The sequence below is a fragment of the Onychomys torridus genome, chromosome 1 (genome assembly GCF_903995425.1).
Source record: "Onychomys torridus chromosome 1, mOncTor1.1, whole genome shotgun sequence".
NCBI lineage: Eukaryota > Metazoa > Chordata > Mammalia > Rodentia > Cricetidae > Onychomys > Onychomys torridus.
The window spans coordinates 28,834,062-28,967,974 of NC_050443.1; the positions used below are offsets into that span (position 1 = coordinate 28,834,062).

The 133,913-nt window shown below is 51.7% G+C and overlaps 13 protein-coding genes and 1 long non-coding RNA gene across 21 annotated transcripts in view; 9 read left to right on the plus strand and 5 right to left on the minus strand.

Moving 5' to 3' along the window:
* Positions 1-3,836: 3,836 nt before the first annotated feature.
* Etv2 (ETS variant transcription factor 2) lies at positions 3,837-6,073 on the plus strand. 2 transcript variants are annotated; one of them, XM_036183270.1, is made up of 6 exons: positions 3,837-3,922; positions 4,022-4,108; positions 4,308-4,367; positions 4,565-5,038; positions 5,555-5,667; positions 5,871-6,073. In XM_036183270.1, the coding sequence occupies exons 1-6, from the start codon at positions 3,853-3,855 to the stop codon at positions 6,069-6,071; spliced, it is 1,005 nt and encodes a 334-aa protein (XP_036039163.1). In that variant the 5' UTR covers positions 3,837-3,852; the 3' UTR covers positions 6,072-6,073. The 2 variants fall into 2 exon arrangements, with proteins under 2 accessions (XP_036039163.1, XP_036039080.1); XM_036183187.1 differs by having other exon boundaries at positions 3,838-3,922; positions 4,019-4,108; positions 5,871-6,071.
* A 4,759-nt stretch (positions 6,074-10,832) lies between these two features.
* LOC118583791 (cytochrome c oxidase subunit 6B1) lies at positions 10,833-21,094 on the plus strand. The gene is made up of 4 exons (XM_036187528.1): positions 10,833-10,949; positions 12,460-12,576; positions 13,304-13,404; positions 20,908-21,094. The coding sequence occupies exons 2-4, from the start codon at positions 12,471-12,473 to the stop codon at positions 20,959-20,961; spliced, it is 261 nt and encodes an 86-aa protein (XP_036043421.1). The 5' UTR covers positions 10,833-10,949; positions 12,460-12,470; the 3' UTR covers positions 20,962-21,094.
* A 4,228-nt stretch (positions 21,095-25,322) lies between these two features.
* On the plus strand, positions 25,323-38,639 carry Upk1a (uroplakin 1A). Its single transcript, XM_036184569.1, has 7 exons — positions 25,323-25,403; positions 30,540-30,740; positions 34,120-34,194; positions 34,310-34,417; positions 37,887-38,066; positions 38,385-38,468; positions 38,595-38,639. The coding sequence occupies exons 1-7, from the start codon at positions 25,323-25,325 to the stop codon at positions 38,637-38,639; spliced, it is 774 nt and encodes a 257-aa protein (XP_036040462.1).
* A 13,227-nt stretch (positions 38,640-51,866) lies between these two features.
* On the minus strand, positions 51,867-58,282 carry LOC118584336. The gene is made up of 3 exons (XR_004945025.1): positions 57,384-58,282; positions 55,650-56,824; positions 51,867-53,116 (listed from the first exon to the last, which is right to left on the minus strand). It is a non-coding gene; the product is annotated as an uncharacterized LOC118584336 (long non-coding RNA).
* Zbtb32 (zinc finger and BTB domain containing 32) lies at positions 55,423-57,679 on the plus strand. Its single transcript, XM_036188351.1, has 5 exons — positions 55,423-56,288; positions 56,474-56,547; positions 56,639-56,707; positions 56,812-56,976; positions 57,125-57,679. The coding sequence occupies exons 1-5, from the start codon at positions 55,423-55,425 to the stop codon at positions 57,400-57,402; spliced, it is 1,452 nt and encodes a 483-aa protein (XP_036044244.1). The 3' UTR covers positions 57,403-57,679.
* A 344-nt stretch (positions 58,283-58,626) lies between the features above and the next one.
* Positions 58,627-78,915, plus strand: Kmt2b (lysine methyltransferase 2B). Of its 2 annotated transcripts, none has more exons than XM_036200560.1 (37): positions 58,627-59,012; positions 60,043-60,115; positions 60,362-62,427; positions 62,627-62,740; positions 62,832-62,982; positions 63,211-63,493; positions 63,672-63,727; positions 63,959-64,237; positions 64,523-64,617; positions 64,899-64,997; positions 65,105-65,218; positions 65,378-65,524; positions 65,623-65,718; positions 66,073-66,190; positions 66,690-66,803; positions 66,968-67,152; positions 67,231-67,323; positions 67,431-67,532; positions 67,655-67,728; positions 68,508-68,623; positions 68,710-68,801; positions 68,887-69,024; positions 69,926-70,084; positions 70,252-70,372; positions 70,453-70,531; positions 70,626-70,786; positions 71,321-71,548; positions 71,804-73,103; positions 73,188-73,277; positions 73,363-73,469; positions 77,041-77,181; positions 77,255-77,329; positions 77,412-77,589; positions 77,714-77,821; positions 77,923-78,006; positions 78,124-78,253; positions 78,343-78,915. In XM_036200560.1, the coding sequence occupies exons 1-37, from the start codon at positions 58,650-58,652 to the stop codon at positions 78,616-78,618; spliced, it is 8,205 nt and encodes a 2,734-aa protein (XP_036056453.1). In that variant the 5' UTR covers positions 58,627-58,649; the 3' UTR covers positions 78,619-78,915. The 2 variants fall into 2 exon arrangements, with proteins under 2 accessions (XP_036056453.1, XP_036057284.1); XM_036201391.1 differs by having other exon boundaries at positions 77,044-77,181.
* Positions 78,916-79,414: 499 nt separating this feature from the next.
* On the minus strand, positions 79,415-81,858 carry Igflr1 (IGF like family receptor 1). The gene is made up of 5 exons (XM_036183470.1): positions 81,799-81,858; positions 80,962-81,280; positions 80,388-80,572; positions 79,858-80,170; positions 79,415-79,773 (listed from the first exon to the last, which is right to left on the minus strand). The coding sequence occupies exons 2-5, from the start codon at positions 81,125-81,127 to the stop codon at positions 79,448-79,450; spliced, it is 990 nt and encodes a 329-aa protein (XP_036039363.1). The 5' UTR covers positions 81,128-81,280; positions 81,799-81,858; the 3' UTR covers positions 79,415-79,447.
* A 56-nt stretch (positions 81,859-81,914) lies between these two features.
* Positions 81,915-83,890, minus strand: U2af1l4 (U2 small nuclear RNA auxiliary factor 1 like 4). The gene is made up of 8 exons (XM_036185536.1): positions 83,785-83,890; positions 83,560-83,647; positions 83,183-83,249; positions 83,047-83,096; positions 82,878-82,976; positions 82,589-82,722; positions 82,395-82,490; positions 81,915-82,162 (listed from the first exon to the last, which is right to left on the minus strand). Exons 1-8 carry the CDS (start codon positions 83,826-83,828, stop codon positions 82,078-82,080), a joined length of 663 nt encoding a protein of 220 aa, XP_036041429.1. The 5' UTR covers positions 83,829-83,890; the 3' UTR covers positions 81,915-82,077.
* Positions 83,891-83,941: 51 nt separating this feature from the next.
* Positions 83,942-85,180, plus strand: Psenen (presenilin enhancer, gamma-secretase subunit). 2 transcript variants are annotated; one of them, XM_036187001.1, is made up of 4 exons: positions 83,942-84,138; positions 84,280-84,370; positions 84,707-84,811; positions 84,904-85,180. In XM_036187001.1, exons 2-4 carry the CDS (start codon positions 84,310-84,312, stop codon positions 85,041-85,043), a joined length of 306 nt encoding a protein of 101 aa, XP_036042894.1. In that variant the 5' UTR covers positions 83,942-84,138; positions 84,280-84,309; the 3' UTR covers positions 85,044-85,180. The 2 variants fall into 2 exon arrangements, with proteins under 2 accessions (XP_036042894.1, XP_036042979.1); XM_036187086.1 differs by having other exon boundaries at positions 83,942-84,131.
* A 1,579-nt stretch (positions 85,181-86,759) lies between these two features.
* Lin37 (lin-37 DREAM MuvB core complex component) lies at positions 86,760-91,765 on the plus strand. The gene is made up of 9 exons (XM_036184699.1): positions 86,760-87,512; positions 89,421-89,496; positions 89,686-89,736; positions 90,059-90,088; positions 90,169-90,254; positions 90,340-90,506; positions 91,223-91,363; positions 91,451-91,524; positions 91,595-91,765. Exons 1-9 carry the CDS (start codon positions 87,479-87,481, stop codon positions 91,674-91,676), a joined length of 741 nt encoding a protein of 246 aa, XP_036040592.1. The 5' UTR covers positions 86,760-87,478; the 3' UTR covers positions 91,677-91,765.
* Hspb6 (heat shock protein family B (small) member 6) lies at positions 91,759-94,700 on the minus strand. The gene is made up of 3 exons (XM_036185899.1): positions 93,688-94,700; positions 92,813-92,935; positions 91,759-92,737 (listed from the first exon to the last, which is right to left on the minus strand). Exons 1-3 carry the CDS (start codon positions 93,883-93,885, stop codon positions 92,573-92,575), a joined length of 486 nt encoding a protein of 161 aa, XP_036041792.1. The 5' UTR covers positions 93,886-94,700; the 3' UTR covers positions 91,759-92,572.
* Positions 94,701-94,872: 172 nt separating this feature from the next.
* On the plus strand, positions 94,873-105,139 carry Proser3 (proline and serine rich 3). 5 transcript variants are annotated; one of them, XM_036172059.1, is made up of 11 exons: positions 94,873-95,013; positions 97,564-97,657; positions 97,976-98,140; positions 99,823-99,950; positions 100,024-100,127; positions 101,509-101,591; positions 101,668-101,822; positions 103,269-103,447; positions 103,551-104,541; positions 104,630-104,711; positions 104,852-105,139. In XM_036172059.1, the coding sequence occupies exons 1-11, from the start codon at positions 94,992-94,994 to the stop codon at positions 104,991-104,993; spliced, it is 2,145 nt and encodes a 714-aa protein (XP_036027952.1). In that variant the 5' UTR covers positions 94,873-94,991; the 3' UTR covers positions 104,994-105,139. The 5 variants fall into 5 exon arrangements, with proteins under 5 accessions (XP_036027952.1, XP_036028708.1, XP_036027193.1 ...); XM_036172815.1 differs by having other exon boundaries at positions 94,873-94,987; XM_036171300.1 differs by lacking the exon at positions 94,873-95,013 and adding an exon at positions 95,029-95,137.
* Positions 105,140-107,654: 2,515 nt separating this feature from the next.
* Positions 107,655-120,036, plus strand: Arhgap33 (Rho GTPase activating protein 33). The gene is given in 23 exon segments (XM_036202505.1): positions 107,655-107,817; positions 108,564-108,646; positions 109,741-109,838; positions 109,923-110,007; positions 110,364-110,444; positions 110,547-110,684; positions 111,145-111,237; positions 111,984-112,106; positions 112,188-112,265; positions 112,347-112,413; positions 112,486-112,545; positions 112,635-112,787; positions 112,860-112,962; positions 113,856-114,000; positions 114,080-114,162; positions 114,247-114,354; positions 115,333-115,478; positions 116,111-116,264; positions 116,363-116,508; positions 116,585-116,659; positions 117,667-118,338; positions 118,428-118,927; positions 118,929-120,036. Coding segments are annotated over 22 exon segments (3,942 nt in total). The 5' UTR covers positions 107,655-107,817; positions 108,564-108,568; the 3' UTR covers positions 119,685-120,036.
* A 13,231-nt stretch (positions 120,037-133,267) lies between these two features.
* Prodh2 (proline dehydrogenase 2) overlaps positions 133,268-133,913 on the minus strand; it is a 13,568-nt gene continuing 12,922 nt past the window's right edge. The window contains exon 10 of the mRNA XM_036185662.1: positions 133,268-133,440. Coding sequence (XP_036041555.1) covers positions 133,268-133,440 — 173 coding nt within the window. The remainder of the gene's footprint in view (positions 133,441-133,913) is intronic.

The following is a 133,913-nucleotide window of genomic DNA, read 5'->3' on the forward strand; positions in this document are numbered from 1 at the left end:
GGGCCTCCCTCCCTGGCAGGAAATGCCCTTTAGCTCCCTGCCACCTGGAATGGACCACTCAGCCCCAGAATCCTTAGGCTCCCTTCTCCACAGCCCTTCCAACCCTGAATCCCTTCTCTCCACAACTAAAGGAGTAAGGGAGCAGATGAAAAGGTGACCCAAGAGAAAGGATACACCAGGCAGACAGGGACAGGAGGTGAGGCAGAGTAGGAACTATCACAGTACAGTGGCTAGTGTGGTACAGAGAGACAGAGGACACGGACACTCGGCTGTGAGAGAGACACTTGTCAGAGACAGGGTGGTAAGTCCTCACCTCAGGCTAGTACAACAGGGATCCAGGGCTAGGGACCACAATCAGAGAAGGGGGAGACAGGAGAGGCCAGATTCAGGGAAAGGAAATGTGGGGCAAGGACAAGGGGACCCTTTAGGTCCCTGGTGGATGCATGGACTGGAGGGTTGGAGGGTCCCCCCAGGGGCTCATGGCTCACTCAAACTGGATCCCATCACAGCCCCAAAAGACTGTTCTCTTGAGGTTCAGTTTTTCTACAAAATTCAAGAGCAGTGATGCCTCCCTCACCCTCCAAAATTCTGAAGACTGAAGGGGCTGTGTCAGTTCTGAAGAGTGCACTAAAAAGATTTGGGCAGGAGGCTGGGGAGACAGCCTAGTGGTTCAGAGCATTTGCTGCTCTTGTAGAAGACCTGGGTTTGGTTCTCAGTGCCCACATGGTAGCTCATAACCATCCATTACTCCATTTCCAGGGGATCCAATGCCTCCTTCTGATTTCCATGGGCGCCAGGTCTGCACATGGTGTACAGAAACAAAACACTCATACACATAATTTTTAAAAAAAAATTTGCTAGGCATCGTGGTGCATGTTTATAATCTCAGAACCCAGGAAGAAGGAGGAGGGAGTATCAACAGTTCTAGTTGAGGCCAGCCTGGGATGCATAATCAAACCCTTGTTCTAAATTCCAAGGGTTTAGGTGAGTGAGATGGTTCAGCAAGGAGACACACATTGTGGCCACTTCTGATGACCTGCGTTTGATCCCCAGGAGCCACATGGTGGAAAGAGAGCACTAACCTCCAGAAGGAGTCCTTTGACCTCTAACAGTGTACACACACACACACACACACACACACACACACACACACACACTCACACAATGAAAGTACAAACCTGCCTTGTAGTCATATGTGTTGCATACCTTTAATCCCAGCATTCAGGAGGCAGAGGCAGTGGATCTCTGTGAGGTTGAGGCCAGCCTGGTCTGCAGAGCAAGTTCCAGGGCAGCCAGGGCTACACAGAGAAACCTTATTTCAAAAACAACAACAACAAAGTGGTGGGGGGATGGGACAAAAAAAAAAAAAATGCCAGGTATGGCGGCACATGCCTTTAGTCCCAGCACTCAGAAGGCAGACTTAGGTAGATGTCTGTGAGTTTGAAGCAAGCTGGGGTAACATAGTGAGACCCTGTTCTGGGGGTTGGGGGAAAGGAGAAGGAGGAGGAAATAGAAACAATAAAAAACAAAGACTTGATGGGAAGATGTCTCCATGGCTAAAGGTGCTTGCCACACGAGTCTGGCCCTGAGTTCAATCCCCAGAGCCACGTAGAGGTGGGAGAGAAGTGACTCCACAAAGCTGTCTTCAGACTTCTACATGCATGTTCTGGTACACACAACAACAACAACAATAAAGCTAAGAGTCAAGGGGTAGAGATAGAGCTAAGTGATAGAGCACTGGCCAGCACAAATAAAGAAAAACATTTGTGGAGCTGGAGAGATGGCTCAGCGGTAAGAGCACCAGCTGCTCTTCCAGAGGACCCGGGTTCAATTCCCAGCAACCACATGGCAGCTCACAGTTGTCTGTAACTCCTGTTCCAGGGGATCTGGCACCCTCACCACAGACATACATGTGGGCAAAACACCAATACATGTAAAATAAATACATTATTTTAAAAGTTTATATTTATTTGTTTATTATTTTTTAAATCGAGTCTCACTTTGTAGCCCTGGCTAGCCTGGACTCACTATATAGACTAGGCTGGAATTGAAATACAGAGATCTGGGAATTGAGATACAGAGATGGCTGCTATTCCAGAGGTCCTGAGTTCAATTCCCAGCACCCACATGGTGGCTCACAGCCATCTGTAATGAGATCTGGTGCCCTCTTCTGTATACATAATAAATAAATAAATCTTAAAAAAAAAAAAAAGAAATCCAGAGATCTGCCTGCGTCTGCCTCCCTAGTGCTGGAGTTAAAGGCATATCCTACCATATCTGGCAATAAAAATGCTTTTAATATTAAATATTTACTTACAAATATTAAAATCAAATATTAAAATGACCTCAAATATTTCAATACTAAATATTTACCTATTAATATTTACTAAGTGAGTACTTAGAAAAATGGGCACATGTACAGTGTCTGAGGCCAGGTTATGGAAGGTTTGCCAGGCTTAGCAAAACAAACAAATAGAACACTTGGTTACTGAATTTCAGTTTAAAAAACAAGCAAGCACACACTTTTCGGTATAGCTAAGTCCCAAATATGAATATACATCTGCACATTGTGCGTGTGATTCTTTTCTGAATCATTTGAAACAAGCTGCAAACATTTCATCCCTAAATGTTTTCACTTTCTAATAAAGCTATCTTTCCCAGGCTATCATTGTCACAACATAATTTTTCCAAAAGTTAAAATAATTTTAATAAAATTATTCCATGAAATAACTCACATTCAGTTCTTACTCAACATTTCCCAGTTGTCAGGGACTGCTGTAGTCCAGGAAGACATGGGATCTTGACCGAAAGAGATGTGGGAGAGAGAAAGCATGCCTCAATTTCCCCCTTAATTTTATGGAAACATCTCCCTCTTAAGATGAAATGAAAGTCTGTTGTGTCTGCCTGCTCGGACCCAGCAGACTCTCATTTAACGGTAGCAGTTACTGTTACTATTATTATAGCACGCTGGATGTTATTTTGATTATGACTGCCACTATTCAGGAGACTCTCTCTAACTGTGCCTGGTAGGGATTCAGGGTTGGGTTCCCCCCCCTCACCCCACCCATCTGTCTGTCACCCTGCCGATTGTGACGTAGCTGATGCTAGGGAAAGGGGGCATCTGGCCGGAAATCCCTCTTCCTGTTGCAGATAAGCCCAGAGCTGCCCAGCTGACCCCAGACCCTCCTCCCCTACCACCTTTCATGTCACGGCACCAAATCCTCAAGACGGGGAACCTGTCCAAGCCCCTCACCCCATCCCAACTACCCCGTAAGCACCCCTTAGACCTCGGCACCCCCAGCCCTGCACTGCCCTTGTTCCCCAAATCCCTTTCCAAGCCTAATTCATCCCTGAAAGGGGACAGTTCCAGGGACCAGTGCATCCCTAAAGCAGGGGGTGCAGCTTGGCCACGCCCCCATCCCTGCAACTTGACCCGGGCTGCGACCCCCAGCTCTGACGTCTCGGAAAATTCCCCCCTCCCCTACTCAGGCCCCCCGGGAAGGGAGCATGGTATGAAATGGGGCTGAGACCCCCCTGGCTAGGAGAGAAGGAACCTGCCAGAGGTGAGCCACAATGAACTGGGTGCTGGACGGATGCCTGGGTATCTGAACTAGGAAGGACCTGGGAACTTCCAGACGCTCGGAGCCTGGGGTTTAAGTGTCTGAGAGAGGGAGAAGGGACTGGGAACCAATATTCTATTTCCTGGGGAAGGAGGTCGCAGAAGTCAAGAGTCCTGGGTCTGAGAGAAACGAGAGTTGTAATCAGGCTCCTGGGTCCCTACATGTTACTAGCTTGTCCCATTTACCCTTGGAACTTTTCTTTTCTTTACCAGAACAGCCAGAACAAGCATCCATGGACCTGTGGAACTACGACGAAGCGTCACTGCAGGAAGTGCCTCCTGGGGACAAGCTGACAGGACTGGGTAGGCTGCTGTGGCTTGGGACAGAGTGTATGCAAGGGTCCAAGGATGCAGGCCTCTCGACCCTTGCCCCGGCCTTAACATCCTTGTTGCCCGCAGAAGGAGCAGAGTTTGGTTTCTATTTCCCTGATGTGGCACTGCAAGGAGACACACCGATCACACAGATGACAGTAGAGAACGGCTGGAAAGGTGGCTGCGGGCGGGACCCCCTGGGTGCGGGGGGGAACGGGAGAAGCTGGGCTCTTTAGAAGAAGGCATGAGGGGGCTGACAGGGAGGAGGTAGCATGTTTGGACTCTTGAGGTTGAAGGAGGCATGGGTGGGTGGCCAAGGACCCTAAGTTACTGCTTCCATCATCCGTAAACTCAGTTGCTATCTTGTCCAACTTAGGGTTCCCAGAGCTGGACTGGAGCCCCGCTTTACCGCAGGAGGAAATACCTTGTGAGGCGGGTGAGTATGTAGGAGAGGGTTGTGAGAAGAAGAGAGGAACTAAATCCTGACACACCAGAGCTGAGAGTTTAGAGAAGCGGGACTAGGGACACCTACATCCTCAAGGCTCTATAAAGCGCCAACCCCCTAAAACTCCCAAGGGTGCAGGGAACCAAGACTCCTGGGCTGCCCTCACTTAAGGTCTGTCCTCCTCACAGAGCCGGTTGCTCACCCCCTCCCGTGGTCGCGAGACTGGACTGACCTGGGGTGCAACACCTCGGACGGGTGGAGCTGGGCTTCACAGACGCCAGGCCCCGCCCCTCCAGGCACAAGCTCCACCCCCTTCGCTGGCTTTGAAGGGGCGACCGGCCAACATCCTGCCACCTCGGCGGGAGGGGCCCCTTCGTGGTCACACCCTCCCGCCGCCTGGGGCACCGCCAGCTGGGACTGCTCTGTGGGCACCAATGGCGCCACCTATTGGGACAATGGCCTGGGCGGGGAAGCGCCTTCGGGCTGTCAGATGTCGTGGGGCGGGTCTGCGGGTTTGGACTACACTTCGTGGAATACTGGGCTGCAGGACTGCAGCATCCCTTGCGAGGCGTACCAGAGTCCGGTATTCACCACGCCCTCCAAAACGAGCCAGCCGTCTGATCCGGCCACTTTGACTCGCTACCCCAAAACTAACCACCGAGGTAAGAGCCTGCAAACTGCAGAGAAGGTGGAGTCAAACGGATAAGGATGACGCCTGGACACTTTGGAGGGTGGGGTCCGGGTAACTAAAAGAGACGAGATAAGGGAAACTGGCAGCTAGGGGGCGGGGTTATGTACCCTGAAACTTAGCAAGGAAGGGGTGAAGGGACACTGGTGGCTTTCTAGGGACCAAGGGGACAAGAAGGTAGGCCCCTGGGTTATGAAAGAGGAAAGTGGGAGCATTCAGACGCCTGGGTCTTCGAGGTGGGGAGACCAAACCGGTGAATCTCCTAGATGGGGCTCAGGTTGCCTGAAACTGGCTCTTGGGTCTCTACTGTGGAGGGGTCCGAATTCACAGACGCCCGAGGAGGGACAGAGCTAAACTCTTGGGTCCTAAATCGGGAGAACCTGAACCTTTTATCCTTCGACGTGAAGGTTCCCCGACTTCTAGGGTCGTCTCAGCGGAGTATCCTGGGTCCGAGAAGCCTGGCGTTCACCTGCCTCTCTCTACCTCGCAGGTCCCATTCAGCTGTGGCAGTTCCTCCTGGAGCTGCTCCACGACGGAGCGCGCAGCAGCTGCATCCGCTGGACGGGCAACAGCCGCGAGTTCCAGCTGTGCGACCCCAAAGAGGTGAGACAGCACCCTAGGCCCGGCAAATCCAACCTAGTCCGGCAATGAGCCTAACCTAGTCCTAGGCCCCGCCCCCTCCCACCCCCTCAACCACCCCCCTTCCCAACTATCCCCTCCCCCGGCCCATCACAGCTAAGACCCGCCCCACCCATCGTGGCTAAGGCCCAGCCCCTCGCCCCTCTGACCTCGGGATTGCGTCCTAGGTGGCCAGGCTTTGGGGCGAGCGCAAGAGGAAGCCGGGGATGAATTACGAGAAACTGAGCCGAGGTCTGCGCTATTATTACCGCCGCGATATCGTGCTCAAGAGCGGTGGGCGCAAGTACACGTACCGCTTCGGGGGACGTGTGCCGGTCCTTCCCTGTCCGGATAGCATGGGGCGCCTGCCAGGTGCAGAAAGCCAATAAAAACACTCTGTCGAACATGTCTACTTGTCTGCTTCTTTTCCACTGACACTGATTATACCTGTCAGGGAACCTAAATGTGCACTCCGACACTTCTATATGGCGTCTCCACCCAGACTCAGGTATCCGGACCCCAATCTGTTTTTCACAGAGTCTATGAGCCTGGATTCTGACGCTCTTAGTCCCTAGACTGTTGGTGTCTTAGTTCCCCAACTAAGAGGACCCAGGAGTGAAGATCAGCCCCTCCCATTTCGAGTCCTTCTGTTACTAAGCCCAGCCCTCTCCCCGCCAGCCGCCTCCATGCCTCTCCTCAGGTGTTTAGGTATCAAAGGTCCCCAACTGCCCTCAGCATCTTCTGGACCTCTCGACTCAGAGATTAGTTTGGGGTAAGAAGTCCGTAGGTGCTACTGTGTGTGCCTCTCTGGTACAAAGACTTTTAAAGAAATTGGACTTGTTAGAGCTTGACAATTGTTGATCCTCAAATTTATCTAAGAATTCATTTACTGGCTTTTCAAGACAAGATTTTTCTGTGTATCCCACTCTGTAGACCAGGATGGCTTTGAACTCAGAGATACACCTGCCTCTGCCTCCTGAGTGCTGGGTTTAAAGGCCTGAGTGGCCACCCCACTAAGAATTCAATCACCCCTGGGGGCGGCGGCGCACGCCTTTAATCCCAGCACTCAGGAGGCAGAGGCAGGTGGATCTCTGTGAGTTCGAGGCCAGCTGGGCTACAGAGCAAGATCCAGGAAAGGCACAAAAAGAATTCAATCACCAAAGTTTTATATTAAACAAGTTACTCTTTGGTGTTTAGAGATGGCCCATTTGGAAGTAATTAGATGTTTAGGATGGAGTCCCCATGATTGCATTCTGATGCTTTATAAATAGAGCTAGAGACACACAATCATAACACCATGTGATGTCCTGGCTCTCTCAAGCAAGAAGGCCATTTGAAGTGGGGTGTGATGGCGCAGGCCTTTAATCCCTGCACTCAGGAGGCAGAAGCAGGTGGATCTCTGTGAGTTCCAGGCCTGCCTGGTCTACAAATCAAGTTCCAAGACAACTAGGAGTGTTACACAAAGAAACCCTGTCTTTAAAAAATAAAATAAAATAAAAGCCATTTGGACTGTGAGTGGTAACACAGGCCACTAATTTCACAGCATTTGGAGACTGAGCCAGAATTGTAAATTGAGGGCATCCAGATCTGCCGGGGCTACATAGCAAGGCACGGTTTGAAAACAAACAAACAAACAAAAATCCATCAAGTGATGAAATGGCATAATCAGTCAACGGGGCTACTCAGAGCCTCAGTTACACTGTTGGAGCTTGTTGCTCCAGACCATGAGCCCCAAATGAACCTACTTTCTTTATAAAGTAGCCCCATTTGGGCATCTTTACTACTGTAAGAGTGCTATTGTGGCTGTGAAACCCCATCATAAACTTTTATCTGCTCTGTCTTGAAGAAAAGACTCAGGCTCAGGGCTAGGTATAGTGGTACGCACCTTTACAAAGATCTCTATGAGTATGAGGCCAGCCTGGTCTACAGAGTGAGTTCTAGGAAAGGAGCAAAACTACACAGAGAAACTCTGTCTTGAAAAACCAACAACAACAACAAAAAAAAAAGATGATGAAGAAGAAGAAGACATAGGAGCAGACCTTTAAAAAGCCTACTGGATGCTTAGTCCACTCCTGGAGCCCCCAAAGAGCACCTACTCTGTAACTGTCCTGTGAGTGATACTGGATACTCATTAACCGCGGCAGTCCTAACCTCTGTCCTCAGAGCGTTCACAGTGCTGTGGACAGGCACATTCTATAACTGCCACCAGAAAGGGGCTGAGATGAACAAAGCCTAGGGGATTATGAGAGCCCAAAAGGAAGAAACTGATCTTGCCCAGGAGGAAGAGAGTCTGGGGGTGGGGCCGAGAGAAGTAAAGGAATGTTTCAATCAGAAGAAAAGCCCCAGAGATGGAAGATCTTACAGTGCTGTTCGGATATTTGCATATGGGTGGGGAGAGGGGTCACTTTTCAGCGGATCCATAGGCCAGGGTGTCTTGATCTCCAGTGCACTGAGGTGCCACAGAGGTGTATAAGAGATGAGGATTTAAGGAAGAGGCTGAAAGGAACGGATGTGTACACAAATAATTACAATGTTGACTAAAAGAATTACAATGTTGAAAGAGGCTCCTGCACCAGTTAGGTCTGGACACTGCATCAATGACAGTGTAGGGCCGGGGAGATGGCTGAGTGTACAGGCCATCTAATTATTCAATCAATGCCTGCTAGAGCTAGATGGTACTCAGCATCAGGCCTGATAACCTGAATTTGACCCTGGGGACTTCGATGGTGGAAACTCCATCAAGAACCAACTCCCTCAAGGTGTCCTCTGTCCTCCACACATGTGCAGTGGCATGCACATCTCCCCTAACACACACACACACACACACACACACACACACACACACACACACACATACAGACACACACACACACACATACAGACACACACACACACATACAGACACACACACACACATACATACATACACACACACACATACACATACAGACACACACACATACACACACACACACACACACACACACACACACATTTGCTAAAAAGGTATTAATGAGGGAAACTTCAGAGGCCACACTATGGAAAGGGAGGAAAGCAGTTCTCCTTATATCACCCTTTTCTAGCCCCTCACTGGCCCTCATCTGCATACACATTTTAAGCATTTGATTTATAAACCAAAGCCTCAAAGCAGGCCAGAAAAGGAGCCATCTACAAGCAGAACAAGGAACAAGCGCAAAAGCTAGGGGAAGCCAGCTAAACTAGGGTGCCTGGGGTGCAGGGAGTGGGGAGAGGGACATGACAGCCATTTGTAAGGGGCTTTGCTTTTAGACTACCCCAGAAGCCAGGGGATGAGATCTGGCTGAGGAAAGGGCATAGAATAAGGGAGGTGTTAACAGCATCCTATGGCAGAGGGTGCCTACTATGGGACAGCAGGAAGCTGAGATGCAATGGAAGGACCTACTGTAATAATCCAGGAGGAAGGACCTGGGCTGCACATGGCAGAGGAAGGTTCTGGAAACTAAAAAAAAAAAAAAAAAAAAAAAAAAAAAAAAAAGATATAGTAGCCATTTTCCCATAGAACTATTTCCATCAGACCCAACGTTTAATTCCCAAAGTCTCCTCCAATTAATACAGGGCTCTGGGTTTTGGCCTCTCAGCTGCCTGAATGTGTAGATTGTGATTTCTGAGGTTTGAGGACTGTAATGAACAGGGAATGGTGTCTGATACAATGATGAGTGAAGCCATAGGATGGCTTGTTCATTTTTCACCTTTTAACAAAGGTCTTACTTAGATCTATGAAGGTAAGGATTTTGTGTTTTCTTCAGCAGTGCCTTCTTGTAGATGTGTTTGATAAAGAGTAAGCATCCAATAAATATTTCTCGAATGTGTAACAGGCCCAGATCTTAGTAGGTCCCCCAGACCTTAGTACAACTAACTATCTGCTAGAAGTATCATTCACGCTGTGAAACTCAGCACACAGACACATCACCTGCCAAAATGAAAACAAAGACCTAATCCATCACAGCCCATAGTTCTGGGAAATCTCTAAATGTACTAACCTTGCTTTTTGGCTTCTGTGGCCCCTTTTTGGGCTGCCTTTTTATTTCTTTTGGTTAGTTTTTGGTTTTTCAAGTTCTGGAACTCACTCTGCAGACTAGGCTGGCCTCGAATTCAGAGATCTACCTGCCTTTGCTTCCCAAGTGCTGAGATTAAAGGTATATACTACCATTACCCGGCTGACTAACTGTTCTTGTTAATTCAAGTATGCCAACCCAGAATATGATTTTTGTCCTTAAAAATTCAGCCTGGCTGGGTGGTGGTGGCACACTCTTTAATCCCAGCACTCGGGAGGCAGAGCTGGGAGGGTCTTTGTGAGATCGAGGCCAGCCTGGGCTACAGAGTGAGTTCCAGGAAAGGCACAAAGCTACTCAGTGAAACCCTGTCTCGAAAAACCAAAAAAGAAACAAAACAAAAGAAAAAACAACTCAGCCTGAAAAAAGGCTTAGTGCTACACTGGGATCGTGAATACCCAGTGTAGTTCCTGGGGTGCTAATAAAGACTTTCTAGCCCGGCAGTGGTGTACTTGCCTTTAATCCCAGCACTCAGGAGGTAGAGGCAGGTGGATCTATGTGAGTTCCAGGCCAGCCTGGTCTACAGAGTGAGTTCCAGGACCACCAAGACTGATTCACAGAGAAACCCTTTCTCAGTTGGAAAACAAAACAAAACAAAACAAAACAAAAAACACAACTTTCCATCGGCTTAACCTATGTCCGAGGAGTCTTCTCTGGGGGATACCCGACAATACATGAATGAAAATAACTTTCGAATCCAGGCAGAGCGGTTCACGCTTGTTATCCCAGCACGAAGGAATCTTGAGTTCAAGACCAGCCTGACCTACTTAGCGAACTCCTGTCTCAAAACACAAACAGATTATCTGGGACATTTTCCCATCCCTACTCTGCAGACAGTCATTCCACGACTGTCTTTTTTCTACAGGAAGGACGAGCAGGTGACAAGAACCCGTAATTAGAATTCAGGAGCCTGTCCAACGCAACGCAAGACGCCGATTGGACTGGCGACAATAATGAACAGGAATTTAGCTCAATAGGCGGTCGGACCTCTTTGGGAGTGGGCGTGGCCGGAGCCGCTTCTGGGCACGCCTCCCGTGGCCTCTCTAGCCGCTCGGAGGACTCAGTTCGGCTCCTCCCCTCTCAGCTTCCGGCCAGCCGGAATTCCGCTTCCCGTCTGACTTTGGCGTCTTTGCTAAGGGTCACATTGAACTACCGCTGCTCCAGGGCAGTCTTTAGGTGAGTGCCTAGGGTCGGGATCCCGGGGGACCCAGTCCGGGCCGGAGAAGCGGCCTGGGGCTTTCCTAACGCCGGGAAGAAGCTTCCGGCCGCCATGGCGGTCTCAGGCCCGGGGTCTTGGAGCTGACCATTACAGCCTTCGTTCTTGATGCTCGGTCTCATTCTGAGCAGTCTCTATTAACTTACTCTGCCCTCCAGCCCTACGATCTAGGGTCTGCCACTATCCCCTGTGACTGCGCTGGGGCTGGAGTGTGAAGCGCCTTAGCCTCCGCTGTACGGCGATCAGGATTGGGACCCAGTAAATTGGACTGTGGTGCTTTTAGCCGCGGGTTCACAGGCGTGGCCACCCGCGTTCCAAGGCCACAGCCTGTCGCCTTGTCTCGTTCCTTTTCCCTCAGCACCATCGTTGATCAAAACTCGAGATACTGCACAAAATTACTTCCGACACTGGGTCTGTTAAATCCCCTGTCCCCACCCTGCCTGTCAAAATGAATCTGTTCTACTGCCCCGGGTACCCCACTGCGTTGGGCCACTTGAATTGACACAGGCCTGTGTACTTCTGGGGCACCAAGCTCCCCAGATGCTCTAGAATAGACAGTTTCTCTCAGGTTCGGTGATGTTGACTGTCATCTCTTTGGGCATATCAAAGGGTTTTGTTGTTGTTGTTGTTGTTGTTGTTTTTTAAAGCCATGGGTACAGAGTCAATAGAATTTGAGGCGCTAAGGTATTTGAATGCACGTGGGGGAGTTGCATGGTGGTTTTATTAACCTCTGACTGAAATGTACCATTTACTTCCATTAGGAATGGAGGCAGTAACTTTAATAAATTTGATAATGTATGGGACTTTGTTAGCAGTCATAATCACAGATACCTGACACATTCTAGTTGCAAGTGTCACAAACCACCATCTTCACTCCAGGTTACCTCCAATTGTTGATCAATCTTTTGAGCTGATTTTTTTTTTTTTTTTTGTCATTTTAAGTAATTTTGCAAGGCATCTAGCCATAGTCTGAGAAAAGTTGATGAGTTTACCAGACCCCTGATGAGTGTGTGGCACCAAAAATCTTTGTAATGTTGTTTTTGATGATGATGATGATGATAATGGATGAAGCACCACCATCTGGGTGCTATATGACCTTGGGAAGTCATTTAGACACCCTGTCCCTTGTAGAGACAGCAGAGATAGTAATAACTTCAGAGTGGCCGTGGGAGTAGGTGTGTATAGAGTGCACATAGTATGTGCTGTACACACAGGGAGTGTTAACTGGAATTGGAGGAGAAAGCCTGCTTTTGCCCAGGAGATTGCTCTTCCTGTGTCTTCTACACAGATCCATGGATTTTCCCTGCCCTTCATCTTTCCATGATTGTTGAGAAGGAGGAGGTAATAGCTTGTTTACATTCAACCCATCCTTCTGGTCTGGACTTCTTCCATGGGCTTCGTTGGTCTGACATCCCCATGCTCAGGCACCCCTAGAATGGTTGCCAATGTGCCCACCCTGTTTGTGTCCAGGAACCATCACCATGGCTGAAGACATCAAGACTAAAATCAAGAACTACAAAACGGCTCCCTTTGACAGCCGCTTCCCAAACCAGAACCAGACCCGGAACTGTTGGCAGAACTACCTAGGTAAGCAGAGCACTCGCAGGAGGTCATGTGTGAGGCCGTATGTGTGAGGCCGTATGTATGGGTCCTGCCTGCATCTTCTACATGCTCTTATCTCACGAGGGAGGAGGGGACAGGGACCTATGCATGTCACCTTGTATCCATTCACTCTCGATATACTGTCTGGAGGGCCTAGACCCTCAACCTAGCTGTCAAGGTCACAAACTTTAATTTTATTAATAATTTTTTTGAAGAATTATGTATGCATTTTGTATGTATGCCACACATGCACACAACATACAAGTGAATACAACATGTAAACAATTAATTCAGAAGGGAGTCCTGTAATCATGATCCATGTAGAAAATGATATTGCCACCACTCTGGTCGCTACTTGCTTTGTGCCCGGTCTTACATTTTAATGCTTCTGCCACACTTGAGTCTGTGAGACCTCCCCTCAGAAAGTATACAATGAAACAAACACCAGGAGCTCCTCCATCAGCCCCTTTCCTAGCCATATTTGGACTTCCGTAATCCTCATATGCCCCTCGTAGTTTGCTGTCCTTCCTGGCTCCAGAATGTTCTAATTGAGCAACAATATAACTGCCCAGGTAGGGTGTACAGCTCTTTATGGTATACTTATGGATTTGCATTCCCTCTGTGTGTAACCAGTCATGAAGCAAAAAGTATCGGGAAATTTCCTCAAAAATGCATTTGGTCTGCATTGATACCAGATTTCTTTTTTTCACAGACTTCCACCGCTGCGAGAAGGCAATGAATGCAAAGGGGGGTGATGTCTCCGTGTGTGAGTGGTACCGGCGTGTGTACAAGTCCCTCTGTCCCGTATCGTGGGTATGTGCCTTCCAGTGGGACCCTTGGGTGTTCAGGTGGGGACCTAGCAGAGAGGAATATGGTGACTAGTGAGAGCTCATCTCTAAAGGCCAAGGTAGGACCAACCATGGAATGTCACTGACACCACCATCCGGGTGCTATATGACCTTGGGAAGTCATTTAGACACCCTGTCCCTTGTAGGGACAGCAGAGATAGTAATAACTTCAGAGTGGCCATGGGAGTAGGTGTGTATAGAGTGCACATAGTATGTGCTGTACACACAGGGAGTGTTAACTGGAATTGGAGGAGAAAGCCTGGTTTTGCCCAGGAGATTGCTCTTCCTGTGTCTTCTACACAGATCCATGGATTTTCCCTGCCCTTCATTTTTCTGTGTTTGTTGAGAAGGAGGTAATAGTTAGGGCCTTCAGCCCAGGACCACACTCCTAAATCTGCTGCCTTGGCCATGCGCTGTAGAAACATGGACTTTTGAAGGATAGTAGTGGCACACACCTTTAATCCCAGCACTCTTGGGAGACAGAAGCAGGCAATCTCTGTGGTTTGGGACCCACCTGGTATACAGAGTAAGTTCTACAGCCAGGACTACACAAAGAAATCCTGTCTTGAAAACCAAAAAAACAGAAGGGGGACAAAAAGAAGCATAGCTTTTCTATCCTGCCCCCTTGTAAATTCACGTAAGTAGGGAGGAGAAGCTGCGGTCAAGAGCATTTCCTGTTGAAGATGACCCAAGTTGGGTTCCCAGCACCCACATCTATAACAGCTGCCTGTAACTCTAGGGTTTCCAGAGGACTCCAAGGACACAGCACCCCTGTGCGCAAACCCATACACAGATACACAGATACACATAATTAAAAATAGAATCTTCTTTTTTGTTTGTTTTTAAGATTGTTTCTCTGTGTAGCCCTGACTGCTGGAACTCCCTCTGTAGGCCAGGCTGACCTCAAACTCATAGAGGTCTGCTTGCCCCTGCCTCCCCAGCACTGGGATCAAAGGCATGCGCCCCCATCCAGCCTGAATAGTAACTCAGAGTTTCCCTCTTTTCTTTTTAGTTTTTTCTTGTTTTTCTTTACTAAGAAATTTTTAATTCATTTTACATACCAACCACAGATCCCCTTCTCTTCCCTCCTCCCGCTCCCCCCCCAGCATGCCCCCCAATCTTTTTAGTTGGTTTTTAATGTATTTTTGTGCATGTGATATGTGTGGGGTACAGGTGTGCCACTGCATATGTGCAGGGATCAGAGGTCACAGGTCAGCTGTATGGAGCCCGGTTTCCTTTCCACCTTCACAGGGATCAAACTCAGGTTGTCAGGCTTGCCTGGCAAGTACTTTCCCTTCTGGGCCCTCGTTGGCCCCACAGTTTCCTTTGGAGTCTTGCACTGTAGGCCAGGCTGGTGATGGACTCACAATCCTCCTCCCATAGCCTCTTGGGTTCGAAGATTATAAACAGGCACTGCCAAGCCTCATTTCTTCATGTGGCTTGCCTTTTTCTGAAGTACTCTGGAGCAAATCTCAGGCATTCCACCCCTTCCTGTTCAGTAGGCAACTTCACAGCATTAGGACCCACTGAGACAGTGCTAGCACTGATATGGTCAATATTTAATACTCCAACATGCCCTCTTTCATGAAATCAGAGGACCCTTCTGACTGTAAGCCATGGAGAGATGCTTGATTTTTATGAGAATTGATGAAGTGATTATAACATTCATGCTATTTCAGAAATAGAAAAACTGAAAACTTGTGTCTTAGAACCAAAATATGATACTTTAGTTCAGTGTGGTGGTAGCACATCCAAAATCCTAGCACTCAGAAGGTGGATCAGAAGTTATAGGTCATCCTGGGCTACCCATCATTTTTTTAAAAGTGTGTGTGTGTAAATATATAGCACCCATGTGTGTGCTAGTGCATGTGGGAGTCAGTAGAAAGTGTTTGGTTTCCTGGAACTAGAGTTACAGGTGGTTGTGAGCCACCATGTGGATGCTGGGTCCTTTGCAAGAGCAACAAGTATGCTTAATTGGTGAGTCATCTCTCTAGCCTCTCATTGGATACTCTGTTTTGTGATTTGCTTTCATCTACTATGTGGTAGTGATTGTTGTTAGAGTCTTACGTAGTCTAGAATGTCTTTGCAGTCAAAAATGACCTTGAACTCCTGAGATCTTGCCTTAGCCTCCTGGGAGCTGGGGTTACAGGCATGGGCCACCACACCCTGTCTAAAGCAGTGCTAGGATAGATGCCATGCTTCCTGTATGCTAGGCAAGCAGTCTACCAACTGGGTTGTATGCCACCTTCCACTGGGGCTTGCTCTCCCAACCCTTTTTTAACTATGGTACGTACGTACATACATACATACACACACACACACACACACACACACACACACACAAACAAACACACAGAATTTCTTTGTGTAGCAACCCTGGAACTTACTTTGTAGACCAGGCTGGACTCAAATTCACAGAGATTAAAGGCATGTGCTATCTTGCCCGGCTTAAAAAATATTTTTAAATATTTTTAAATAATACATAAATCCTTTTTTTTTTTTTTTTTTTTTTTTTTTTTTTTTTGAGACAGGGTTTCTCTGTAGCTTTGGAACCTGTCCTAGACTAGCTCTGTAGACCAGGCTGGCCTCGAACTCACAGAGACCCACCTGCCTCTGCCTCCTGAGTACTGGGATTACACCACCGCCCGGCTAGTTGTTCTTTTTTTATTTGTTTTATTTTGTCTGTGAGTGTTTTGCCTGTGAATTTGTCTGTGCACCACAAGCAGGTCTAGTACCTGCAGAGGTCAGAAGAAGGCATTGAATCCCCCAGAACTTGAGTTACCGATGGGTGTGAGATGCCATGGGGGTGCAGGCCTTCTTCAAGAACAGCAGCTGCTCTTAAACTCCGAACCATCTCCATCTCTCCAGCTTCTGCTTTATTGTTGTTGTTGGTTGGTTGGTTGGTTCTCTGTGTTGCCATGGCTGTCCTTGAACTCACTCTGTAGACCAGGCTGGCCTGGAACTCAGAGATCCGCTTGCTTCTACCTCCCAGGCATTCGCCACCACTGCCTCTGCTTAGTTTTGTAATTTTAAAAATGATTAATTTTTAGATGTGGATCTTTTGCTTACATGTATGTTTGTGAGCCATATGTGTGTGTGCCTGGTGCACATGGAGGCCAGAAGAGGACATCAGATCCCCTGGAACTGGAGTAGCAGATGGTTGTGAGCCACCATGTGGGTGCTGAGAATTGAACCAGTGCTCTTAACTACTGAGCCATTTTTCCAGCCCTCAGTTTTGGCTCTTGGGGTGGTAGCTCTGACTAGCCTGGTACTCACTGAAAACGCACAGCAATCTTTTGCTGGCTCAACCTTCCCAGTACTGAGATTCCAGGTACCTCTCACCAAGCTAGCCTAACTTTCCTCTCTCCTTTCTGGCATACCCTCTTATCTGAGGCTCCAAGATTTCTCCCTGGGTGATCTTAGGTGCATGGTGGCTAGGTTACCAGGAAGTTTGCTTCAGACATGCCCAGTAGTCCTGACCTCCTAATTCCCAATCCTTAGTAAGTAAAACTAAGGTTTTGTTTCTGCTCTTGATTTTGTTGTTGTTGTTTAGTTTTTTAATTTAAAAAGTGTGTGTCTGCAGAGCCATCTTGCTGGACCAGTCTGTGTTTTTATTTATTTGTTTATTGGCTGGTTTGTGTGTTTGTGTTTTGTTTTTTAAGATTGTATTAATTATGTGTTCAAGTATATGCATTTGCGTTGGGTGCCCATGGAGGCCAGAGGAGATGGGGCTGTCTGGAGCTGGAGTCACAGGTGGCCGGGAGCCTCCTGATACGGGTCTGGACTGAACTCCACTCTTGATGTGCTCTTGACCAGGGTCATCACTCCTGCCCATCTGTGGTTTGTCATTATTTTTAGAATTTTCATCTTTTAATTATGTGTGTTAGTGGTGAGTGCAGGTGTCTGAGGTGGCCAAAAAAGTGTCAGATCCCCTGGAGCTGGATGTATAGGCAGTTGTAAGCTTCCTGACATGGGTGCTGGGATCTAAACACTGAGCCATCTCCCCAGACGTACATATTTACGTGTGTGTGTGTGTGTGTGTGTGTGTGTGTGTGTGTGTGTGTGTGTAAGTGTTTAAGACAGTTCTAATCTTAGTATATGTGTTTGTGGGGGCAAAGATCAGTACCTATATTAGTTTCCCTTTTAAAAAAAAGAAAAAAACAAACAAAAAACTTTAGCTTTTTGAAGGATTTTTAAAAGTAACTAGATAGTTATTTTTCTTATTCTTCTTCCTCCGCTGGTGGTGATGTGTATGTGTTTGCAACTTTATTTCATTGTATGTTCATTGGTGTTTTGCCTTCCTGTGTGTCTGAGGGTGTTGGAGGCCCTGGAACTGGAGTTACAGACAGGTGTGAGCTGTCATGTGAGTGCTGGGAATTGAACCTGGGTCCCCATGAAGAGCAGCTGCTGAGTCTTCTCTCCAGCTCCTGTATGTTTGCAGCTTTATACAGATATGGTTCACACTCTGTATTTTCCTTTTTTGAGCAAGGCTTTACATAGGCTCAAGCTTGTGTAGAATTTTATCATGTAGCACAGGCTCTGAGTTCACCACAGTTTGCCACCTCTAGCTCCCGAGTGCTGAGATCACAGGTCTGAGCAAACACACCTGGTTGTACCCTTCTTTTTTTTTTTTTTTTTAACATTATCTTCTGAGAATCAAAAAAGGGGGGTGGGGTTGGAGAGATGGCTCAGAGATTAAGAACACAGGCCTCAAACTCACAGAGATCCACCTGCCCTACCTCCCAAGTACTGGAATTAAAGATGTGTGCCACCACAGCCAGCCTGGTCTACAAAGCGAGTTCCAGAACAGCCAAAGCTGTTACATAGAGAAACTCTGTCTCAAAAACAAAAAGCAAACAAAAGCTTGACCTTAGCTTAGTTTTGTTTTTTAACTAGCTCTTAGAACTTAAATGAACTCATTTCTATTAATTTACCTTCTGTCACATACTGCCCATCCTGCTTCTTCCATGTCTCCTGGCGTCTCTCTTGTGCCTCAGTTCATCTCCTACTTCCTCTCTCTCTGCCTGGAAGTCCCGCCTAGCCATTGGTCATTTAGCTCTCCCTCTCCCCCCCCCCCCCAAGACAGGGTTTCTCTGAAGCTTTGGAGCCTGTCCTGGACTAGCTCTTTAGACCAGGCTGGCCTCAAACTCACAGAGATCCACCTGCCTCTGCCTCCCGAATGCTGGGATTACAGGAATGCGCCGCCGCCGCCACCACCACCACCACCGCCTGGCCCCATTCAGCTCTTTATTAACCCAATCACAGCAATATATTCACACAGTGTACAAATATCCCACAACACCCTTATGTTAAGTCTGGTAAAACAGGCCTTGCCAGCACTTAGGAGGCAGAGGCAGTCAGATCTCCGTGAGTTTGAGGACAGCCGGGGCTATGTAAAGAGATTCTGTGTTAATAAAAGAACCACTCTTTAAAAATACAAAGCAAAATATAAAGCCGGGCTGGAGAGATGGCTCAGAGGTTAAGAGTACTGGCTGCTCTTCCAAAGGTCCTGAGTTCAGTTTCTGCAACCACATGGTGGCTCACAACCGTCTGTAATGAGATCTGGTGCCCTCCTCTGGTGGGCAGGGACACATGCAGACAGAACACTGTGTACATAATAAATAAATAAATATTTTAAAAAAACAAAACAAAGGTAAACTCAGTGACAGAAAAATCTGAGAGCTATGAACTATGGCCAGTGAAGCTGGTGTGTGGGATCCAAATGAAGCCAGCCTTGGCTAGGTGTATCCTGTGCCAGTCGCCACTGCAGCGCACAGCAGAGGTGCAGTTGTCTCGTAGCCTGCTGCAAACATGGCAGAGCTTGGTGCTGGCCTGTGGTGGGTAAATAGGTTTCTGATGGGATGTTGTTGCTTCCGTATACTGCTCTAGTCCCTGCAGTCAGATTGCAGTCTTCCTTTGTCCACCATTTTATCCCTTGACTCAGCCTCTCACAAATGAACGTACGATGAAATGGCTCAGAGGATAAAGGTGCTTCCTGTCAAACCTGACAAACTGAATTGGATCCCAGGAACCCAGGGACACACGGTGGGAGAAGAGAACCAGCTCCCTCAGCTGCCGTCCCCTGCCCCCATGTACATGTGCATACACACTCAAAGTGTGAAACACTAGTAACTAACTGTAAGCAGGTCCACCAAATGGTGTTAGTTCGTGGGAGTGTTAACAATTTGATGGGGGCCTTTCTATCGTTTTTTATGCAGCTCAGCATCTGTGATGAACAGTGAGATCCCTTTGTGTTTGGCATCTTTTGATACTGGACTATATAAGCTTAGTCGTTTGTACTAGAACATAGCCCAGCCTCCTTATCCATAAATGCCTAGTGTCTCCGTTAGGGTTACTATTGCTGTGGTGAAACATCAAAAGCAAACTGTCAGGGCAGGAGCCTGGAGGCAGGAGCTGATGCAGAAGCCATGGAGGGGGGCTGCTTACTGACTTGTTCTCATGGCTTGCTCAGCCTGCTTCCTATAGAACCCAGGACCAACAGCCCAAGGCTGGTACCGCCTACTTTGGGCTAGGCCCTCCCCCCAACCATCACTAATTAAGAAAATGCCCTACAGGCTTGCCTACATGGAGATATTTTCTTCCTTCCTTTTTCTTCCTTCCTTCCTTCCTTCCTTCCTTCCTTCCTTCCTTCCTTCCTTTCTTTCTTTCTTTCTTTCTTTTTAGGGGTGGTGGTGGTTGTTGTTTGTTGCATTCCCCGCCCCAGCCCACTCCCAAGGTTTCTCTGTGTAGCCCTGGCTGTCCTGGAACACTCTCTGTAGACCAGGCTGGCCTTGAACTCACAGAGATCCACCTGCCTCTGCCTCCTGATTGCTGGGATTAAAGGTGTGCGCCACTGCTACCACCACCACCACCACCACCTGGCAAACAAATCTTAAAACAAAACAAAACTACTGTTCTCTTATGTCTGTTTCTGTGTGTGGATATGTGCATGTGAGTGCGGATGCCCAAGGAGACCAGAGGAAGGTATCGGGTCACTTGGTGCAGGGTTGTGAGCTCCCTGTAGTTGTGGGCTCCCTGGTGTGAGTGCTAGGAACTGAACTGGGGGCCTCTGCAAGAGCAGTTCACACCCTACAGGTGATCTTGGGGTTTCCTGCCTCTTCTTCCTTAGACTGTCAGCTCATTTAGAATAGTGGTTTTGGTCTAAGGTGGTGGCCCACACCTTTATCCCCAGCGCTAGGGAGGCAGAGGCAGGTGGATCTCGTTTGAGTTCAAGGCCATCCTAGTTCCAGGATAGTCAGGGCTACACAGAGAAACCCTTTCTCAAAAAACTTGGAAAAAAAAAAAAAAGAATAGTAGTTTTGTCTTTCCGAGTCACTGCTGATTCTCTGGAACAGTGGTTAGCACAAAGCAGGCACCTGTGGTCCTCTGTTGGCCACATGCTTCTGTGGATAAAAGGAGGGAAATGTGGTCTTGTCACAGGAGGAGTTACACTGTTTATCTTCTACAGGTCTCGGCCTGGGATGACCGCAGAGCAGAAGGCACGTTTCCTGGGAAGATTTGACCTGGCTCCGCCCACCTCTCCTCTGATCTCTGTCCTTCTCCCCAGATAGTAAAGGGGACCTGGGTATATGATGGTCCCTGCCCTGGGACCCTGAATCATGCAACTACTAATAAAATTGACTGGAAAAGTTTTACACTGTGTGTATAGGATGGCTGGACAAGAAGCTGGGGGGGTCTGGCCCCAGAAGGGGCCTCACAGTGGTTATCTTCCTTATTTTACAATGAAGAGTAGATTTCTTTTAAAGATTTATTTATAGTGGGGTATGGTGGCACACACCTTTAATCCCAGCACTTGGGAGGCAGAGACAGATGGATCTCTGTGAGTCTGAGGCCAGCCTGGTCTACAGAGTGAGTTCTAGGATAGCCAGGGATACACACAGAAACCCTGTCTTTAAAAAATGTCAGTGAGACGACAGCATACCATCCCTCAGAGGAATTGCCACATACCAGTGTATCAGGGAGTCAGCCTGGCCAGCTAGAAAGCCTCAAATGACTGCAGGAACTCTTGTCCTGTCTCATGTGGAGAATTGAGATGAACAGAGAGAGATGCTGCATGTCCTGAGGATAACAGCCTTGAGTGGGCTGTCAAAAAACACCTGCCTGGATGAGGACCACAGGCCTTGAGGGACTGTGTTTGTAACTGGCTTAGACAATGAGAACTGTTTTGTTGGTCTGGGTTGAACTCAGAGCCACACCCCAGCCCCACAATAATAGTTTCTAGGCAGGAGCTCTACCACTGAACTATACTCCCAGCCCCTTATTGGGGGATTCTAGGCAAGTACTGAGCTGTGTCACAAACTCACGCTCTCTCTCTAAATTTATGTGTATGTGTGCACTTGCCACAAATGCCCTCTAAGGCCAGAAGAGGGCTTTGAACCTGGAACTGGAGTCACATGTGGTTGTGAGCTGCATGGTAACTGGTGCTGGGCATCTGCAAGGGCACTGAATGCCCTTCATTCCTGAGCCATCTCTCTAGCATCCCTTGCTCTTTTTAGTTTGCTTTTTGGGATAGGATCTTGCTATTGCCCAGGCTGACCTTGGACTCACTGTGAAGTCCAGGTATGCCTTGAACTTGGAGTCTTCTTGCCTCTGCCTTGTGAGTGGCTGTATTACACACTTGTAACACCAGCCCTGGCAGGTTACTTTTGTGTATGAGGGATTGTATGTGCCTGTGGAGGCCAGAAGAGGGCAGCATATTCCCTGAAGCTGGCGTTATAGGCAGTTGTGAGCTCCCACATGGGTTCGGGAGAGCAGTGTGTACTCTATAACTGCTGAGTTGTCTCTCCAGCCCTCCCTCTTTTTTAAATGTGTGTATAATGTGTGTGTGGACATGTGGAGGTCAGGTGACAACTTGGTAGAGTCACTTGTCTCTTACCTTTCCACAGTTCTCCGGATCGAACTCAGGCTCACAGGGCAAGCACTCCCAGCCATTTTGCCCTGTTACTTTAAAAAATTTTTTCAGATTATTTTGCCTACATGTATGTACCCTTGACAACCAGCAGAAGGCATTGGCCCCACCCCCCGGAACTAGACTTATACAGACGGTTGGTTGTGAGCCACCACAACGTGGGTTCTGAGATCGACCCAGGTCCTCTGCAAGAGCAATAAGTCACTAAGTGCTCTAAACTGCTGAGCCACCTCTCCAGCCCTGTGCTCTAGGGTTTGGTTGTTTTGTTTGGTTTTAACTGGGGATCGAACCCAGGGCCTTGCACTTTCTAGGCAAGCGCTCTACCACTGAGCTAAATCCCCAACCCTAGGGTTTGGTTTTTATTTTCATTTTTAATTTATTTTTTCTGAGACAGGGTTTCTCTGTGTAGTTTTGGTGTCTGTCCTGGATCTCCCTCTGTAGTTCAGGCTGGCCTCGAACTCACAGAGATCTGCTTGGCTCTGCCTCCCGAGTGCTGGGATTACAGGCGTGTGCCACCACCGCCCAGCTAGTATGTTTTGTTACACTTACTTTGTGTGTTTGTGTGTACATGCATGAATATTAGGGGTGCATGTGCCCTAGCCTGAGGGTAGAAATCAGGTGACAGTTGGCAGGAGTCAGTTCTCTCCCACCATAAGAGTCCAAAGGATAGAATTCAGGTCATCAGGCTTGGTGGCAAGTACTTTTACCTGCTGAACCATGAGACCCACATGGCTGTCCTGTCAGCCCCACATACGCACAGTGGACAAACACACAAAACAAGTAAATACAATTTAATTAAAACAAAAAAAAATACCACGAGTAGTGGTTCATACCTTTAATCCCAGCTCTCAGAGGCAGAGGCAGTTGAATCTCTGAGTTCAAGGCCAGCCTGGTCTACAGAGTGAGATCCAGGACAGCCAGGACTACACAGAAAAACCTTGTCTGGAAAAAACAAAAAGACCTTCAAAGCCATACATGATGGATTTGGCAACATAACTATTTTGGGACTATAGAGATGGCTCAGAGGTTAAGAGCTCTGGCTGCTCTTCCGGAGGACACAGATTCAGTTCCCAGCACCCACATGACAGCCCACACCTGTCTGTAACTCCAGTTCCAGGGGACCTGACACCCTCACACAGACATACATTCAGGCAATGAACATAAAATAATTTTTGTTTTTGTTTTTGTTTTTTGAGACAGGATTTCTTCATGCAGTTTTGGTGCCTGTCCTGGAACTTGCTCTGTAAACCAGGCTGGCCTCGAACTCACAGAGATCCATACTCCTGCCTCTCGGGATTAAAGGCGTGCGCCAAGGCAGGGTATTCTGTAACACTAGCTGGCCGTGTAACTAGCAAAATAAAAGAGTGATCCTGAACTTGAGATTCTCTTGCCCGGGTCTCCCACTCTAGCCCACTGTCTTCAGGGATTTTAAGCGCCCTTTGTTTGCCAGCTTCTCCTGCGAACGGGAAGACTGCCGGCAGAGAACTCAACAAAAACTCTGGACAAATTCTGGGACATGGCCCTTGCTTCAAGCGACCACCAGGGGGTGCCATCAGAGAGACAGCGGGCTCTGCCAGCCCGCCGAACCTCCGGCGCTTTCACTGCCAACCGGGAACCCTGACCCAGTCACGCACAGTGCAAGTGTGAGCATAGTCGCGCGGCCCTCGGAGATAGCAGGATTTAAGCTGGATATGTTTCTTTCTTTTGTTTCCCCCTCCTGTTCCTTTTCCAACTCCTCCTCCTCCTCCTCCTCCTCCTCCTCCTCCTCCTCCCCTCCCCCTCCCCTCCCCCTCCCCCCCTCCTCCTCCCCTCCCCTCCCCCTCCCCTCCCCCTCCCCCTCCCCCTCCTCCTCCTCCTCTACTCTTTCTCCCCCTCTCTGTCCCTCCACCCAACCACTTTGCCTGTGAAGCTCAGGATGGTCTTGAACCTATAATCCTCTCTGCCTGTATCTCCCCACTACTGGGATTACAATTATAGGTGTGCACTATTCTGTCTGTCTTGAACTTAGATCCCTTCTGTTTTTCAGCCTGAAGAAGTGTGTGTGTGTGTGTGTGTGTGTGTGTGTGTGTGTGTGTGTGACCAAGCCCACTGCATATGTCCCTTCTAGTACATTCCTTCCTCCCTCTTCATATATACACACCTGTCTCAAAACCCCTCAAGCTATGTCCAGCACCAACCATCCTCATTGCTGCTGCTGCTGCTGCAGCCCAAACTAATGCCTTTCCTCTCTGGTCCCTCCCACTGCCCTGCCTTGGGCCTGCTCTGTGCTCATCTGCTGTGGGGATCTCTCTCTGGTCCTCCCTCTGGTCTCCTGGCCTCAGAAAGCTGCAGAAGGCAGTATTCTGATCTGTGATTCCCAGGAGGCTCTGTCATGGATCTGACCCCTGCTCCCAGGAAAGACCATGTCACCCCTGAGGAAAGGGCTTGTCCCCTACCCCCACCTTCCTGCATCACTGTAGTCTGGGAACTAGAGGCCCTGGGTACATATATGCCCTTGCCCCAGTGGCCAGTCATGAGCACAATCCTGAATTTCAGGTCTGTAAATCACTCAAGTGTCAGGGAGCTCATAAAATCTGTCTTCCCATCATGGTCAGCCTGCTCAGCCCCTGACCCCACCTCCTCGGAGACTGGCTCAAGGAGGGGTTTGGGCTTATATAGGGAGCTGCTGTGGGTGGGGCTGGCCAGAGAGGCTTCTGCACAGAAGGTGAGGAGGGGGTTCTGGGAATTGACGGCATGGGAACTGAGAGCAACAAGTGCCCAGTAAGAGCCCAACTTCCTTATTCCGAAGAAGGCTCACTGCCAGGCTCTGGGACTCTGGGCATGTGGGTCTGGGCCTGGGCTCTGGAGCAAGTGAGCATCCCCTGCTGGATGGAGTGTGGAGTGGAGAAGAGGGTCTGCGGGTCTCCTTCCTCACTTCTGTCCTGTCTCCTTCCTCCCCTTTCCCCAGCAGGAAGATGGCTTCTGCAGCAACAGAGGAAGAGAAGGGGTCTCCTGTAGTGGTGGGGCTGCTGGTTGTAGGCAACATCATTATTCTGGTGAGGCCCCAGTTCTGGGGAGCATGGGAGTGGGGGTGACAACCCCAAACCTGAGGTGGGGATGAGGACCCAAGTCTGCTGCAGTTTCTAGTCCCAGAGGGAGAGGGGGGGGAGAAACCTGTTCTCAGTCTCCCCTGTCAGTAACTGAGCCCTTGTGGCTCTTGTAGATTCATCCACAATTTGCAAAACATGCTTGATAGACAGGAATGGTGGTTCACACCTGTAATCCTAGCATTTGGAAGGGTGAGGCCAGAGACCGCTGGGGGTTTGAGGTCAACCTAGATCAGAGTGTGAAGCTCTGTTCCCAGAGAGGGGGGGGAGGGAGGGAGGGAGGGAGGGAGGGGGGAAGGAGGGAGGGAGACAAAGCTCGAGCAGCTGGGTGTGGTGCGCACCTGTGATCCTAACACTTGGGAAGTGCACAGAGAGAGTTCGTGGCCAGCTTCGCTACAGAGAGACTTGAAGACCTGCCTGAGCTGCAGGAGACCGGATCTTTAAAAATAAGCCATTCTGGCTGGGTGGGGTGGCCCACACTTTTAATCCCAGCACTGAGGAGGCAGAGTGGGGGATTGCTGTGAATTCAAGGCCAGCCTGGCCTATGTAGGGAGTTCCAGGATAGCCAGGGCTACACAGCAAAACTCAGTCACAACGAAACAAAACTGTAACACTTAGGAAATACAGGGCTGGCTCCTCTCCTTCCTCCCTTCCCCCAACTCGACCACTTGTTGGAGGCAGCTAGTTCCAGGTCTACTCACACTGAATGTAGAACTACAAACAAAATTTACATTAAGTTTTGTGCCTTAAAGCAAACAAACAAAGAATCATGTAGCATTGGAAACAACTCAGTTGGCTAAGCCGGAGGACCTGAGTTCAATGCCTGGGACCCATGTAGTGGAAGGAGGAAACACCCACAAGGTGTTCTCGGGGCTCCACACTCAAGGAATTACACTCTTTCTTATGCTCCCACACACAACACATAATAAATATTTCTAAACCTACGGTAGCTGTCATCACAAAGTGACTGCTTTCAGCTTTTGAGACAGGGTCTCACTATGTAGCCCTGGCTGGCCTGGACCTTGCTAAGTAGACTGGGCTAGCCTCTAATTCCTAGAGATCCACCTGCTTCTGCCTCCTGAGTGCTGGGACAAAGACATGTACCACATGCAGAGATAATTGTCTCTTTTATTTTTTTAGGGTATTTCTATGTAGACCAGGCTGCCCTTGAACTCACAGATCTACTTACCTCTGGGGTTAGGGGTATGCACCACCGTGTCTAGCCAAGATTTTTTATTTTTTTATTGGTTATTTGAGAGTTCTATATGGTGTGTTTTAGTCATATTCAGCACCCCTTTACCTAACTTTCTCAACTTACTCCCTATTCACCCCAAGATTTTTATTTTTAAAGTATGTGTACATAGCCATTGTGGTGTCCCATGTCTTTAGTCCCAGCACTGGAGAGGCTGAGGCAGGCAGATCTCTGTGAGTTCAAGGTCAGCCTGGTCTACATAATGAGTTCCATGCTAGCCAGGGCTACGTAGAGAGACCTCATCTCAAAACAAATAAATAAATGAATGTGTGTGGGGTGTGTGGGTGCAGGTATCCTTAGGGGCCACAGGGGGCATTGGATTTCCCTAGAGCTGGAGTTGCAGCTGGTTGAGAGCCACCTGATGTGGCTTCTGGGGACCAGGCTCAGTCCTCAGGAAGAGCAGTAAGCACTCCTAACTACCAGCCCTCTTCAGCCCCTTGATGTTGGCTCTCAAACAATGAAAACTATTCGATGCTTTTGCTTTGCTTTGGCTGCCAGCCTTGAGTTCATTTCCCAGCTCTAGTAGTGTGGGACCTAGTGCCCTCAGTAGCATCTCTGGGAGCCCTAGACTTCTCATCCTAGCAAGAGACACAAGGATGCTTGAGACCACAGTGAGTTCCTAGAGTCTGTCTAAGTGGTTACGGAAAGCTATTGGGGTTCTGCCCCTCCACAGCCTTCTCCCAGAGTCCCAGAAGAGACGTTACCTGCAGTGGATGAATCAGAGGGATTCTCTAACAAATCTACACACACAAAATTCTTTAGTCTGTCCATATGCTTTGTTCTTCGGAGTCAGCTCTCTCTACAGCTTCTTTTCTGCTCTCCTACTTAGCTCCTCTCTTGCCTGATTCTCTGTACATCTTTCTGCTGTTCCCTCAAAGACTATCTTTTGTTTTTGTTTTTGTTTTTTGGTTTTTCGAGACAGGATTTCTCTGTATATCTTTGCACCTTTCCTGGAACTTGCTCTGTAGCCCAGGCTGGCCTCGAATTCACAAAAATCTGCCTGGGATTAAAGGCATGTGCCACCACCACCCGGCTTGACTATCTTAACTCCTTCATCTTAGTTCTGCGCCATCTTGGTCTTTCTCATCCTGTTCTTCCCCATCTGGCTCTTCCTCGTCTTCCATCTCGTCCTTCTAGTTCTCTCTTCTAGTCCTTCAATCTAGTTCTGTCAAGTCTCCAAGGTTTACAGTTACACCCAGGCAACAGCACTGCTCTGGCTAAGGCAAGGTCATAGGCTTGAATTCCCTCGGGGTCAAAAGGAGGGACAATAAGATCCACACAAAGAGCAGTAATTGTCAGCATCATCTGCAATCCAAAAGGGAAGGGAAGTGGCTAATGGGAAATGAATCAACTGAGGGCTAAATTCGGTTAATATCTAAGCAAGGGGATTTATGTGCTCGACTGTATTCTCAGAAGTGGTTAGTTGAAACCTATAGAACCTATATAGAACCTATAAGTCACTAGTTCATGAGTGAAAATAAAACTGCCTTCTTTTTTCCTTTGGCCCCTTGTCTGTTCAAGCTATCTCAGCTCCTGCCGTTTTCTGGCAGGGTGTGGGAGTGCTCGATGGGCAGCCTGAGTCATAGCCTGATGTACCTGTAAGTAGAAACCCTTTAGTTCTGAGTTAGTTGTTAAAGGTAGATCTAAAACTAGAGATAAGAGTTCGGAAAGAGGAAAGTTAAGCTTAATGAGCACATCCGCCAGGCCTTCTCAGATAGTCTGGAGGCTTAACTCTGTTCTTAGAGAGTCTGGGAGGTGTCTCAGATAAGATACTTTCCTCCACCCAGGGATGGTCCTGGCCGGATGCTGCTAATGACCATAATTACAGAAGGGCCTGAAATTAGGGATTTTTGACTGTGTCTGGTGTAGCACAGTTGGAGAAAGTTATACAAATACTTTCATTGTATAGGGGAGATTGTGCCCAATGGATGATGGGAAAGCTGCAATAGCACACGAGAAATCATAGCAGGAAACCACTAATAATCCAAAGCCAGTATCACCAAGACTCCTTGAGCCTTAGTTCTGAACTCCTCCAGGTCTGGTTTTGTCATGATCACCTGAATTCCTGCTTCATGTATTTTTGTGGCCTGCAGCAAGTGGTATATTATTTGTATGGTCCTGAGTAGTCAGGTACCACAGCTAGTAACAATACTGATTATCACACACTCAGTGCGCAGTAATCCATTACAAGTATTAGCTCTTGCCGGGCGGTGGTGGGCAGAGCCAGGTGGATCTCTGTGAGTTCGAGGCTAGCCTGGGCTACCAAGTGAGTTCCAGGAAAGACGCAAAGCTACACAGAGAAAGCCTGTCTGGAAAAACAAAACAAAAAAAAATTTATTAGCTTTTATCACTGTCACAAATATGCACAGAATAGCCCAGTGTGATGGAAACACCTAGTATTGAGGCAGTTGAAATAAGAGGCTAGGCCACGCTGGGCTACACAGTAAATCCAGGCCAATTTGGGCTACATCCTGAGAGCTTGTCTCAAAAACCAAAATGACAAACAAAAGCCTATCCACAGAGAAGTTGTCTTCCTTTTCCTCCTCTTCCTTCTCCTTTTCCTCTTTCCTCCTTTTCTTTTCTTTTTGTTTCTTTCTTTCTTTCTTTCTTTTTTTTTTTTTTTTGGTTTTTCAAGACTGGGTTTCTCTGTATATCAGAACTCACATCCCCACCAGCCTCTGCTGTGCCCCCCAGGTGCTGGGATTAAAAGCCTATGCCACCCACCATGCCTAGCTTTATAAATAACAGAGTTTTAAATTCTTTGTCCCCATGGCAACCATGTAGTTACCAGATCTTTGTTTCTTTTTTGTTATTTTTTTTTTAAAGATTTATTTATTTATTATGTACACAGAAGAGGGTGCCAGATCTCATTACAAATGGTTGTGAGCCACCATGTGGTTGCTGGGAATTGAACTCAGGACCTCTTGAGGAGCAGGCAGTGCTCTTAACCCCTGAGCCATCTCTCCAGCCCCTTTTTTTGTTATTTTTGAGAGAAGGTCTCTCATGCAGTCTAGCCTGGCTTCAAACTCCCTGTGCAGCTAAGGATAGACTTGAACTTTGGATCCTCCTGCCTCTACTGAGCGTATAGGTATATACCAGCAGGCCTAGTTTCTTTAAGGCTGGCAACTGAGTACAGGGCTTTTCTGCATGCTAGAGAAGCCTTCTAAGGACTGAGAGATGTGCCCCGGTTTTTCTGGAATTTCTTTAAGCATACACAGCGGACAGAAACAGATAAGTCTGTTCCCTTGTTCCAGTGTTGCTATACGCCCTTCAGTAGCTCCCATAGCCTCTAGGCTGCTCAATATAAGACCACCAAATGCCAGGATCCAGGCATCCGGACAGTCACACAAGTGCTCTGCCATGTGGCCTCCACTCCCCTTATCACAGTGCTGCAGAGAAAAGCCTGTGAGATGGCTCCGGCCTTGCCTGGGACAGTGCACCTGTGGGATGAACTGACTGACTGAGGCCTGATGCATGTCACCTGACTGAAGGTGTCATGTAGCTCTGCCCACCTGTCAAATCCTGTCCTAGGAACAGCACCATGAAGCATGGCCAGCCAATAGGGCAGCTTCTTATGTCCACCCTGCTTGCCAAGCCCGGCCTGTGGCATCTCCTTTTATCTTTGAAGCCACTGGCACCTGGGATGTGGGGGCTGAGGTTCTAGCTGGACCTGTTTCTTCCTTCTTGCCTTCTTCCTACCCCATCCCTGCTCATAAAGATGTGGCTGGCCTCCCTTAGGGTACGGGAGTTTCTGGACCAGGAAAGAAGTGCTTTTGGAGATCTACAACCCAACTGCTGGCCCCAGGCATACTCTCCTAACCTTTCCTGTCCAGTTGTCAGGCCTGGCCCTGTTTGCCGAGACAGTGTGGGTGACAGCTGACCAGTACCGTGTGTACCCACTGATGGGCGTCTCGGGCAAGGATGATGTCTTCGCTGGCGCCTGGATTGCCATCTTCTGCGGCTTCTCTTTCTTCGTGGTGGCCAGCTTTGGTGTAGGAGCCGCACTCTGCCGCCGTCGGTCCTTGATGCTCGCGGTGAGATTCCAGGCTGGGGATGGTGGAAGTGGTCATCAGTCACGGGTGACGGCAGGGGCCAGGAGTGTGACTCCTGGATGGCACCTCACTTAGGACCTCGTAACACCATTTCATTCACCGTGGCCTGGCTCCATAGCTTAGTTTCCACCATCACCCTCATTGTACAGAAGAAACTGGGGTGCAGGGAGGATCAACACAGCTATTAGGAGGCTCCTAAAAGTGGTATATAAGTAAAATATGTATATATATATATTGAAACCCAACTATTTGGTCTCCAAGGTCTGTGGTCCTGAGTTGCAATAACAATGAAATGTAATAACACAGCTATCATTTAACAGGCATGCAATATATAACCCAAGCTCAACACTTTACACAAATTAGTTTAAATATGTCACATGGCCTATGATGAAATGTCATCACCTCTACACTATTTGACAGAAAACTGGAATAGATTCAGGGAGAGGAAGTCGCCCAATTACAACAGAACAAACCAGCTCTTGACTCAACTCTAGTTCCTGTTTAAGATTTATTTTATTTTATTTATTTATATTTTTTTATGTATGAGTGCTCTGCATGTACACCTGCAGGCCAGAAGAGGGCGTCAGATCTCATTACAGACGGTTGTGAGCCACCAAGTGGTTGTGGGAAATGAACTCAGAATCAGCCAGTGCTCTTAACCTGTGAGCCATCTCTCCAGCCCCAAGATTTCTTGTGTTTTATTAGTGTATAAGTGTGCATGTGTGTTGCACACTTGCTCAGCTGTCCAGGGAAAGCAGAAGAGGGAGTTGGATCCCCTGATGCTGGAGTCTCAGGTGGCTGTGGGATGCTGATGAAGTGCTGGGAACTGAACTCAGGACCTCTGCCAGAGCAGCACATGGCTTTCACTAAGCCATCTCTCCAGCCCCTGCTTTTATTTAAGACAGTCTCCCTATGTAGCCCCAGCTGTCCTCGAACTCACAGTCCTCCTGTCTCAGCCTCTCAAGTGCTTGGATCATAGGTGTGGGCTTCTAGCCCACAGTCTTTTTGTTTTGTTTTGTTTTGAGACGGGGTCTCACTCTGCTTTGGTTGACCTTGAATTTACTGTGTAAACCAAACCTGCTTTGAAATGAATCGCCACCTCCAGGAAGCCCACACTTTTAATCCCTGCCACACCCCCTGCCCTTTACCTGATAGCAAGCAGTTTAGGCCATGGGCTCTCTCGGTCTTCCCAGAGCCATAATTAAATTGTGCCTTTAAGCCCATTTACCAGAGAGAGAAACAGAAACTCCAAGAGGGGAGCCACTGCCTCTCCCAGGTGTTGGGAAGAATAGATGACCGTGCAAACAGCTCGATGCTTCCTCTGCTCTGGAGGGTCCTTTAGGCTCCCAGGAGCTTTCTGTAGTCAATAAGTGTTTACTGGACAAGAAGCACAGCGAAAACACCCTTGATCTGGGGAGAGAAGGGAGCCTGGGTAGGGTGGGAAAAACCCACATCCAGCAGCAGCAGAGAAAAGCAGGTGGGACAGTGAGCTCAGTGTGCACTCAAGAGCAGTATGAAAAGCCCAGTGCTGGGCCCAGGGCTGGGTCTCACTATGTAGCTCGGCCAGGCCTGGAATTCACTGTGTGAACCAAGCTACTTACAGATAGATACCTGCCACTTCGGCCTAAGTGCTGAGACTGCAGGTGTGCACTGCCACACCCAGCCCCTCTCTCATTAATTCCCCTCCCTCCTCCCCACCCTCCAATCACATATTTAGCTTTCTGACTTAACAGTTTAATCAAAGCCTGGAAGTCAACCTAGCTACTGTTCAAGATTGTTCATTTTTGTTGTTGTTGTTGTTTTTGTTTTGTTTTTCGAGACAGGGTTTCTCTGTGTAGCTTTGCGCCTTTCCTGGAACTCACTCTGTAGCCCAGGCTGGCCTCGAACTCAGAGAGATCCGCCTGGCTCTGCCTCCCCAGTGCTGGGATTAAAGGCGTGTGCCGCCGCCGCTGCCGCCGCCTGGCATTTGTTGATTCTTTTGAGACAAGGTTTCTCTATGGAGTCCTGGCTGTCCTGGAGCTTGCTGTGTTGACCAGCCCAGCCTCAAATTCACAGAAATCCTCCTGCCTCTGCCTCCCAAGTTCAGGGATTAAAGGCATGCACCATCATGCCTGGCCTCTAACTTTTTAAAAATATATCTGACTTGTCTTTCTCCTCATTTTATTTTTTCAAAGACAAGGTTTCTCTGTGTAGCTGTGACTGTCCTAGAACTCACTCTGTAGACCAATTTGGCCTTGAACTCAGAGATCCTTCTGCCTCTGCCTCCCAAGTGCTGGGATTAGAAGTATGCACCACTGCACCTGGCTCATATTTTTTAAACTATGTGTATATGTCTGTGGGTAGGTGCACATGAGGGCCATAAGAGGGCAGTAGTTCTCCCTGGAACTAGAGGTACCAGTGGTGTGAGCCTCCTGATGTGGGTGCAGGGGCTTTCCTCAGCCCTCCCTGTGCGCTGCTCTCCCAGCTCCTGAGCCACTTCTCAGCCCCTCCCCAAAGAATTCTGAATCGTCATCTAGATGTCCAGGTATTCATCTGTAAATATCTGAGTATATTTTTATGTGACATATAAAGACACTGTGCCTTTCTGAGGAAGGAACCCAGGCTTTGGGTGTACTAGACAAGCATTCAGCCCGTCACTGATGGATTCTAGGCAAGTACTCTACTGCTGAGTAATATTGACAGTTTAATGCCTTTTGCCCTCTAGGCCATGGCACACTGCAAAACATTCTTCTTAATCCTTTGTATCTCCAGTGCCCTGTGTGAGCTAAGATGCTAATATCTTGAGAACAGCTTCTTTGCTTTTGTTTTTCATTTTCCTTTTTGTTTTCTCTGTGTAGCCCTGGCTATCCTGGAACTCATTCTGTAGACCAGGCTGGCCTCAAACTCAGAGATAGCCACCTGCTTCTGCCTCCTGAGAGCTGGGATTAAAGGTGTGCGCCACCACTGACCAGCTTGGTCTCAAGTTTTCAATCTTCCACCTTACACACTACTTTTTCAAAATTAGTCCCTCTGTGTTAATTGTTTGTTTTTATTTTGTGTTTTGTTTTGTGTATGTGTATATGTGTGTACACTGCTTGAGAGGGAACCCAGAACCTTATACATGCTATGTAGCACTCTCCCTGAACTAAAGTTGTGTTTGGGGCTGTGTATTATGGCACCCTTAATTCCATATCTCTATGGCAGGATGGGGTGGGGCATATTTCTATTAATTTGAAACCACTCAGAATGTAGTGATTTCCAGGTTAACAAGGGAAGTCTACATAATGAGACCCTGTCACCTCTGTTTTGGCCCTTTGGCCCGAGCTCTTAGGCATGGCCGCCAGCTGGCCTCTGCCACAGGCTGCCTTCGCTCTCTCCGCAGTACCTGTTGCTGATGCTCATCGCCTACATCTTTGAGTGTGCCTCTTGCATCACGTCCTACACCCACCGTGACTATGTGAGCCCAGTGGAGGCCTGGGGGCGGTGGCATCCCTGGAGTTGGGAAGGTAGAGGGGAGGGGACCTCCATCCCTAGATAGCTGGTTCCTGCTCTTCCCTGTCCTCCCTCCTCAGATGGTGTCCAACCCGTCCCTGATCACCAAGCAAATGTTGACCTTCTACAGTGCGGACAGCGACCAGGGCCAGGAGCTCACCCGCCTCTGGGACCGGGTCATGATTGAGGTGAGCCGGGCTCTGTGGTCATCTCCCAGTGATAGCGGAGTGAATGTGTTGAAGACATCCACTTGGGGGACCCAGGTGGGGCAGGGGGGCCTTTGGTCACTATGGTTTTGTAGATGACAGACTTTCTAGGGTCACCAGGTTGGTAGGTGGCAGGGCGGCCTGCTTCGAGTCACTGACAGTGGATGGTGGCCATCGTGACCTTCAGTGTGTAAGCCAGGCTGGTCTTGAGCCTGCTGCTCTGTCTCTGTCTCACAAAACTCTTGTTTGGCTGTGTGAGTGTGTGTATGTGTGAGTGTGTAGTGTGTGAGTGTGTGTGTGGTGTGTGAGTGTGTGTGTGGTGTGTGAGTGTGTGTGTGTGGTGTGTGAGTGTGTGTGTGTGTGTGGTGTGTGAGTGTGTGTGGTGTGTGAGTGTGTGTGTGGTGTGTAGTGTGTGTGTGAGTGTGTGTGTGTAGTGTGTGTGTGGTGTGTGAGTGTGTGTGTGTGGTGTGTGAGTGTGTGTGTGAGTGTGTGTGGTGTGTGTGTGGTGTGTGTGTGTGAGTGTGTGTGTGTGGTGTGGGAGTGTGTGTGTAGTGTGTGTGTGTAGTGTGTGTGGTGTGTGAGTGTGTGTGTGTGGTGTGTGAGTGTGTGTGGTGTGTGAGTGTGTGTGTGTGTGTGGTGTGTGAGTGTATGTGTGGTGTGTGAGTGTGTGTGTGTAGTGTGTGAGTGTGTGTGGTGTGTGTGTGGTGTGTGAGTGTGTAGTGTGTGTGTGGTGTGTGAGTGTGTTGTGTGTGTGGTGTGTGAGTGTGTTGTGTGTGTGGTGTGTGAGTGTGTAGTGTGTGGGGTGTGTGTGTGTGTGTGTGTGTGTGTGAGAGTGTGTTGCTTGGGGCCAAACCCAGGACTTCCTAACTCAAGGAGAAGGCCCTACCACTTAGCTATTTGTTACCCTACTTCCCAGCCCTCTTTTTTTTCTTAACTTTTTGAGTGAGATAGGGTTGCCATAAGTTACCCAGGCTACCCTTTAATTCACCATGTAGCCCAGGCAGGTCCTGAACTTGTGATCCTGTCTCAGTCTCCTGAGTAGCTAGAATTACAGCCCTTTCCCACCACGACGGGCTCCTTTATTACATTTCTAAGAGGTTGGGGAGATGGCTCCGCGGTTCGGTGCAGGCTGAGGATGGAATCGGGCGGAGGCAGGGCACACCGCAGAGCAAGCTGCCTAGACAAGTCGTACGGTAAGCTCTGGGTTTGATTGAGATACACTGCCTCAGTAAATGAGATGGAAGAGTCATCCAAAGATGCTTCTTTTCATCAACTTCAGGCCTCCATATACATGTGCACACATGTGCAAACCACACACGTGCAAAAACATGTAAACCACAGAGACACACACTAAAATAGAAAAAAAATTATTTTTTTCGATTTTATGTGTATGAGTGTTTCTCATGCTGTGTCTATGTATGCAGTGCCCTCAATGGCCAGAAGAGGGCATCAGATCCCCTGGAGCTGGAGTCACAGGTTTAGTTGTGAGCCACTTAATGTGGATTATGGAAACCGAACCCATTTCCTCTGCAAGAGCAGTCTGTGCTCTTAACCTCTGAGTCATTTCTCCAACCCTGCTTACGATTCCTTTTAATACAGAGGTCAAGCCCAGATTGGTGGCAATAGGTTTTCTGTCCTCCGATAATAAGTTTCTCTGCTGATGCAGTAAGCCAGAGCAAGCCGAATTGACATAGTGTAACAACAGGCATTTGAGGGCAAGGCAACTCGGGCAGGTTCTCTGGTCCAGAGATGGAGGCCAGAGAATTCGAGTGCCCCAGCTAAGGCAGGGATGTCTTATAGACTGTAGGTGAGGGATGATGACATGTCCACCAGGAGCTGGGTTTGTGGCCAAGGATGGTCAAAAGCTGAGCGCTTAGGTGGGTAGCATCAGGGGAGCAATAGTCATCAAGAATGCAGAACTAGGTTTTTTGGCACCTTTCCTTTGTTCGGAGACTCTCTGAGAGAGAGACAGGAATGGGGCTTCCTGGAACCTGCAGGGGCGAGCTGGAGGTTCCAACCAAACAGGTAGCACATGCCTTAATTCCAGTGGGTACATCTCTGAGTTCGAGGCCAGCCTAGTCTATAGAGTGGGTTCCAGGGTTGCCAGGGCTACACAGAGAGACCCTGTCTTGAAAAAAATCAAACAACAACAAAGAGATTCCTGAAGTCCAGGCTGGTGTTGAACTCTTTATACACCCAAAGATGACCTTGAAATCCTCATGCTTTACCTCCCCAGTTCTGGGATTCTGGAATACACTCATAGCTAGCTCAGAAGCCAAACTCTTTTTTTTTTTTTCTCCCCAGAGCTGAGGACCGAACCCAGGGCCTTGCGTTTGCTAGGCAAGCGCTCTACCACTGAGTTAAATCCCCAACCCCAGAAGCCAAACTCTTAATTGCATCCAACATAATATTGCAGAAGAAAAAGAAGAAGGGGAAAGGAAGAAAGAGGAGGAGGAGGAGGAGGAGGAAGCAGCTGTTGAATCCTAGCTCAGGCAGGATTCATGCAGTGGCCCAGAAACTGCACCATGTTGAGGGGTGCCCATCCAAGGGCTTCTGATTAAATACCCATTTGAGCTGGGCATTGTGGTGAACCCCTAGAATTTTAGCACTTGAGGAGGCTGAAGCAGGCTGCCACCAGTTTAGGTTACATAGTGAGACCCTGTCCCCAAAACAACAACAAACCACTCAGTGGGCTGAGAAAAGCCATAAATCTGCCCCTTTTTTTGGTTTTTCGAGACAGGGTTTTTCTGTAGCTTTGGAGCCTGCCCTGGACTAGCTCTGTAGACCAGGCTGGCCTTGAACTCACAGAGATCTGCCTGCCTCTGCCTCCTGAGTGCTAGGATTATAGGCATGTGCCACCACCATCTGGCTAAATCTGCCTTTTGTAAAATTTGATTTAATTTTTTATGTGCATATGTGTGTCTGTGTGTATGTCTAGACATATGTATGTGGGTGCCCACAGAGGTCAGAAGAGGACATGGAATCCTCTGGAACTGGAATTACAGGTGGTTGTGGGAATTGAACTTGGATCCTCTTGAGAAGCATCAGGTGTTTTTGAATGCTGGGCTGTCTCCCAGCACTGTCCCCCACCGCCCCGCTGGGCTGTCTCCCAGCACTGTCCCCCACCACCCCGCTGGGCTGTCTCCCAGCACTGTCCCCCACCACCCCGCTGGGCTGTCTCCCAGCACTGTCCTCCACCGCCCCGCCCCATAACTAGCATTTCTGTCATTTTGACAGCACAGTTATCAACCAAAGAATTTTAAAAGAAAATGAATGTAGGCTTGGGCCAAATCTATCAGCCTTACTACACACACACACACACACACACACACACACACACACACACAGTCCAGGACTCTAACAAGTGGGGTCTAGCTGTGTGCCAAATGTCCATCTGCCTCTCTTTAACTGTGTGACCTCAGCCCCAGCCTAAACCTGCCTCTTCCTACAGCAAGAATGCTGTGGCACATCTGGCCCCATGGACTGGGTGAATTACACATCAGCCTTCCGGGCAGCCACTCCAGAAGTGGAATTCCCCTGGCCCCCTCTGTGCTGCCGTCGGACAGGGAACTTCATCCCCATCAATGAAGAAGGCTGCCGAGTGGGCCACACGGACTACTTGTTTACCAAGGTGTGTCCCTTCGCCCTCTGAATCTGTCTATCGATCTGCTCTTTTTCTCCCTTCCCCCTTCTACTGTCTGTCTGTCTGTCCGTCTGTCTTCCAGCCTCTCCTCGATGGCCTTCTCTTCCTTTCCCTTCTCCCTGGCCCTCCCAGCTCTTTATGTGAGTCAGCAGGATGCACAAATGCCCTGATTCAGCCCTGAGGTCTGCAGCCGGCTGACTGGGATTGAGAGCAGCCACAGGAATGTCATCAGTTGCTGGAGCTAGTCCTTACACACATGCCTGCCACCCTGCCCACTCAGTGAACCTCCGTTGTCTCTCTCTCCAGGGCTGCTTCGAGCACATCGGTCATGCCATTGACAGCTACACATGGGGCATATCTTGGTTCGGCTTCGCTATCTTGATGTGGACAGTGAGAGAGGAGACACCTGTGGGCTGTGGAGGAGGGACCTGTGGGTGTCCATGGGTGTGGGTGTGGCCTTGGGGGAGACAAGTGGGTTTGGACTAGATTGCTCAATCTCATCATTTGCCCACCTAGCTCCCTGTGATGCTGATAGCCATGTATTTCTACACCACTCTCTGAAGTTGAAGAGGAGGCCATGTGTTCACCTCTGTCCGAAGATCCTGCCTCTCAGCTGCACCTGGACCTCCTCAAGCTCCTCCCCACCCCAACTCAGCCACAACTCGCCCCTGCCCACTCCCTCCATCTTTCCTTCTTGCAATACCAAGTCCTTTTGTAGGTGTAGGAGCTGCCCTTGGACCCTAGCTCTGCCCCAGGCCCTGCTTTTGTGTGCCTGGACCCCCCAGGCCCTGCTTTTGTGTGCCTGGATCCCCTTGGCCCTGCTTTTGTGTGCCTGGACCCCCCTTGGCTCTGCTTTTGTGTACCTGGAACCCCAGGCCCTGCTTTTGTGTGCCTGGACCCCCAGGCCCTGCTTTTGTGTGCCTGGACCCCCCAGGCCCTGCTTTTGTGTGCCTGGACCCCCCAGGCCCTGCTTTTGTGTGCCTGGACCCCCAGGCCCTGCTTCACTTGCAGATCTGGTTCATCATCCTAGGGACAACAAATGTCCTGTCCTCGGAGGCCCTTCCGCTGTTCCTGACAACCCATCATGCACCTACCAGAACTCTTACAGCTTCCAGAACTTCTTGCAGGTGTAGCCGTTCTTGCTCAATAGCTTGTATAAGCTCTAATAGACCTAGATTGCTGAAAGAGGAGGGGACACATTCTGCTGTGGTCATTGTGGGGTCCCCGTTATCACCCAGCAGACTAATAAACACTGGCTGGCTGAATGAGTAGATGAGTCTGTTTTCTGTGTTATTGGAGATGGGAGTTTTACTCTGAAGCCCAGTCTTTGGAATTTATACGTATCCTAGGCTAGCCTGATCCCCTTTTGAGAAGATTACAGGTGTCATTCACAATCACCTCCCCTTCCTGTCTCCACCTTGAGAATGCTGTTATTCCAGGCATGCAACACTCCACCTAGCCTGGGTTTGTTTTCTTTTGGAGACAAAGGTGAGTGAATAAGACTTCAGAAGGAAGTGGTGATTTCCAGCTGGCATTGATGAAGCATCACATGGCATTTATTGGTTCATGCCATTGATTCAAAATGGCCGGCTGCAGGCATGTCTGGATACAGGAGTTCAGTCTAGGTTTCCAGAAACCTGCTTCACTCTTAGACAACTTCCTCTGAGAACATCAGACTTAATGCTTTGAAATTTTCTTTTCTTTCTTTTTTTTTTAATTTTAATTTTAATTTTATATACACACACTCAGTCCAGATGAGGTCATCTGTCTTTTTTTTGGGGGGGTGTTGAGACAAGGTTTCACTGTGTAGCTTTGCGCCTTTCCTGGATCTCACTCTGTAGACCAGGCTGGCCTCAAACTCACAGAGATCTGCCTGTCTCTGCCTCTCCAGTGCTGGGATTAAAGGTGTGCACCACCACCGCCCAGCAGAGGTCATCTGTCTTTCTCTGTGCTTCACTTTATTCCCTTAAGACATGGCCTCTCACTGAACCTTGAGCCCAACATTTTTTTTCAGGCTAGATTTTCTGGCTGGTAAGCCCCAACAATCCTCCCGTCTCTGATCCATCCAGCACTGGAGTTACTAAAATATGACATCTGAACTCAGCTCCTCTTTACCTACTGAGTCATGGTACCACTAGCATCACACTCTGATGCCCCTGCCTCCACCTCTTGAGTACTGGGATTATAGATATGCATCGCTGTGGCTAGCTTCAAATCAGAATTTTCAAAACACCATAGAGATGTGATACATTCCAGATTTTAATACAGAAGAAGAGGCCCAGATAGCTGACTGGCTGAACTGGCTTTTCTGTAGTCCCAAGCATGAAACTTGTCTCCATCTCTAGGCACACATTTGACTAACCTGTAACCACATCAAGGGAATGGGGCATTCCGTGCTACTCTGCTTTTCAAGCAGGTGTCCTCCTGAGCAAGTTCACTGTGACTTAGCATGTGACTGGGATTCTCTGGGAGAGGCAGCCCTGTGTTCTCACCAGTCCCACCCAACTGTCTGAGCCTCACTGTCATCTACAAAACGGGGATATAATAGTTACTGTCTTGTAGCACAGGACACCATTGGTTTTGTTGTTGTTTTGTTCTTCTATTTTTTAAAAATTTATGGGGTTGGGGATTTAGTTGAGGGGTAGAGCGTTTGCCTACCAAGTGCAAGGCCCTGGGTTTGATCCACAGCTCCAAAAAAAGAAAAAATTATTTATTGTTTACTTTTTTGTTTTGTTTTGTTTTTTGAGACAGGGTTTCTCTGTGTAGCCTTGCCTGTCCTGGATCTCACTCTGTAGCCCAGGCTGGCCTCAAACTCACAGAGATCCCCCTGTCTTTGCCTCCTGAGTGCTGGGATTAAAGGTGTGAACCACCACCACCACCACCACCACCACCACCGCCCGACTGATGCCAGCTTGTGGATGTTGGGTATCCCCCTCTATTGCTCTCCACCTTACCTTTGAGACACTGAAGCAGAAGCTTGCCTGTTTGCTAGGCCATAGGCTTCTGTCTTCACCCACCACAGTGGCACACCTGCAGCTACACCCAGCTTTTGCATGAGTGCCAAGGATCTGAACACAGGTCCTTAAGATTGAGCGACAAGCTCTTTACCCACTGAGCCATCTCTCCAGTCCCAAACATTTAAGTTTTTTTTTTTTTTTTTTTAAGCTAAGGATCGAACCCAGGGCCTTGCGCTTGCTAGGCAAGCACTCTACCACTGAGCTAAATTCCCAACCCCATTTAAGTTTTAAAAAGCTAAAAAATATGCCACTGCTGGTGTATTGTGCAAAATGTATATGGAGGGAGGAATTACTCTGTAAAACATTGCTCTAAGCAGTTCAGACAGGCCAGGCCTCGCTAGGCATGGGAGCTTTGAAGTGCATCTGGCCTCTGGGGTTCGGGTCAGGCAGGCAGACCCCATTTCTGTCCTAGGTGTGCCACCACCCTTTCTGGCTGCCTCTGAGTGGCTCGGCTGGACAGACAGCAGTGTGGTGTGATGAAGACAGCCCAGGCTGGAAGGACAGGTTTCTCCTTCCTGGCTTCTTGCCCAGAGACCAGTGCCTTTGGGTAAGAGGGGAGCAGAAAGGTGTGGGCCAGGTCAGAACAGGGATCTGAGGAGAAGGGGAGCCACCTGGTGCCTGTTCCTCCTGTGACCTTCCAGCCTTTTGGGGACTGTACTGTTCTTCCACCTCTAACCAGCTCTGGCCCCTCAGCCCATGGCTTAGTTCCCACCTGATACGGAGGGGGTCCATGTGGCCTGGCCCCTTACCACTTCCCCATGCTTATCTCTCTGTCCTGCCCTGCTGAGCATCTCCTGTGCACTCAAAACAGAAAGAATAACATGCATAGCAACCAAGCAGGGCAAAAACCAGTTCTATTTCACCCATGAAAGTACGTTTGTTGTTACTATTGCTGTTGTTTTTTCATTTAAATGTACAACTTGCGTCCCTTTACCCAACCAGTTCCACTTCTGTGAACCTGTCCTGAATAGTCACTTAGAAGTGCATGCAAATACATATTATCACAAGGAGATTCAAAAAAGTAACAACTGGCCAGGTATAGTGGCACACATCTTTAATGCAGGATCCAGGAGACAGAGGTAGGAGAATCAGGAGGCCAAGGCCAGCCTGGGCTACATAGGGAATTTGAGGTCACCTTAGGCTACATAGAAACCAGGCATTCCTATTTCAAAAAACCAACAAATAGTTGGGGGGGGGGCGGTGTCATGACTTCAGAGGCAGGTGGATCTCTCTGTGAACTTAAGACCAGCTTGGGGCTGGAGAGATGGCTCAGAGGTTAAGAGCACTGGCTGTTCTTCCAGAGGTCCTGAGTTCAATTCCCAGCAACCACATGGTGGCTCACAGCCATCTGTAATGAGATCTGGTGCCCTCTTCTAGCCTGCAGGGATACATGCAGACAGAACACTATGTACATAATAAATAAATAAATCTTAAAAAAAAACCAAAAAACCAAAAAAAACCGCTGGGTGGTGGTGGCGGTGGCGCACGCCTTTAATCCCAGCACTCGGGAGGCAGAGCCATGAGGATCTCTGTGAGTTCGAGGCCAGCCTGGGCTACCAAGTGAGTTCCAGGAAAGGCACAAAACTACACAGAGAAACCCTGTCTCGAAAAACCTAAATAAATAAATAAATAAACTAATTAATTAATTAAAAAACAGTTTGATCTACATAGTGAATTTCAGGACAGCCAGGGTTACATAGAGAGACTCCATCTCAAAATAAACAAACAAACAAATAAACAAACACTGCTCTAGGATTTGAGGACTCAAGAAAGTATGAATCAGATCTGTCTCTCCCTTCATAAAATTTACTTTCAAAGCTAGGTGTGTGGTGCGCTTGGGAGGCTAAAACAGGTGATCTCAAGTCTGAAACCAGTTTGAGTTACATAATGACACCCTGTCCTTCATTTAAGAAGAGGGGGCGGGTCCAAGAGTTGTAGTTCCTCATATAACATTTGCCTAGCATGCCCAAAGCCCTGGGCTGGACCCTCAGCACCATAAAAACAGAAGAGAGACACGCGGGCCAGTAAGATGGCTCAGTGGGTAGCAGAGTTGGCCTTGTGTGTCGATTGCTTCTGTTGCTGTGATAGGGCAACTGACAGAAGAAACACTTCATTGGGCCTTATGGTTTCAAAGTGTAAGAATCGGTCACGAAGAGGAGGCAGAGTAGTCAAGTTGGCTGGAGCAGGATGCCGAGACATTGCATTTCCAACTTAAGAGACACTGGAAATGGAAGGAGAGGTCTTATAGTCTCCCTCCCTGTAACTTCTCCCAACAGCCAACTGAGGACCAAGGTTCAAATGTCTGGTCCTAAGAGGGACATTTCTTTTCTTTTTTCCTTTTCTTTGATTTTTTAAAAGTGTTTTGTTGTTGTTGTTGTTTTCACTTTTTTAAAATTTATTTTTCTGTTATCAGCTCGATACAGTATAAATTCTTATCCTAATTGTGAAATGTTTCACTGAGGCTTGCCCAGTAATTGAGTAAAACCAAAACTTACTATAAGCCACAGTCTTCCTAGGGTCCCCCTGCTATATAGCCTCCCTGGTTCTGTGGGTTGCAGTCTGATTGTTCTTTGCTTTATATCTAGAATCCACTTATGAGTGAGTACGTACCATGTTTGTCCTTCTGGGTTTGGGTTACCTCACTCAGGATGATTTTTTCTAGTTCCATCCATTTGCCTGCAAATTTCATGCTGTCATTGTTTTTCTCTGCTGAGTAGTACTCCATTGTGTATATGGACCACATTTTCTTAATTCATTCTTCAGTCGACAGTTATCTAGGTTGTTTCCAGGTTCTGGCTATTTTTGTGGTATGGTTGAGCATTCCTTGGGTATGCCCAAGAGTGGTATGGCTGGGTCCTGAGGTAGTTCGATTCCCAATTTTTTGAGAAACTGACTTCCACAGTGGTTGTACAAGTTTGCATTCCCACCAACAGTGGAGGAGTGTTCCCTTTGCTCCACATCCTCTCCAACATTGACTGTCATTAGTGTTTTTGATCTTAGCCATTCTGACAGGTGTAAGGTGGTATTTCAGAGTCATTTTGATTTGCATTTCTCTGATGATTAAGGATGTTGAGCATTTCTTTAAATGTCTTTCAGCCATTAGAGATTCTTCTTTTGAGAATTCTCTGTTTAGCTCTTTAGCCCATTTTTTAAATTGGATTGTTCAGTATTTTGATGTCTAATTTCTTGAGTTCTTTATATACTGTGGAGATCAATCCTCTGTCAGATGTGGGGTTGGTGAAGATATTTTCCCATTCTGTAGGCTGTCTTTTTGACTTATTGACCATGTCTTTTGCGCTACAAAAGCTTCTCAGTTTCAAGAGGTCCCATTTATTAATTGTTGTGCTCAGTGTCTGTTTTTTAGGTTTTTTGAGACAGGGTCTCTCTGTGTAGTTCTGGCTGTCCTGGAACTCACTCTGTAGATCAGGCTGGTCTTGAACTCACAGAGATGTACCTGCCTCTGCCTCCCGAGTGCTGGTATTAAAGTCATGTGCTACCACACTCGTTGATATTTCTTATTCAAACCATGAGAATCTAACAACCTAAGTTTGATTGGGGGAAGGAGAGGACCCACAAGACACACCCCATTGACGCACTTCTTGTAACTGAACCCCAATGCCTAATAGCCCATTCATCCATGAATTCATCAACTGATTAATCCATTATTGAAGTTAGTGCTTTCATGATCCCATTACTCCTCAATAGTGCCACCAGCTGGGGACCAAAGAGGACACTCTTCCTGTCCTCATCCTTAAGCAGCCTGGGAGAACTTAAATCTTTCTCCCTCTTTCTGAGACAGGATCTGATCATACCAAGTCTCATGACTAGATCCAAGTCTAAAATCCAAACAGCCTAAAACCTAAACCCTGGAACTAGGGAGGTCTGCTCAGTGGCACAAGCAGGATCAGAGTTCAAATACATAGAGCCCTTTGTTTAAAAAAAAACAAAAACAAAAACAAACACAGTGGTAAGCTGTGCCCATAACCCAACTGCTATGCGATGGACATAGGCGGGTGAGACAGGAGGATTGCTGGGACTTGCAGGCTGGGAGCCTAGCTCCAAAAGCAGAGAGAGACCTTATCTCAAGGGAAGAAGTTAGGAAAGCAAGGACCCCTGACATCCTCCTAGGATGGAGGGATGGGAGTGGATGAGGAGTCAGGGGCATGATTAAAAATACATGTATAAAATTCCCAAAGAAGCCGAGCAGTGGTGGCGCAAGCCTTTAAACCAAGCACTAAAGAGGCAGAGCCAAGTGGATCTCTGTGAGTTCAAGGCCAGCCTGGGCTACAGAGTGAGATCCAGGAAAGGCGCAAAGCTACACAGAGAAACCCTGTCTTGAAAAACCAAAAAACAAACAAACAAACAATCCCAAAGAATTAATAAAAGTATTTGTTTTGTTTTTTGTTTTGTTTTTTCGAGACAGGGTTTCTCTATGTAGTTCTGGCTGTCCTGTAACTCTCTCTGTAGCCCAGGCTGGCCTTGAACTCACAGAGATCCACCTGGCTCTGCCTCCCGAGTGCTGGGATTAAAGGCGTGCGCCACCACTGCCCGGCATAAAAGTATATTTTAAAAGCAAGAGACAAGTCAATAAATATTAGAACAGGAAAAAAACATAAACCCCCATTTGGAGATAAGGCAAATCAGACAAAGTGACTACATGGACCACATCAGATCCTATTACACATCTACAAGGTCAACTCTGTTTAATCATAATGTAGTGTTTTGTTAATTTGTCTCTCTTTTTCTCTGGGACAGGATCTCGATACGCAGCTCAGACTGCCCCTGCCTCAGATTCCCAAATGCTGGGATTATAGGCGAGTTCCACCATTCTCCACTCCACCGGATGTAGCAGGCCTCTCACAGAACAGTGACTGAACTTGTGTAACTTGAGACAATGATCCCTTCTCTGACCTTTAGAGGTTAACTCTATGGAGCACCTACCCTCGGCCCAGGCTGATGCGCACAACGCGATCTGTGGAAACGCCACAGTGCTTCCTTCAGACTCCTGCCGCTAACAGCTGTAGGTACTAAGCGAGGCTCTTCCACGTGCTGCTCTTTTTAGGATACTCATCCCACCCATCCCCACAGCTCCTCCTTTCTGCTCTTCCTCGGTAGGCCCCATGAAAGGAGGTGCACCTAGTCGGTAAAAGCTGCAGGCTCCACGCCTCCCGCCCCCTGATCAATCAACAGCGAGAGCAGCGTCGGAGCCAATCAGGAGCGGCTGCGGCAGATCAAGGCCTGCCTCTTGAGAGCGCCCTCGTGTTTCATTGGCTGTGTACCAGGACCAGCCAACGAGCGGTGCCACCGCAGGCTGGGCCCAGAACTGGTTTGTGCAAGGTGCCTGCCTGGCCAAGATCCAGGGACTAGTTGATCCTGGGCGCTGCAGTGTACTCAGTGGCTGCTGGCTCAGCAGGCCGTCGAGCCAGAGAGAATTACAAGAGCTTTATTCAATAGAGTAGTATGGAAATGTTTATTGAAACAGGCCAATCATGATGGGTCAAGGCGCTGCTACCCACACCCACAGATGGCATCTTCCCTGCCAGGACACGGCTCGCCATCCAGTCCATGGTGGTTTAGGAAAAGAGGCAAGAAAGGGGCTCTCCAATGCCTGCAGCCCGCTTGGCTTTTGAGGCACTTCCAATTTAGTGTGATGGCCCCCTACACCGCCGCCCTACTTCCCCTCACTCTGTTAATGACAAGGCAAAGCAGATACCTCCAAGGACCTAATGCTGGTGCGTGCTAACGCACCTTCAGAACAGCCTTGTATTGCTGGAGGATGGCTCGGTGGTTGGCAGAGCATGCTGCGCTTTCAGAGGACCCAGTTTGGTTCCAGCACCCATATTCCGCAGCTCATAACTGCCTGTAACTCCAGTGGATGCGACACCTTCTGTCTTCTGAGGGCACCTGCACACATGTGGGACACACACACACACACACACACACACACACACACACGAGAGAGAGAGAGACAGAGAGAGAGAGAGAGAGAGAGAGAGAGAGAGAGAGGACGGAGACAGTCTTACTATGTAGCTCTGGATGGCCTGGCTCATGCTATGTAGACCACGCTTATAGAGATCTGTCTCCAGAGTGAATATATATATATATATATATATATATATATATATATATATATATATATATATCCTTTTTTTCATATTTTATGGTATAAACTAGGTATATGTAGGAATGTACCCTTCCCACAGTGTCTCCCCAAAATGGGTATGAGTAGCTTCCCTAATAAATTCCTCATCCCTTCTTTGATGAAGAACACCTCCTTAGAAATTATTCCTGTGCTCTCCTCATTTGCTGCAGTCGATAAATCTTTCTCCTCTCTTTCATGTCTGGCTATGTTTATTTGGACTTTGCACTTACCAAGACGCATTCTCATTGCGTTAGGTAACATCTTCCCTGTACATTGTAAATTTCCACATTGTAGGGGGTTGCGAGAAAGCTTGAGTTTTCAGATTGGAGGTGCTCAAAGAGCAAGGCATAAACAAGGATGGTGTTTTCCTTGAGTTTGCGTGGAAGGAGCCTCCAAGGCCATTAACAGTGATGGAGAAAGGTCAGTAGAGACGGCAGAAAGGGGCAAAATCTAGCCAATCAACACTGTCGGCTGCCTGATGACCATGACCTCTCAGCTTCGCGCCTCGCTTACACCCAGGCCAATCAGACTCAAGGCCCGAGCTCCGCAGCCAATCAGATGCAGTGAAAAACCAGGCGCTTCACTGGCTGGTGGGCACCCGACAGGCACCAATAAGGAAGGAGCAGGGCCAGAGCTCCAGCCAATCAGCGTCTGCCTCGGGTCACGCCACGGAGGCCGTGCGCGCTGGTGGCCTCGAGCCCCTGGCCTGGCGTCGAGCCCCCTCCTAACGGCCACTCTGGCCTGCGCTGCCCTCCAAGTGGGTGAGGTTGATGTGGGAAGAGGCCGAACTGGTGAGTGCTGTGGCTTTTCTTCCCCGTTTTCTTTGGTATTGGGTAGGGCTGGGGTGCGGGTGTCCGCGAGGGACGTCGTCGAGGATCGAAGTGGCTCTAGGTCGTGTGTCTCTTGGGCTCTGGGGCCCAGGTGGGGCAGGTGAGGCAGCATGCCCTCTGACTTGGGGTGCCTGAGGCCAGCCTATGCCGAGGTGGGCAAACAGGGAGCCGCTGTGCGTGCGGAGGGACCCAGCTCGGTCTGGACAGACTGGAGTCAGTGTTCATGAGGTTGAACGCCCACGGGGAAACCGTCGGGGGCCACTTTCCCAAGGCTGCGCATATGGTTGTTTTCCTGACATTAGGTTGACGTGCTCAAGGGTTTTCAGCATTGGGTCCAGGTTGGACAGTATGACCAGGACGTTTGGCCGTTCTCTGGAGGTTCTGGGGAGGAAGCCTTTAAATCCCAGCCAAACCTGTTGCCCAATAGGAATTAATATTTTCCTGATGGGATCTGTGGCTTGAGCTATAAGCAGCAGCAGGAGCAGGTTGTGCTGGCGTGTGATGGGGAGCTATGTGAGATCCTCTATGCTGTAGGGAATCATCTGTACTGGTGACCTTTTGTTTTTTTTTGAGACAGGGGCTTGCTATGTACTTAGTCTGGCACCAATCTTATGATCTTTTCCTGCCTCAGCTTCTGGAGTGACGCTTTCCTTCCCACTCCTGGCTCACTGATGTTTGGTTTTACACTTGTGGGGCAGTGTGTTGACACCTAATTTCACGTCGCTGTTCGGTGGTGTTAAAGTTCTCCGAGTACTTCAGGTACACCCAGGGTGTAGATATGGAAGACAGTCCCATGAGTGGACTTCCATGGTCCGTTTGCTCTCGAAAATCATAAGGAAATGTATGCACATGTGTGTATTCCATGGGGTTAAAATATTAACCTGCATAGGCATGGGCTTCAGAGCAATCTGTGGGATTTATTTTGTTATTCGTTCATGTGTAGAATGGTATTAGTGTCTAACCGTTCAATGTAAGGGGTTGCTCCTATGTCTGGATGGTGAGATCCTGAGAGGCTAAGAACCACTGGAGTAAAGCAGACACTCCTGTACTATGTATAGATTCTGGGCAAGACCACACCCATTTCCCCATGCTTGCTGTTGATCTCATTTTTAATTTAATTTAAAACTTATTATTATTATTTGGTTTTTGAGACAGGTTTTCTCTGTGTAGCCCTGGCTTTCCTGGAGCTTGCTTTGTAGACCAGGGTGGCCCAAACTAAAATTCCTCCTACCTCTGCCTCCCAAGTGCTGCCTGGTTAAGGTGTATGCTGCCACTGACCAGCACGTTAGTCTTGTATACTAACCTGCACACTCATCTCCAGTCAACACAGGCCCTCAAGTGTGTATATGTTCACAGATAGTCCACTCTCAGGAATGGACAGTTGAGGTCCATGTTGGCTTAGCATCATTTGGTCCAGTAAACTATGGACTCTGGATTCCCAGATTATAGTCTAGGGATGTGTGGGTGGGTTTATGTGTGGGGCTCTCTCAGTACCCAAGTGGGCAGCACTTCCTTGATGCCCTGGGACTCTTCAGCCCACAGGGAACAAAGCCCAAGAAGGCCAGAGTGAGGCCCTCTGCTTGGGTTTAGGTGAGTATTGATATTTGGTACTCGTCTTGAAGCAGATCCCATAAGGAGGTTGAGGATTTGGGGAGAGGTTAGCTCCACAGGAAAACTGAAGAATGGATTGTGAAGATGTGGAAGTGCCTGTGGTTTCTGGTGCCTAGTCTAGATCGTTGTCACCTAATCCACACAAGGTGTGCTATCACAGGGTCTTATGACCCAGGTTTGCCCCCCTGAGTGTTGACTATAGTCTGCTCTAGGGTTATGCCGAGTGCAAGTACTTTTTTTATTTATTCCCAGGTGTCTCTCTGATCTGGTATGCGGGGGTGTACATGAATCTAGTGAACAGCTCAGAAGTTCTCAGATTTGGATAATTGGTCTTAATACATGTTAATACTGTGGAGAGTTTGGGAACCTTGATTTGGGGGGAAAAATGTGCTCCTGGGAAGACTTTTGCTTTAACAGGATTTTTCTAAAATCTGTTCAGCTTGGCTTGGGGAATGGATTCAGTATTTAAAACCCATGAGACAAAGGGAGGTGTGATACCTGTAATCACAGCACTTGGGAGGCTGAGGTGGGAGAACGGACAGGAGACTAGCCTGGGCTACACAGTGAGATCCTGTCTCCAAACAAAAAAGGGTGGGGGGGATACAAAGAGAACATTTTCCATAAAACAACCACCCCTGGCATGTTGTGATAGTCTAAGTTTAATTGTAATATTTAAATAGAATCAGTACTTGTATTGCTCTGATGACATTGTTACACTAAGCTGCGTTCTGCATTACAATACAGTGATGCATAGAATCTTTGGTTTTTGGATCCAGGCTGTGTGCACTCAGCACCTCACACATGTTCCCTTTATTGTCATTGGCCAATCCTATCAATAGGAATAAAATGTCAGACCCCCAGTTTGATTCAGTAATATGGGTGTTAAAGGGAACGGAGAAAGCTGGGTCTGATGACTCATTCCTAGAAACCCCAGCACTTGGGAGGCAAAGGCAGGAAGACTTCCATGAGGTCAGCTTCGGTTAGAGTGAGTTTCAGGCCAGCCTGGGCAATAGCCCTTATCTCAAACAAAACAAAACAACTAACAACAAACAGGGAGGCAATCATGGTCTCTTTCCCACATATTTCTCTTCTATTCATATGTCCCATCTATTCTCTTTAGCCTCTGCCTGGACACAGGCTTTGTCATCCTATGTAGAGGAATTTCTAAATGGCCTTATTAAATAAAAAAACACGGAGCCAAATATAGGGGTGAAAGCCTTAGGGATCAGGGAAATAGGAAAAGCCACCAGCCACCTTACCTCACCAGCTCTGCAGCTTCCAAATGCAAGTTACTTACTTCTCATTGGCTCTTGGCTCAGCTACCTCACTTCCTTGTCACTGCCTGTCTGTACAGATATCCAGGTCTCTATGGTTGGTACTGGGATTAAAAGCATGTGTCACCACACTCGGCTCTGTTCCCTAGTATGGCCTTGAACACACTGAAATCCTGCCTGCTAAGTGATCAGAATAAAGGCATGTGCTGCCTGACTTTGTTTACTTAAAATGGCTTGCTATTTCATCTGATCTCCAGGCAAACTTTATTAAAACACAAATAAAATGTCACCACACTTCTGACCTGTCCCTTCCTTCCTTCCTTTTTTTTTTTTTTTTTTTTTTCTTTCTAAACAGGGTTTCTCTGTGTAGTTTTTGGTGCCTGTCCTGGATCTCTGTAGACCAGGTTGGCCTCGAACTCACAGAGATCTTCTTGCCTCTGTCTCCTGAGTGCTGGGATTAAAGGTGTACGCCACCGCCGCCTGGCGACCTGTCCTTTCTTGACTCTGTCCCAGGGTTATGGTAGCAGATGATGCTCTTTGCATGAGCCTGGGAAGCAGAAAATGGGGACAGTTTTTGTTGTTTCAATCACAGTGTCTCATGTGCTCAGGGTGACTTCAAACTCATGACCCTCTTACCTCAGCCTCCCCAGTACTAGGATTACCACCAGCAAGTGTCACTTTTATCAGAGGAAAATTGTTCCAAGGACAACGGAATCAGGTTATAAATCAGAAGCCAGATGCAGCAGGTTGGTTAGTTTGGAAAAAGATCAAACTTGAAATTACCGCTCAGAGCCAGGCGGTGGTGGTGCACTCCTGTAATCCCAGCACTCGGGAGGCAGAGGCAGGCGGATCTCTGTGAGTTCCAGGCCAGCCTGGTCTACAGAGTGAGATCCAGGACAGGCACCAAAACTACACAGAGAAACCCTGCCTCAAACAAACAAACTAACAAACATAGCCTAGAGAGGTACTTCATTAGGAGAGTCTCAGCATAATAGGGGTCTTGAAGAAAAGCCACCTGATCCCAGAGGATTTTTCTGACTTGTATAGGTTTCTATGAAGTAGCAGGAAGTTTTATACCATGTGATTTAGTCTAGCAAATCTACATGGAGCCAGGTACTAGATAACCTTGTATTGTAATGGTGAGAGGGAGAGTCTGCAAGGCCACAGAACAGCACCGCTTCTTAACTGTATCCTAGACAGCTGGGGAGCAGAGGGGAGGTGGCTAACTGTCCAGGATATTGAGAAAGGCACTTAGAAGGCCTGGGATCTAACAGCAGTGTCCCCTACTCTTGTAGGGGCAAGTCTAAGTGCTTGCTATGGGTTTCTGCCGTCTTTGCTTAATGCCCAACGGCTTGGATTGCCCTTCCGTGGCTATAGGAAGAGGCTAGGAGGGCCTCAAGTGTTACCAGCATAAGGGCTCAGGTTCAAAGACCCTGTGAATACCTCTAAGGGGGATAGCCTTACCATGGGTGACACCAAGTGGGAGACAAGATGGGGTTTCCTATTTTTAGGGGGCTTTTGTTTACTCAGCGGGAGTCCCCTTGCTCATTTCGCCCTTTGAGTACCCCGAAAGCTCACTGTCACCCCCATCAACTATCTTTGCTTACAGAGATACTTTGAGCAGCCCCCACTTCTTGGTCATCAGTGGGTAAAGCACACTAGTGGGGCAGCTGAGTCACTGGCAGGGAGGGGAGGGAGGGGCGGGAGGGGCTTCCTCTTCTGAGTGATGGGGCTGTTGCCAGACCCCAGTACCTTTCCCTCTACAACTGTGGCTTTGCCCCACTTCTTGTTTTTAGAGACCATGTGTTTTTGTGTTGGACAAAGGTTTGTGTTTGCACACCTATCAGGATTGGCACTTTGTGTCTTTTACATAGGAGTATCTAGTGTGTTCCCGAGTGTGTGACGTTAGGAATTAGAAAGCTCAGAAATGGAAACTATTAAACATTCAGAGGAGCAGATGAGCCGTCATTTGCATTCTCCTTTTCGCTCTGACTCACCTTCCCCTACCTCCACCCTGCTGCCCTTCACCAGCCTCACCCACTGACACACCCTGTCTGATCTAGGGAGTCTTGACACTTGCCTGCATCCAAGCTAGAACGGAGGGGAAGCATCCTGGATCTGGAGGAAGAGAGTAGCAGAAGGCAGGTCTGAATACCTTGGAGTCCTGGAGCCAAAGGGAGAAAAGTGACTCTTACCTTATTGAGTCTAGGAGGGGCTGGGATCTGGGGAGAAACCTATGGGGAGGGGCTCAGACTGATGCTTGTCACCACAACAGTCTATCAACATCTGGCTAGCTTCTCCCCCAGTTACTTATTACACCTATATGACACACCAGACACATACCATGAATATCCCGAAATATCTGTTAAGTGAAGGAAATGATCTGCTGAAGGATCAGATTGATAGCATGGAAAAAGACAACAGAAAAAGAAACTTGAGTCGCGAAAGCTTTATCCCTTCCTCAAATGAAAGAGTACCAGAGCTGGGTGTGGTGGCACTGGCTGAGGCAGGACAGATTTTGAGGACACCTTGAGCTATACAGGAAGAGGAGAGAGAGAGAGAGAGAGAGAGAGAGAGAGAGAGAGAGAGAGAGAGAGAGACAGTCTAAAAGTGTGAAAAGAGACGGAAATCTCCAGGGACCATGACCCCTTGAGCAGAAAGTGAAAGAAGCCCCCTGGTTTTGATTTCAGAGAAATGTCATTTGTCATCAGCCCAAGAAAAGGAGATTTTTCTCTTCGAAGACCACCACAGGCTTCCTGGGGTTGTCCCCCCCCCCCCCAGTCTGCTGGGAGGATCTGAGTCACACACACTCAGTCCTTGCTGTGGTCCAGGGAACAAGGGCCAGCCTCACAGACTAAGAGGGCTCTAGTGTACTAAGCCAGGGGCGGAGGGACAAGGTTCTGCCTTCGGTTCCCCTGTGCTTCAAATTCTGTTTCTGTCCTTATACTTCTGAGGTATCAGAAATGGTCCCCAGCTACTTCATGCGACTATCACCTCTAAGACAGAACTTATGGCAGCTGAATGTTGTGCTGAACTCACTGAACTCACAGACCACTTCCTTATGCATGCCACTTCATATCCATATCCCCCCCCCTCCCCGTATTTGATGCATGAGGTGACTGAGGCTCAGAGAGATGACTTGCCCAAGGTGATTCAACTAGTGAATGGCAGAGATGAGGCTCAGACTCTGACTATTCCAGAGTTCCTGGCCCCCACAGATTCACGTCTAATAAGGTAGAGTTAGAGTAAAGAACTGTCCGGTTGTCAAATGTAGATGGTAGTCTCTTGTAGGTCTCAGGCAGAGTCAGAAGGTATAAAGCCACACCCCTTTGGGGGACTGTGGCAGATTGATACTTGGGATGACTGAGGACAGGGGTGGAGCTAGCTGGAGGGGAGCCCCAAGAGCAGTAGAGAGCATGCGGTGCTAGGAGGCAGCTACAGAGGTGAGTGACTTCTCCCGCAGCTAAGCCTGTCCTCCATTCCAACCCTTTCTCTTCCAGCCCTGCCACCTTGCACCACTCACCCCAAGCTGTCCAATAGTAACCCTCCCTCCTCCAAGGGCTCCTAACTCACGGAGGGTCTGCAAGCGAGGAGGGCTAGGCCTGCTGGGTGCTGAGACACTTGGGCTATTTCTCCATCTCTGTCCCCAGTATTCTGGGAGGCCCGTGTGATGATGGTTTTGTGTATGATTAAACTCTTGACTTGTTGGGCACTTTTGGTCTTCATTTTTGGCTCATAAAAATAGAAATCCAACCATGCTTTAGGCTCATTCTGAGAGGAGAGAGCTTCCCCTTCCCAAGGTTCCTTTTCCTTTCTCTCGGTTCCACAGGCACCACAGCCTCCTCTAAACCTCTGCTGTGGCTCTCTCCATCACTGGACGGGAATCTCTGGTCTTCCTAACTCCTTCTCTGAAGATGTCTTCTAGACATGTCAGCCTTGGAGACTGATGCCCTAGATCCTGCTCTCCTGCTGTGTAACTTGTCTTGCTGCCTTCTCTGGCTTTCTGGGCTCACAGTGGGGGGGGGGGGGGGGACCCACAAGCTTTATGAGCTCTTTGATCTTACTTCATTAATGCCAGGTTTTGTGTGAAGTGAGGAAAAGCCCAGGCTGCTCAGAGGGTTTTCCCTGCAGAAGAGCCTGGGGAAGCAAAAATCTTGAAGTCGGAGTTGGCTAACTATACCAGTCCTAAACCCATTACTTGACACCTCTGCTAACTGCCTGGATCTTGCTCCTTAGGCCCCAAACCTGACCCAGCGTGGATTTTTCTACTGCCATATCCCCACACCTTGCCCTTGACGTAGTTTGACGCATTCAGGCCACACAGCTCCAATCTGAGACCAGAGACTCACTGTTTCTACCTTCCCCTCCACAGGCCTGAGAACTTGCGGTGTCTCCCTCCCCTTTCTGCCATGGACCCCACATTGTGACTTTTCTTTGGAGCTTCTGAAAGGGGTAGATTAGCCAGGAGCCATGCCCCAGACCCCCACAAGACTCATCAGCCCCTATGGTTCGGATAGGTTGGTGCAGTTAGCTGCTAGGCTTCGGCCAGCACTGTGTGATACCCTGATCACTGTAGGGGACCTGGAGTTCCCTGCTCACAGCTTGGTGCTAGCAGGAGCAAGTCCAAGGCTGGGTTGCAGGGGCCGGTGGGCTCTGGTTGAAGGCATCAGCCCTTCTACCTTTGCTCAGCTTCTAACCTTTGTGTATGGAGAGAGTGTAGAGCTACAGCCTGGGGAGCTGGGGAACCTTGAAGAGGCAGCCAGAGCCTTGGGGGTGCAGGCCCTGGAAGAGGCATGCAAGCGAGCTCAAAAGGACAAGAATGAAGATGAGCTGGATCCAGGACTGAAGAGGCGCCAGGAGGCAGAGGAACTCATGAGGAATTCTGAGAGAGGACCTGGGGGTCCTGGAGAGAAACAGAAATCAGAGAAAGATTTTAGAAGTAATGGGAGAGAACAGGAGATGCTAAATAAGCGCAAAGCACCCAGAGAGAGCCCTGAGATGGCAGGGATAACTAGGAAGATGAGATCAGAGGAGGCCCTCAGCCCAGCCCCCACGGGCCACAGGGGAGCAGAAAGGAAGCAAGGAGAGGCCATAGGAGGTATAGAGAGCCCTGAGGGCTCTGAGGAGTGTCTCCCTGGGCACCCTGGTCTCCTTTCCCCACCAGGTTCCCTCCTAACCAGCCTCATTCCCAGGCCCTGGTGGGCTGAGGCCCCTTGGTGTAGAGAGGGCCAACCTACCCTGTGGAGCATTTTCCTGTGGCCGCCCAGATATGGCACCCCCTTCTCCCTTAGCACTCCCATCACTGCAGCCTGGCAGGTCTGGCCTCAAGACCAGAGGTGAGTGAAGGGCTTAGTGGAAGATATCTGGGCTGGGAGGGAGGAGCTCAGGAGAGGCAGGTGGAAGGGTACCACATCACTACATTTCCTGAGTTAAGGAGACTACAAAATATTCCGATCATGAGAGAGGCCAGAGGTGGTTAGGTTCTCAGGCTTCGCCAAGGCTGTAATTCTTCTCCATCCAGGATCCCACTGACCTTGAGCCACTCCAAAGGTCTCTGGAGTCAGAATCAGCTGGCCTCCTCCAGCCCCGCTCCAGGTAAGCCCTTGTTCCATCCAGTGCCTCTGCACAGCGGCTGGGCTCCAGGAGTCCGGTCTTAGCGGGGGCCCCCAACTCACTCTACTTGCAGGATCCTTTCCCCCGGGCCCTGAACAACTCAGCCCTTGGGAGATAGAAGAGTCTGGGCAAGGGCACACAGGTAAGCAGGGTAAGAACTGCTGCCTCTGTCCCACCGAAGCTCTCCATTTCTTGCCTGGATGTATGGAGTCAGCCTCAGGGATTTTGACTTCTCTGTCCACACAGGCACACTGGCAACCTGTGTGGGTCAAGATCACACAGTGAGCTGCCCATCTCACCAACACCCACCTTTCCCCCCTCCTGCTCGCTCTCGGCCCTATTCTTGCTCTGTCTGTGGAAAGAGGTTTGCACTCAAGCATCAGATGGAGACGCATTACCGAGTCCACACAGGTATGGGCATCCTGCCCTGTGTGAAGTTGTCTATTTTTGTTCCCATCGCTGGTCTGCCAGCTCCTCCTTGCCCCATTGCTCGACGCACCACTAGCTTGGCCAACTTTTGCCCATTTCTTCCTTCTCTGGCTTTCTCCTCCACCTGTAGGAGAGAAGCCCTTCTCCTGTAGCCTCTGTCCTCAGCGCTCCCGGGATTTCTCTGCCATGACCAAGCACCTGAGGACACATGGGGCTGCTCCCTATCGCTGCCCTCTGTGCAGGGCTGGCTGCCCCAGCCTGGTGTCCATGCAGGCGCACATGCGTGGCCACTCGCCCAGCCAGCTGCCGCCTGGATGGACCATACGCTCCACCTTCCTCTACTCTTCCTCGAGGCCGACTCGGGCCTCGATCTCTCCCGGAAATCCTACCTCCTCCTCTGCCACCTGACCGAGTGCTGGTAGCTTCCCTGGCTTGACAGGCGTCCAACCAAAGAATGAACGGCGGGCGGGCTCAGCCGGCCCTGTCTCTAGGGCTGCCAGGCTACTTTGACTGAAGCGTTGCGGGACAGGAACCACGAACCCTCTCCGGATGAGTGAGGGCTGCAGAAGTCTCGGCTGGCTGGCCGCGAGCCCGAGTCAAGACATTTAAAGTTGGCCGGAGTGAAGATTAACTGGGGACTATCAATTTCATCACTAGAATAAAGAGTTTCCTGTGTTCTGTAGTCAGGATGAGTCCAGACTTTTCGTCTGTGCGGGGTGGGGGAGGGTAGGCAATGGGGGGTGTCCAACCCTTGCCCCTTGTCCTGTAGCGGCCCCTGCTGGGCATTCACCCACTGAACAGAGGGGTCAGACATTTTATTTCTGGGGAGTCAGTATAATTCCCGAGGGTAGCACGCCGCGAAGGCACTACAGACCCTGGAGGACGGGAAGGGTGGCGGGGAGGCCTCCAAGACTGGTGCGTTCCACAACAATCACCGCTCGCGTACGACAGGGCTGGAGAAGAGCGCAGGCTCAGGTCGTGGTTTCGGTCTCCCGTCTGCTCTCCTTGAGAGCAAGGGACGGGAGACCAGCCTTTCCAGCATCTCCTCTCCGCGTCGTGCAATGCGGCTACCGAATTGCGCCTGGAAATGAGCCTATCCCAACATCACCGCCCTTTCCTCAGCCCACGCCTAGCGCAGTAGCTAACTTCGTTTGCCGGTGTCGGTCGGGTTCCCAGGGTCCGAAGCCCGCGGTACCCTGGGAATGGTAGTCCATGCAGGCCGCTAGTTCCGACTAGAACAATGGGAGGAGTCTGAACCGGGGACCACACCTCCTCGAGACCAGGAACTGGCTCTCCTGATCTCTGTTGCTGACCCCGTAGTCCCAGTTCTCGCGCCTTAGCTGTGGGCGGAAGGAGCAAGGCCGTCTGGACTACATTTCCCAGAGGTCCTTGCGCCTCCCGCTCTCAGACCGCGACGCGGGGTCTGCTTTCCAGGTGTGGTCTGAAGGTGACGGGCGTCCAGCCCGGACTCCTGCTCCCGTGGTGCCCCGCGCGTGGCCAGCCCAGCCCCCGGCTCCTGCCCGCCCCGCAGCGGCGCTGGTTGTTGTCGTGAGCCGCAGCCGCCCCGTTTCGCCCCTCCCCTCCTCCCCCCCCCCCCGGCCCTGCGCACGGGCCGCCCCTCCCCCCGCCTCCCCGGCCCCTCTCACGGTGCCAAGATGGCGGCGGCGGCGGGCGGCGGCAGTTGCCCCGGGCCTGGCTCCGCACGGGGCCGCTTTCCGGGCCGGCCGCGGGGTTCCGGCGGGGGCGGGGGCCGCGGCGGCCGAGGCAGCGGAGCCGAAAGAGTGCGGGTAACCCTGCGGCGCGGCGGCGGCGCGGCGGGGCCGGGAGGAGCCGAGCCCGGGGAGGACACGGCCCTGCTCCGTTTGCTGGGGCTCCGCCGGGGCCTGCGCCGGCTCCGCCGTCTGTGGGCTGGTCCGCGCGTTCAGCGAGGCCGCGGCCGGGGCCGGGGCCGGGGCTGGGGCCCGAACCGAGGCTGCATGCCGGAGGAGGAGAGCAGTGACGGGGAATCCGAGGAGGAGGTGAGGCGGTCGGAGGCGTCTCTTGCGCGGGGTGGGGCGGAGGCCAGGGGCTTGCAGGGCTCCGGATAGCTCCGAAGGGTGTTGTGGACAAGTGGGATTCTCGGGGCTCTTGGAAATAAGCATGGAAGGACGCGGGCTGCGTGGAGCATTGGGGTGGCTAGGGCCTTTGAAAGTGGTCTGAGAAAACCTGACTGCAGCTAGACGCCTGGGCTCCAGGCAAGCCCTGCTGGTGTCCCGAGCTGATCTTTCGCGGTAGCAGTGGCAGAGCTGGAGAGGAGTGGGTGAAGAGGCCGCAGGGATTGCATGCCCGAGCGGTGGTGGTTGACAGCAGCAGCGTGGCCTTAATGGACCAAGGCTAGAGCCTCATGGGCTCTTACTTGCAGGCTGCCTTTTTGGGCCTTATAATCCGCGACTCATCCCTGGTTTCGCCAGTGCCCCGTTGCTCTTTGGTTCTAAGGTAGAGTGGAGACTTCTGGCACAGGTTGAAGAGAGATAGACTGAATGCTGAGTCTTGAGTCTGGAGTGAGTGCAGCTCATGATTTATCCCTCTCAGCCTTTTGGAAAAGGAGTGTGTGGATTATATTGCTTAGGAGAGCTAGTAGTCCTCTGAGGGCTCAGAGTGGATTCTAATATGATAAACCATCTGCTCCACCTTTCATCCCCACCCCCCACATTCCCCATTCCCATTTAGGAGTGCCCTAAAAGGGTGTAAATGAAGGACCTACTTTGTATTAAGTTGGAATTAGCCCTCATTATAATGCCTACTGCTTAACTTGGGGAGAGCTTCTAGTGTTTTCTTCTGGGCCAGAGAACCACTGATGGCTATGCTGGTATGGTCTGGTTCAAGAATGCATAGCACCTTCATTCCCTCTGACCTGGCCTCAGTCTTTTTTTAAGTTCTTGGTAAATAAGCAGGAGTATGTTAAGGTGGAAGCTAAGTATCATATCCTCAACACCTGAAGCCCAGGTGGAACCGGGGTTTTGGCACTGACTGCTGTTTCTCCCCTTCACCCCTGGTCCCCTAAATCAGGAGTTTCAGGGTTTTCATTCAGATGAAGATGTGGCCCCCAGTTCCCTGCGCTCTGCGCTCCGATCCCAGCGAGGTGAGTGATGGGGAAACTCTACCTCTCTAGTTTTATGGGAATGATTCCTCTTGCCCTTTGTGTCAGCTCTTTGGTGTTCACCTAGTTTCCACCAGTGACTGAGTGTGTCCTGTGTTGAGAGTCCAAGCTAGCCTGGGCCTTGGGGGAAACAGACAAGTAAGACTTAGTTCCCTGCCCTTCTGGGGTGCTTTTATTAAGTCCTCAGGGCCAGCTTGACCCAACTCCCCACAACTGTTCTCCTTGTAGGTCGAGCCCCCCGGGGTCGGGGCCGAAAGCATAAGACGACCCCCCTTCCTCCTCCTCGTCTAGCAGATGTGGCTCCTGGCCCCCCAAAGGCTCCTTCTCGGAAACGGGGTGAGGAGGGCACAGAACGGATGGTGCAGGCACTGACTGAACTTCTCCGGCGGGCCCAGGCACCCCAAACCCCCCGGAGCCGAGCATGTGAGCCCTCCACTCCCCGTCGGTCTCGGGGACGGCCCCCTGGACGGCCAGCAGGCCCCTGCCGGAAGAAGCAGCAAGCAGTAGTGGTAGCAGAAGCGGCTGTGACAATCCCTAAACCTGAGCCTCCGCCTCCTGTGGCTCCAGTAAAGAACAGAACTGGCGGCTGGAAGTGCAAGGAGGGACCTGGTCCAGGGCCTGGAACCCCCAAACGTGGAGGACAGCCTGGGAGAGGAGGCCGTGGAGGCAGGGGCAGAGGCCGAGGCGGACTTCCCCTTATGATCAAGTTTGTTTCAAAGGCCAAAAAAGTGAAGATGGGACAGTTGTCCCAGGGACTAGAATCAGGTCAGAGGCATGGTCAACGTGGAGAAAACCGGCAGGATGCCACCCAAAGAAGAGATGAAGATGAACAGGAAGGGGGCTCTTGTTGGAAGAAGCCAGAGCAGAAACTGGAGGAGGAGGAGAAGGAGGAGGAGGAGGAGAAGGGAGAAGAGAAGGCAGAAAAAGAAGAGGACACTGAGGACAAAGAAGAGGAAGAAAAGGAGACTAAGAGAGCTGTGGCTGAGGAAGAAGGGATGCTAGTGAAGGAGAAGGAAGAGGCGAAGCTGCCCTCACCACCATTGACTCCTCCAGTCCCTTCGCCACCACCTCCTCTCCCACCCCCTTCAGTATCTCCACCTCCAGCATCCCCTCTGCCACCCCCGGTTTCTCCTCCCCCACCGTCCCCTCCCCCACACCCAGCCTCAGAGAAGCAAGAAGAATCTCCTCCTCTTGTCCCAGCTACATGCTCTAGGAAGAGGGGCCGGCCTCCCCTGACTCCTAGTCAACGAGCAGAGCGGGAAGCTGCTCGGTCAGGACCAGAGGGTACCCTTTCTCCCACTCCAAACCCCAGCACCACCACAGGAAGCCCTCTGGAAGACAGTCCTACTGTAGCCCCCAAAAGTACCACCTTCTTGAAGAATATACGGCAGTTTATTATGCCTGTGGTGAGTGCCCGTTCCTCCCGTGTTATCAAGACACCCCGGCGATTTATGGACGAAGACCCTCCCAGGCCTCCAAAGGTGGAGGTTTCTATTGCTCGACCTCCTGTTGCAACCTCCCCTCTTGCTCCCCAGGAGCCAGTACCAGTCCCCTCTCCACCTCGTGTCCCAACTCCCCCATCTACCCCAGTCCCACTCCCTGAAAAGAGACGGTCTATCCTAAGGGAACCCACGTTTCGCTGGACTTCACTAACCCGGGAGCTGCCGCCGCCTCCCCCTGCTCCTCCACCAGCCCCATCGACACTAGCTCCATCCCCACCACCTACCCCTGCCACTCCCTCCCGGAGACCCCTGCTCCTTCGGGCCCCTCAGTTTACCCCAAGTGAAGCCCACCTGAAGATCTATGAATCGGTGCTTACTCCTCCTCCTCTTGGGGCTCTTGAAGCCCCTGAGCCAGAGCTGCTTCCTGCTGATGACTCTCCAGCTGAGCCTGAGCCTAGGGCAGTGGGGCGGACCAACCACCTCAGCTTGCCTCGATTTGTCCCTGTGGTTACCACTCCTGTTAAGGTGGAGATGCCCCCCAATGGAGCTCCAGCTTTGAGCAATGGGCAGCAGCTTCAGGCTCAGCTCCAGCAGCCCTCACAGGCCTTGCAGATACAGCTCCTGCCCCAGGCACTACCATCTCAGCAACCCCAAGTACAGCCACAGGTACAGCTGCAGCCACCTCCATCTCCGCAACGCACACCACCACTGGAAAAGGCCCGTGTTGCAAGTGTGGGTCCGCTGCCACTGTCTGGGGTGGAGGAAAAAATGTTTAGCCTTCTAAAGAGAGCTAAGGTGCAGCTATTCAAGATCGATCAGCAGCAACAGCAGAAAGTAGCAGCTTCAATGTCGGTGAGTGGGGTGCTTTGAACAGGCCCCTGCACTCAATCTGTGCAGCTGTCTCCCTAGACAGTGTTCACCAGGAACGCTGGACCAGTTTCCCTTGTATTTCCACCTGTTTGTTCCCTAGTCCCACCCCTTCCCTCTCCTGTTCCCCCGTTCCCACTGGTCCTCACTTTGCAGCCTCTGACCCTGCTATTTCCCCTACCAGCCAAGCCCCACAGTGCCAGTGGAGGAGCCTGTGGGGACTGTCAAACAGACCCCAGACAGAGGCTGCATCAAGTCTGAAGAAGAATCCATAGACGCCAAGAGAGAGCGAGCCTCGGTATGCAGTAGAGGAGGGTCTTCTGAAGAAGGCTGGCTACAGGACTGTAGGGAGCAATTTCCCACACTGTTCCTGGTTTTTCCTCTCCCAGGGCCCTGAGTCACCTGTGCAAGGCCCCCGAATCAAACATGTCTGCCGTCACGCTGCTGTGGCCTTGGGTCAGGCTCGGGCCATGGTGCCTGAAGATGTACCCCGCCTCAGTGCCCTCCCTCTCCGGGATCGGCAGGACCTTGCCACTGAGGGTAGGGACTTGTGTAGTGGGGGTTTGGGTGACAAGGTTTGTGCATGAGCAAGAGTGCCAGGGAGACGAGTAGAGGGATTTGGTGGGCTTAGCGGGTGAGTGGGCAGACCCAGTGTTAGTGCCTGGGAGCCTGTGGCCGGTCGGCGTGGGAAAGCAGAGGGAGAACCAGGGGGTGAGGTAGGATACCTAGTGTTTTGTGCCTCTATCTCCCTTCCACCTGCTACCATAGATACATCGTCAGCATCAGAAACCGAGAGTGTCCCATCCCGATCCCAGCGGGAAAAGGTGGAATCCACAGGGCCTGGGGGAGACTTGGAGCCTACAGGGTCTGCAGGGGCCCTGGCCCACACGCCACGGCGGTCACTGCCATCTCACCACCATGGCAAGAAGATGAGAATGGCTCGTTGTGGGCACTGTCGGGGCTGCTTGCGTGTGCAAGACTGTGGCTCTTGTGTCAACTGCTTGGATAAACCTAAGTTTGGGGGCCCCAACACTAAGAAGCAGTGCTGTGTGTAAGTAGCTGGAGTGTGGCCTCTGGTCCCATCTAGGCTTGTCGGTCACCTGAGCCTCCTACCTCAGCCCCTCTTCTGCCCAGCCAGAGCAGTGGGATTGGCATCCTTGTGGAGAGCTTCCTCTCTTCCCCCAGACCACCAGTCCCCTACCCTGGTGACGTGCTGCTCCCCTCCCCAGATACCGGAAGTGTGACAAGATAGAGGCTCGGAAGATGGAGCGGCTAGCAAAAAAAGGTAACAGTGTTTGACAAGCACTTCTTCATAAAACCTTCCATAGACAGTGATGTGACAGGCCACGTTTTCTTTGCCCCTGCCTTGCCTTTGCATTTGTTACGTGTCCTCCTCTACCAAAGCTTGCGTCTCTCCTGCGTTCCTCCTTTTGTGTAGCACTTTGTGGATTTGCTTTGCCCTGGTGCCCATGTCCCTTGCTGAGTTCCAATCCTACCAAGTCCCCTGTTCCCACAGGCCGGACGATAGTGAAGACGCTGTTGCCCTGGGATTCCGATGAATCTCCTGAGGCCTCCCCTGGTCCTCCAGGCCCACGCCGGGGGGCGGGAGCTGGGGGGCCCCGGGAGGAGGTGGGGGCCACTCCCGGGCCCGAGGAGCAGGACTCCCTCCTACTGCAGCGCAAGTCAGCCCGACGCTGCGTCAAACAGCGGCCCTCCTATGATGTCTTCGAGGACTCAGATGACTCAGAGCCCGGGGGTCCCCCTGCTCCAAGACGCCGAACCCCCAGAGAACATGGTGCGTTCTCAGTCAGCTTGTCCTATGTCTCTTTTCCTTTTGGACATTCTGGGGGTGGAATCCAGGGCTCTCTGCCTTCTAGAAGGGATAGGGATCCTCAGTCTATCCAAGAGGGTAGCTGGGGACAAAGGAAGAAGTAGTTCTAGGGATGTACATACACAATTGGTATGAGGCTCTTACTGAAGGTTTTCCTTGTGAGCCCTGGTTGGAGGAAGCCCTGGATGTAGGTGCAGAGGGGTGGAGGGCCTGGCATGGGAAGGGTCAGCTGTCCTGTGTCCTGCCTAGAGCTGCCTGTGCTAGAACCTGAGGAGCAGAGCCGGCCCCGCAAACCCACCCTGCAGCCTGTGTTGCAGCTCAAGGCCCGAAGGCGCCTGGACAAGGTCAGCACGGCCCGCTCCGAGAACCCCAAGCCCTGTGTGAGGCATGGCTCCTGCTCTCCAGGAGCTACCTGGCAAGTCAGGGTGATGGGCACACCTGAGTGTCGTGGTGTGTCCTCACCAGAGGACAGGTCCTGAGGGATGAGGCAGGTGTTGCCTTTCTTGAAAGCCAAATGGGATCTGGGCAAAAGGCAGGGTCTGGCAGGTTGGGGGAGGCCAGTGAGGAGAGGAGTCTGCAGAGGGGTGGGGTTGGCATCCTTTGACAACCCCATGTCCTTCCTTAGGATGCTTTAGCCCCTGGTCCCTTTGCCTCTTTCCCCAATGGCTGGACTGGAAAGCAGAAGTCCCCTGATGGTGTGCATCGTGTCCGAGTGGATTTTAAGGTACAGGGTTTGAGGGATGGTTGTAGAGCCTGTGGTGGAAGAAACTTGTTGGACCTGACCTGTGTTCCTGGCTGCTTTCCCATCCTCTCTCTTCCTCTCTCACCCAGGAGGATTGCGACCTGGAGAACGTGTGGCTCATGGGTGGTCTCAGTGTGCTCACTTCTGTGCCGGGGGGCCCACCGATGGTGTGCTTGCTGTGTGCTAGCAAAGGCCTCCACGAGGTTGGTACTTTGCCTTTTTTTTTTAAAAAAAAAAAAAAAAGAAAGAAAGAAAGAAAGAAAGAAAGACAGACAATCCTGGCCTCCCAAGTCTCCATTTGCTCAGGGGACATGCCCTGGCTGTCCAGCCTCAGACTGTCCATCATTTCCTTACTCCTCTAGTTGGTCTTTTGCCAAGTCTGCTGTGACCCTTTCCACCCCTTCTGTCTGGAAGAGGCTGAACGGCCCTTGCCCCAGCATCGAGACACCTGGTGCTGCCGGCGCTGCAAGTTCTGCCATGTCTGTGGGCGCAAAGGCCGTGGGTCCAAGGTGGGGCACTGGCAGCAGCCTAGGGCAGGTAGAGGCCCAGGGGGAGGAGGTGTCCTTATGCTGTGTTTTACACTGCTTTCTCTTCCACTGTCCTCCAGCACCTCCTGGAATGTGAACGTTGCCGCCATGCTTACCACCCAGCATGCCTAGGACCTAGCTACCCAACCCGGGCCACACGTAAACGGCGCCACTGGGTGAGAGATGAGCCCATGTTCCTTGCTCTGGCACCCTGCTTGTTCTGCCCTCAGATTTAACCTAGGCTGAAGCTCTCATAAAGACGGAAGGGCTGAACATCACTCTGAGAACGTGATAGGCAGAGTAGACACCTAGACAAGCTGCAGATGAAGAATTGGTTTTTAGGAGCTCCTGGGTTCGGGATTCCCAGCCTGGCAGGACCCTGCCCTGCCCTGAGGTCCACTTCTGCCCTTCCCTCCTCCTCCTCGTTTTACAGTCGCCATTCCTTGTACTAGTCCTGCATTGTTCTCATCTCACCTGTCAGTCTGTTTCGCCAGTGCCCAGCTTCCTTCTAACATCACCTGCTCCTCCAGATCTGTTCAGCCTGTGTGCGCTGTAAGAGCTGTGGGGCAACTCCAGGCAAGAACTGGGACGTTGAGTGGTCCGGAGATTACAGCCTCTGCCCCAGGTGCACGGAGCTCTATGAGAAAGGTGGGACCTGGCAGGAGAACAAGGCTTGGGGGGCAGTGGTGAATGGGCCAGGCTCTGGACTAGGACCCCACTCAACCTCCAGCACCGAAAGGAAGAGTCTAGTAGCTACAGAACTATTGCTTTGACTCAGTACCCTTCAACTGCAGTCCTCCAGTGTACAGATGATGAGCACACAGCAGAGCCACTCTGAGAAATACAAGGCTTGAGAACCCACCTGTTCACTACAATCCCTCCTGGAAGAACCCCAGGCTTCCATTGGGCAGCTGAAGACCAGTGCTTTTTGTCATTTGTTCACCAGTACATCTAGCAAAGTCTTTTTTCTTTTGGAAAGGTGTTGGCTACAGAGAAAACAGGCTTTGTCTACAGACAGCTTTTCAGACTGAAGGCCATAGTGGAAGTAGCTTGTGTGGTTGTCAGAGATGTGTGTGGCGTCTGCACATGACTCGGCAGAGATGTGTCCTGGCTGCTCTTGACTTGTACCTCTGACTTCTTCCCCCAGGGAACTACTGCCCAATTTGCACACGCTGCTATGAAGACAATGACTATGAGAGCAAGATGATGCAGTGTGCACAGTGTGACCACTGGGTGCATGCCAAGTGTGAGGGACTCTCAGGTGAGAAGAGTGCTTAAGGGCACAGGTTCAGCCCTTGGGGGACCCTATCCCCACCACAGGCCTGTAGGATGGCAGGTACACTAACTGTCCTTGGGCCTAGGTGGGATCCTGGGAGCCCTTAAATCTTTCCAATCTGTTGTCTCCTTTGTCGTCGGCTGTTCTAGATGAAGACTACGAGATCCTTTCTGGGCTGCCAGACTCGGTGCTGTATACATGTGGGCCATGTGCTGGGGCAACACAGCCCCGTTGGAGAGAGGCTCTGAGTGGGGCCCTGCAGGGAGGCCTGCGCCAGGTGCTTCAGGGCCTGCTGAGCTCTAAGGTGGCAGGCCCATTGCTGCTGTGTACCCAGGTCTGGAGGGCCCCAGAGGCCAGGTGGGTGGGGCTGGGCTCATTGAGCATCAGCCCTTCTGACTTCCTGAATTTGTAGTGTGGGCAGGATGATGGGAAGCAGCTCCACCCAGGACCCTGCGATTTGCAAGCTGTGGGACAGCGCTTTGAGGAAGGCCACTATAAGTCTGTGGTGAGTGGGCATTGGGAGGAGCAGGTAGCTGCCACGAGAAAAGGGCAGAGCTGGGCTGGGACTGGAGTTCGGGGTAAGGGCTCAGACACTAAGAAACCCCCTTACAGCACAGCTTCATGGAAGACGTGGTGGCCATCTTGATGAGACACTCAGAAGGAGAGACCCCAGAGCGCCGGGCTGGGAGCCAGATGAAAGGACTCCTACTGAAGGTGAATGCTGGGGTGGAGCTAGAGAATGATTTGAGTGGCAGCAGGGACAACAATGTGTCCTTCAGAGCCTGCCCCCCCTTCTTGAGGGAAGGCAGTTCTCATCCTGTTAACCCATTTCCCAGCTGCTAGAGTCTGCGTTCTGCTGGTTTGACGCCCATGACCCTAAGTACTGGCGACGGAGTACCCGGCTGCCGAAGTGAGCAAGGCTGAGTAGCTGGAGGGGGACCAAGGAGTGAGGTCAAAAGCAAGGGCACTTGGGATTCCAGGGATTGGGCTGGGATAAGGAGCAGGGTTTGGGAAAAGGCTGGAGAGGAGGGTGGTGGAGCCAGGGTAAGCTTTCCTCATTACTTCTAGACTAGCAAAGATGTATGTGTGTAGTTGGCTCTGTCTTTGCTTTTTTTTTTTTTTTTTTTTTTTTTTTTTTTTTTTTTTTAATGATTTTATTTTATGTGCATTGCCTGCATGTATGGCATGTATGTCCGTATGAGGGTGTCTGATCCACTGGAACTGGAGTTACAGCCATGTGGGTGCTGGGAATTGAACCCAGGTCTTCTGGAAGAGCAGCCAGTGCTCCTGACTGGTGAACCATCTCTCCAGCCTCTGTTTTGCTTCTTGAAGGCATTTGGGAAGTTCACGTTTCAGAGAGTAGGCAAGCACTGATGGCCCAGGTGGTCAGAGTGGTGATGCAGAAGCCCAAGAGGTGTAGGAGCCTAGGCAGATAAGCTGCGAGAGTCTAGGGGTCAGAGAAAGTGTCCTGGAAGGGTGAAACCTAAGCTGAGCGGCAGAGTATTCCAGGAGCATGAGGAACAGCACACCTAACTAGCACAGAGGAGCTTAGCTTATGTGGGGAGAAAAAAAAAAAATCCCTTTGAGAATGGAAGAAAGGAGTCATGGTGTGCTGAGGCTTGTATTGTGGGTGGGCTCCAGTTGAATTGCCTTTGTTGAGCATATCAGATGCTAACCCTGCCTCCACAGCGGAGTCCTCCCCAATGCCGTGTTGCCCCCATCCTTGGACCATGTCTATGCTCAATGGAGACAGCAAGAATCAGAGACTCCAGAATCTGGGCAACCTCCAGGGGATCCTTCAGCAGGTACTAGGAAGCAGAGGCTGGAACCTGATTGGTTGGCCATGTTCTAGCTCCTGACTTGTAGGTTTACTTTCCCACATCCTTTGCAGCTTTCCAGAGCAAGGACCCAGCTGCTTTCTCACATCTGGATGACCCCCGTCAGTGTGCACTCTGTCTCAAGTATGGGGATGCTGACTCCAAGGTAAAGGTTACTATGCAAGCTCTTGGTTGTGGGGCCTGGTCTCTGGAAACCCTCACCTCCCTTAATGCCACTCTTCTTCTCAAAGGAGGCAGGGCGGCTCCTGTACATTGGGCAGAACGAGTGGACGCATGTCAATTGTGCCATTTGGTCAGCTGAGGTGTTCGAGGAGAATGACGGCTCCCTGAAGAATGTCCATGCTGCTGTTGCACGAGGAAGGCAGATGGTAAGGGCAGGGGCCTAGAGGTGGGCAGCTCTGGGGTCACAGGTTGGTACTTCTTCAGTGTAGAACTAACTCTTACATGGACATGTCCTTCCATTCCACTGCTGGTCCCTGGTACCTTTCTTGTGCTGGGAATTGAAGTTAGGGCCTCACATGTCTTAGGCAAGTGTTTTACTACTGAGCTATATTCTCAGTGCCCTCCCCCCCTCTCTTTTCTTTTTTTTGGTTTCCTGCTTCTGCTTCCTGGGTGCTGGGGTTCTAGGCATGTGCCCCTTGTCTGGCTCCCTCAGTGCCCATTTGGTTGTCTCAAGACTCTGGCACTGATGATTGGCAGCACTTTTGATCTAGGCCTGTATCCCAAGAGATGGAAATTAAACACCTTGTTGATGGTACCTTCGTAGGACACCTTCCAAACACTGCCATCTCCTCCGACCCACTCAAGTCAGCTTCAGAATCCTTTTTCATCTGGGCATTGTGGCCCACGCCTTTAGTCCCAGCACTCAGGAGGCAGAGGCAGGCAGATCTCTGTGAGTTCGAGGCCAGCCTGATCTACAGAGCGAGTTCCAGGACAGATAGGGCTGCACAGAGAAACCCTGTCTCAGAAAAACAAAGGCAGAAAGAAAGACTCCTTCCTCACTGTGTGCCCCTGGGTAGAGTCTCAGAGAAGACTGCCCTTGGCTGGAGCTGTTGTGATGGCCAGTGTGAAGAAGCTGGCAAGTTCCAATCTAGAAGAGCTGATAGCTTCCTCCAGTGTCACTTCACATTCCTGAGGTTGTTTGGGTGTGCACCTGGCCTGGGTACAGCTGAGGAAGCCGCGTAAGATGCTAGGCCAGCAGGGCCTGTGCAGGCTATCAGTGATGCCGAGCCACATAGTTCTCACTTCAGCAGTCCCTTCCTCCCACAGCGCTGTGAGCTCTGCCTGAAGCCCGGCGCTACAGTGGGCTGCTGCCTGTCCTCCTGCCTCAGCAACTTCCATTTCATGTGTGCTCGGGCCAGCTACTGCATCTTCCAGGATGACAAGAAGGTTTTCTGCCAGAAACACACAGACCTCCTCGATGGCAAGGTAGGCCAGGATGCAGGATTCAACTGCCCATTCCCTATTGTCTCAGGTTTCCCTGTGGTCCTATAGGCCAAGCCCTTGAGTGCTGAGTCCCTGCCTACAGAGCTTTGCCCTCACACTCCTCTACCTTCTGCTAATCCAGCAACCCCCGTTTGCTTCCTGCCTCCCAGGAGATTGTGACTCCTGACGGTTTTGATGTTCTCCGGCGAGTCTATGTGGACTTTGAGGGCATCAACTTCAAGCGAAAGTTCTTGACTGGGCTTGAACCAGATGTCATCAATATACTCATTGGTGAGCCACTTGCTCTTTTATATACTATACTACTGTCCTTACCTGGTCCTACCCTACCTGACTTCTCCTTTGTACCGTAGGCTCCATCAGAATCAACTCCCTGGGCACCCTGTCTGATCTCTCAGACTGTGAGGGTCGGCTCTTCCCCATTGGCTATCAGTGAGCACTCCAGGGCTAATGGAGGGAGGAGCGCTCCAGGGCTGGATGTGGTTTCTAGTTTCCCTAACTGTCTTGTCCCACATATCTGCTCCAGGTGCTCCCGCCTGTACTGGAGCACAGTGGATGCTCGGAGGCGCTGCTGGTATCGGTGCCGAATTCTAGAGTATCGCCCTTGGGGGCCAAGGGAGGAGCCGGTTCACCTAGAGGCAGCAGAGGAGAACCAGACCATTGTGCATAGCCCTACCCCTTCCTCAGGTAGCACTTGAGTACTGCCTAACCCTATTCCTTAAATGGGGCCCCTCAAAGCTGTTAACCCCACCCCCATACTCTCCTTATCTTGAGAAACTTCAGGGTACACTTTTCCCTGTCTTGGAATGACAGAAGCAATAGTAGTTAGCTTTGATGCATACCCCAGGGGCTGTGCTCAGCATTTCACAGGATGTGAGGGAAGAGCACCCAGCTACCAGTTCTAGAGAACAGGAGTGTTCATAGCCAGCTTCCTAAGGGCTGTGTGCTCTTGTAACATCTGATTGATCTTGCTAAGGACACAGACTCCACTGCATTCATTGTGTATAATGGTTTACCCTTGACTACGTGTGCATGAGCCTACAGAGGCCAGACAGGTCAGACCCCCGAGAGCTGGGGTGGCTGTGAGCCACTGGCATGGTTGCTGGGGAAGAGGAGGAAGTGTTCCCAACTGCCGAGTCAACTCTCCTCAGACTTGAGGGGCACGTGTTGGGAGGGTTGGGGATGGAGCCCTCCCCTAATAGAATTTTCTTGCCTTTTCAGAGCCCCCCAATCATGATGACCTGCCAGATGCAGCAGATTCCCTGATTCCTGGAGATCCTGTACACCACTCACCCATTCAGAATCTGGATCCCCCACTTCGGACAGATTCGAGCAGTGGCCCCCCTCCCACCCCCCGCTCCTTCTCAGGGGCTCGGATCAAAGTGCCCAACTACTCACCATCTCGGAGGCCCTTAGGGGGTGTCTCATTTGGTCCTCTGCCCTCCCCAGGTAAGCACATAGTGCCAAGAATGGGTAGAGCAGCCGGGCAGTGGTGGTGCACACCTTTCTTCTTTGCAGTCAGGAGGCGAGGCAGGCAGGTCTCTGAGTTCGAGGCCAGCCTGGTCTACAGAGTGAGTTCCAGGACAGCCAGGGATGTTACCCAGAGAAACACTGTCTCAAAAAAAAAAAAAAAAAAAAAAAAAAAGAATAAGTGGAGCTAGGAAGTGTGGAGCTGCTGGCTGATGCTGACTCTTTCCTTCACAGGAAGTCCATCTTCCCTGACCCACCACATCCCTACAGTGGGAGACTCGGACTTTCCAGCTCCCCCCAGGCGATCTCGCCGTCCTAGCCCTCTGGCCACCAGGCCACCACCACCCCGGCGGACCTCCTCTCCTCTCAGAACTTCCCCTCAGCTCAGGGTGCCCCTGTCTACCTCAGTCACAGCCCTCACACCTACCTCAGGGGAGCTGGCTCCCCCTGACCTGGCCCCATCTCCTCTGCCACCCCCTGAAGACCTGGGCCCAGACTTTGAAGACATGGAGGTGGCGTCAGCACTAAGTGCTGCTGACCTGGACTTCGCAGCCAGCCTGCTGGGGACTGAGCCCTTCCAAGAAGAGATTGTAGCTGCTGGGGCAGTGGGGAGCAGCCAGGCAGGCCCAGGGGACAGCTCAGAGGAGGAGACCGGCCCCACCACTCACTATGTCCACTTCCCTGTGACGGTGGTGTCAGGCCCTGCCCTGGCTCCCAGTTCCCTCCCTGGAGCACCCCGAATTGAGCAGCTGGATGGAGTGGATGATGGCACAGACAGTGAGGCGGAGGCTGTCCAGCAACCTCGGGGACAGGGGACTCCTCCTTCAGGACCAGGAGTGGGCCGGGGTGGAGTCCTTGGAGCAGCAGGGGACAGAGCCCGACCTCCTGAAGACTTGCCTTCAGAAATTGTGGATTTTGTGTTGAAGAACCTAGGAGGTCCTGGAGAGGGGGCTGCTGGTCCCAGAGAGGAATCTCTTCCTTCAGCACCTCCCTTGGCTAATGGCAGCCAGCCCCCACAAGTCCTGCCTGCTAGCCCAGCTGACCCTACCCGGACATTTGCCTGGCTCCCTGGGGCTCCTGGTGTTCGGGTGTTGAGTCTGGGTCCTGCTCCAGAGCCCCCTAAACCTGCTACATCCAAGATCATCCTTGTCAACAAGCTAGGACAAGTATTTGTGAAGATGGCTGGGGAGGGTGATCCTGTCACACCCCCAGTAAAGCAGCCGCCTCTGCCCCCTATCATCCCCCCAACGGCCCCCACCTCCTGGACTCTGCCCCCAGGACCCCTGCTCAGTGTGTTACCAGTAGTAGGGGTAGGAGTGGTCCGGCCTGCCCCACCCCCCCCCCCCCCCCCACTAACACTGGTGTTCAGCAGTGGGCCCCCCAGCCCACCACGCCAGGCCATCCGGGTCAAGAGGGTATCCACCTTCTCTGGCCGATCCCCTCCAGTACCTCCCCCAAACAAAGCTCCCCGGCTGGATGAAGATGGAGAATCCTTGGAGGATGCCCACCAAGTGCCGGGGATCAGTGGCAGTGGGTAAGTGGGGGGGTCTCAGGCTGATGTGGCAGGTAGGGGAGGGGGGAAGGAGAAGGCAGTTGGGCCTTCTGTGGTTCCTTCCAGGTTCAGCCGTGTGCGGATGAAGACACCCACAGTACGTGGTGTTCTGGACTTAAACAATCCTGGGGAGCCCCCTGAAGAGGAAAGCCCTGGGTGAGTGACTAAGGTCCCTTCCCTGGAGGCTCTGGTCCCCCTCCTCCCCAATAATTTTTGCCTTCTGACAGGTCTCTCTTCACAGGTCCCTTCAGGACCGGTGCCCTTTGCTGCCACTTCCAGAAGGTTCTGCCCGGGCCCTTGATGGTCCTTCAGACCTGCTCTTTGAGTCCCAGTGGCATCACTATTCAGGTAGAGATCACCTTTTCCCTCGTTGCCTCCTTGTGCTTGGCCCAGTGGTGACTGATGGAACCTGAATTGGTTACTCAAAAACTCGGTGCAAACCAGGGGCTGAGGCCTTGACACCAGAAGCAGACAAAACCAGCACACACTCTAGGTGCAAGCCCAAAGCTTGCAGTGGGTGCCACCCCAGCCTGGGCCTGGAGTTCCAACCCCCAATGAGGCTTTGGTAACGGTCACGCCCACAAGGCGGGGCTGAGGGAGGAAGCGAAGACCCAGGATGGAGAGGCGAGGTCTCTCTTGGTTCTGGGGCCCAGGCCAAGGCTGGGATGGCTACCCACTACAGCTAGGTGCTAGGGTTACACAGTTACTCATGGGGAGCTCCTGGCCTTGTGACAGAAACAGAAGTAGTGTTAGAAATGAGGGTTAGTGGCCGGGCAGTGGTGGTCCACACCTTAATGCTCAGCACAGGAGGCAGAGGCAGGCGGATCTCGAAGTTCAAGGCTAGCCTGGTCTACAGAGCAAGGTCCACGACAGCCAGGGCTACACAGCGAAACCTTGTCTCAAAAAACAGCAACAACCAAAAAAGAAAAAAGAGAAAAAGAACTGAGGTTTAGTGATGTATGCTTGTAATGCAGGCACTGCAGGCTGAGCCAGATTTGATTCAGATCCAGCAGTAGACTGGACCACATAGGGAGACCCTCTCTCACAACAAAAAGAAAGTGCCAAGGAAAAACAGTTCCATGTACAAGCTCAAATGGCAGGGCTTTGTGCAGCTGTAGGGGTGGTATAGGGTGCCTCTAATGGTTAGGATCAAAGTTAGTGACGAGTAAAGCCAAAAAGGGTAAAGCCAGGAAGGGTAGAGCCCTAGAACCCAAGTGAGGCGCAGGAACAATAGGACGATCAGAAGAGTCTGGTGTTCCAGGGGCCAGGGATGGGGTTGTCAGCAGGTCACCTGCCACAGTAAGCCACCAGACCAGGCCTGTGAGGCCTGGATTGGCAGAGTGCATGAGCAGGTGGCATGGGGTGGGTAGGATGTTGAAGATAGTAGTTGGTGAGAAGCCAGAGCAGCACCCAGGCAGCTGGCCAAGAAGTTGAGGAGGAGGGAGGGCAGCAGGTCAAAGAGCTTGAGGCTATAAGGGCTGCAACTTCAAAGCTGAGGGGAGGGGGAGGGGGAGCAGTTGAAGGAAAGGAAGGACATGGGAGAATAGTGATCATCTGAGCAGATGGCTCCTGGGGTAGGAGAAAAATCGGGCAGGTATACCTGCAGGTTGGATCACAGGTGGGCGCTCAAGTGGTTTTTGTCTGCTCGACTTGGTGAGACTGGAAGTAAGGCTCTCTGGTAGTCTCTGGGGTCACTCAATGGAACGGTCAAGTAAGCTGGGGGGCAAGCTGGGTTTGTGGTGACCCAGCCCTATCCTAGTGTTTGGGTTCTCAGTAGAGAGCTAGCCTGGGAGCACCAAATTAGAGCCAAGTGGACTAAAGCTGTCTAACCGAGAGGCTTCAATCTGGCATGAGGGCCAATGGTGATGGGCACATTCCTGTTCTTAGGGACCCAGACGTGGCCATTCTACAGGACAGGTACCCTGCCTGTTTGCTAAGCAGTGTGAGAAAGGACAGTGGGGAGAGCTGTGGCTGTGTGTGTGTTCAGGGAGCAGCCGGTGAAGTCGGAGGAGTTGTTAATGGAAGGCCCTGAGGCCTGGAGAGCTCTAACTTCTGTATCGGGTCACCCCGGTTGTCTGACTTAGGGCTGGGGAGGGTGTTGGACCGACTGGCAGAGAAAGGCTCTGGTGATTGACTGGGCATGTGGGTCTTGCCTCCCGCCGTGTCATGTTTCCCTCCTGCTCTTGTGCCCCATCCCTGCCCTAGAGACAGTGGAGGGCCTTGGTGTGCACTGCAGATGCTGGCAGCAGCACATTTGCTCTCTACCCTTCCTCCTTAAAGCACTTCCTGTCCTAGCTTCCAGGACCCCACGTTTTCCTCTCACCTGGTCATGCCTCCCTTGTTCTACCCTTCCATTTCTATGTCTCAGGGCCTGGGCCTTGTGTTTGTGTGCCTCCCCCAACCTGCTTTCTGGGACTTCAAGGCTCTTAATCTGGTCTATGTTCTGGTCGCTACCACATCACTTTACAGCCCAGCCCTAGTACCTGGACTGAGTGCCTGACTCCGCTTTCTGCTGTTTTGCCGTCTCCACTATCAAGTTGCAGGGGAATGTTTTTCTGAGAGAGCTCTAAGTTAGCATGTCCCAAACAGTCCTTGACTTTCACCCCAAAGTGTTCCTTATCCTCACCATGACAGTTGCTGGCAATCATACCTTTACTGTGTTCAAACCCCAGACCTCAGGGTCGCCCTTAACCATTCCTTTCTCACATGTCTGCTATTTCTGGAGCCCTGTTGGCTTTATCTTTACAATGTGACTGAAGGTGGTGTACATCTATGATCCCAGCTGCTCTGAGTTTGAGGCAGGAAGGTCTCTTGTGTCCAGGAGTTCAAGGCCAAGCTGGACAATGTAGTGAGACCCTGTCTCAACAAAACTAAATACAGACAGTCCCCCAAGAAGTCCCTTAAATAGTTTATAACAGTGGTTCTCAAGCTTTTTAATGCTGTGACCCTTTAATACAGTTCCTCAAGTTGTGTGACCCCCAACCATAAAATTATTGCATTGCTACTTCATAACTATTTTGCTACCATTGTGAATCATAATGTAAATATCTGATGTGACCCCAAAGGTTGAGACAACTCACAGGTTGAGAGTTATAATATAGAGTGTACTTGAATGTCTATGTCCAATCTTATACATTTTAACATCTATAAACATGTACTGTGTATATTGACCTGGGTATGTAGATTGGTGATATAATGTTGACATACAAGACTAGGTTCAATTCCTGGTGCTCCCCCCTTTATTTATTTACTCCATATAAGTAATTCTCCAGGATCTATAAAGTCTGTTTTAGAAACAGACTAGTCATAGGTGTATGGGTGTGTGTGTTGGGCTGGCTTTCAGTGAGCCTGCAGAACCCGGGCCTTCATACTTCTGTGCAGCTGCTCTATGGTGGAAAAGGTTTTCCAGGCCCCTTGGGACATCCAGAGCAATGCCACTAAGTAATTGAACCAAGAGAAGGGCCATCATCCCCTGTATCTATCTGTTTGTGCCCAGGGGTGAGAGAAACTAGTATCAGTTGGGAATCAGGGACACTGAGTCTTTTTTTTTTTTTTTCCTTGAGATGGTTTCTCTGTGTAGCTTTGTGTCTTTCCAGGAACTCACTCTGTAGACCAGGCTGGCCTCAAACTCAGAGATCCGCCTGCTTCTGCCTCCCGAGTGCTGGGATTAAAGGCGTGCGCCACCACCGCCCGTTTGTTTGTTTGTTCGTTTGTGTTTTTAGTTGAGACAAAGCCTCTTTCTGTCTAGCCCTGGCTGTCCTGGAACTCACTCTGTAGACCAGGCTGGCCTCAACCACACAGAGATCCGCCTGCCCCCCCTCCCCCAAGTGCTGTGTTAAATGTGTACACTGCTATCCTGGCAGCAGTGGCTTTTGAGTCTAGGAAGGTGATCCTCCAATTCTTACCTTCCCCATGGAAGCAGGTGAGGCCTCAAGCTCTGAGGAAGAGCCTCCATCCCCAGAGGACAAAGAAAACCAGGTTCCGAAACGAGCTGGTCCTCACCTGCGCTTTGAGATCAGCAGTGATGATGGCTTCAGTGTGGAGGCAGAGAGCTTGGAGGGTGAGTTGGGGGTAATAGAAGCACAGGGGAAGGTGTTGAGACCTCATGCTGATTGCTCTGGCCCTTGTTCCAGGGGCATGGAGAACTCTGATTGAGAAAGTGCAAGAGGCTCGAGGACATGCACGTCTCAGGCATCTCTCCTTCAGTGGTAAGAGACATCCCGAGGAATGCTGGGGGCAAGGGCAAGGTGGGCCTCCATGTGATTGCTGTGTCCTCCCTCCTGTTGTCAGGAATGAGCGGAGCCCGGCTCCTGGGCATCCACCACGATGCTGTCATCTTCCTGGCAGAGCAGCTGCCTGGGGCCCAGCGCTGCCAGCGCTATAAGTTCCGCTACCACCAGCAGGGAGAGGGTCAGGAGGAGCCACCCCTGAATCCCCATGGGGCTGCCCGAGCCGAGGTCTATCTCCGGTGAGTGGTTGGGAATTAAGTCTAGAAAGATTGCAACCGAGACACAAGGCCTCATGTCAGAAGAGTGGACCTCTTTGAAGATTTATTTGATGGCTGTGACCTCCTACCTTCCCCCCACTTGCAGGAAGTGTACCTTTGACATGTTCAACTTCCTGGCTTCCCAGCATCGGGTCCTCCCTGAGGGGGCCACCTGCGATGAAGAAGAGGATGAGGTGCAGCTTCGGTCCACCAGGTATGCAGAGCAGTTGGGAGTCCGGGGCCTGGTCTGAAAGGGTCCTAAAGAGGGTGCTGTTCCTGGATACCAACTCAGGTGGTATTGTTCTCCCCTACCAGACGTGCCACCAGCCTGGAGCTTCCCATGGCCATGCGCTTTCGCCATCTCAAAAAGACATCCAAAGAGGCTGTGGGTGTCTACAGGTTAGTGGGGTTGGGGGGGGGGTGTTCCTTGGGTGGACGGATATATTCCATGATGGGGAGCTGCCTGGTGTCTTGTTCCCTGCCCCTGAATTCCCCATGGCACATTCTGCCCTGTAGATCAGCTATCCATGGACGAGGCCTGTTCTGTAAACGCAACATCGATGCTGGTGAGATGGTCATTGAGTACTCTGGTATTGTCATTCGGTCTGTCCTGACTGACAAGAGAGAGAAGTTCTATGATGGAAAGGTAAAGTGCCATAAGGTTATGAGGTGAGTGAGTGTTCATGGGCTGACCTGCAGGGACAAAAAGCTAATTCCTTCCTTCCATCCCTGTAGGGTATTGGGTGCTACATGTTCCGCATGGATGACTTTGATGTGGTAGATGCCACCATGCACGGCAATGCTGCCCGCTTCATCAACCATTCGTGTGAGCCCAACTGCTTCTCTCGTGTCATCCATGTGGAAGGCCAGAAGCACATTGTCATCTTTGCCCTGCGCCGCATCCTTCGAGGTGAGGAGCTCACCTATGACTACAAGTTTCCCATCGAGGATGCCAGCAACAAGCTGCCCTGCAACTGTGGCGCCAAGCGCTGCCGTCGCTTCCTTAACTGAGGCCGTGGCTGCCCCAGATTCCTCATGTGCCCGCTGCCATCTTACCCTGGCCTGTGGCCCCCTAGTCTCTCAATGTCTCACTCCTACCCTCCTGTTCATGGTGGATGTGGGCATATAGGGGCAAGAGCCCAGCCTCCAGCCCACCCAGCCATCGCCTCCTTCCTGCCCTGGGGACCCAGGATGTAGATATTGTACAAAGGTTTCTAAATCCCTTCTTTTCTATGCACTTTTTTATTTAAGAGGGTGGGGTCCCAGGTGGGAATCCCCCCCCCACAATAAAGTCTGTCAATGTTTGGAGAGGTGGTGTTTCCATGATTATTGTGGTGGTTGTGTGTGTGCGTGCACACTAGTGTGTATGTGCGTGCACACTAGTGTGTTATGTGCTGTCTCATGCCCATAGAGGTCAGAGGACTGTACCAGAGATGTAATTCAGGGCTGAAGGCTTTATGTGGTAAGCCATTTTATCCACTGAGCCATCTTGCCAGCCCTGGTCTACAGAGCGAGTTCCAGGACAGTCAGGACTTACAGAGAAACCTTGTCTCAAAAAAAAAAAAAAAAAAAAAAAACAGAAAACAAGACAAAAATCAGGGTCTGTGGAGACATCAGAGCAAGTATGCTAGTTTCTACCTTTTTGCAAGAGTACAGACAGTCAGTGACTCCAAGAGTGGCCAGGTAACATGGTCCTGTTCATATTGGAATGGACCATTTACAGGAAAGAATGACGTCTGTTGGCTTGGGGCCCCGTCGTGATTACCCTTCAGGAAGACCGCTTTAATGGGGATAGCAGACACTGGCTTCAAGAGAAACTTTATTGAATGCAAACCCTGACTCAGCCAAGCTTGGATAGCACCTGCAGTGCATCTGCCCGCCCCAGCTGGGCCAAGTGTATGCCAAGCTGTCCCAGAGTAGCAGATGGCTCCCTTGCCACCACCATCTCAACCAGGGCTCTCAGGGGTGAGCGATTGGGCCGCAGTGAGTAGGCAAAGGTAGCCCAGGTGGCAGGCAACCCATATCTTGCAGCCAGGTGTCGTGTGGTACCACAAGCCATGATTCCGCTAGGCCCAGGCTCCGGGTCCAGCAGCATAATCAATTCCTCCAGAACTTCCAGCTCGTCCAGGAGGCGAGCCAGGGGCTGTGAGGCCAGGCTCTGAAGCTCTGGAAAACCAGGGAGGAGTGAAGGGGAGAAAGGACAAGGTTCGAGGCCACCTTCCCTCCTGGGCAGGGCTGCCCCCTACAAACCCCAGCTTGAGAGCTGCAGCAGAGGTGTCTTCCCAGTGCTCCTACTTCCCAATACCTCCAGGGAGCCTGGAGAGGGGCAGTGTGCAGAGGCGCTGGGATCTCCAAAAGCCAAGCTGGGACAGGGATGGGAACGGGCTTTTCTCTTGAACAGAAGGAGCAAGACCACTGCCAACATCAGGAGCACCAGCAACGATGCTGTCAGGGGCAGCAGGGCAGAGGCCTCATTCTTGGTTGTCTGCCCCTGTCCTGGGAAGCTAGAGACTCCTGTTTGTTCAGCTGTCTGATTACAGACCTCCTTGGGAGGGATGGGTTTCTGAGGGCAGGTTTGAGAGTGAGACAAAGGCCCTTGACCCCACGCCTCCCTAGTCCTTAAGTAGAACACCCTCTCCTGCCCCTGCCTCCCACCTCACCCACCCCCTGAGGCACTCTACCTGGGGATTCTGTGAGGCTCCCCAACTGACCCAAGCTTTGCCCATGGAACCCACAGCTACCTCAGGCAAGCCCTGGCCCAGAGCCCAGGCGTCAAGCACCTTTCTACACTGCTTCTGGCTTCTACTGTGGCTCTCCATGCGTGTGGGGGTTGTGGCTCCGCTGCTACAGAGGCTACAAAGCTCTGTGCCATTGGGGTTGCAATACCCAGGAGAACACTTTTTGAAAGTATGTGCTACGGTGTTGCCGAAGTCATCCAGTCCGCAGTTTTCCATAAACTCGTAGTCTAGGAGACATGGGCTCCAGTGGTACATCTGAGCACAGACCCTCCCTCCAATGCCAGTAGGCCACCCTCTTCAAATCCGCAGGAGGCCCCACCCCTTTCCCACCCACTCTACCAAGCACTGCCCACATGAAAATCTACCTAAGCCCTTTCTCCCCACTCACAGGGAAAATTGGCCTTGTGTCCTCATCCTAACCTATCCTTTCTGCACAGGCTCAGTCTACTCTTCCAGTTTCACTTGCCTAAGACTCAGCACCTCTACTCCCCAAACAAGCCCCACCCCAGGCCCAGCAAGGACCTGCTACTTCCCCGCCCCCTTATCTCTACACCATCTAGTGCTCACAAGGGCAGGTAGGAGGCCCCCCCTTATCTCTACACCATCTAGTGCTCACCAGGGCAGGCAGGAGGCCCAAAACGCTGCAGGCATCTGCTGCAGCATTTGTTGTCAGGGTTCCAGTACTCAAGGCGGCCGCAGAAGCGAGAGACTTCCCTTGAAGCAGCCCAACTCAGGAGCAGCGCTGCCACTGTGGCTGTCCAGAAAAGGTGTCTGGGCCCCATCTCAGCAGAGCCTGCAACCTGAGGGACCACAGGACTTCCACCCACACCACTTCAGCAGCACTTGCCAGGAAATCCAGGGCAGAAGGAAGTGGTGAATGTGGGCACAGAATTCCAGGGCCTTCTTGGGAGCTGGTGTGCCCCTGCCCACGAGGCCTAAAAACACTGGATGTGGATCATCAGATTATTTCTCCTCACTACCTTCCTTCTCATTTTCATCTCTAAGATGGGGCAACAGAACTTGCCTCTCTAGGTGAAGGCAGTGGTGTGTGTGTGTGTGTGTGTGTGTGTGTGTGTACACCCTTAATTCCAGCACTTGGAAGGTAAAGGCAGGAGGATCTCTGAGTGTAGACCAGCATGGTCTACATGGAGAGTTTCAGACCCTACTTCAAAAGCCAATTAAAACAAACCACAAAATGAACACCACAGTACCTAGAAGATGGCAAACTCAATTCAAAGGGTTAGGTGCTGGTGCCTTCATCTCAGGGTGCTGTGGTAGGCACCAATGTCCAGGCCTAACCTCCTGCAGACTCTCAGCGGTCCCGAACCACCTCTCTTCCCCTCCTTTTCTAATCCCCATCTCTATTGGGAATCCTCCAACCTGCCACCTCTCCCTAAAAGGCACCTAGAATGGACAAGCTAAGGTTTTGGGTACAAAAGTAGTCCCGACTTACCGGTGCAGACCCAGACCCCAAGCCTCCTTTCACGGCTGGTTCCAAGTTGCTCTGAGGCTGTGGCTGGCGTGCACTTTTTCTTAGATGTGGGGGTAGAAGGAAACCACAGACTTCTGTTAGACAAACTTCCTAAGCTTTATTAGAGAAGGGATGGGAGGAGGGAGTTACTCTGTTGAACAGATTGACAGATTGTATCATGAAGCTCTGAAGCCTGGGGATGATGGAGCTGGGAAGTGAAGAAGGGATCCTGCACAGGAAGAGGTGAAGAGCACCACAGTCTCAGAAGCGACCATGCCGGTGGTCTGGGGAACGACGTCGGTTTCTTTCTCGGGGACGGTGGCCTGTATGGGATCTAGGAGGTGACCTGGGAAGTGGGAAGAGGAGTGGACAGAGATGAGTAGCAATAGTTAAGAGTGGTGTAAAGAGTTTTCCAGGCATGTCTCTCAGGGATAGGATGGTTGTTAATGTCATTTCAGGACTGGTACTCAGGCTAGTCTTGGGTTTGGGGTTCACACAGTTTTAGGCACTGAGACTAAGCTAAGGTACTACTCTTCAGGCACGGCTCAGGAGAATTTGGCAAGCTGGACCTGAGGTACCTATGCCTGGGTCCTCGCCCATACAGCTGCCGGCGCAGGTTCCGGGATATGGGTCGTAGGTGCATAAAGTTGCAGAAGCCACCTCGGGTACATTCCCTAAGGACAGACAGAAGAGGCCATCATCACTGGCAAACCTCGTACCAAACACTCGAGCATCTGCAACTCTGATACCAGCCCACTCTTCACTACCATACCCCATTTCATACTGCCGGCAGCAGGACTCTCGGAAGTCAGTGACAGGAGACAGCTCAGCGTGCACAGCCTGCCCATTGAACCAGCGGTTATTGAGTTCAGCCACAGCCCGCTCTGCATCCTCCTCCCGGCGGAACTGAGGGGAAAGTGGGTGACCATGGACTGTGGAACTCAAGATCTTCAGGGGACTAGTCAGCTTAGTGACAGTCCTCGGGTTGGGAGGTTTCGGTGGTGGCCATCAGGCACTGAAATATTTCCACTTCTGGGCTCTAAGCTGGGGGCAACAGGTACCTTAACATAGACATTGCCCACGAGGTGGTCTCCAAGGTTGTCACACACATTCATTTCTTCAATCTCTCCGTACTTCTCCTGCAGTTCTGTGAATACCTCCTGCAGAAGATGGGAGAGACTCAGCCAAGACCTGGCACACAAGACACCCAGATATCCTGGCAACTCTCACCTCAAAGAAGTTATCATAGTGTTCTTGCACCTCCACATCGCTCACATGACCTGGAGGCAGGACAGAGGGTGAACTGAGGGCGTAGACTGCTAGGGGCTGTCTGCCCAGCCCCTGAACTGTCTGCTTGCTTACTCACAGTGTGATCCATCTGCGGTTTGGGCTGTGTTCTGTGGATTCCGGTACAGGTTGAGCAGCACTATGGTCTGAACAAAATTTAAAAGAGGCCTGAGCTTAGTAGGCAGGGCTGCATGCAGAGTGGGTGTGAGACTGGGTTGTGAGATGTGAACTACTGGAGTTTTGTCAGAGATGCTTGCTCCTAAGAAACTACCTGGACGGCCGGGGGCGTGGTCTGTGCACAGGGAGGCGTGGCCCAGTCCCTGGAAGAAGGGTCTACTCAGAGGGCCAGGTCAGAAAGCAAGGGGGATAGGATTGGCTTTAGGAATCCGGAAGAGGCGGGACCCCGGGATGATGGGCAGCAGATGAAGCGCGGGGAGGCAAGGATCTGGGTCTCACCTGGCTGAAAGTCGGTTTGTTGTGAAGTCGGGAGCACCGGTCCCCGTGCCGGCAGGCCCCAATCTTAAAGTAAAAAGAGCAGTTAACCCTGGAAGAGGTGCAAAGACAGAGGTAAACCGGGGGCCGGGCAGGCCGGGCATCCCACGAACACTGCCCTGTCCGCCCAGCCCATGGGGACCCAGGTGCCCCGGCTCCCTGAGAGGCCACTCCCTTCACCCTTCTCACTTGTCCTTCTCAGTCCCGAATATCGAAGCTAAATATTCAGCCATTTTTACCCGAACACTCCAACGCTCCTGCTCCTTACGTCACTTCCGCCGCTCAGGAGCGTTGGGAAGTGTAGTTTGTCCCTGCCCGTGGCGTGACTGCGCACGCGTATTGGAGGCCAGCTTGCCTTCCGCGACTGATCGTGCGCAAGTTTCCTAGCAGCGCATGCGTACAACGTAGCCTCCAAGGGAAATTTAAAAAACAAAAAAACAAGACTACCAACTCCACAGAAACCTTCGGCGTCTCCCGCAAACGACCGTAGTTAAAAAACAGCAAAGGAATCCCGGGCCGGAGGGCACACTCCACCGGTGAGCTGTGAGTAGAGAGGGAACTCCTGCGCCCGTCGGAGGCCGCGGAGGCACCCCGCAGCAGACCCTCCTTTATCTAGCTTGATTCGTCGTAATAGGGCGTGGTTGTTCGCGAGCTTGCGCCTGTCTTTTGGGTCTTGGTCTGCAGACCCTGAGGACCACCGGCTCCAGCGCAGCTATGAACTTGGAGCGGGTGTCCAATGAGGAGAAGTTGAACCTGTGCCGGAAGTACTATCTGGGTAAGGCCGGTCTGGACTAGAGCACCCCGAGGCTAGAGGACTTAGGGACCTGGGTTCGTAGCTCTAAGGGGGAACGCAGACTGTGGTGCGCGAGAAGAGAGACCTCGGAAGAAGCAAGCTGAGGCCTCAGTTTCTGAGTCCCCAGAGAGAACGAGTGGACGCCTGGGTCCGGAGAAGGAATTCCTGGACACCCCGGAACCCCTAACAGCGGAAGGTCTCCAGTTGAACGTGGGAGCGGATCTTCCAAATGGGCCTTCTAAGGCGGGGGTTAGGGAGGGTTTGTATTGCTGTTTGACCAAGTGTGGGTTTTTTGTTTTTTGTTTTTTTTTTCTCTAGGTGGGTTTGCATTCCTGCCTTTTCTTTGGTTGGTCAATATTTTCTGGTTCTTCAGAGAGGCCTTCCTTGCCCCAGCCTACACAGAGCAGAGCCAAATCAAAGGCTGTGAGTTCTAGGACACCAGGGAGGTCTGTGGCAGAGATGAAAGGGCCGGCCTGGGGGAGGCCCATCCTTCTCACTCTTGTTCTTCATTATAGATGTTTGGCGCTCAGCTGTGGGCTTCCTCTTCTGGGTAATTATTCTCACCACCTGGATCACCGTCTTCCAGATCTACCGGCCCCGCTGGGGTGCCCTTGGGGACTACCTCTCCTTCACTATTCCCCTGGGCACCCCCTAACAACTTCACAAGCTGGTTGGTGATCTGGTCTTTCTCCCAGGATGGGCTTCTCTGCTTTAAGTTTTTTTCTGAAACCCTGAAGACTGTCTGTCCCCCATTTCCCAACTGCCCCAATAAATGGCCCTAACTTTAAATACTGACTTCCTGGGATCTTTTGGAGGTAGAAGCATAAAATGATTGCCAGCATTGAAAAGCCCTGACTGAATGTGTTATGTGTGAGGCTCAATGCTTCTTCACACATTGTGTAAATGTTTATTTCATTGACTACCACTCAGACCCTTCTGAAATAAGAGGGCTCCTGTTTAGGAGCCCTTCTTACCGAGGAAGGAGGAAAGAATGATGCTCCTACTTCTAGGGTCTGCTATCCTGTGCTGGCAGTTGTGAATTTAAAAATAACGGCTGTCTCAGCCGGGTGGCAGTGGCGCATGCCTGTAATCCCAGCACTCGGGAGGCAGAGGCATGCGGATGGATCTCTGTGAGTTCAAGGCCAGCCTGGTCTCCAAAGCAAGATCTAGCCAGGACTGATACACAGAGAAACGCTGGGGTTGGGGTGGGGGACAGAAACAACACCCCTCCCCAACTTTCTTAACTGGGAGTGTAGTTCACTGGTGTAGTGTACTGGTAGTGCACTTATTTAGCATGACAAAGAAGCTAGGTTCAATTCCCAGCATGACAAACCAAACAAGGTACTTAGTGTTGTGATTCAGTATTGCCTGCCAAGGAAGAATTCGTCTGAGCCTGGACTCTGCAGGTGTCTACAGCAAGAGAAATATCTAAGAGCTTTCTTAGAAAAGCTTCCTTGACTCTCCTATTTTTATTTGTTTATTCATTCATTCATTCATTTATTTATTTATTTATGGAGCTGCTAGTCAAGCACTCTACCACTGAGCTAAATCCCCAACCCTGACTCTATTTTTATTCTTTATTTCTTTTTAAGTGTGCATGAGTGTGTGTGTGTGTGTGTGTGTGCGCGCGCGTGTGTGTGCGCACGCGCGCACTTTAATGCAGGTGCCTGTGGAGGCCAGAAGGCATCTTATCCTTTGGAAGTGCTGTTGCAGATGGTTGTGAGTCACCATGTGGGAATCAAACCTGGGTCCCCTTGACCACTGAGCTTCACCAGTGAGCCATCTCTCTGGCCCCTTGATCTTCCTGTTTAAAATTTCATGATTTTGGTGGCTCATATCTGTAATCCCAGCTCTTAGAAGCAGAGGCATGTGGATTGCTGTGAATTCCAGGCCAGCCAGGTCTGCATACTGATAATCTGTCCCAAAACAATAAAACACAATTCCAGCAGAGGGTCTGGTGAGATGACTCTGTGTGGGCACACTTGCTGCCAATCCTGGCCTGAGTTTGATCCCCAAATCTCGTAAATGGTCCTCTGACCTCTACAGGTGTGCCATGGCACATACGCGCGCCCCTTCCCACTCCCACCCCTCCCAAGTAAATAAGTAAACAACAAGCAAACAAAAAAACCACCCAGCAGAGTGTGGTATTGTTCAAAGCCAGCTTGGATTACCTATATAGTTTCAGGCTAGACTGAGCCAGAGTGAGGCAATCAATCAATAAATAATGATATAATAAAATCTCAGTCCTTCATATTCCCTTCATAATACCTTCATATTCCCTGTGACTATTTTAGGGCATATTTTTGTTCTTATACATTTCACTTAGAATTTTCGGCCTCTTTATTGACCATCTTCTAGTCTCCACAAGAAAAGCCCATCAGGGCAAGGCTAAAGCATTGCCTGTTTCATTCACTGCAGTGTCCACACTTGTCTGGATGAATACCCAGCACTCGTAATATTCAGATGAAAGAGATTTTGCTCAAAAAAGACAGCAGCAGGTAATTGATACCTAGCGAGCTCTCCAGAAAGGAGCCAGTCCAACACCAGATTGGTCTTCCTGTTAGGGATCTCGGTGACAACCGGCTACGGTAGTTAGTTCAAATTATAAATGGGTATATTGACGATACTAAAATATAACACTACAAGTCCCGAGAAGCCTTTTTGTTTCCCACAGTGCTCCGCGCGGTACAGGCGGTGTTATTGCTTTGCTGCGCCTTGGAAGTTTGAATTATACGACCCCCGCCCTCCCCAGTTGCCTGGGTTGTCGTTGGTTTGTTTCCGGAAACAGGGCCTCCGGAAGGTGGAACTTAAGGCTGGGGAGCCAATGGTGCAGGTTGTCAATTGGCCAGCGAATGGAATTGACGTTTTCATTAACTAATGGGAAATAGCGGCTGCCGAAGGGGCCCGCCTACAGAAGGGAAAAAAGGGAAGTGGCGGCCAAGGCAATCGCGACTGGAAGGTGCTCAGGCCCCAGGACCAGTGGTACCCAGGTTTACCTTTGACCTTTTCCTGCCCACTTCCCGCCTTGGCTTGTGAATCTTGCCTCCTCTAAGTTTTTCTGATCCAGCGAATTAGACCTGGACCCAAACCATGTTCCCGGTAAAGGTAAAAGTGGAGAAATCAGGTGAGGACTGGGGATCCAGGACACCTGAAAGACATGGGTTATCGCGAAAAAGTGAACTGTGTGACATCTCTCTGCAGCACATCTGACAGACGCACGGAGCATGGCCACCTTCAAGCCATCCTGGGCTGTTCTAAGTAGCTTTGAGATTGAATGGTGGTGGTTCCGGCCCCTTATGCTAGTAAAAGCCCCGGCCGGGGTCCTGAACCCCTAACTTTAAGAAGGGTCCTTTCTTGTTCTACTTCAGTTTTCCTATTTCTGGCAGTGGTCATGAATCAGCAAATGTGGTGTGACCCTGAAATATAGGGAATCAATTCTCAATTCTCAATTGCTGTATTCAGTAACCTTAGGGTGTGGGTAGTGTGACGGATGAGAAACTAACAGGACCCCTGGAATGGCATGGTAAAGGGCAGTGAGGAGGGAGTGCAGAAAGGAAAGGTAGTCCGTAGTAAATAATGATGTGGGGTGTTAAATGGGATAAGTGTTACTAAAACAAGATAGGGATATAGGTGCAATTCTGTGGCAGATTGTTTGCTCAGCATGCACTAGGCTCCAGGTTCCATCCACAGACCTGAAAAATAAGTAAACCCAGACCCTGGTGGGGAAGCCCTGTAGTAACAGCTAACCAAACTAGACAATAATGATCCCAGGATTTCATGGTCTTCCTGGGCATCATGAGACCCACACGATGGGAAAATACGTAAGGTGGGAGCCACCAAGGGAGCAGCAGGGAGGTGAGGGTGGCTGGGGCAGTGAAGAGAGAGAGGCAAAGAGGTGGTGGGGAGGAGGACAGATCTGTGGGTCCAGGAAGGGATTTCTGACTTTTCCTCTGAGGGAAATGGGTGGTCCAGGGAGGTTTTTGAACCAAGGAGTGAGTTGGTAAAGGTGTACCACAAAATGCAAAAAAAAAAAAAATTCCAATAACAACAAAACTTGAGTGGAATAATGGAGGGGGGGGGCTGTTTGTGTTGGCAAATGCCTTTAATCCCAGTATGTGGAAGGCAGAAGCAGACAGATCTCTGAATTCAGGGCCAGTTTGGGTCTAGTTAGCAGATTTCAAGCCATCCCAGGGCTACCTAGTGAGAGATGCTATATCTAAAAAAGTGGAGGGGCCTCACAGACAGAACAAGGGGAAGCTTGGAGGGCAGGGCGAGGACAGACCCTGTTTTCCGGGGTCAGTATTGTGGAATCTGAAGAGTTCTATGCTGGGGTTGCTTGTCTGTTTTTATTATTTTTCTTTGTTTTGCATATTGTTTGAGTCAGGGTCTCATGTAGCTGAGGCTGTCCTGAACTCTTTATCTTCCTGCCTTAGCATCTAGAGTGCTGGGATAGCAGACACATGCCACTATGTCTATCCAGGCTTGGCTTCCTTTTAGGAAGGTTCTTTTGTCTACATCGTGGAAAGTGGCTCGGAAGAGGAGAGGGGCTGAGGCTGGGAGCTGAGTGGGAGGAGAGGGCAATGTGGGGAGGGGGAAGACATGGGCAGACACTCAGGAAGACAGGTGGGCTGAGACCAGGATGGGGAAGGAGTATCCATGTTGAGTCCAGGAGCCTATGGATTGGTGGGTCACTCTTCATGGTGTGAATTCAGGAAGCAGGGTAGATTTAGAGAGAGACCTAGTAGAGGACCCAGGGGAAGGGCCCTAAGGACTGTCCACGGAAGGTATCCAGATCATAGACTCTTAGTTTGGTGGTGTGTTGGGAGAGAATCTAACAGTATGGAGCAGTGGGAGCAGCCTCACTCTTGACCCCTGCCTAAGGCTCAGTTGCCCAGTTCTGTCTTCATCCTGTCTCTCCACGGAGTGGCACTAAAGCTGCTTTCAGGGGACCTAGACCAGACCATAGGATTGCCACAGAGGATGTGGGATGTGCACATAGGCCTGACTCCTGCTCTGTACCTTGGGCCCTCAGAGATGGAGATGGCAAAAGCCCGGAACCAGCTGGATGCCGTTCTTCAGTGTCTCCTGGAGAAGAGTCACATGGACAGGTAGGGTCTGGTCCAGCCTGTGAGATCACAAGGGTGAGAACTGTGTTTGGACTTTCTGATTGTGATGGGGATCTGGATGGGAGCCTAGAGGCTGGCCCAGGGAGAAGTTGTTCCTGGGGGGGGGCTGCTCAATGTCGTCACACTCTGGGCCCTTGGCACCCCAAGCCAGCAGTGCTGTTTTGCTCCCAGGGAACGTCTGGATGAAGATGCTGGGAAGACGCCCTCGGACCCACACAACAAGTAAGGGGTTTTGATGGGATTTAGACTTGAGAGTTTGGGTTGGGTAACTTTTCCCTCCTCTGAGTCCTAACCATCTTATATGGACAGGGATACCGGTGGCGTAAGTGGTTAACACCTTGTTTGTGGGATACAGGCCCGAGGGGCTCCAGTAAACCCCAGGATGTCCATTTTTGTTTGTTTCCGGTGCTAGGCTTGAAGCCCAGGGCTTTTTCCTATCTATGCAAATGCTCTATTACTGAACTACATCGCTCTGCCTTGGTGGGGGTGTTGAGCAGGTGTTTTTTAAAGGCTCAGCTTGCTGATACCCTGTCTCTCCCTGCAGGGATTGCTCCATCACTGCCACTGGCAAAAGGTAAGGTAGCTGTGGCCCCCAGCCTTCTCTAAGGTCCCCAGTCCCCTGCTCTAGGCCTGACACTCACCTTCACCACACAGGCCATCTGCCCGCTTCCCCCACCAGCGGAGGAAGAAGAGGAGGGAGATGGACGATGGGCTGGCTGAGGGGGGTCCTCAGAGATCCAGTGAGTAGGCAGGGGCCTGAGAGGGTGGGCATGGAGCCAGGGACTAAATAAGGGTGCTCATTTATGTCCCACCTCACCACCCCAGACACATATGTGATCAAGCTGTTTGACCGGAGTGTGGATTTGGCCCAGTTCAGTGAGAACACACCATTGTACCCCATCTGCCGTGCCTGGATGCGCAACAGTCCCTCAGTGCGAGAGCGTGAGCGGTCACCCAGCTCACCACTGCCCCCTCTGCCTGAGGATGAGGAGGTGGGATGAGTGTTGGGTCCTGACCCAGAGGCCAGAGAGAGCAGTGGGTGGATAGGCTCAAGAACTCCCCATCTATTAGTGGTAGATAGGTATAATCTCGGCCCCTAAATGTACAGAGTCAGGTAGGACACAGCTCTGTACCATTAGGTGAGGAACATGGACAGAGGTCCTTAGGCCAGATAGATATGGCTTCCTAGGGAACAGGGATTCCAAGAAGTAAAAGGCTACACAGGGATCTTTAGTGCAAACAAATGTGGCTACCAGATGGGGCCTTGGTGAGCAAATGTGGACCCTGTGAGCCGGGTGGAGGGTAATGGGGGTTTGGGTGTCATCTGGCCTAAGAGCGTAGACAGGGATACCTGGGACAGACATATGACTTGACCCTGTCAAGATAAGAGTAGATATGGTACCCCTGGACAACTCCTTAAGGCAGGCATCTTGACCCCCACTTTGGGCTGATAGGTATAGATGGAATTCCCTGGGCTTGGTTAGGGTAGACCAGGGTTCTCAGGCTGACAAGAAGACCTGGTCCCTAGAACAGGAAGACCATCCTCTAGCTGGTAAAAGTATGTGTTCCTCTGCTGTGACTCTTCCAAGTACAGGTCTCTGGGCAGACCCCTCATGTCTGTGTCACTGGGAAAGGTAGGAGGGATGACACGTACTTTCAACCCTCTGCTCTGACTCTTAGGCCTCATAATGGGGCTTCGTCTCCCTAGGGTTCAGAGGTCATCAACAGCAAAAGTCGTGATGTGTACAAGCTGCCTCCACCCACAGCCCCTGGACCACTTGGAGATGCCTGCAGATCCCGAATTCCATCCCCACTTCAGCCCGAGACCCAGGGGACCCCTGACAATGAAGTAGGTATCCAAGGCTGGCCTGGAGCTTCAGGGCCTATGTTGAGGGTTAGGGCCTGGCCACCTAGCTGGGTCTCTCTGTCCATGCAGCCCTCCGAGCCTGAACCTTCTCCTTCCACACTCATCTATCGTAACATGCAACGCTGGAAACGCATCCGCCAGAGGTGAGCAGGCCCTGTCCCTTGCTCCCTGCTTCCATGTCCTCTGCAGCTAAATCCTCCTTTACCTCCCTAGATGGAAGGAGGCATCTCATCGGAACCAGCTTCGTTACTCAGAAAGTATGAAGATCCTGCGGGAGATGTATGATCGACAGTGATGTTCCCAGTTTCCCCACCCCAATAAACCTGCCCCCAACCCACACGGGCCAGCCCATCCTTCCTGGCCCAGACATGAGGCAATTGACAATCTCTAGCACATTTATTGGCGACTGAATGTAGGAAGGGAATGAGGTGACGGGATGAAGGAAGGTGTGACTGGTCTTACAGGGTGAGTGGAGGTGGTGGCCTAGGACATTGGGCTGCAGATGGGGAGTCAGGACAAAGGAACTCAGAGGTTCTGGTTCATCGGCCTTTCACATCTGGGGAAGTTGAGGTTTATGTACAATTTGAGTTTAGGGGTCCAAGGATTGGGAGGTCAGAACAGTAGGATTCAGGAACTTAGGCTCCTGGAGTTTCAAGTTTAAAATGGCCTGGGGCAGAGGAGGGTTAGGTTGTAGGACAGGTGGACCAGGCTTGAATGTTCTGATGAGGAGGCCCACGCAGTCAGTCAGACTGGCTAGCCCATGGGTCATTGTGGGGAATGAGGTGACAGGCCTGGAATAGGGGACGTGCTGTCTTTATTGTACTCTGGGTCATGGTGTGGGCGTTCTACAACTTCAAAGTGCAGTAGGAGGCCTGAGTGGTGATGTAAGCCCCAAGTGGGGTCAGTTAGGTGGGAGTCTAGGCCGAGGGTGAGATAGTGTTTGTGTTGTCTCTAGAGAGGTACTATGGATGGGGCCTGAAAGCTGATGGGCAGGAGGTTAGGGAGGTGTCTAGGTTACCAAGGCCCAGGTAGGGTTTGGGGTGGTAAGGTCCTAGGGGAGGACACTAGGTTTGGATGGGAGGGACTGTCTTGACAGCCATTAGGACATCTGGCTGGGCAGCGGAGTCAGATCGGCTTTTAAAAGGGAGCCTACAGAGGCTTCCCAGGTCTGGTCCTGTCATGCCCAGACCCCTACTTGGCAGCAGGTGACGGGAGTGGGGCCTGGGCCGCTGCTGGTGTGGCCTGGATGGACAGGACACCCTCAGGGGACAGTGCCGAGGTCACGGCAGCAGGGTCCACGCCCGGAGGCAGGCGGTAGCGGCGGTGGAACTCTCGAGCAATGAATCCATGTTCATCCTGGGGAGGAAAAGGGGGCTTGAGTGTCCTACCCTCCTGCCCAACCCTGCTGCCCCATCTGGCCTGCTGGCCTACCGGGCGCTCCTCATGCCGTGCGTGGACCTCCACATGGTCGCCGACCACCTTGACAGAGATTTCCTCTGGTGAGAAATGCTTCACATCCAGCAGCACAGAAAAATACCCAGGGTCCGTGGGCACCTGCACACATCGGGCGTGGGTGTGGGACTTTCATCAGGTGGGGGTTCGGCTTCTGGGACTCAGCACCCCCTACCCCATGTAGGTTCCATGATGCTACAGAGGACTCGGATAGACAGCCCCTTCTTGAGTCACCAGAACCTCAACCTCACGTAAATAACTGGCCTCCTTCCTCCCCTTGTAGACACTCAGTCTGCCTCTTCTGGGCTCCACATTCATAAGGTGACCAAGTTAGGTACCTGACCTGTATCCCCACAGACGCCATGTCTCCGCTACGAGACCTCTTATTCCCCACCACACTAGCAAACAAGATGTCACTTTCCCATCTCCAGAGTTCTCAGGGCATGGGACCTCCTGTACCCTCTGCATTTATGGATATCCTTCCCCTGCTTTAAAGTGCTCAAGACCGCCTTCATCAAATCACCGGACCCTTCTGGGGAAACAGCATCACCATACACAACCTTCAGGGCATTCCAACCCTACAGGACTCATTGTCCTTTCCCCCAGATTCCCGGGTCACCTGCCTCTTTCAGCCATCAAGACTCCTGAGATAGTGATCTAGTCCTGGCACCTTCACCCCTCAGGGTAACAGTAACCCGGCCTCCGAGCACCACATTCGGAGGACTCCCAATGGCCCACTAAAGGGTGGCATTCTCCCCTAAACTCAAAATCAACAGACATTCCCGCACCCCGACCCCAGGGCGAACCAGACCGCTAGTCTTGTTAGTAGTTGTCTCTCTCCCCAGGCCTGGCACCTGTGCTGTGGGCAGTGCCACACTGGGGGCGCGCAGATAGTAGGGGGCGATGGCGGCAGGGCACAGTGAAGCCAGCTCGGCCTCAAGCAGGCCCTCGCCGAAACGCTGGTCAAAGAGGCGTCCCGGAGCGGAAAAACCCGGTAAGGGAGCTGAAGCGCGGCGCAGCCAAGAGGGCTGCACAGGCACGGGGATCTCCATTCTGCTCTCCGCGGCCGGCCACCGGGCTCCGCGGGGCTCCAGCACACGCACTCGGATTTATACTGTGCCCAGGGCGGCCCCCGCGGCGGGCCTCCCGGGACACTGGGATTGAGGCCAGACTCGGCCTTTAGCATGCCTTATTTAGAAACTTCAATAATGACTTGGCTAGTTATTAAACGCCTGCTGGATGCCTGGAAAAGGACACCAGGGAACTGTCATTCAGACTTCTCCATTTCTAGAAGGGCAGCTAAGACTTAGGAGGCAGACCCTTAGAGGTGTGGCGAACCACTATGGCAGTTGGGAACCCGGGCCCCAAGAAGTCCACCCAAGAGTTCTCAGTCCGTAACCATCTGCCCGGCTGGCAGGTCTGAGGATGACGCACCAGGCTTATTAACAGATTCCTGGAGAATGCTGCAGCCACGCCAGGCTGTCAGGAGGACACAGAACAGACCCTACCCCAGGGTAGGTCGGCCTAATTCTGTGCCTCTGACTCAGCCTCGGGTGCTCAGTGGCCAGGGGCGTGAGCAGGAACACGCCGGGCTGGCCCCCAGGGGCTGCGCGCCGGGGCCAGAAATAGCTCGTTTTGATCCCACTGCTTGGGCCAGGAGCCCGGGCCTGGCACCGAGTGAGACCAGCTGCTCAGCAGCAAGAGGACAGTGGTTAAGGTGACCATCAGGACAGGTTTGCCGGCCCAACAGGTAGAAGGATGGCAGAGACGCCCCGGTTAGCCCTGCGACAGTAGGTCGGCTGGAGCCAGGCTTCCCTGCAGCAGTTCTGGCGGTTAGAAAAAGGGGCCTGTAAAAGCCAACACGCTTAGCTCTCTTTCAAGCTGCAGCCCAGCCTCTGATCCTTTCTATTGGTTCACAGTCTTGCCAATTACTGCTGCACGCTCCCCCGTCTCCAATCAAACACGCGCTCTCAGCAGCTTTGCAGCCAGTCACGAGAGAACGCCCCTTTTCCCGTTACTTTTATTTTCTAGTTTATCATTGGTCGCCTTGGAGGTCCCCCCCCCCAAAAGAGGGCGGAGCTGACAGCGTTACTTAGCGAGGAGGTTAGGCGTCGGGCTGTCCGGCGCAGGAGTCCAGCTGGCACTAACGGTGAGGTAAATGCAGGACGGACGGACTGCAGGTGAAGTTGGTCTCTCTCTCTCTCACAGATCACAGAAAGCCCGGGGAAGGCAGCATGGGTTTGCTAGAGCCCGGGGTCTCCCGCCCAACCGTACTGGGACTACAACTCCCAAGATGCCACGCAGGTTTGGGCGCGCTAGCCGTAAACTTCCCCATCCCTGGGATCTCATGTCTTTTGTTCTCTCTGGGTGGCCCTAAGGGAGTCCAAAAGAAACTTGAGAATTGAGTCTGTTGGTTTCTAAATTTCCCCAGACATCCTTGTGTGTTGTCTTTGAACTTTCTCCCTTAGAAGGGACCTGGTGAATCATGGGGACTGTAGTCCATGTACCCATTCCCTCATTGGGTGTCGTGCCTCCACATACCCCTCCCCTTAACAGGTTTAACCGGAAACGTATTGTGTACGGTTTAGTCCGGTTCTTTGTTGTTGTTTTATTTTTCTCTATTTCTCTTTTGTTGTTTTCGTTCTTCTTTTTCCATTTGTGTCTTTTTAAATTACTTTTTTTTATTTGTTTGTTTTTCGAGACAAGGATTCTCTGTGTAGCCCTGGCTGCCTTGGAACTCACTCTGTAGACCAGGCTGGCCTTGAACCCAGAGATCCTCCTGTCTCTGCCTCCTGAGTGCTGGGGTTAAAGGTGTGAGCCACCACGCCTTGCTAATGAATTACTTGTTTTTTAGTCGTGGTCTTATTTGGAGCTCCATGAAATGGGCCTAATGGAAAAGAGATGGAAATTAATTACCTTGATTTGACCATAACACATTGTATATATGCATTGAAATATCATACTGTACTTCATAAACGTGTACAATTAACATGTGTCAGTTAAAAAACACAAAACAATACAACACAACAGACTATATTTTACCTGGATGGGGATGGAGAAAGGCCTCAGAGTTTGGGAGCAGAGGCTGGTCTTCGAGAGGTCCCAGGTTTAATTCTCAGCACCCACATGGCTGCTCTCACCCCTCTGTAATGTGCTGATTCCAGGGGATTTGACACTCTCTTCTGGCCTTCGAGGGCACTGACACACGTAGTGCACACATACATGTAGGCATAACGCACAAAAATAAATAAATCTTTTTTAAAATTTCCTGGATGGTGTGGAGAAGATGCAGTGTCTAGTCTGTTTGCTGACACTCTGATTCTGTTAGCCTGCAGTGGGAACCATAAAGCTATAACATGTTATTCTTTTTGTTTGTTAGGGTTTTGTTTTGTTTTGTTTTGTTGTTTTGTTTTGTTTTGTTTTTTTGTGGAGCTGAGGATCGAACCCAGGGCCTTGGCTTGCTAGGCAAGCACTCTACCACTAAATCCCCAACCCCCATTTTCGTTTTTTTTGGCACAGGGTTTCTCTGTGTAGCTTTGGAGCCTTTCCTGGAACTCACTCTGTAGACCAGGCTAGCCTCAAACTCACAAAGATCCTCCTGCCTCTGCCTCCCAAATGCTGGGATTAAAGGCGTGCGTGCGTGCGTGCGTGCGTGCGTGCATGCGTGCGTGCCCAGTGTAACATGTTATTCTTTTTTTGAGACAAGATCTCTCTATGTAGCCTTGTGTGGGAGTGCATCTGTTTCTGTGCGTGAGTGTGGGTACACCATGTGGAAATCAGACAACCTCGGGTATCCTCATCTCTCACCTTGCCTGTCATCCTCCTGTTCCCCTCATCACCCCCAACCCCATCCCCTCCACTCCCCTGCTGAGGACCAAACTCAGGGCATTGTGATTGCTAGGCAGGTGCCAACTCCGTCTTTCACCTGTTGAGATAGGGTCTCTTTGATGTTCACCTCTGAGGACTACAGGCTAGCTGGCCCGCAAGCTTTTGGGGACTCTGCGGTGTCCACCTCCCACCTCAGTGTAGGAGTACTCTGTAGATTGAAGACTTGTGCTAGTACATCTGGCTTTACATGGGTTCTGTGATTTTTTTTTTTTTTTCTCTTGAGACAGGGTTTCTCTATGTAGCTTTGTGCCTTTCCTGGAACTCCCTCTGTAGACCAGGCTGGCCTCGAACTCACAGAGATCCGCCTGCCTCTGCCTCCTGAGTGCGGGGACTAAAGGCGTGCGCCCCACCGCCTGGAGGTTCTGTGGATTTGAACTCAGGTCCACATGTTCTTTACTCACTGAGCAGCTCCCCTGCCTCTGGACTGGAACTTTGGATCCCCCTGCCACTTGATTGCTGGGTTACAGACGGACATCATATATCTGGCATGAGTCTGTGATTGTGAAAGTCCTCTCGTAAAGCATCTGTAATTCTAGCACTCAAGAGGTTGAGGCAGGAGGATCATTTCCAGTGCAAAGCTAACCATGGCTACAGAGTGAGACCCTGCCTCAAAAATAAATAAATAATAAAAGCTCCCCCTAGGCCTGATCCAGAGTTGAGAATCACCAATTACCAGTTTCTAGGTTCTCCTCAGTCTCTTTCAAGAGGTCATGGGAATCATGCCTCTACTCGCATTGCCTTGACTACAAAGTGATGATTCATGGGAACTGTAGTCCATCTCTCTCAGCAATCCATGGGAATTGTCAGCTTCTGTCCTCTAACATGCTCTGCTTCTTTCGTAGCCTGTCAGTTTCACTGTCCAAGACACCTTTTGGAAATGTTCCCCAGGGTAGACAATCCTATTGGCCATCAAGAAGCCAAAACTGGAGTCCCAAGGTGAGGACACGCTTTAGGTAAAGTTCTGTGCCTTCCGATTATAGCAGGAAGTGACCACTAGAAGGAAGAAAGTCATGTGATGAGAATGGGGATGAGAGAGTAAGAGAAATTCCCTACCCCACTGCTGGTGGCCATCCCATTTCCAGCTCTCTACCGCCTGCATCCCCGACCATAGACCCCTTCCCTTCCACTGGTAACAGTGTGGGATGGCTTCTCTTTTGGACTGCCTGTATGGATGTTCATTGCCCACAGGGGTCACCTCTCATCTGACTTTTTCTTCTTGTGTTTTCTCCCAATTTAAATCTCGGGTCCACTCAGGTCTCAAAGGCCACAAGCTCCCAAGGCCACAGCAGCTGCTTCCCCTGAGCTGTCTGAGGCATCCTGGCCATCCAGTTCCGGGACCCCTTCCCCACTCAGCACTGAGGAACCAAGTACCTCTCCACCACTCACTGTGATTGACAGCGGGGACTCAGTGGTAGCCAAGTAAGTACCAGAATCCCTGAGAGGAAAGGGAGATAAGGTGTTAAAGGGAGGAAGAAGGCATCCCATAATAACTATTAGAGGCAGAGCTGTTTCTGCAGTACTCTTTAGGACCAGGCACTTCATGTGTAGTACTGAGGGGTCTGGAGCTACACTGCCTGTGTTTAAATCCTGCCTCTGTTAACTTCTTGTCTGTATTGCTTTGGTATTAACTTCTTGAGTTGGGAATATTAATCATGCACTGAGCCTGTCTTGAATCTGCAGTCCCTCTGTGTAATGATCTATAAGAGCACCCATCATAGAGTGAGTACTTGGATCTGAAAGATGAAGGAGGTTTAGATTCCATCAAAATGGTCATAGATTAATTATGGCTTAACCATGGTAACATTTATTTTTCCTTCATTTAGTGGTCCAGACAGAAGCAACCAGGGCTGACATTGCAGCCCTATTTAAGGTGTTAGGAACGTGGGTTCTGTCTGTCTTACTGTTGTCCTCTCCTTCATAGCCCAGAAATGGTTCTCCTGGCATTACTTTTCCAGAATCATACTCCCTTATCCTGGCTGGCGATGTTAGAGTGCCTGTCTAGCATGCACAGTGCCCTTGGTTTGATCCCTAAAAGCCACATTAAATCAGGCAGAGTGATGTGTGCCTATAGTCTCAGCATTTCGAAGGTAGAGGCAGAAGGATCAGAAGTTCAAGGTCACTCTCAGCTACCTATATAGTGAGTTCAAAACCAGCCTAAATGATAACTCGTGTAAAAGCAAAGAAAGAAACACACAGAAAACAAGGGGCCAACAGGATGGTTCAGTGGGTAAAAGCATTTGCTACAAAAGCCTGCAACTGGCTATACAGAGTTGTCTTCTGTGATGTGTGTGCTACCCCTATACACATCAAGTGTGAAAAAGCACACATCAGCTGGACAGTGGTGGCGCACACCTTTAATCCCAACACTCGAGAGGCAAAGGCAGGTGGATCTCTGCATTTTTGGCCAGCCTGGTCTACAGAGCAAGTTCCAGGACAGCCAGGACAGGTTTTTTGAGAAACCCTGTCTCAAAAAACAAAAACAAACAAACAAACAAACAAACAAACAAAAAAACCCAGAAAATTAAAATTGGGCTGGTTATCTGACTCAGTGGATAAAGGTGCTTGCCACCAAGCCTGACAGCCTGAGGTTGATCCCTGGGACCCACTTCCACATGTACACTGTAGCATGCCTGCTCAAGTGTGCACCCATGCCTGTCTGTGTGTGTGTGTGTACAGAAATAAAATGTAAAAAAACTTAAACTTACATTACTATATGAGAAAGAGAAGTGGATATTTAAGGACAAGTACTTGCTTTTGGTAGATTTGAAGAAAGCAATTATTTATTTAGTTTTGGTTTTTCGAGACAGGGTTTCTCTGTGTAGTCCTGGCTATCCTGAACTCACTCTGTAGACCAGGCTGGCCTCGAACTCAGAGATCTGACTGCCTCTCCCTACCCCACTCTCATCCCCTAGTGTTGGGATTAAAGGCCAGTGCCACCACTGCTGGCAAAGGAGTTATTTTTCATCTGGGCCACTGAGCACAACTTTCCACGGTGCTTGATAAACAGAAGAAAGAGCAATGTGGCTACTGCTGTTGTGAAAATTACTATTATTACTATGTGGCTCCCTTACTCCCTCTGCTTCTCATCCCGATGCTCACAGGTACATAAACAGGTTCCGCCAAGCTCAGCCCACAAGCCGAGAGGAACGCCAGCCTGCAGGCCCGACCCCAGATGACTTTTGGTGGCTAAAGCCCAAGTCATCAGACTTGAGCAGTTACCTTGCAGCAGGTACTAAAACCTTTCCTGCTCAGTACCCAGCAGCACTCTGCCTGATCCCTGTGATTCAGCTGAGCTTTCCCAGCAGGAGCCAGTGGACCTGAAGGAAGATCCGCTATGACAGGTCCATCTCCCGAAGGGATGTGCAGTGCATCTCTGGCTTCAGCTCCTCTTCAGAAAGTAAAGCAGGTGACCCTGTTACCGTCTCTCCCCCTCTCTGGTGTGCCTGGGACAGAATTAGAGACAATGACCAACCTAAGGAATCATAAAGAAAAAAGGGTGTGTGGGCCTGGAGATGTGGCTCATTTGGGAAAGTGCTTGCCTAGCAGGTAGAAAGTCCAGCACCACATAGAAGCAGGCCTGATGGCACACAGCTGGGCTCCCAGCACCTAGGAGATGAAGGCAGGAGGGTCAAAAGTTCAAGGTCACCCTTAGCTGTATGAGGAGTTTGAGGTTGCCCTGGGCTATATGATATCCTATCTCAAAAAAATAATAAAATAAAGTTTAACAAAAGGATTTGCTAGTTAAATGCAATTTTGAACTCTAAAAGTAGATGTGCATGCATATTCATTATGTTCATGTTGCTGTGACAAAAACACTTGACAGAGGCCAAGGATAGGTGCTGGCTCAGTTTCAGGAGTTCAGTCTAGCATGGCAGGAGTGTGTGGTGGAGGTGTGTGGTGGGAGTTGATCCTCTGGAAAAGCAATCAGTTATCTTAATGACTGAGCTATCTCTCCAGCCCCACATCTCTGTCTTTTATTCACTCAACTTTGAGTTCATCACTGAACTGTTTGATAGGATGTTTTGATTAGGCAGGTCTGACCAGGGAAATAGGTTCAATCTTTCCTTTTTACATTTTTTTTTTTTTTAGTTTATTTATTTTGTTTTTTTGTGACAGGGTTCTCTGTGTAGTTTTGGTTCCTGTCCTGGAACTCACTCTGTAGACCAGGCTGGTCTCAAACTCACAGAGATCCGCCTGCCTCTGCCTCCTGAGTGCTGGAATTAAAGGTGTGTGCCACCAACGCCTGGCCTGTTCCCTTTTTAAATTTTAAATGTAGTGTGTTTCTGTATGTCTGTGTATGAGTCTCTCTCTCTCTCTCTCTCTCTCTCTCTCTCTCTCTCTCTGTCTCTCTCTCTGTCTCTCTCTGTCTCTCTGTCTCTCTGTCTCTCTCTCTCTCTCTGTGTGTGTGTGTGTGTGTGTGTGTGTGTAGGACTACTCTCAGGAGTTGATTCTCTTCTTCCATTTCTGTGAAGGTTCTAGGGATCAAACTCAGGTCCACGACCTGTACAGAAAGCACTTTCTCCACTAAGCCATCAATACTGGCATGGCTGAGGTAGTAGGATCAAGAGTTCAAGGCCTGCCTGGGTTACAAAGTAAGATCATGTCTCAGAAACCCCAAAAGCAAAAGAAGGAAGTGATCCTCTCTTCCTGACATAGAGAAGCAAATTGTAAGCATCCATGCCACGAGAAAGTAGCAGGTGGAACATAGGTCCCTGGGGCTTCTGTAGAGAGCTGCTTTCCCAGCAGCCTTTGGCATCGGGACCAGCTTGGCCCCTCTCACTGTGCAGAACCTGAAGACATGGAACTCATCTTTGCTGGACTTGGAGACACTGAGCCTACAAAGCAGAGCGGCCAGGCTGCTGAAACGCAGGTGATGCTTCTCCCCTAGTCTCCCTCACCACTTGTGCCTGGACCACTGCTCTCCTCACTGGGCCTTCTCCCCGCAGCAAGGCCTCCCTGTCCTCCTCCTCCTCCTCCCTCAGTCCTGGTGATGCCAGCAGTTCCTCCTTCCCTGTCAGCTCCGATGGCCTCTCTCCCTCTTCTGTGACCTTCAATCCGGATTCCAACAAGAGTTCGAGTCCCAAAGAATCTGTGTCGGGAGGTGAGGATTGATGGTAGCCAGGTTCGACTCCCATCGTGTCCACTTACTGGCTGTGTGGCTTTGGCCTCCCTGGCCTTGTTTAACTGGGATCCAGGAATAATAGTCGGACCCCACCCCCCTCACGAGTATTATGAGGATGACATGAGTCCTTGAATGCATGGGAGCCCTTCACACAGGCCTGTCAGCAGTAGCTGTCAGGGTGTGGCAGGCCCGTCATACTCCCTGCTGTTATGACAGTAAGCTCCAGGATCAGAAGGCGTAGCACAGACTGGAGGAAATATTCCTACTTGATTGGTTTTAGTTTCATTTCTGTGAGCCAGAGTCTTGCTCTGCTGCCTCAGCTGCCTTGGAGCTCCTTGTTTCATACTGGCCTTGAATTCTGGGCACTCCTGCTTCCGTCTCCTGCAGCCTGGGGCTACGGAGTGCGGCACTCTGCCCATCATGCTGTTGTGTATTGTTAATGAACCAGCACTTGGGAGGCAGTGGCAGGTGGATCTCCATAAGTTCAAGGCCAGCCTGGGCTACAGAGTGAGATCCAGACAGCCAGAGCTGTTATACAGAGAAACCCTGTCTCAACTCCCCCCCCCCCCCAAAAAAAATCACAGTGAACCAAATGGGACTTTTTTATAGGCAAAAAAATAGTTGAATATTTGGCAATTCCACATGGCTTGGCTAAGTCTTAATGTGCTCAGGTCTGGTGTGTTGTTCCAAACCCACATCTAAACTGCATACATCAATGCAGCTTAGCTATAGCATGAGGACTGTTGAAGGTAAAAAACTTCAGAGATGAAGCTGGGGATGCTGGGGCATGTTGTTGCCCCAGCAGGAAGATCAGTAGTAGTTCAAGGTCGACCTCAGCTATATACTGAGTGAGGCAAGCATTGGCTATGTGAGACTGTCTCGAAGGCTGTAGGGAAACAGATTTTTTAGTCTTAGCACTGGGGAGGCAGACTGGGATGCAGTGAGACAAGGCCAAGAGCCAGAGATAGAGCAGTGTGGTAAGGGTGGGAGATGTTGGCGAGGGTCAGTCCCTCAGGCCATGGAGGCCTGGTGAGGCATCTGTCTGTCAGGAGACCTCTGAGCATGGAGAGTACATTGACTTCCGGGATGATAATGGGGTCCTACAGTTGCCCCGAGCCCTTGGAGCAGCCAGGAGGGAAGTGACCAAGTTCAAAGGACTCACAGAAGAAATAAAAACAAATAAGGAAAAATACAGATAGAATCACAAACTGAGTTTGGAGACTTACTTGCCTATAAACCCAGGCTGAGGCAGGAGGATTGCCAATTTGAAGCCAGGCCAGGCCACAAAGCAAAACTGTAAGAGAAGAATCCCAATCATCTTACTCTGCCCTGCCCTGCTGCTTACTTCACAGAGGAGTTGGGTGGTGTCTGGCCTTCAGATGTCACCCTCTGCTCCCTCAGCCCTTCCTCTCCACTTCCCCACAGCAGCCCCAGTGCCATCCCAGGCCTGCATCCCTGCTCCCCGCCCAGCCTCCTCCCAGGCAACCCTTCAGCCCGAGAACGACATTTTATACCAGTGGCGGCAGCGGCGGAAGCTTGAACAGGCTCGAGGAGCTGAGGGTGATGGGACCTGGGTGTTGCCTACCCCAGCCCGCGCCCCTCAGGTGAGTTGGAGGAGAGAGCCTAACAGTGATAAGGGATACCTGAAGGTGACAGAGGACTTTCCACCCCTTCCTTCCTGTCTCAGATACCTCTTTCTGTCTACAGACTCCTCCTGTCCCTGCAGTGAACCTTGGCTCCCTGGGGACCCAGCCTAACTGTGCTCCACCATGGGGCAGTGTGGCCCAGCCCCCTCCTCCACAGGCCTTCTATGTGGAGAGGCCTCCTCTTCCAGTGCCCTCTCCACACGTCTGGGCCCCCAGCCCTCAGGGTTTCCTCTGGGCCCCCCAAGCCAATCCCTGGGTATCCCTGGGAATGGTTCCTGCCACACTGCTTGCCTCCACTGTCGCTCCCGTGGCCTCCTTCCCAGCACCCCCTGCCACCACTCCAGCTGCCCCAGCTCCTACCCCTACTCCCCAGGTCTCCATCCCAGTGCCCCCAGCCTCCACTCCACCTCCCTGGGCCTCCACCCCTACTTCCCCAGCTTCCACCCTCCCACTAGCCGACACCCTTCAGGAGCCAACTACTCTTGAGATGGGTAGTTCTGCCCAGCCCAAGAAGCTGAGTTCCAGACCTCGGAGGGCCAGCTCTTCATCGCGCCGGGAGACAACTGGTCCAGACACCGCAGCTTTTGAGAGTCCCAGTTCGCAGCTCAGGGGCGCCCTGGGCCAGGTAGTGACAGCTCGGCTGTTCCCTGACAGCTTGGAAGACGAGGCCCCTCATCTTGAGAGCCCGCCTCCATGTGAGGCAGAATCCCGGAAAGTTAAGGGCACACCCACTCAAACCAAGGGTCCGCCCCCTCCATCCAAGTCTCTGCTTGAGTCCCAGACAGAGTCCCGCAAAGCCACGGCCACGTCCTCTACGGGCGGGTCGGTGCTTCGGAAAAGTAAAGTCACCCTCTCAGCTGAAGCTAGGGATCCACAGCCGGCTATAACCCCAAAGGCATCCACACTGTCAGAGGTCCAATCACCTGAATTCAAGAGGTCTGCTTCCAAGCTGGGAGCTGGTGATGCTTGGGCCACCGCCCAGCCTGCCTCAGGCCACACTCCCTCCGAGGACTTGTTATCCCAGGCCGCCCGACTTCTGCAGGCTGCCGAAGGTGAGGAGGATTCCTGCACCCTTGGGTATCTTGACGGTGGTCCCAGACCCTGTGTCCACCTCCTGGAGCTTAACCTTTTACTCTTCAGATTCCGATGGCAGCGAGTTTCAGGAAGACCCAGTGTTGCAGGTGCTAAGAGCCCAGAGGGAAGAGCTCCGGCAGCAGAAAAGGTGACCCTCTCCACCAGGGTCCTGTGACAGCCCTGTTGGATGCCTGCCTCTCCCAAGCCCCTTTCCAGAACCCCACCCACAGCCCCCGATCCTTACCTGGAGTACACGCCCAGCCTCTACCTTCCTGCCTCTTTTTCCAGGAAAGTGGATACCCAATTATCCCTCCTCTTGAACCACACTGAAGACCCAGGATCTTCCTCTCCTCCAGCCAGCTCACCTACCAGGTCCCCAAGAATGCGGTTGAGGAGGGAAGGAGCCTTCTTTGATGTCAGGAGACTTTGAATTGTGAAAATTCTGTTTTTCCTGGGCTGTGGAGATAAAGTACTTGCAAGTGTGAAGGCCCACATAAAGGTAGCTGAGCGGCCAGCTGGCCCATGGCGATGGGGTCTCAAACAAGGTGGAAGGCAAGAACCCGTATTCAAAGTCCTTTGACCTCCATACACGAGCTGTGGGGCACACACACACACACACACACACACACACACACACACAAATAAAATTATCTCCAATTAACATTTTTCCAGTTTACTGTTAATCTCTAAGAAATGGATTGTTGTAGAAAGGCTGATTGTGCTAATAAGGAAATGTAACCCCTTCTCTGCCTCCCCTGACCAACAAAACATTTTCTTTCTGGTTTTGTGTGTGTGTGTGTGTGTGTGTGTGTGTGTGTGTGTGTGTAAGCCCATGGTTCTAGGTAATATGAGGGGGGGGGCGACTCATGTAACTCAGAAGTAGATTTTTATGTGTCACGTGGAGAAAAAGTCACTGTCATCTGTGTTAAGAAACATCAATAGTGGGACTTGAGGGATGGCTCAGAGCTTAAGAGCACTGACTGCTCTTCTAGAGGTCCTGAGTTCAATTCCCAGCAACCACATGGTGGCTCCCAACCATCTGTAATGAGATCTGGTGCCCTCTTCTGGCCTGCAGGGACACATAGGCAGAACACAGTACAGAATAAATAAATCTTTTTTGAAAAGATTTTTAAAATAGAAGGGTCAGTGTTAGACAGCGGTACATGTCCTATTCATGCTACCATCCCTCCCTCTCCAGACACCATCTCCATCCACAGGTTCTCAAATTCCACCCCTAAAGTGTGTTCTCCTTCTTCATTTTCTGCAGCTGTGTTCTCCCTGCTCAGCACTAAAGCCCGACTCCCCCTTCCCACACACAGTCACCTGACGGGTCCCAACTTTGTGTTCCCTTTAGAATCTATCAGAATCCAACTCCTTTCCACTGCCGCCCTCCCCTTGGTCTAGGTTACCTCCTGCCTGTACCATTGAGAACCTGTCATCACTGTAAACACATCTGCCTGCTCTCTGATACATGTGCCATCCAGGGGACAGCCTTTCTCTTCTCCTTGGAACTGAGCCCTTCAACACATTGAACACAACCAAAGGGGTGCAGCTTCAGTTAGAAAAGTGGGTGCTGCCCACCTGTTTCCCTGTTTCTTCTATTTACTCTGACTTAGAGATGCATTAGAGTATGTGCAATAAAAATCTGATTGCTGGATGTGGTGTAATCCTAGGAGTCTGAGGCAGGAGGATCTTGTCTTTGAGGACACCCTCATAGTGAGACCTTGTGTTGAAAAAAAAAAATCACTTGTTATACTGGGCATGAAACACACAAGGGTGCACCCACTGAGCTCAGTTTGAGATTGGTGAATTTCATTGTATGTGGCTAAAAAAAAAGAAAGAAAGACAGACAGAAAGAAAGAAAGAAGGCTCAGTAGTTGAGAGCACTGACTGCTTTTCCAGAGGACCTGGGTTCAATCCCAGCACCTACATGGCAGCTCACAACTGTCTGTAACTCCAAGATCTGACACCTTCACACAGACATACATGCAGGCAAAACATCAAAGCAAAATAAAATAAAAATAAATTATTTTTAAAAAGAAGAGAGGCCAGGTGGTGGTGGCACATGCCTTTAATCCCAGCACTTGGGAGGCAGAGCCAGGCGGATCTCTGTGAGTTCGAGGCCAACCTGGGCTACAAAGTGAGTTCCAGGAAAGGCGCAAAGCTACACTGAGAAACCCTGTCTTGGGGGGAAAAAAAGAAGAAAAGTAAAACAGCCACACATTTGATTGAATCAAGGAAGTAGCTGTTTAGACATAAGGAACAATAAAAGATGTTTATAATAACATCCTGATCAAGTTGAAAGGGAGGACTAGAAGGCTGCCGGAAGAGGTTCGAGCTTCCATGTGGGTAAGGCTGTATTTTTTCTTGTTTTGATTAGTGGTGTATCCCCTAATTAAATGATCATAGTCTTAGAACGTATGGACCAGGGATGGGTGTGCTCCAGAGAGGTTCAGGTTCTCATCAGTGAAAGCATCCTTCCGGAAAGGGTGTGGCTGCACTGCTTTCTGAGCACGCTCTATCGAGTATTGAAAAAAAGAGGAATACGACTGGCTTTCTGAGAGGCATGAACGTTCTAGCCTTCCCTACGGAAGCTTTTCCCGGAAACACAGGAGTCAAAGACCAGAGGCTGGCCCGTCCTAAGCAATGGGGAAACAAGGGGACATGTCCAGTGGATGGGGTGGGAACACAAGCTGCGTGTGCTGGATCAAAAAGCTTGTGGGTGGGGCCAGGAGCAGGACCCACAGCGTGGGCACTGGAGCACCCACACTTCGAAAAGAGAACCCAGGGGAGCACGTCCGCGGGAAAGGGCGGACTGCTTCGGGAGAGAAGTGGCAGCGGCAGGGCATAAAGAACACGGGGTTGCGTCTCAGGAGGGCGCTGACGGCCAATGCCAAGCAACCGTGGGCGTGGCGCTGTCAAACTTCGGGGGGCAGGACTGGAGGGCAGGCCGGGCGGGGCGGAGCCTCACTCCAAGCCAATAAGCAGCCGCCTTGTGGGCGGGGCATACCGCTCAGGCCAAAATCGGAGCCAGTGAAAAGGGCCTCCGCGTGCCCGCTGGCCCGCCCCTCATGGGGCGCGCGCCGGAGCCCCCGGCAGCCGTTAGGGGCGGGGCCTGCGGCCGCCCGCGCGCGCCTCACGCCCTCCCCTTTGTGTCACCATGGCGGCGGCGGCGGCGGCGGCGGCGGCGGCGAGGATTACGGAGGAGGGCTCGAAAGCCGCCAGGGTCTGAGGAGGCTACCGCGACCATGGTGGTGAGGGGCCCTCGGGGCCATCAGTCTGTCTGTCCGCGTGCCGGTCTGTCCGCGCGGCCCCGCCCTGAGCGCCCCGCCCCCGGCCCCGCCCGAGCCCGCGGCCCGCGCGCCGCCCCTCACCCTCCGTCGCGGTCCCCACGGTCCCCACCTCGGTCCGGTCCTGGGTCGCAGCCCGGGTCCCGACCCCGCCCCCTCCTTTCCGGGCCCTGAAAAGAGGGTGACAGTGGCGGAGGACCCGGACTTGGAAAGGGCTGGTTCAGGGAGGGACCCGCGCCCCATGAGCCCCCGCGGGCGCCTGCTGAGGCTTCCTGGAAACCAGCCCCATCCCAGCGCCGTGCTCAGCACCCTCCCGACCACCCTCCCGACCACCCTCCCGACCACCCTCCCGACCACCCTCCCGACCACCCTCCCGACCACCCGCGCCTGCTCTCAACAGCCCCACCCCCATCCCACTCCATCCATCCCCTGCCCGGTCCTTTTCTTCTCCTCCTGCTTCATTTTCACCCCGTGCCACCCGCTCGCAATCCCCACCGACCTCGACCCGAACCTTGATCTCATCCTCTCCCGCCTTACTCTACCCTAGAGGCCAACGTCGTGCCTCCGTTTCACTTGAGCCTTGGGGCGTCTCCATCCCCTTGTCTTCATCTCCCCTCCTCCGTGTCTCCCTTTCCCACCATACTGCTCCCGTTCAGCCATCCATTCATTCCCTCACTCCACAGACATTCACTGAGACCTCCTCTGTGCAGGCCCCATGCTCCAGGCACAGAAACAGTCAGATCACATCCTGCCTTGGGGAGCTTCATGGGCTGGCAGGGGACAGACTCTGAGGGTGAGACCCAGGGATGAACTCGGGGTTGCAGGGACTTGGAGGAGGGAAAAGCCCAGTCTAGCAAATCCCTGAATCCCCATCTGGCAGCTGGTTAATTTATCAGATGCTGCCCGGTCTATGCTGTGCGACTGGATTGACGCTGCCTATCGGGGACCCAGAGAGGAATGAATCTTACCTACAGTTCCAACTCTGCCCAACTGTCTGGGCATGCTGGGGGTCCCAGCCTGGGGCCCTGCTTCAGGGGAGGTGGGAGTCCAGTGGGAGAGATGAGTTCTTTGCCAGAGGCTTCTAAGAGTGAGATGGATAAACTCAGGTATAGCTGCACACCCTGGGATGGAGGAAGCCCAGGGGATGGAGACAAATGTGTGCAACGGCCTAAATGGTCAGAGAGGGCTTTCTGGAGGAACACACGTACGAGGTGAGGCCTGAGAAATGAGGAGAGAACCTGGTGACAGGGTGGCTGAACTAGGTTCCAGTCTGAGGGATAGCCTTTGCAAAGGCAGAGAAGGAAAATGAGAGGGTAGCACTTGTGTTCTGAGATGTTCAGAGCTCTGAGAATGGGAGCAGCAGGGTAGAGTCAAAGCTGGGGAGGCAAAAGGAACCCAGCTCAAGGAAGCGTGGCTGTCAGCTCCGAGAATTCCGATTCATCCAGAATGCATGGGAGTCACTGAAGCGGACCGTAGGAAAGAACAGTCACATTGGTACTTTGTGACAGCCGTCCTGGTAGGAGGGGACAGGTTGGGAGCGGAAGGCTAATGTGGATGGTGAAGGTCCAGACAGTAGTGGCAAGTGACTGTACCCTGTAGTTGCTATCGAAGGATCTGAAACATGCACAGACAGGACCAGCATACTCTTGTTCCTGTTGCCTGCTCACCCTTGGTCCCTGCACCTCCAGTCCTTCATCCTAGACCACACACGAAGAAGCAGGCTGTTCTACGGCCCAGCACCCATCTCCTGTTGACCTACCCTTTTACTCCATGCTGCCGGACAGTGTGTAGAGCCTCCAGGCTCAAGGTCCAAGCTGGCAGATACAATGCTCCCATTGTCCCTGCTCCCATCTCTGGGGACCTCTGATTCTTCTCTCTGCTCTATAGGCCCGCAGCACTGACAGCCTGGATGGCCCGGGGGAGGGCTCAGTGCAGCCTGCACCCCCTACAGGGGGACCTGGAGCAAAGGGGAAGGCTGGGAAGAGGTAAGAGGATGCCAGGGGGCTTATCTTAGGAGAGAGGGGAGCTCCAGCAGAAAGCTGTGCCTGATAACTTTGCCTGTCTCCCAGGCTCTCAGCTCCTCGAGGCCCCTTCCCCCGGCTGGCTGACTGTGCCCATTTCCACTATGAGAATGTCGACTTTGGCCACATTCAGGTATGGGAACTTCTGCCCAGGTGAACTGCTAGTAGCCACTTTGCTCTGAAGCTCATCCCTGAGCCCCAGCCACCTGCGTGTTTGAGCAGACACCAGCAGGACACAGAGGCTTGAGCTGACTAGGACGGGTGCTCTCTCATTCATCATTTACTCTTCAATGTATTCTTCCACAGCAATTTCCTGTTAGACATCTGCTCCCTGCCAGGGCTCTGTTCCCAGACAGTGATATCACCAGGCCTTGTCCTTGTGGAGGTCCAAGAGGGGAATTAGATCTACCCCTAGATAGTCCCAGTCAAGAAAGGTTAGGTCTGGGACAAAACTGAAGCCCTCTCTTTGGTTTGTGCCTCCCTCTGCAGCTCCTGCTGTCTCCAGAGCGTGAAGGCCCTAACCTCTCTGGAGAAAATGAGTTGGTGTTTGGGGTACAGGTGACCTGTCAGGTGAGGCTGCTCCTGCCTCTCATCTAGCCTGAGGGACTGGCCACTGTAGTCCTCAGCAATGTGTAATGGAGTCTGTACCCTCTGTCTTGACTGCCCCTACAGGGCCGCTCCTGGCCAGTTCTCCGGAGCTATGATGATTTCCGTTCCCTGGATGCCCATCTCCACCGGTGCATATTTGACCGGAGATTTTCCTGCCTTCCAGAGCTCCCTCCACCCCCAGAGGGCGCCAGGGCTGCCCAGGTAACCTACTTGTCTCAGTCCCTGCCTGAGCCACCAAAGGTATCCTCATCAGTCATGTGTGCAGCCAGCAAGGCTAGGGATAGATAGTACCGATCTCTTGAGTTGGACCTGCTGGTGTAAGCCTGTAATCTCAGCACTTAGAAGCTGCAGTCATATGATCTGAGTTCCAGCCAAACAGAATGGAGAAGCCTTAGAACTAGAACAAGATATTAGAGGGTCCCTTTGGTTTGAGGATTATGGAAAGGCCCAAGGGTTCATAAGCCAGCACAGACACATCAGTTGCACTCCAGAGCTTAGCTCAGTGTGGCATGACAGTATTTCAGAATTTAGCAGCTGAGCCACACCCAAGCATCCAGGGTGGATTTCAGCCTTGCTGAGAGATGAGCTTGGGCCCTGTGGGAGGGCAGTGGGCTCTATCCTCAGCCATTCACAGGAGCCCTCCTTGGCAATTTGCTCCCAGATGCTGGTACCATTGCTGCTGCAGTACCTGGAGACCCTGTCAGGACTGGTGGACAGTAACCTCAACTGTGGACCTGTGCTCACTTGGATGGAGGTGGGCCTGACATGGAGAACCTGGAGCTAGGATCTAGTGAGAGGTGTCTGAGGCACAAGAAACAGCCTGGGAGTGTGTGGGCACAGAAAAGAAGCAAGCCAGAGGGGAGGAGGCATCGGTATTATTTTAGTGTCTGTGTGGGTGCATGCCTGCGAGAGAAAGGTAGGTGTGTGTGTGCATACGTGTGTGTAGTTGTGTGGCTGTGGAGATTTAAAGGTATGCCAGTTAGAAATGGGTTGCTTGTGATTCCATACATCTGGCCGACAGTAACTTAAAATACTTAATGGAGTTTGGATAAAATGTGTAATGTCTGCTGTGGAGGATGAAAGTGCAGGTATCTAGGGAGGCTTTGGGGACAGGAAAGTCTGGGGTAAGTTGGGGGTGGGGAAGAAGAAGCAACTTTTTGTCTTGCTGTCGCTGTCCTTTTGTCAGCTCTAAAACTGTTTGATTTTATGTGCGTAAGGGTTTTGACTGCAGAGGTTGGATGAAGGCATTAGATTCCCTGGAACTGTAGTTTTAGACAGTTTTGAGCTATCATGTGGGTGCTGGGAACTGAACCTGGGTCCTCTAGCAAGTGCTTAACTGCTGAGCCATTTCCGCAGCCTTTTTTTGGGGGGGACAATGGTTTTCACTGACAGACCCTCTTAGGGACAGGTGGTGGCCTCACTGGACGTGAAGGAAAGTTGTGTGACTTTGCTAACTACCCTCTTCTGATGTCCCCTTGCTGTATTTTGCCTCTATCTCAGCTGGACAACCATGGCCGGCGCCTGCTCCTCAGTGAAGAGGCCTCCCTCAATATCCCTGCCGTGGCTGCCGCTCATGTGGTCAAGCGGTACACTGCCCAGGCACCAGATGAGCTGTCTTTTGAGGTGAGGCTTGGCAGCAGCGACTCTATCTGTGCTCCCTGTTTCTCCTGCCATTCCTGACCCCCTCCCTGTACCCTTTCCCAGGTGGGAGACATCGTCTCAGTGATCGACATGCCACCTACAGAAGACCGTAGCTGGTGGCGGGGCAAACGCGGCTTCCAGGTGAGCTGGGGAAGGTGGGCATGTGCAGGAGAGCACTTTGCCCACAGGGTGGCCCAGCTACTGACTGTGCTTCTTCCTCAGGTTGGTTTCTTCCCCAGTGAGTGTGTGGAGCTCTTCACAGAGAGGCCAGGCCCCGGACTAAAGGCAGGTAAGTACCACGGAGTGGGCGGCCCCCCACCCTCTCCTACCACCTATTCTTTGTACCATTATCTACCCACAGATGCTGACAGTCCCCTGTGTGGCACCCCAGCTCCTCAGGGTGTCTCTTCTTTGACATCAGGTAACAAAAACAAGGGGTCAGGTCTCTGCCCCGGCCCCACCAAATCAAGTGTGCTCCTGACTCTGAGTGGTCTGCTTTTGCCCCTACAGCTGTGCCCCGGCCACGTGGGAAGCTGGCAGGGCTCCTCCGCACCTTCATGCGCTCTCGGCCCTCCCGCCAGCGGCTGCGCCAGCGGGGAATCCTGCGGCAGAGGGTATTTGGTTGTGATCTCGGAGAGCACCTCAGCAACTCAGGCCAGGATGGTGAGGCCTGGCATCTCTCACCCATCCTGCCTCAGATGCAGCTCTGGCCCTGACCCTGCTCCTCTCTCCCAGTGCCCCAAGTGTTACGATGCTGCTCCGAGTTTATTGAGGCCCATGGTGTGGTGGATGGAATCTACCGGCTCTCAGGGGTGTCCTCCAACATCCAGAGGCTTCGGTGAGCACCCACAGCCTGCACTTATTAGCACCTTCTGTCCCAGCCCTGTGCTACATGCCAGGGTCATATTTGTTGAGAGTTAGGAAGGCACGGTGCAATGGTGACCCGAGGCTTTCTTGAGGAGGTGACAGCCAGGTTAGCGCTGGAAAGGGGAGTGTAGAAGGTCAGCTCCATGGACCCCACTACAGGCCAAGACTGACTCTAGGGCTGGGGATCCCACAGAGAGTGGCACAGGAGACTTGGCCAGGCAGCACATGCAGGGCCTCTGCACGCCAGTGCTGGGGTGACTGTGTGCACGCTAAGCAAGCACTCCATTCACCCAGCCCTTTGGGCACTTCTAGGCAGGCGCTCTGTCAGTGAGCCACACCCCAGCTCCTTGCACAGGGCCTAGGAAAGTTTGGACTTAAGGAACCACCAGAAGGGGGCATGAAGGTGGGAGGAACAGGGCAAGGACAGGGGCCACCAGAGACTACAGGTGAGAGCTGAGTGAGTCACAGAGGGGAGGCTTTACTCGTGAGCAGCAGACACTCAGCAGAGAAGTGAGCAGGGGCACCAGGGGCATCATTTCCCAGGGGCTGGTTCAAGCTCTGACAGTGGCGCAGCATGCAGCCTTTGGTAGGAGCATAGTTGGACTCTGCAGTCAGCTGTAGGTAGCTACAGGCAGAGGCATCATGCACCTGAACCTCAATGCCCCCCTTTCTAACACTGGGGCTCCCTTGTCTTTGCCACTCAGGGTCATTGGGAGAGTGAGTAAGGTTCTTCTAGATCCCTCCCTGCACAGGGCCTAGGGAAGAGCACTGTATCCATCTATGGGACTTGTGGGTAGGGATAGGGACATGGTCTGATGAGCCAGGTTAAACACACCTTCCTCTCCTTGACCTGGGGATTCTCAGGCACGAGTTTGATAGCGAGAGGATCCCTGAGCTGTCGGGCCCCGCCTTTCTACAAGATATCCACAGTGTGTCATCTCTCTGCAAGCTCTACTTCCGGGAACTGCCCAACCCCTTGCTCACTTACCAGCTCTATGGGAAGTTCAGTGTGAGTAAAGGGACTGGCCAGGGCAGAGGGGGCCCAGCTGCATGTGGCCCAGCACCATCATGCCTGTCCGTCATCTCAGGAGGCCATGTCAGTGCCTGGGGAGGAAGAACGCTTGGTGCGGGTGCATGACGTCATCCAGCAGCTGCCTCCGCCGCACTACAGGTAAATGGGCAGGGCCAAGGAGGACTACAGAAGGGGTGCAGGGGACTGAAGTGAGCAGTTGTCTGCTACGGCTTCTGCCCACAGGACCCTAGAGTACCTGCTGAGGCACCTGGCCCGCATGGCAAGACACAGCGCTAACACCAGCATGCATGCCCGCAACCTAGCCATTGTCTGGGCACCCAACCTGCTACGGTAAGCTTCCCTCAGTGGGGAAGACTCCATTCATAAAGTTACACTTGAGTAAAGACCTACATGGGACTCATGTGAACATCTGGGGAGATCACACCAGGCAGAGAGAGCAGGGTACAAACCTGAGGCAGATGGTGATTTGAAGGAATCCCAGGGAGATCTGCTGGGCTGCAGTTGAGTGAATGAGCACAGCCCAGCAGATAGGAGACCAGACTTGTCATAGTGAAGACTTCCCTGTGGGTTGAAGTATAGCCAAGGCAGGCCTCTAAGCGGGGAGAGCCTGACTCAGGTGCACAGGCTCTCTGAGGAAAGACTGTTGGAGCAGGAAGGGGCTGCTGGGACATCCACATGGGAAGAACGGAGACTGGGCTAATGTGTTAGTCAGCTTTGTGTAACTAACAAAATGTCCACAGCAGTGCTTACAAAGAGGGAGGGTTTCCTTTGGAACAAGTTCCAGAGGTTTTAGTCCACAATCAATGGACTCCATTGCTTTGGGCTTGTGCCAGGGTAACATGGTGGGAGTTCATGGCAGAATAAAACTGCCAGTTCATGGGCAGAACACAGGAAGGGTTCGGGAGAGCCAGGACCCCATGACTGTCTTTGAGAGCATGCCTCCAGTGACATAAAGGTCCCATCTCCCACATCCCCACCTTGGGGACCAAGTCTTTACTGTGTGGATGTTTGGGGAATACTTTCCCAAACTACACTAAGCAGGATGAGGGCAGAAGGGGTGTGTCAGAACCTGAGCAGACTTTTGGAGGTTCAGGTGCAATAGGTGGTTTGCTGACAGACAGACTGGATGTGGGTACTCAGGACTAACTGAGGTAGAGGAGGTGAGGCCAGAAGCACATTTGCAGGGGCTGAAAGCCCAAGTCTAGCTGCTATCACATCAAGACTATTGGCTGGAAGGACAGTGATCTATGCCATTGGCACCTGACCACTGTCAATCAGGCTCAAGGTAGGTGGCCTAACTTCCCGCAGGTCAATGGAGCTGGAGTCGGTGGGGCTGGGCGGGGCAGCAGCCTTCCGTGAGGTCCGGGTGCAGTCGGTGGTGGTGGAGTTCCTGCTCACCCACGTGGAGGTCTTGTTCAGTGACACCTTCACTTCTGCTGGCCTGGACCCTGCAGGTATGGCCAGCCCATCCTCTGACATCCTGGCTACTGCCCCTCAGTGTCAGGGCTGCAGTGGGAGGGCAGGTGGGCTCCTGGCCCTACCCCTACCCCACTGACTAGACCTCCCCCACAGCTCCTTGAGGACCCCACCCCGGCCCATCCCTCCCCGCGCCCCCCTCCTTCTCATTTCAGCTCCTACGCCCAGGATCCCCACTTCTTGGCCAGGACGCCGTTCTTCCTTCACCCCTTATAGCTCCTGGGGGCGCTTGGGGCCTTGGGTCCACCTGGGAGGAGGTGGGAGGTCCCCAGACTTGACCCCACCCTGGCCCTGCCCAGACTCCCTGCCCTGCCCGGGACCCCAGCCCAGTCAGGATTCTGCTCGTCGGAGGGCCCTCTGGCCCGAGGTAACTGACCAGAGCCACTGCCCTTGCTGGCTGCTGGGAGCTGCCTTCTCATCAGCTCGTTCTGCCTCACCCCTCCTCCTTACCTGCCTGCTGCCCCCCATTCCCGCCTGATCTACACCGGCCCCTGCCTTGCCAGCCCGGGTGGGCACGCTGCGGGGCCGGGGCTTGGGCTGTGGCGCTTGGCTTTGCCTGTCGTCTCAAGTGGCCCAGAGCTTATAATTGTCCCCTTTCCGACCTCTCCAGGTCGCTGCCTCCTTCCCAGACCTAAGTCCCTTGCTGGAAGCAGTCCCTCTACTCGCCTGCTGACACTGGAGGAAGCCCAGGCACGAACCCAGGGCCGTCTTGGAACACCTACTGAGCCCACAGCTCCCAAGACCCCAGCCTCCCCAGTGGGAAGGTATGAGTGGGACGCCGGAGGGGGAAGGAGGGGGAGAATTAGCTGGGAGGCTGTGGTTTCTCAGACTGTCTATGTCTACTCTCTCACCCGAACTCCAGAAGGAAAAGAGAGCGGGGGGACAAACAACGGAAGCCAGCGGGTAGCAGTTGGAAGACATTCTTTGCTCTGGGCCGGGGCCCCAGCATACCCCGGAAGAAGCCACTGCCCTGGCTAGGTGGCAGCCGGGCTCCACCACAGCCTTCAGGTCAGAGGCTGAGGCCTGTGGGTGGTGGGAGTGGCTATAGTGCTGGAGAGGGAGGTGACTTCTCTTCTCCCTACAGGCAGCAGACCTGACACTGTCACGCTGAGATCTGCCAAAAGTGAGGAATCTCTGTCATCGCAGGCCAGCGGGGCTGGTGAGCTCAGGGTGGACCCTACACGTGCCCAAGTTAGGAGAGGAGGAACTGAAGCCCCGATTTCACCCTTCTGTGTTGTACTTCAGATCGGGGGAGAGGGCCTTGAGTTTTGTTTGTTTTGTTTTGGGGGGTTTTGTTACTGTTTTGAGGTGGGGTCTTGATGTGTTGCTCTGGCCCCACAACTCTTAACTGCCTTGGGCCTGAGAACTGAGATTACATGTGTGAGTCACCAGATCTAGCAAGGATTTAAACTTTTAAAACAAGCCTCAGGTGTAAGCTAGGTAAATTTTAGGTACACGTTAGATATAAATGGTTATTGATAGTACACACTGTTTTCACTAGTTCATACAGGGCCTTTTGTTCAGTCATTCGTTTTGAAAATATTTAAATAATATTATAAACACCCCAAAACTCCCTGCGTGCACTTAAAAGAGCCCCTCTATCTCCCTGCTGCTGCCCTGACCAGAGGCACCCTCTTGACAGCCGCCACCCTCACTTTGGAGGCACACTCCCATACAGGGGCATATGTGAATACTCGATGCTCAGTTCCGGCTGCTCTGAAGCATTTGTGGGCAACATGGGAAGTGGGAAGCATGCTGCTGCAGCTTGATTTTCAGAACACACAGACACACTTAGCTAGTGCAACTTAGCCCCTCCCAGTGTGTGTGGGGGTGGGGTGGGGTGATGGCGCTGGCAGGTAGCCAAGAGTTAAGCTGCTGTTGGGTAGGGTCACACACAGCTGGACAGGATCGGAAGAGCCAGTGGTGCTCCAAGGCGCCCTGTAGAGTGCGGGCTAGCCTGCCCTTTTCATGCTTCAGAGGTTATGCAGTCACCAACCAGACCCTGTTCTGGCTCTGGGTCTGACTACTTCAGAACCGTGTCCTACCACTCATGTCCTGAACAGCTCTTTCTGAGTCAGGCTGGGTGTCCTCCTGCCAAGTTGTACCCTGTCCTCACAGATGTATCTATAAGATTCCCACCTCTAACTGTGACACCTCCTCCAACAGGCCTCCAGAGGCTGCACCGGCTGCGACGACCCCACTCCAGCAGTGATGCTTTCCCTGTAGGCCCAGCACCTGCTGGCTCCTGTGAGAGCCTGTCCTCCTCTTCCTCTTCCTCTTCCTCTTCCTCCTCCTCCTCCTCCTCCTCAGAGTCCTCAGCTGCTGGTCTGGGGCCACTCTCTGGGTCCCCCTCACACCGCACGTCAGCCTGGCTAGATGATGGGGATGAGCTGGATTTCAGCCCACCCCGCTGTCTGGAAGGACTGCGGGGACTCGACTTTGATCCCCTTACCTTTCGCTGCAGCAGCCCTACCCCAGGGGACCCTGCACCTCCCGCCAGCCCAGCACCTCCAGCCTCTGCCTCTGCCTTCCCACCTCGGGCAACCCCACAGGCCCTGTCACCCCATGGGCCCACCAACCCTGCTTTGCCCACTGCCCTGGACATCTCAGAGCCACTGGCTGTATCAGTGCCACCTGCTGTCCTGGAACTGTTGGGGGCTGGAGGAACACCTGCCCCAGTCACCCCAACACCTGCTCTGAGCCCTAGCCCAGGCCTGCGCCCCCATCTCATCCCCCTGCTACTGCGTGGAGCTGAGGCCCAGCTAAGTGACACCTGCCAGCAGGAAATCAGCAGCAAGCTAGCACCAACTGGTCCCCAGGGAGCTCCAGGCCAGTGCAGTGAGTCTTGTTCAGTAGACCTCACTCAACAGTCCCCAAGCTGTCCCAGGACCCAGCTGACCTGCTTCCTATTCCTTTCTGTATTGTAGGTCCTGGCATGGATTCACCGTTATTGCCCCCACCCTTGTCTCTGCTGCGCCCTGGTGGGGCTCCACCCCCACCCCCCAAGAACCCAGCACGCCTCATGGCCCTGGCTTTGGCCGAGAGGGCTCAGCAGGTGGCAGAGCAACAGAGCCAACAAGAGCAGGGGGCCACTCCACCTGCTCCCCATTCCCCTTTCCGCCGCTCACTATCCCTAGAGGTGGGTGGGGAGCCTGTGGGGACTTCAGGGAGTGGGCCATACCCTCCCTCCTTAGCCCACCCAGGGGCCTGGGCTCCAGGTCCTCCACCTTACCTCCCAAGGCAACAAAGTGATGGGAGCCTGGTAAGAAGCCAGCGGCCCTTGGGAACCTCAAGGAGGGGTACCAGAGGCCCTTCCCAGGTCAGTGCCCAGCTCAGGGCAAGTGGGGCTTACCGGGATGCTCCAGAGATGGCAGCCCAGTCCCCATGTTCTGTCCCTTCACAGGGTTCTAACCCCAGTTTCTTCTCACCCCCCCCGGGAGTGTCTGCCACCTTTCCTTGGAGTCCCCAAACAAGGCTTGTACTCCCTGGGTCCCCCATCCTTCCCACCTAGCTCCCCGGCCCCAGTCTGGAGAAACTCTCTGGGTACCCCCTCAGCACTGGACAGGGGAGAGAATCTATACTATGAGATTGGGGCAGGGGAGGGGACCTCTTACTCTGGCCCCAGCCGGCCCTGGAGTCCATTTCGCTCCATGCCCCCTGACAGACTCAATGCCTCTTATGGCATGCTTGGCCAGTCACCACCACTCCACAGGTCCCCCGACTTCCTACTCAGCTACCCACCGCCCCCCTCTTGCTTTCCGCCTGACCACCTTAGCCACTCAGTGTCCCAGCACATTGCCCGGCGCCCTACCCGGCCTGAGCCCCTCTATGTCAACCTAGCCGTAGGACCCAGGGGCCCCTCACCTGCCTCTTCCTCCTCCTCCTCTCCTCCTGCCCACCCCCGGAGCCGTTCAGATCCTGGGCCCCCGGTTCCCCGCCTCCCCCAGAAGCAGCGGGCCCCTTGGGGTCCTCGTACCCCCCATCGGGTGCCAGGACCTTGGGGCTCCCCTGAGCCTCTCCTGCTGTACAGGGCAGCTCCGCCAGCCTATGGGAGGGGAGGCGAGCTCCGAGGATCCTTGTACAGAAATGGAGGACATAGAGGGGAGGGGGCTGGTCCCCCTCCTCCATATCCCACACCCAGCTGGACCCTACATTCAGAAGGACAGACCAGAAGTTACTGCTGAGCTAGGGCACCCCTCCCCCCACTGGATCTTGGCCTAAGTCAATCCTTTGTTTTGTATTTTCTTGAGCTCGCCACCCTACTCCAGGTTTCTAACTTTGTAACTTGCTCTGATGTGGCTCCCTAACCCCAAATCATTGTATCCCTACCCTGAGTTGCAGGGTGTGACCATCCCCCACCCCCCTCCTGGGGTCCCTTGCACAAATTAGGGAGGAACAAGGCTGCTACTGTCCTCCTCCTTTCTCCAGGAGCCTTCAGCCCGTCTGCACAGGGGCTGGAGAGAAAGTCCCTGCCCACCTCTCCCCATGCACCCCGCTAAACCACCTGACAACATTAATAAAAACGGCAGAAATTTGGCTGCTGGAGCCAGTGAATGAAGAAGAGGCGAGCTGGGGACGTTCCCACCTTCTTTGCTTTGAGGCAGACACTGAGGGGTGGGGTCAGCCCTGGGAAGGGGTGGAGTAATGACTGCAGGGAGAGCTGTGGCTCCCTAGGAGTCAGGGCTAAGGGTAGGGCTCAGCCTGGGTGTGTCTTCAAGGTGGCGCTTATTCTGCAGCTCTGCCATGATCTCCTCCAGCAGATCCATCCTGGGCAGCAGTAAGGCAGACAGACCTGGCTTAGCTCAGGCTGAGGGAGGGGCCTGGGCCGCCCACCACAGCCTCTATATCTCACTCCTGTAGGCTGTCGAAGAGACTGCCTTCCGTCAGCTCACTAGCCTCACTATCAGGTTTCTGCAGGAGGAAAGGGTGAGCTGCCACCAGCTGCCACGGAGCCTCAGAGCCTGGGGGCTTTAGGTGGTCTTCCCTGGCAGCAGCTCTCTGGGCACCGAAGCCTCTTTGTTGGTCAGCATGCAGGGTAGGGGTCCAGAACAAACAGCCATGCGTGCCCCAGCTGCTCCTGCAGCACTTGCCCTCACACTGCTCCTCCACAGAGCTCTGGGGCCCCAGCAAGGAGGCTGGCTAAGGGCTGGTGTGCAGGGCAGGGCCGCTCAGGGAATCAGGTCAGGAGAGGGAGCTGGGAGACTTCTGGAGGCAGGGGCTGCAGGTTAGCAGTGGGCCAGAGGGTATCCGTACCGTTGAGATGGGCTCCTGGCAACAGCACGTGCTGGGGCTAGGGCTGGGCTCCACACCAGAGCTGGGGCCTAGATGAAGACTGGGGCTGGGGCTGAGGCTGCTGCCTAGAGTCAAGCTACTGCCAGAGTCCCAGGCTGTATTCTGCTGGACCCTCCTGTCATCTATGACCTCGGGAGTCTCCAGGGCCTGCAGAAAACAACGGCAAGGAACTGGCATGGTTGTCTGGGCCCCCACACCTCCTTTGGTTACCAGACCATTCCCCTGCTTCCTACCTGGGAAGGGTCTGGGAAAGGGAGCACGAGCCCTGATCTGGCCTTGGCCCTGGGAGTCACTTCACGGTACAGATGCTCTGGGGATACAGGCCAGATGGCTGGAATTTGATGCACACCTCCACAGTGTCCAGAACACCCCATCATCATCTGTACCCTCTAACCTGGGAGGAAACCCAGGGTTACAGGAGACGGTGTTGTCCACTCTATTGGGGAGCTGACCTTGGGTGCTGATTCCTGTGGAAAGGGGATGAGATGTGGTGACATGAGCCCTGCCTGGGGTTCCCTAAGTTCCCATGCCACTCTGACCTTCCTGTACCTTGGCCATGGCCTTTCGCAATAGGTACCGAGTATTCTGCAAGCTGCCCCAGCGGTCAGCAGGCTCTAGGCCCAGCCCAGCTTGAACCAGAGCCTGGTAGGGGGCTGGCAGCAAGGGGTCCAGTGCCGGGCTCTCACCCGCTTCCAGCTTTGCCTTCACCTCAGGCCCCTCTCCCCCAGCCCACGGCAGCTCTCCTGTGAAGAGGTACCATGAGGAGACCCACCCTAGTGGGATGTCTCTGGGTGGGGTGTAAGTGCAGGGTGGGTCACTGACCAGTGAAGACCTCCTGGGTCAGGATGCAGAAGCTGTAGAGATCTGAGGTAGTGGCTGGCATGTCACCACGGATCAGTTCAAGTGGCAGCCATGGGTACAGTTCAGGGGGTGGGGGAAGCCCTGGACCTGGGTCTCCCTGGGGGTAATCCTGTTGCAGCCTGGGGAGGCCAAAAGGTCTAGTGAACTAGTGGCTGCTGGGAGGGATACAGGGCAGACATGGGGGTAGGCTCTCACCTGGACTGCAGCCTAGGCTGGTTCAGTGGACGCCCATGTTCTAGGTGGCTAACCTTAGCCAGGCCTGGCCGCACTAGCTGCACAGCATGGGAACTGAGGCCACCATGGGCCCAGCAGCGGGACTGCAGGAACAACAGGGCTTCCACCACTTGTAGCAGCAGAGAGCCTGGCCGCAGGCCTGGCAGGCCTTGGGAACCCTCCTCAACCGGTCTTCCTGAGTGCAGTAGGAAATAAAGGGAGCCCAGCTGCACTGGTTCAAAGAGCAGGCTCAGTCTGGACAGGTCCTCTGAGGGGCTCAGTGCCATCAGCAGCAGCAGGCCAGGGTGGTGCAGGGTGCTGCGAGGGAGCAGAGGGCCCTTCACAATCTGCCCCAACTGCTCAAGGTGAGGGCTGCTCCTGGCCACAGACCACCTACCATGGGCCAGGGGAAAACTGTCTTCACCAGCCACTGTGCAGGAAACACTGAGACCCTCCATCACAGCCTAGCAGTAGCAGAGCCAGCCCCAGCCCATACCAGCCTAAGCCCCCACCCCATCCCTTCCTCCTTTCTGGGTAGTACTCTGGTGCGGCGGCAGGGGCAGCGGCGGGGGTGGGGGTAGGGGGTCATTACAGCTGGATGCTCTGTGCTGGATGCTAGCACAGAACCAAAACTACATCTATGGCTAGTACCACATCCTCTTGGTTACGGACTGCTGGAATCAGTGGACAGTTGGGACTGGTAACCTGCAGTGCTGGAGGTCAGCCAATAGCACATCAGGGTGAGTTTCAGGGGACTTCAGCTGCCGTACAGTAACGGGGTGGCCCTTCCACAGGAGGCTGGAAAATGGGCAGCAGGTGAGTGACATGGACAGGATTTCCTTGTGAGGGAAGCAGGAGGCAGGGGCTCTACGCGGGCATGGAAGGGGCTCTCACTTGGCCATGAGGGTATGAGAACTGCTCTCGTAGGTACGGTCAGGCTCACCCTGGGTTGGTGCTAGTTCCTTGGGGTCTACCAGTGGGATGCCCATTATCAGTGCCGGTGGCAGCAGGCTGTTCAGCTGGGGAAGAGAGCAGGACTTTGTGCACCAAGAGCATGCAGGGATCCCTGCTCTCCCTTCCTCTCCCTCTTACCTGGCCGAACCCCAAGCCTGGAGTTAGAGGGGATCTCCTCATCTGCCCTTGCCTGAGTGCCCTGGGATAAAGGGCAGGCTGGGGGTAAGGATGGGGTCACTGGGTGTGCCGGCCCTGAAGGCTCAAGGGCGTGGGCTGTTACCTGTCTGCCTGTGCCAGCCTTAGTGAGGGAAGGGAGCCACACAGGCTGTGTCCAGAGCTAGCTTGCAATTGACTCAGGGATACAGTGGGCGCCAACTCCCCACTCTGCACTAGTGCTGACATGTGGGTACGACACCATTGTAATAGCTCCAGCACCTGGGTGGGGCACAGGGTTAGACGGGGAGCACCCACCGACCTTGATGACCCCATTGTACCCTGGCCTCTACTCACCTCCCAGCTCTGCTTGGCATCACCCTGCTCAGCCCAGTCTCGTGGTGTGCGACCCTGCTGGTCATGCAGCCTCAGGTCACCTCCTGCCTGCAGCAGGTGCCACAACACTAACCCTCGGCCCGAGAAGGCCCCTGCGTGCATAGGTGTGCTGCCATCAAGGCAGCGGCTAGGACAGAACCAGAGGATGAAGGGAGGCAGGGGTGGGGGCATGGGGAACGGGAACAGGAGCTGGATGAAGGCTAAGAGGACGGGAGGAGTCCTGGGAGGTGGGTTATGTGAGAACTCAAGGGGGTTAGTGGGGGGGGGAGGATCTTTGTGAGCTCTGGAAGGCACCAGAATGAGAACAGTCACTGGGGAGTGAGAAGAGGTTAACCCAGAGGCCAGGGAAGGCACCAGGCACTGGAGGGGACTTTGTGCTCTGAGAGAGCTGGGGTACTGGGGTCTGTCTACTCACTGGTTGGGGTTGGCACCAGAGGCTAGCAGGAGACGCACAATAGAAGTATGGCCCAGTAGTGCGGACAGGAAGAGCCCTGTCTGCCCAGCAGAGTTCTCACCATCTACCTGGACAACTGAGGGACAGCAATGCCTAAGGCTGTGCTCACTCCATACTCCCAGAAGTCTCTCAGACCACCAGACAACACACATCTCATGTATTCCAGGCCAGACTGGCACTCAGTATGCACCCAGAGATGACCATGAACCTCTGCTCCTCCTGTCTCTGAGTGCCGGCATTTACCAGCCACCATGACTGGTTTACATAGGGCGGAGGACCCAACCCAGGGCACTGTGAACAAGCACTCTATCAACTCAGTTACATCCCTAGCACCTCGGCAAGGGCTCCAGGCAATTCCAGCCTCCACTGTTTCTCTTTGGCCTGGGGCCTGTTCTGCCCTTCTCCAGCCATCCCACCCTGGCCCCTGGTTTTGTCTTAGCCATGGCCTGGATCCCTGTGTCCATTTCTGTGTCCTGGAATGAGCGTCTCAACACTAGACGTAGTTACTAGAAGTAACTCCACAGAGATAGAACATCTGCCATGAGAACTGTCATCCTCCACACACCAGAGGATGGCCCCCAACCTCTGGACTCCACATTCTCTGCCTCACGCTTTACTCACAGCCTATCCATCATCTTCTGCAACAACATCTTAACTGGTGTTTTACTCTCAACTTGTGTCCCAAAGGCATCTTCCTAAAACACAAATTGTTGCCAAGACTATATCATCTCAAACGCGTTATTCCAAATCAAAATACACTAAGAGGGTAAGGCTTGTTTTATGAGGCCAGCCCTGACTTTAATTCCCAAACTGGATGACATTTTCCAGAACCAGAAAATGAAATTAAAAATGGATTTTTTAAAAAAAAATGTGCATTGGTGTTTGATCTGTTTGTCTGTGTGAGGGAATCAGATCCACTGGAGCTGGAGTTACAGACAGTTGTGAGCTGCCATGTGGGTGCTGAGAATTGAACCCAGGTCCCCTGGAAGAGCAGCCAATGTTCATAACCACTGAGCCATCTCTCCAGCCCCTAAAAACGGATTCTGTTTATGATCACACAGGCAAAAACCTGAGTAACTCCAACTTATCCCCAGAAAGCAGGTGTGCTTCCACATAAGAAAACCCATCAATGTAACAGACCTTCATGGATTAAAGGACAAGATTTATATGTCCTGGACTGAAGGTGCAGCTCAGTGGTAGAGCCCTGCCTAGAATCCCCCAGTGAGGGGCTGGGGTGTGGTTCAGTGGTAGAGCCCCTGCCTAGAATCCCCCAGTGAGGGGATGGGGTGTGGCTCAGTGGTGGAGCCCTGCCTAGAATCCCCTAGTGAGGGGCTGGGGTGTGGCTCAGTGGTAGAGCACCTGCCTAGAATCCCCCAGTGAGGGGCTGGGGGCATGACTCAGTGGTAGAGCCCCTGCCTAGAATCCCCCAGTGAGGGGCTGGGGTGTGGGTCAGTGGTAGAGCCCTGCCTAGAATCCCCCAGTGAGGGGCTGGGGTGTGGCTCAGTGGTGGAGCCCTGCCTAGAATCCCCTAGTGAGGGGCTGGGGTGTGGCTCAGTGGTAGAGCCCCTGCCTAGAATCCCCCAGTGAGGGGCTGGGGTGTGGCTCAGTGGTGGAGCCCTGCCTAGAATCCCCTAGTGAGGGGCTGGGGTGTGGCTCAGTGGTAGAGCCCCTGCCTAGAATGCCCCAGTGAGGGGCTGGGGTGTGGCTCAGTGGTAGAGCCCCTGCCTAGAATCCCCCAGTGAGGGGCTGGGGTGTGGCTCAGTGGTAGAGCCCTGCCTAGAATCCCCCAGTGAGGGGCTGGGGTGTGGCTCAGTGGTAGAGCCCCTGCCTAGAATCCCCCAGTGAGGGGCTGGGGTATGGTTTAGTGGTAGAGCCCCTGCCTAGAATCCCCCAGTGAGGGGCTGGGGTGTGGCTCAGTGGTAGAGCCCCTGCCTAGAATCCCCCAGTGAGGGGCTGGGGTGTGGCTCAGTGGTAGAGCCCCTGCCTAGAATCCCCCAGTGAGGGGCTGGGGGCATGACTCAGTGGCAAAGTGCTTGCCTAGCATGAATAAATCACTGGGTTCTAGTCCTAGTACCAGTGGGGAGAAAAAAATCACATTTTAACTTTGTAGATACAGAAAAAGTGAAGTTAGCTGGGTAGTGGTGGTGTACACCTTCAATCCCAGCACTTGGAGGCATAAGCAGGCAGATTTCTTTGAGTTCAGGCTAGCCCTGTCTACAGAGTAAGTTCTAGGACAGCCAGGGCTACACAGAGAAACCCTGTCTTGAAAAAAATGCACAAAAAAAGTGAAGTTGATGAAATTTAGTACATGTGTATAATTAGGGAGAAAAAACCTTCAGAAAACTTAGGTGGGAATTACTAATTATTATGTTCATTATAAACCCCAACAGCAAGTATGATACTCAGTACAAAAACAGATTTAGTTCTTTAAATATAAAAACTAATTTTTTTTAAACAGGGTCTCATTAGCACAGGCCCCTCCTGGAGTCTTCATCGTCCACCCTCAGCCCGAGGACTGGCATGACGTGAGGACTGGCATGACTTGAGGACTGGCATGACTTGAGGACCATGACAGATGTTTTCTCTTGTTTCAACTAAGACAGAGAAATATCTTAAGACTCAGCAAACAATCAGAGCTATTAAGCAAGCCTAGAAAGTGGTCAGATACACAATCAACTTACACAAATTAGTGAAAATTGTGAACCTGCTGAATGCTCATTGAAATGTGAATTTCCTACTTCTGGTACCACCAAACATACCACAAAATCCATCAACACCTCCACATCTTTGTAGTGATATGTAAGGAAAGCCTTTGTGCCTGGCTTTGAGGGAAAGGTTTCAGCAAAGCCTTTTCTATGCTTGGGTTAATCAGTAGAGGCTGAGAAATTGTTTGGAGGCTGTGTAAACCTTGAAGAACTGTCTCTGTAGATCTGCACTTGGTGCTTGCTCTATGTGAGAGCTTGCAGCTGCACCGACCTTGGTCCTAAGCCACTCCTGGTAGACTTGGAGTTCTTAAGCCGTAATCAAAAGGGACTGGGATGTGTGTGGGTTGTCTGCTCTCATGGTCAGCAAGAGCAAGTTGACTTTGGCAGGTGGAACATTTTCTCGCCCCAATTAACCTTGTAATTGTTTGAATAAAGTAACTGGAGTTGGGTCTTTTCCAAGAACGCTGTACCCCTCTGCTCCTTCAGCTTAGCATTGTGGTTAGTTTCTCTTGCTACTGTGGCACCTATGACCCAACATCAAACAATACATTTTCACAGGCTCTTTATTATCTGGACCCAATACCTCTTCCCACTCTTCTCCCTGAGTCTGGCTGTTCATACACATGCCCAGTTCACTTAGACTTCAGGACCTTTGCCCAGGCCACCCCAGCTCCCAAAGGTCTCTTCCCCCAGCTTTCTGCAGAATGGCTGACATTGTGAGACTCCCTATCAAATCCATTGAAACCCCTCCCCACCAGCTGTACTTCATTCCCAAACAATCCAGAGGCCAGATACACCCTATATCCTATCTCTGACCATAGATCTTGGCACACAACAGGTAGCAGCGACAACACAGGACCCTGGCACCCAGTTATGAACCAGTCAATTGAAGTTGTTGCTCCGTGGTGTTGGCTGCTTCTCTCCCTACACTACACCAACAGTTGGAACCTCACCTCTGCGTAGGAGCCTAGCCAGGCCCCAGCATGGGCCTCCAGCCAGAGCTAGGCGATGCAGGCGGCCCAACTGGGCATCTGGCTCCCTCACGGAGCCCAGCTCCACAGGGAAGCGTGAGGCCTGTGAATGCATCTGCAGCTTGCTTCCTGCTGCAGTCAGTTCCTGGGCAGACTGTAGGTGAAGGACAATAGGGTTAGTTGAAAGTGGGGAGCAGTGTAGTTGCGAAGGGGATTCGGGAGGGTCTGATGGGAAAGGAAGTGTCTGGTAGGCCTGGTTAGGGAGCTGCACACCAGAAGCCCAGAAGCCCAAAGGATCGGTAGTGATAGTGGGAGTTTTAGGGCAGGGGTGGGCATTCCAGGGAAACTCAAGGACTGCGGGCAGAATCTGAGCCTGGGAACAGCTCTGGAGGGTGTTGGTGGGGCCTGCGGGCTGGGCAGGTCTTAGGTTTCCAGAATAGAGATGGGATCTGAGTAAAAGGTGGGCTGGGGTGGAGTGTGGGGATGAAGTGGATATGGTGAAAAGCTGAAGGTCCAGTTAGCTCTAGACCTGGTCTCTGGCCCAGATAGCTTGGTACTTACCGTTGGGCACACTTGTGACTGTCACGTGACAAGTGGTCCAACGATGGCAGTCTGCGCGGGAATCCTAGGCGCATGTACGCATGTGCACCGGCTGCTTCCTGCCATTTTGCACTTGCGCAGTAGCCTACCCTAGGAAGCAGCCCCACTATCCTGTAGCGGGAAGGGACAGAGATGTCTGGCTCAAGAGGTTTCAGCTGGTTCTCCTCCCCCTGGCCTGCTCCAGGACTTCAAGTCAGCCGGTGACTCTTATGTTTTTAATTTTAATTTTATGTGCATGATATTTTGCTTGTATGTATGTAAGTGCTCCACGCGAGAGCCTAGTATCCACGGTGGCCAGAAGAGGGAATAGAACCCTAGAACTGGGGTTAAAGGGGTCAGTGAACCGCCATGTGGGTGTTATGAATCGATCTGGGACCTCCAGAAAAGCAGCCAGTGCTCTTAACCGCTCAGCCACCTCTCCAGCTCCCAGCCACACCCTCTTGGACCCTCTTGACCTTAGCTCCTCATCCCTGACTACTGTCTTCCCAGGCTCACCCACCCCATGACTATTTCCAGCCTCTTCCCCAAGCCCGATACCCGAGGGCCCTCTGGATGACTTCCTTTAGACATCCCCTGGACCGTTAAGCCCACCTGGCCTTGACCTCAGAATCATCCCCACACTGTGCCTTCGCCTGGGCTCCTGCCCCCTTCCCCACATCCCTAACCTGGGGCCCATTCTCTAAGGCCCCCTCCTTCCATCCCAGTCCTCACTTTTTCCTAGCTTCTCCAGTCTCTGAAACAAGTAGGTAGGGCCCACAGAAAGGAGACAGAAGACAAATTCTGGGTCCGTAACCGGTTACCAATTTAAACATGTATTCCCTTGTTTCTCTCCACAGCACCCATAGAACACAAGGATATTTACAAAGTACGAGTCCCCATGACCAGCACAGCTTCCCACTAACCCCACCGAGGCTAATGCCCTTGACCTGGGGTTGTGATAACAATAGCCCTGGGCTGCTCTGCAGACACTTGAGCCAGGTTTACTGGCTCATTTCTGTATTCCCAGCACTTGGGAATCTGAGGCAGCAGGATTGCCAGGAGTTCAAGGCCGGCTTAGGCTACACAGTATAGCCCCATCTCAACAAACAAGTAAATAGCGTTCCACTGCAGCTTCCAGTTTCGGTTCCTAGTGCTGGGGTTTTAGGCTTACAGTATCACACTCAGGAAACATGGACTCTTTCCTGGATGTTGTAGATAACTGATAGATGAGAGGAGCAGGTGTGTGTGTGTGTGTGTGTGTGTGTGTGTGTGTGTGTGTGTGTGTGTAAGGTTTGGCATCTCTGCCCTCACATCATGTCTGACCCCTTCCTGCCTCAAATTTTGAATGAGATTACTGACTCAGCTCTACTTGTAGATACGTTGTTCCTTTGACAACTGGGTATTCAAGACTATAACACAGGATGAACTTGGCCAGTGGCTCATTGGAGTGGGTGTCTGTTTTGTTTTCCTGAAAGTTCTGAAAGTCCTCTAGCCCTGTCATGAACCCAGGACATCTATGCAAGTTGACCCCAGCAGCTCCCAAACAGAGCTGACCATGTATTAACCCACCAAGCACAAGCCAGGTTGCTGGTGGACAGAAATGGGAAAGGCTGGGGAGCATGCCTACAGCCATAACTAGCCTCAAAATCACAGTGAGTTTGAGGCTACACGGATCTACAGAGTGAGTTCCAGGACTCAGAGCTGGAACCCAGAGCTGTTACACAGAGAAACCTGTCTCAAAAAACCACTAAATAAATAACTAAATGGAATAAATAAATAAATAAAGTTGCTGTGACCTTGACTCCCTGTCCTCCTTCCCGTCTCTACCTTCCAACTGCTGGGATCCCGATTCAAAGAACACCTTTCAAATCAAAACCCTTCACTGATGGACAGTTAACTGACCCTAATCCATCCTCCCGCCTTGCCAAAAGGTCAGTAAACTCTGATACCCTTTGTGTTGAGTGAGCAGTTTGGTCTCCTCCAATCTGGGCTGGCTCCATTCAGTTTTAGGTGGCTGTCTCAAGTGGTCTGCATCAAGGAACTTTGCCCCACTTGTTCATAGGATGCAGCGTGGGCCCATTCCTACCTCTCAAACTGAGAGATCACTGCCTGGCCTCACTGCCTTCCGTTGGCCCATCCTCCACATGGTCTCGGAACCTGACGAATATCTCCTCTGCCTGTAACCCCCGGGATTCCTCGTGGCCTCTGGCTGGGGCACAGACGGAGTCGGAGGCTACCCCATCATGCCCTATGCATCCCTCTAACCTCATGTCCTCACTCCTAATCTCTACCATTTCTCTGTGCATTTTCTTTTTGTTGCTGTTGTTTGATGTTTTGAGATAAGATTTCTCTGTGTAGCCCTGGCTGTCCTGTACCTTAAACTCAGATATCCACCTGCCTCTGCCTCTCAAGTACAGGGATTAAAGGAGTGTGCCACTATCCCCACCTCCTTTCCATCTTGGTAACTTTTGTTATTATTTACAGTGCTGGAGATGGAATTCAGGTTCTTGTATGTGTTAAGCACATGCTCTTCCATTGAGCCATGATGCCCAGCCCCTCACTGGGGGATTGTTGGCAAGTGCTCTACTAATGTTCTATGTCCTTAGTTCTTGTTTGTGTTTTTGAGGTAGAGTCTCACTGCTGCAGGCCGCAAAAATGTATAAAGTAGAAATCCATCTGATTCTGATAGAGCTAGACCTGGAGGAGTTCAGAACTCTTCCAGAGGTTGAGGCCAAGGCTCAAGGAGTCTTGGTGATACTGGCTTTGGATTATTAGCCATTTCCTGCTATGAATTTCTCATGTGCTATTGCAGCTTTCCCATCATCCATTGGGCACAATCTCCCCTCTACTAAAGGACTGTTTAGATAACCTTCTGTACAGTAACGAAGGCAGGACCCCTAATTTCAGGCCCTTTGGGAATTATTGTCATTAGCAGCATCTGGCCAGGACCATCCCCAGATGGAGAAAAGCATCTTATCTAAGACACCTCCCAGACTCTCTAAGAACAGACTTAAGCATCCAGACTATCAGTTTGAGAAGGCCTGGCGGATATGCTCATTAAGCTTAACTTTCTCCTTTCCAAAGTCTTGTCTCTAGCTTTAGATCCACCCTTAACAATTAACTCAGAGCTAAAAGGTTCCTACTTACAGGTACATCTAACTGTGATGGAAGTTGCCTAGCAACCAAGCACACTCCCCCCCCCCAAAAAAAAAAAAAAAAAAAACGACAGGAGCAGAGATAGCTTGGAGAGATAAGGGCCAAAGGGATAAAAGGCAGTTTTATTTTCAGAGCAGGCACGGAGAAGAAAAAAGAGAATGAAGAATTAGATGGCAAGAACTGGAGAGGAATGAACTGAGGTGGGGAAGAACTAGACTGAAGGGCTAGAAGAGAGTACTAGAGGAACGAGATGGGAGATGAGGAAGAGGCAGATGGGGAAGAACAAGATGAGAGAGAAGGAGATGGGAGAGGAGCTGAGATGGGAACGAACTAGATGGGGTGAACTAAGATGAGAGAATGAAGATAGAACCTAGAGGGGACAGCAGATAAGTGTAGAGAGAAATCAGGCAAGAAAGGAGCTAGCCATGAGAGCAGACTAGAAGCTGTGTAGAAAGAACTGACTCAGAATAAAGCATATGGACTAAAGAGTTTTGTGTATGTAGATTTATTAGAAAATTCCTCAGATTAATCCACCACTGGTAGCATCTCTTCTGGGACTCTGGGAGAATGCTGTCGAGGTGCAGGTCCCCAATAGCTTTTGATATCTCACTGTGTAGTCCAGGCTAGCCTTGAACCTGTAATACTCCTGCCTGTGTGTCTGTGGTAGTTTGAATGAAACTGGCCCCCAAAATCTCATAGGAAGTGGCACTATTAGGAGGCGTGGCTTTCTTGGAGTAGGTATGGACTTGTTTGAGGAAGTGTGTCACTGTAGGGATGGGCTTTGAGGTTTCCTGTGCTCAGGATACCATCCAATCTGTCAGTCGGCTTCCTGTTGCCTGCAAGATGTAGCACTCTTGGCTCCAGCACATCTACCTGCATGTCACCATGCTCCCCATTATGATAATAGACTGAACCTCTGAAACTAAGCGAGCCACCCCAATGAAATGTTTTACTTATGAGAATTGATGTGGTCACGGTGTCTCTTCACAGCAATAGAAGCCCAAACTAAGACAGCTTCCTAGTACCACCCTGATTTTTTGAGACAGCATCTCTCACTGGGACCTGTGGTTCACCTACTGGGCCAGGCCAGCTGACCAGTATCTGCCTGTCTCAGTCTGTACCACTATGCTTGGAATTTTATATGTGTTCTGGAGATTAAAGTCAGGTCCTCATATTTTTGTGCATCTGTAGTGGGTACCTGTTCCACCTGTGACCTTGAGGTGCCAGCCTCCTCTGAGCTAGCTTAAGACCTAGGCACATACCCAGGCCCCTTCTCTTCTCTCCCTTGTGGGCTTGGACAGTGCAGACTGACCCAGTCAGCAGAAGCAGTGCGGGACCGGCCATCAGCCTTCCAGGACTCTGTGATGGATTATCATTATCCTGTTTAGTGAGTTGCTCTCTTCAATATAATTTTTTAAATAAATAGTTCCTTTATCAATATCCGTGGATAATCTGCTATATGCATCAGACATTTTACTGACGGAGACATCTCCGCAGCCTGTTCATCAATGCTTATTAGCTGAAGGAACTGTCCACCCTCCTGAACACGTGGCCTTGGCTCAGGATTCTCATAGTCCCCAGTGTCTGCTCACCAGCTGTGTTGCTAAGTCCACATCCTCTGACATGGAGAGAATTCTTGAACAGATCCCTGACCGAGTTCACTGAAGGATGGATGACCACAAGTCATCACCACCCTGGGTCACCTAAAGACTCTGTCCCTCTCTCCTCCTCCTCCTCCTCCTCCTCCTCCTCCTCCTCCTCCTCTCCTCCTCCTCCTCCTCCTGCTTCTCCTCACTATGTAGCCCAGGCTGGCTTGGAGCCAATGATCCTCCTGCCCCAGCCTCCCAAGTACTGGCATGGCAGGAGCATTCCACCACAGAGGATCTCTTGAGTTTCAGACATGCCTCCCTTAGCCAAGCTCTGCTGGCCGAGGTCGAGATCAGCCCTTCTCCAAGGAGGCGGCTTCAGGGAGGCACAGGCAGTCTTGGGACCTTTATTGAGACATGGCCCCAACAGTGCTGACGGAGTGACCCTTAGGCCTTCCTTCCCAGCAGCCTCCGCCACAGTTCTTGGCCGAGCAGTGCTTGTTCCCTGCGGACACCCTGCAGCACACTCCGGTTCTCTTGGGCCCTCCGGATCAGGTAGGGGATCACCTCCTCCAGGCAGCCATAGGGAATAGACTTATATACCACATATCCAGCCTGTCCTGTTGGGAAGAGTATTGGCAGAGTGCGGGCTCAGAGAGAGAGAGAGAGAGGGAGAGAGAGAGAGACAGACAGACAGACAGACAGAGAGACAGACACAGAGAGACAGAGAGACAGACACAGAGAGACAGAGAGACAGACACAGAGAGACAGAGAGACAGACACAGAGAGACAGAGAGACAGACACAGAGAGACAGAGAGGTTCCTGGGCATCAGCAGCAAATGCTTCCCTTGTTCAGAACATGGCAGACTAGGTGAGTTAGACATAATTCACTACTAAAAACACTCAAGAGCAAACATTTAAAAGAAATAATTTTCCTCTTCTCCCTCTGTCAACCCTTCCCTTCCTCCTTCCCTTCCTTTCTGTAGGTTGTTATGAGATTGGCTTTTATTATGTAGCGCAGGCTCAATTCCAACCCCAAATCTTCCTGCCTCAGCCTCCTGAGTGCTAGATTACAGGTTTACATCATCACCA

Coding starts and splice junctions, on each gene's coding strand:
- Etv2 (XM_036183187.1), top strand. CDS start 3,853: ATGGACCTGTGGAACTACGACGAAGCGTCACTGCAGGAAGTGCCTCCT. Junction 3,923..4,018: donor GGACAAGCTGACAGGACTGG/GTAGGCTGCTGT, acceptor TGTTGCCCGCAG/AAGGAGCAGAGTTTGGTTTC. Junction 5,668..5,870: donor AGCTGTGCGACCCCAAAGAG/GTGAGACAGCAC, acceptor ATTGCGTCCTAG/GTGGCCAGGCTTTGGGGCGA.
- LOC118583791 (XM_036187528.1), top strand. CDS start 12,471: ATGGCTGAAGACATCAAGACTAAAATCAAGAACTACAAAACGGCTCCC. Junction 12,577..13,303: donor CTGTTGGCAGAACTACCTAG/GTAAGCAGAGCA, acceptor TTTTTTTCACAG/ACTTCCACCGCTGCGAGAAG. Junction 13,405..20,907: donor CCCTCTGTCCCGTATCGTGG/GTATGTGCCTTC, acceptor TATCTTCTACAG/GTCTCGGCCTGGGATGACCG.
- Upk1a (XM_036184569.1), top strand. CDS start 25,323: ATGGCTTCTGCAGCAACAGAGGAAGAGAAGGGGTCTCCTGTAGTGGTG. Junction 30,741..34,119: donor GTCGGTCCTTGATGCTCGCG/GTGAGATTCCAG, acceptor CTCTCTCCGCAG/TACCTGTTGCTGATGCTCAT. Junction 34,195..34,309: donor CCTACACCCACCGTGACTAT/GTGAGCCCAGTG, acceptor CTCCCTCCTCAG/ATGGTGTCCAACCCGTCCCT.
- Zbtb32 (XM_036188351.1), top strand. CDS start 55,423: ATGCCCCAGACCCCCACAAGACTCATCAGCCCCTATGGTTCGGATAGG. Junction 56,289..56,473: donor GTCTGGCCTCAAGACCAGAG/GTGAGTGAAGGG, acceptor TTCTCCATCCAG/GATCCCACTGACCTTGAGCC. Junction 56,548..56,638: donor CTCCTCCAGCCCCGCTCCAG/GTAAGCCCTTGT, acceptor CTCTACTTGCAG/GATCCTTTCCCCCGGGCCCT.
- Kmt2b (XM_036200560.1), top strand. CDS start 58,650: ATGGCGGCGGCGGCGGGCGGCGGCAGTTGCCCCGGGCCTGGCTCCGCA. Junction 69,025..69,925: donor TTGCACGAGGAAGGCAGATG/GTAAGGGCAGGG, acceptor TTCCTCCCACAG/CGCTGTGAGCTCTGCCTGAA. Junction 71,549..71,803: donor TGGTCCTCTGCCCTCCCCAG/GTAAGCACATAG, acceptor TTTCCTTCACAG/GAAGTCCATCTTCCCTGACC.
- Igflr1 (XM_036183470.1), bottom strand. CDS start 81,127: ATGGGGCCCAGACACCTTTTCTGGACAGCCACAGTGGCAGCGCTGCTC. Junction 80,171..80,387: donor GCCAGAAGCAGTGTAGAAAG/GTGCTTGACGCC, acceptor ACCTGCCCTCAG/AAACCCATCCCTCCCAAGGA. Junction 79,774..79,857: donor GCTGCAGCTCTCAAGCTGGG/GTTTGTAGGGGG, acceptor CTGGTTTTCCAG/AGCTTCAGAGCCTGGCCTCA.
- U2af1l4 (XM_036185536.1), bottom strand. CDS start 83,828: ATGGCTGAATATTTAGCTTCGATATTCGGGACTGAGAAGGACAA. Junction 83,648..83,784: donor TTCGGGACTGAGAAGGACAA/GTGAGAAGGGTG, acceptor CACCTCTTCCAG/GGTTAACTGCTCTTTTTACT. Junction 82,491..82,588: donor TGCCGGCAGTATGAAATGGG/GTATGGTAGTGA, acceptor GTCTGTCCTTAG/GGAATGTACCCGAGGTGGCT.
- Psenen (XM_036187001.1), top strand. CDS start 84,310: ATGAACTTGGAGCGGGTGTCCAATGAGGAGAAGTTGAACCTGTGCCGG. Junction 84,371..84,706: donor GTGCCGGAAGTACTATCTGG/GTAAGGCCGGTC, acceptor TTTTTTCTCTAG/GTGGGTTTGCATTCCTGCCT. Junction 84,812..84,903: donor GCAGAGCCAAATCAAAGGCT/GTGAGTTCTAGG, acceptor TCTTCATTATAG/ATGTTTGGCGCTCAGCTGTG.
- Lin37 (XM_036184699.1), top strand. CDS start 87,479: ATGTTCCCGGTAAAGGTAAAAGTGGAGAAATCAG. Junction 89,497..89,685: donor GAGAAGAGTCACATGGACAG/GTAGGGTCTGGT, acceptor TTTTGCTCCCAG/GGAACGTCTGGATGAAGATG. Junction 91,364..91,450: donor AGGGGACCCCTGACAATGAA/GTAGGTATCCAA, acceptor CTGTCCATGCAG/CCCTCCGAGCCTGAACCTTC.
- Hspb6 (XM_036185899.1), bottom strand. CDS start 93,885: ATGGAGATCCCCGTGCCTGTGCAGCCCTCTTGGCTGCGCCGCGCTTCA. Junction 92,936..93,687: donor TGGCACTGCCCACAGCACAG/GTGCCAGGCCTG, acceptor CGATGTGTGCAG/GTGCCCACGGACCCTGGGTA. Junction 92,738..92,812: donor CACGGCATGAGGAGCGCCCG/GTAGGCCAGCAG, acceptor TTTCCTCCCCAG/GATGAACATGGATTCATTGC.
- Proser3 (XM_036169740.1), top strand. CDS start 97,482: ATGGGAACTGTAGTCCATCTCTCTCAGCAATCCATGGGAATTGTCAGC. Junction 97,658..97,975: donor GCCAAAACTGGAGTCCCAAG/GTGAGGACACGC, acceptor GGGTCCACTCAG/GTCTCAAAGGCCACAAGCTC. Junction 98,141..99,822: donor GGGGACTCAGTGGTAGCCAA/GTAAGTACCAGA, acceptor CGATGCTCACAG/GTACATAAACAGGTTCCGCC.